General features: G+C 35.4%; 9 protein-coding genes across 18 annotated transcripts; 4 read left to right on the top strand and 5 right to left on the bottom strand.

The window, feature by feature from the left end:
- The first annotated feature begins 4080 nt into the window (after nt 1-4080).
- Nucleotides 4081-7004, top strand: LOC140958229 (protein GRAVITROPIC IN THE LIGHT 1). Its single transcript, XM_073415608.1, has 2 exons — nt 4081-4821; nt 5981-7004. Exons 1-2 carry the CDS (start codon nt 4194-4196, stop codon nt 6763-6765), a joined length of 1413 nt encoding a protein of 470 aa, XP_073271709.1. The 5' UTR covers nt 4081-4193; the 3' UTR covers nt 6766-7004.
- Nucleotides 7005-24768: 17764 nt separating this feature from the next.
- On the top strand, nt 24769-38080 carry LOC140960095 (uncharacterized). 5 transcript variants are annotated; one of them, XR_012172108.1, is made up of 10 exons: nt 24769-24926; nt 25973-26221; nt 26303-26518; nt 26606-29060; nt 29175-29929; nt 30075-30259; nt 30329-30440; nt 30542-30592; nt 36025-36115; nt 36555-38080. XR_012172108.1 is itself a non-coding variant. In XM_073418226.1 (8 exons), exons 2-7 carry the CDS (start codon nt 26015-26017, stop codon nt 30408-30410), a joined length of 3900 nt encoding a protein of 1299 aa, XP_073274327.1. In that variant the 5' UTR covers nt 24769-24926; nt 25973-26014; the 3' UTR covers nt 30411-30416; nt 30542-31553. The 5 variants fall into 5 exon arrangements, 2 of the variants coding, with proteins under 2 accessions (XP_073274327.1, XP_073274326.1); XR_012172109.1 differs by having other exon boundaries at nt 30329-30416; nt 36025-38080; XR_012172107.1 differs by having other exon boundaries at nt 36025-38080.
- Nucleotides 38081-47585: 9505 nt separating this feature from the next.
- LOC140959063 (methionine--tRNA ligase, chloroplastic/mitochondrial) lies at nt 47586-56884 on the bottom strand. The gene is made up of 12 exons (XM_073416791.1): nt 56547-56884; nt 55470-55613; nt 55228-55377; nt 54491-54658; nt 53564-53688; nt 52360-52456; nt 51867-51965; nt 50796-50976; nt 49967-50082; nt 48435-48590; nt 48198-48326; nt 47586-47874 (listed from the first exon to the last, which is right to left on the bottom strand). The coding sequence occupies exons 1-12, from the start codon at nt 56805-56807 to the stop codon at nt 47707-47709; spliced, it is 1794 nt and encodes a 597-aa protein (XP_073272892.1). The 5' UTR covers nt 56808-56884; the 3' UTR covers nt 47586-47706.
- Nucleotides 56885-58259: 1375 nt separating this feature from the next.
- Nucleotides 58260-62983, bottom strand: LOC140960459 (ATP synthase small subunit 6, mitochondrial-like). 2 transcript variants are annotated; one of them, XM_073418741.1, is made up of 3 exons: nt 62768-62983; nt 62625-62674; nt 58260-58519 (listed from the first exon to the last, which is right to left on the bottom strand). In XM_073418741.1, exons 1-2 carry the CDS (start codon nt 62886-62888, stop codon nt 62625-62627), a joined length of 171 nt encoding a protein of 56 aa, XP_073274842.1. In that variant the 5' UTR covers nt 62889-62983; the 3' UTR covers nt 58260-58519. The 2 variants fall into 2 exon arrangements, with proteins under 2 accessions (XP_073274842.1, XP_073274841.1); XM_073418740.1 differs by having other exon boundaries at nt 62629-62674.
- A 13545-nt stretch (nt 62984-76528) lies between these two features.
- On the bottom strand, nt 76529-80498 carry LOC140959941 (serine/threonine-protein kinase BSK5-like). 2 transcript variants are annotated; one of them, XM_073418002.1, is made up of 10 exons: nt 80162-80498; nt 79873-80093; nt 79626-79761; nt 79211-79344; nt 78972-79077; nt 78299-78384; nt 77826-78014; nt 77489-77644; nt 77283-77396; nt 76529-76881 (listed from the first exon to the last, which is right to left on the bottom strand). In XM_073418002.1, exons 1-10 carry the CDS (start codon nt 80241-80243, stop codon nt 76642-76644), a joined length of 1464 nt encoding a protein of 487 aa, XP_073274103.1. In that variant the 5' UTR covers nt 80244-80498; the 3' UTR covers nt 76529-76641. The 2 variants fall into 2 exon arrangements, with proteins under 2 accessions (XP_073274103.1, XP_073274104.1); XM_073418003.1 differs by having other exon boundaries at nt 77283-77384.
- A 1121-nt stretch (nt 80499-81619) lies between these two features.
- LOC140959198 (uncharacterized) lies at nt 81620-85729 on the bottom strand. Of its 4 annotated transcripts, none has more exons than XM_073417035.1 (3): nt 85465-85729; nt 82155-84253; nt 81620-82052 (listed from the first exon to the last, which is right to left on the bottom strand). In XM_073417035.1, exon 2 carries the CDS (start codon nt 84047-84049, stop codon nt 82400-82402), a length of 1650 nt encoding a protein of 549 aa, XP_073273136.1. In that variant the 5' UTR covers nt 84050-84253; nt 85465-85729; the 3' UTR covers nt 81620-82052; nt 82155-82399. The 4 variants fall into 4 exon arrangements, with proteins under 4 accessions (XP_073273136.1, XP_073273137.1, XP_073273138.1 ...); XM_073417036.1 differs by having other exon boundaries at nt 82155-84063; XM_073417037.1 differs by having other exon boundaries at nt 82155-84040.
- Nucleotides 85730-100957: 15228 nt separating this feature from the next.
- LOC140959273 (mitogen-activated protein kinase kinase kinase 18-like) lies at nt 100958-102471 on the top strand. The gene has a single exon (XM_073417147.1). It carries the CDS (start codon nt 101209-101211, stop codon nt 102469-102471), a length of 1263 nt encoding a protein of 420 aa, XP_073273248.1. The 5' UTR covers nt 100958-101208.
- Nucleotides 102472-116120: 13649 nt separating this feature from the next.
- On the top strand, nt 116121-119728 carry LOC140960294 (vacuolar protein sorting-associated protein 20 homolog 1-like). Its single transcript, XM_073418512.1, has 6 exons — nt 116121-116419; nt 117996-118148; nt 118315-118467; nt 118662-118745; nt 118982-119129; nt 119515-119728. The coding sequence occupies exons 1-6, from the start codon at nt 116318-116320 to the stop codon at nt 119538-119540; spliced, it is 666 nt and encodes a 221-aa protein (XP_073274613.1). The 5' UTR covers nt 116121-116317; the 3' UTR covers nt 119541-119728.
- Nucleotides 119729-119731: 3 nt separating this feature from the next.
- LOC140960293 (UDP-glucose iridoid glucosyltransferase-like) lies at nt 119732-121960 on the bottom strand. The gene is made up of 2 exons (XM_073418511.1): nt 121161-121960; nt 119732-121056 (listed from the first exon to the last, which is right to left on the bottom strand). Exons 1-2 carry the CDS (start codon nt 121705-121707, stop codon nt 120167-120169), a joined length of 1437 nt encoding a protein of 478 aa, XP_073274612.1. The 5' UTR covers nt 121708-121960; the 3' UTR covers nt 119732-120166.
- Nucleotides 121961-144179: the final 22219 nt, after the last annotated feature.

Genomic DNA, 144179 nt, shown 5'->3' with positions numbered 1-144179 from the left:
GTTGTCTGCTGGCGTGATGCGAATTGTGGCTGGCATAGGGTCCTTAGCCATGGTTCAAATCATTCCGTGGGATGTTGGTAAGAGTCTCTGGTTGGTGGTTCAAGCCCCAATGGCCGGTAGTCTCGAAAACGACGCAAGAAACTTAAGCACAGCTACTGTATTTTGTGGACAGCAACTTGCTGTGACGGTTCAGTGACTCGTTCGAGTTCTTGGTTGGCTTTTAGCCTATAGCCTTGGACTGGACAGTGCCTCATCAAGTTAGAAAGGTCATGTTTTTGGTCGTTCGTGATTCGGATCATTTTTGAGGTCGTACAAGAATTTACGGTGCGATGTGCCAAATTGACTCTCGAAAGAGCGTTTCATGTTTTGGCCTCCATCCACCTAGATTTCGACCCTCACCATTTTAGGGGTACTACTTCATCATTTTAAGCGTATTTTAATCATGACTATATGATGTGTCAGTGTTGGTTCGGGTTGGTTCGGAGTCATAATTAAATACGAAGTCATTAGGCGCACTTGTCTCAGTTTTTGGATTTAATTGCATAGTTTGGTCAAGTAAAAGCTATTGCATATTTTTCATGGCATATTTAGGTTACAGCGAGCCTGAGAGCGATCCAATCCATTCAGTAAAATTAGGATATTTAATTATGTTAATTAATTATATTACGTGCAAAAATGTTCATTTTGAGATTTATGTGATATTGCTTGTGGTCACTTTACTACCATTATTAAACCCGGTCGCCAGTTACCGGTCCGGTCGCCAGTTACCGGTCAGCTCAGTTCAGTTCAGGGACCATTTGCGTAGACCATAATCTCACCAGAAAATTATTATAATTTATTTCATGACAGGGCTCCAAGGAGCAACCATTTTCATTTATGATTTCTCAGTTCAGTTATGCACGTATTATAATTAATCATGACACGTTATTTTTACGATATGCCTCATGACATGATATCCTCACTTGCATGCAAGCTTGTTATTTATCTACTTGTTATTTACGATATATGCATGTTGAGTCTTTAGACTCACTAGACTTGATTGTTGTAGGTGCTGATGATGATGTCGGGATCGAGGGCGGGGACCAGTGAGCCAGCTCGAGTCGACAGTAGTAGGACCCGAGGACCTCAGTTCAGCATTTATTATTATTTGATTGCTCAGACATTTTTATATATTGTTGAATAAATTTTTAACTGTTGTTTCGAAAAATGTTAATTTCTTCGGCTGCCACTTTGAACATCAAACTTTATTTATCAGTTCAATTATGAATGAGGCAAATTTATTTATTTAAAAAGAAAATTTTTAAATTTTTCGCAATTTTTCAAGCACGGATTTCTAGGCCTTTACACTTAACCTCTCTATTTTTTTTATCTATTGTAATTTCCAGAACCAGGTAACCAGGATTTGGATAAAGAAAGAAATGTCGATGTATGATCCGCCAGTTGTTGTTTGGAATAAATTTCCGAAAGGCATAATGAGTCATTTAGTCTATGAGTCAGTTTGTCTGAAATGTTTACGTCATTGTCACTCTTACCGTATATGTTAGTTTGGACATATAAAACTTTATCGTAATTTACTAGTACTTGTTCGTTTCGCTTCCGCTAATAAAATTCTTTAATAGTTCATATTACTGCTTGTGATACTTCTAAAGAAACAAAATTCTCTTATGAGGTATTATTAGGGAATGTGGCATTCTTTGAGGTCTAGTTTCAAGAGAGGGTGTCACAGTCAAGTTTCAATTCAAATTTTATCAAAATTTTGTAAATGGGACTTTTTTGTTAAACACTATGACGGGAAAAACAACAAGTTTTGAAAAAATTCTATTTGGAAAAAAAAAATCTTATGTGGAGTAGCAAACTACCGGGGAGCAAAGAACTCACCTGAAATTCTGTAACATGCATTATATGGAAATATGGTCAGAAAGCATCTGCCTAGAATTCCCAAACCAGAAGGAGCCAGAATTCGGGAAAATTTTTCGGCCAAGATCTGACCGAAAGCATATTGCAAGAAGAAGTCCAAGTGGTGAAGGACCACACCAGTCACGACTTCCTCGGGGACCATACAAGAAGAAAATATTCATCGACAAAGATAAAACAAGCATGTGATCCAATCACTCTATTAGTGGAAGATGAACAATCAGTAAAAGACGATTCCAGTAACTAGTAGAAGATAAACCATTCAATCATCCATAAAGACAAGTCACTAACTAGTGGTGAAAAGATCATCACTCACAAGATTTTGTCGACCACAACTGAAAAAATAATTAACAAGATTTGAAGTCCAGATTTCAAATCCACCAAAACTTTTATATATATTAAGACAAAGGAAGATGAAGACACACTATCAAAAAAAAGACAAAAGACAAGGTTAAAAGCCGTTATCGTAGGTCAAATAAAACCGTTGTTAAAGGTCCTGTGGTTAAATGGTGTGCTAAAAGACAACGGTGAAAAACCGTTTTCGTAGACGTCTAAAGACGACGGTGAAAAACCGTTGTCGTAGGTCTGTAAAACCGTTGTGAAAGGCCATGTGGTTAAAGAATTCGCTTGAAGACAACGGTTTGGAGTGTTTTCGTAGCTATAATTTGTGACGGTTTTTCAAAAACCGTCGCAAATTAATTAGCGACCTTTTATGAAAAACCGTCGCTAGTATCCATGCAAAACTGTCGCTAATTAGCGATAGTTTACTAAACCGACACTAATTTTTTTTATAAGCGACGGTTTGGCATAATCTCCGTCGCTAATTTTTTCAGTAAAATAAAAACAATTAGTTTTAATAATTTAATAAATATAAAAAAAACTTACAATCTTACTATACTAACAATATTCCTGAGCTTAAAAATTTACCAAAAATTAAAGCGAAAAAATTTACCGTAAATCGAAACTAAAATCGTGTAAGAGAGAAAAATTTTAAGTGTTGTGAAGTGGTGTGGAAGAAAATGGACCGAAAATACGGATATTTATAGACAGTTTGCGACAGTTTTTTGTTTAACCGTCGCTAAATTTAGCGACGATTTTTGCCAAACCGTCGCTAATTTTAAAATTGCAACGATTTTTCTTAAAACAGTAACTAAAATTAGTGACGATTGTACAAAATCGTCGCAATTTTTAAATTAGCGACGGTTTGGTAAAAAACCGTCGCTAAATTAAAACCCGTCGTAAAATTTAATATTAACTACAAATTTTATAAAAAAATTTCGAAGATAACGGTTTTTAAAACCGTTGTCTTTTACCATATATAAACAATAAGAAAAGACAACGGTTTTTAAAAATCGTTGTTAAAAACTGTCGTTGTAACATTAAAAAAAAATCATAGACAACGGTTTAAAAACACGAACCGTTGTCGTGGCAAAAAAAAAACGCTCATAGAAAACGGTTTTTAAAAACCGTTGTCGTAGATATATCAAAGACAACGGTTTTAATGAGACTGTTGTCTATGAACAGATTTTTTTAAGCTACGACAACGGTTTTTGTTAAAACCGTTGTTAAAAGTAAAAACACAACGATTTTAATAAAAACCGTTGTCTTTGATGTGTTGTTGAATGTGCATTTTCTTGTAGTGACATCTTTGAACATCTTCATTTTTAAAACCGTTGTTAAAAGTAAAAACACAACGGTTTTAATAAAAATCGTTGTCTTTGATGTGTTGTTGAATGTGTATTTTTTTGTAGTGACATCTTTGAACATCTTCATTTTTATCTCAAAATAAACTTGTAATAGCACAGTTCGTCTCATGTATTATTTTCAAATTGAACCAGTTTGCTAGATACCTTAAGGTAAGAAAAGAAACATGGTTGTGCTATGTGTTTTTGAAAGAATCTACGTCAGAAGCCATATATTGCGACTGTGTAGTTGGACTGTGAGGAGCAACTTATAAAACACGATGGATACCGATGACACTCCGTTGAAAGAGATAAACTATTTAATTTATTATCCGAAAGCATGATGAGTCATTTTAAAATAATCAATCATCTGAAATATGGTATAAGATGAGAAATTTTTGTAGTTGTATGTCTTTGAACTATATATTGTTAAGAATAGATTCAAATAAACATTCGGCGAAACAAAAACGAGGAGAAAGTAATGTTGGGAAAAAAATAAATTATTAATAGTTAGCCCAAGTATGGATCCATTGTAAGAGATAATCTCCTCCTCCTCAGTTACCTTACATTACATTCTGGAGCACACAAACGGAATCAATGGCGAACAAAGTGTCTAATTTCTCTGATCTTATACAACGCATGACCGCATCCAGTTGCCTCCTCCACTCCATTTCCGCCATCGCCTGCGATATTGAAGACTCTAACTCAGACAAGAACAAAGAAGAGGAAGACCATGATGAAGAAGAAGAAGAGTACGAAATCGCCCAGAATCACTTCAATGTCAACTGGGATGGCGCTAAAGATGAGGATTCGGCGGCCAAGGAGAGAGTTGTCGAATTGGAGACTCTGATGGGTCAAGTGTTCGACGCCGTTTCGGCGGTCAAGAGGGCCTACGTTATCCAACAGGAGGCGCACTGCCCTTGGGATCCGGACAAAATGCGCGCCGCTGACATGGCAGTGGTGGCGGAGCTCAGGAGATTGGGGATGCTGAGAGAAAGGTACAGGCGCAGCAGCGGTGGAGGGAGAATGCGGCCGTCGGCGGCGACTCTGAGGGAGGTGGTTGCGCCGTACGAGGCTGCGCTGGAGGAGCTGAAGACGGAAGTGAAGGCGAAGCAGGCGGAGGTGGATAGGTTGGGGGAGAAGCTCAAAACGGCGACGTCTTTCAATGCAGGGAGGTCAAAGGGGAAGTCAAACCGACGAGTCAGCGGCAGCTCCACCAATCAGGGTTAGCGTTTTTCTCTACTTAAAATGACTAATATGACCCCACATACACCAAAACTGGCCTTTTCTATGTCTAAATTGTTCGAAAATTGAGCTGATCCCATCACCATCACATTACCTTTTATGTATGGGTAGATATTTTATTTATAGATAAGTTAATTTTATTTATATTTATAATAAAAGTTATTATATTTTTTTATAATTGATTCAAATAAAATATAAAATTTCATAAAATTCAGACATTTCACGTAAATTTTTGTTTATGATCTCTGTATGATATATTTTTCATTATCGAATTACACGAACCGAAGAATGTCTTATATAATGGACTTCTAAACTTCTAATTATCATGTGAGCATCAGTAAGATTATTACAAGGGGGAAAGAACTTTTACAATCATTTGGAGTTATGTTGTATCAATGCACTAGGATGTCCTAACTCTATTGACAGTCTAAAGAAGTTCACAGAAATAATTCGATTGGTTTATTTTGTCAGAGAAAATATGATTCACAGAGAGTCACCATTTACGGGTTTTCATTTATTCTCTTTTTTACTTTATATTATTTCCTTAAAATAATGATAAAAAATATTATATATATTTTTGAAAGTTTTCCATATTTGTATTTTTTTAGTTTTTATGCAAATTTAAATGTATCACATTGTTGCCAAATAAAAGTATTCACCAAAAGAGTGAAATTTAATTATATTTTTATGTTATATAAAAATATAATATTTAATGCATACACAATGTATGTGCCGGTCACTAGTTCATAATAACATAGATACTTTTCTGCTGTTTGATTTGAGGATAAATTGGTAACAACTCCTTCTGTAATTACTTATACCCATTTCTTGGTGAGTAGGTTTCTTGTGAGACGGTCTAACGAATCTTTATCTGTGATATGGGTCAACCCTACCGATATTTACAATAAAAAGTAATACTCTTAGCATAAAAAGTAATACTTTTTCATGGATGACCCAAATAAGAGATCCGTCTCACAAAATACGACCCGTGAGACCGTCTAACACAAGTTTTTGTCATTCTTGTTTTGTGTCATCCTTGTGGGCGACTCGAATTCAAGTTATAGAAATATGAACTTTTTTTTAGAAGATTTTCCTAGCAGTTGAAATGAGGTCCAACTCCATTATTTATTCTTGTGCAGTTGCAGCAGCTCCAGCTGTGGAGCTACTTGAAGAAGCAATGAGTTTGGTAAAAGAAGCATCGAAATCCTTCACATCTCTTCTCCTCTCCCTGATGCGGTCGGCTCACTTGGATATTGCTGCTGCTGTGAGATCTATAGAAACCGCCTCCACCACCACCATGAACAATCACACCGCCGCCACTACATTTATGGACTCTATAGTTGGGGCAAACCATGCAAAGTATGCTCTCGAGTCTTACGTTAATCGAAAAATGTTCCAAGGCTTCGACCATGAGACGTTTTACATGGATGGTAGCCTCTCCTCTATACTCAACCCAGGGCAGCACCGTATAGACTGCTTCACTCAGTACCGCGACATGAAAGCCATGGACCCTGTTGAGCTCCTCGGCATTTTACCTACTTGTAGATTTGGGAACTTCTGTTTCAAGAAGTACCTTTCGATCATTCACCCCAAGATGGAAGAGTCGTTGTTTGGGGACTTGGAACAGAGGCGTCAGGTGTTAGATGGTCACCATCCAAGGAGCCAGTTTTACGGGGAGTTTTCGCGCTTGGCTAAGGCTGTTTGGCTGTTGCATTTGCTGGAATTTTCTTTCGACCCGCCCCCGACTCACTTTGAGGCGAGTAAAGGGGCGGACTTTCACTCACTCTATATGGAAAGCGTGGTGAGAATTTCTGGGAATGGCAAGGGCTCAATGGTCGTGGGGTTCCCGGTGAGTCCGGGGTTTAAGATTGGCAATGGGACGATTATCAAAGCCCGGGTTTATCTGGTCCCAAAGAACGGATGATGAAGAGTTAAAAGCGACATTTAAGGTTCATTGTTGACAAAATTATCTTCTCTTTGATGTTGTAAGAAATGCAGCATTAAGCATTTCACTTAATACACGGTCCATTTGCAAGTTTTAGTTTCTGTTTAGCACATATTAATGGAATATTTGTTTCACCCAATTTTATGTAGGATCTATAAATGTTACAAGACATAATATAAGAAAATATTTCTATGCAGCGTAGATACAAAGACTATAAATTTGAGTGGGGTTAAAAACGATGAGGATTTAAAGGTATTTTCAAGAAATTAAATAAGATTTTACCAAATTTTAGTTGTTTTAAAAAAGTAAATTACCACACTTATTTAATATCTTATTTGAATGTGTTCAAAAAAAATATCTTCGTATATTTTATAACATTTCAAACATACCTCCGTTTACATAATATATAAATTCATTAATAGCCAATAATACATTATTATCACAGTATAAATTTTTTGATGTTAAATTAATAAATTAATATGACTAAATCATTCTAAACCCAAGATTTTCAGAATGATTTATTATGCAGAGATTTTTTACAAAACAATCAATGATTTACCGAGAAACCACATCAAAAAATATAAATTCATAAAAAATCACTCACAAAAACCTTGACACGCTATCTCATAGCAAAACAGATAAAGAGCTACAATATGAACTTACAAATTCTTAGTTAAACTCGAATATCTTTGTTTTAGCCAATAATAATTTTCCTGAATTTCATAGTTAAATAAATCTAAATCATATTTTAGTAATGTTAAGATCTAACATAAATGATTTAGCCTATCATTTAGGCTAGAAATAAAAACTAAAGATTTAAATACTAAAAATTAAATAAAGATAAAGACTTACAATTTGTACAAAGAACATAAGAGCTTTATTATTTACATAAAAAACTTTTACAAGGAGGAGAAGAGAGAGATGTGAGCAAACTTGAATGTGTTCCTCTAAAGACACAAACATCTCTGATATATAGATAGTAAAATGGGATTTCGAACTCCGGATTCCAAATTAAAATATAAACATTAAATGCTTTTATGAATGCAAAAAATATATTACCTAGTGGATGTATGCCACTTCTTCACATGATATGTGGTATTATGTCACTTTATCATATAGTTGTAGGTTTATCTTGTCATTTGATATTATCTTTTAAATACATCATCAATCGAAAATTCAAGAATATCTTCATCCGGTTCTTGAGCATCTTGCATTTGCATAAGTTTGGTAAACTGAGTATCACTTGATCCAGAAGCCATTTACCTATCATATTTTGAATCTGAACAACCTATATTTTTATAGAGGTCCTTCATTTCTTCAATATATAGTCAATCATTTTTTCCTCTGAATAAATCTTAGTAAATTTCTGAGTGATGATTTTGAAGGGACTGATATAATCTTGTATTTTTTCTTGCTATTTGGAAAATTTTTGTTTATATAATGTAATTTTTTCCTTCAGATATTGGATAGTTTCGAACCCATAAGACTTTTTTGTTTTTGGATCATCTCTTAGCATCTTTTCATAAAAAAGAGAAGAAATATGTTTGATAAAATATGATTTTTAGTGTCGTGCATTACATGAGTTTCAACGTTCATATTTTTATCCAAGTTTTATGATCATAAAATAATGGAGATTAGTCCGGAAATGCAATCAATCTTATTTTGATAATAACAAAACTTGTTATTGTGTTTCTAACATATTTACTCAAGTGTGTAGTTGATAGATAACAATTTGGAAGTGAGAGGTTGCTGAAACAAAATTCCAGCAAACCTTAGTTTCTCGCAAACCAAAGTTTTATTTTATATCTCGTATCTCAATTATTAAAATGACCAGCCGCCAAAAAAGTTTAACAAACAACTCAAAATTCTACAAATCATAATCAGAAGTTGAGGTCTGAATCAGAGTCTAAGAAGATGAAAATTTGCATTGAAATTACTGGTTATGCACTCAAATTCAGTACAGCAGAATCTCTTGTGAAACTGAGTTTTTCGAGCATATCTCTCTTATCCAAACTTTAAATTGAGTGATTATTGATTCTCTGAAAAGATAATAAAATGACTACAACTTTCAAGTTTATCAATTTGCCAAAAAGTCAAAGAATAAAGAGTAATAAGAAAGAAACATGACTGCTGAAAAGTAGTAGATCCCGAAATGCAGCAGAGCCCAAACTAGTACAAATGACTACTGTAAACCAATAACCGCTGTAACCAGTGGTTGATGAAACCAGTAGCTGCTATATCCAGTAGGGCGCAAAATCAGAAGAAGACCAGGAAAGTGACCAGAAGCATAAATATGATCGTTTCAATGTCAAAAACAGTACAAAAACTTTACTAACGGTCATATTCTTATATCTAACATTTATATCATTATTGTAGTCCATAAATACAACACTTCGAAGATAAAATCAGGATGATAAGAACAAATTTAAAGGGGTTTGAAGCACTTGGGAAGATTTGAAAGATATTCAAAAAGAGCTCAACCGAACAAGAAGAGTGTGAGAGGAATAACACAAGAGATGAGCTTTGAAAGATAAATCCTCCACACCAAAATGAGTTTGTAGAACACTCTTCCATGTTCAACCATAGATGAAAACATCATTTGAAGAGAAACCACTCACACAAAAGAGAGATGAGCTTTGACAGAATAATTGAATGAGTCTTTGCACAAAGACATTAAAGAATGTGTTATCTTTGTATTTGGTTTTGAGACTTGTTGTCCCAACAGGAGTTGAATGTTTCTAGGAATTTCGATTAGGCTAATGATAAGTTCTAAGTCAAAATGAGATTATACTATGGTTTTATATAGTTCAAAGTATTCTAGTAGAATATTTCTGGAAGAGGAAGAAAGAGAGATGTTTTGAGGCCCGGGGCCGAAGAGGGCGGGGGGTGATCGCCAGTGCCATGCGGTTGAACGGACAATGAGCAACTCCTGGCAGGCTTCTAGGCGGAGGGAACATGAATGAACCGATCTTACACCGGAAGGAGAGGGATCCCGAAACTGTTCAGGTATGAGACTGTGCAGTTGAGAAGAGCTTAAAAGAATTGATATGTACTACTCATATCATGAAGGTGTACTTCTTTTCGGTAGCTCATCACATAAAAACTCCAAAATTAAGCGTGCTTGACTTGGGAAAATTTTGGGATGGGTGACCCCTGGGAAGTTTCCTAGGGTGCGTGTGAGGGAGGACATAAGCACGATGGAAAGACTCGTCTTGATACAGTGGAGATAGTCGTCGAATTTGGGGCGTTTCAGTTGGTATTAGAGCCGACCTATCCTAGTACGGTGTGGTTCGAGGACAAATCAAGCGGAAGCTTGTGGGCATGTGAGGCCCGGGGCCGAAGAAGGCGGGGGGTGATCGTCCGTGCCATGAGGTTGCACAGACAATGAGCGGCTCCTGACAGGTTTCTAGGCAGAGGGAGCATGAATGAACCGATCTTACACCGGAAGGAGAGGGATTCCGAAACTGTTCAGGTATGGGACTGTGCAGTTGAGTTAGGCTTAAAAGATTTGATATGTACTACTCGTATCATGAAGGTGCATCTTCTTTTCAGTAGCTCATCACATAAAAACTCTAAAGTTAAGCGTGCTTGACTTGAGGTAATTCTGGGATGGGTGACACCTGGGAAGTTTCCTAGGGTGCGTGTGAGTGGGGATATAAGTACGCTGGAAAGATTCGTCTTGGTACAGTGGGGATAGTCGTCGAATCTGGGGCGTTTCAAATGTAGAAGGATTTGACCATCGAACTTCTATAAAATATTTTGTGCCTCTCTACTTTATTGTATTTATTTATTGCTACTATTTTTAAGATGTATTATTGAAGTATTTTATGTGTTCTTCAAATACCAAAATATTGCATATAAAGTATTTGATAAAATGCTTCGACCAAACTGTTTTTATTATTTCAACTTGCAATCTTTTCAAATCGTTTCTAAAATGCTTAATCAGTTTTAGAGAGATTATTTTGAGTGACTTCTGCTCGGTTAGATAACTAAACTTGATTTAATTTCTCGGTGTTCAATATTTCAAGAACTGAGTTATTGTAGTTCCAAAATATTTTAAAATGTTTATCACCCCTCATCTAAAAACTCAATCGATCTTGATAAAAGGACATTTCTTTTATGGTGCTTGTTACATAACTTACATCTCTTATGCATCGTGAAATTGCTGCTTTGACTTAAATAAAGTTGAAAAGAAAATTGTTAGTGTAAGAAATTGAGATTAAACATGAACGGATATTTATTAGATATTCATTTAAGTGAAAGAAAAAGAGAAACGTGGGAGAAAGCATGGGCAATGAATAATTTTTTTATATAAAATAAGAAATGGCGGGAGGAAACTGCTGGTGATGACGAATACAGAGGATGGGGAGTGAAAAAAAAGAGCAATTTTTTTTCGCATTTCCACCCACGTTCGATAAAAATTTGAACTGGAGAAATTTTCGTAAATTGAAGTTGGCCATACCAATGGTTAAAATAATTATAGGCTCAAGTGTTGAAATTTAATAATGGTACCCCCATAATTCCTACCCGACCCGAATTTTAGATAATTCGGTCCGATGGGTGTTGCGGCCTATTAATTTAAACAAAAGGCCCATTTTAAATCTAATTATGACTAGAGTAGGGGCCCAATAAGTCATTTGGAGTCCAACATGTGACCCACAGCTGGGGGAGGGACATAGCACAATAGGGCCCGAGCATGTTTTGGTGGATAAGCCCAATTACTTGAGAACCGACAAGGTGAACTTGCACCAACCACACGTTCCCAAAGTGATCACCTCGGCTCTGGAGTGTTCCATTGATAAAGAATTGTTCAAGCAGTTTAGTTCGGGATAATCTTTCAGCCGACCCGAGCTCAAACAAGTATGACAGTGAATAAATTCATATCCATATAAAAATATGGAATAAATCTTAAATGATAAGGAAAGAATCTTGAGGAAGTCGGGATATATCATTGAAATCCATAAATTATCAAAGATAATATAAGATTAGCACAATTCTGATATTCAATGTAACTTGTCATACTAGAATTCTTGCCATACAAGGTACTCACTTCCAACTCTATAAATATCACATACTTTCTGTGGTTTGAGGGACTGATTATTTTTTATAAGCATTATTATATTTACACTCTTAAGTTTGCTCTCTGGACTGGCTTAAGTATCGAAAGGACTACACCGGAAACAATTCATGTGCCCCCTAAGTTTTTTCATCCGCCCAGGATCTAGCTCAGCCATATTTAGATCGGTGTCTCCTAGTCCAGACATATTCGCTAAGATAATAGTAAGACTGTAAGGAACGTTAAAGTATTTGGCTCATCAGACCGAATCTGATGTACGTAAAATAATTGACATTATCAGTTGACACCGTCTATGGGAATTTGAGGGAACATGAGATAAGATGATGAGGGGAGAGGAAGACGAGGTTACAGAAAAGGCTGTGGACCAAATCGAGAAGATGAAAATGAAAGAAGTGTTAAACAAAGTCAGATTGGTTAAAATAATGTCTCACCGCTTCCTCCGCCCCGATTTCAATATGGTCCAGATCACACAGTTGATCACTACTACCATAAGAAATTGTTGGCACAATGACAAGCCGACAACCATCCATTGGGTCAGAAAGATATTACGGAGGAAATGGGAAGACTTTGGGAAGAAGTACAACAACTAAGGGAAGCTCGGGGAGGACCACATCCACCTTCGCCTCGAGCTGTCCTTTTTTCAATGGAAGTACAAGTAGTTGCCATCCCTCCAAATTTCTAATTTCCCAGCATTAGGGAATACTAAGGAAGAGGAGATCCTACGAGCATCATGCTCAGTTCAAGAATGTTGCTCTAGTACACTAGTACACAGATACCATCAAGTATCGGGTCTTTCTCAACACCCTAACAGGGGCAGCTTAACAATGGTTCAACCTGATAGAGCCCAGAAGCATCAGGACATTTCAAGACTTTAGTAGGATATTCTCGCACAGATTTTCTAGTAGCAAAAGACAACCGCTCACCAACTTGAGTTGATTCAGAAAGAAGCAACAAGAGCAAGATAATTTGTAGGCGTATCTATATAAATTCAATGCAAAAGTTGTGGAAGTTCCCTCCGCCATGTCAGATTTGTTGATTAGCACATTTATCCAAGGTCTTCTTCAATTCATTGTTAAAAAAAACTCCCATTAATTTCTAAGGCTTACTAGCCAAGTCAGAAAAATATATCAATATGGAGGAAGCATGGAAAACTTAGATGGAAGAGCGCCCTCCGGTAGTAGAGATAGGCCCGACCTGAAATTTTTGTAGCTTGGCCTACACAAGCCAAGTCAATTGCCTTTCTCGGACAATTTGCTACATATAATCCATTAAAAATGAGCAAGTCTGAGGCTCTGGAAATTTGTGAACCAAGGCATCTCGTTCAGAGACAATTATTGTGATTACCACAATGATTATTTCCATACCATAGATGAATGCAAGCATTTTGTTGAAGAAATTGAGTGCATAAATTAAAGGGATTCAGGCATGAAAGCCATATTGGCCTGCACCGCAAAATATAATCGGCCGCTCAAGCGAGCCAGGGAAGAGAGGAACACACATGATTGGCGAAGGACGCCAGAATTCCCGAGGTAGAGACCCCAGGGTCTCGTCTAAAACAATCTAGGGGCACCGCCACGCTCCCTACCTTTCCCTCGAGGAGCTATAAATATGATTTCTAGAGGACCTACCGATGGAGACTCCAATTGAGCGAGAAAAACTAGCATTCAGACGATGAATAACTTGGAGATCAATAAAAAAAGGTCCGGACCAAGACAGTGATATCATTTTGACCTGAATATATGAAAGGGGTATTTGACTCCCATTATGTTACTTTAGTTATCCGAGCTATGATAGCTAATTTTGAAATAGATAATATATTGTGGATCAGGGAAGCTCCATAAAGGTGTTATTCAAAGAATCCATGGATCAAATGGATTTGGGTGAATATAAAGTAGAGCCAGTTGCGATGACTCTGTTCAGATTTAAAGAGCATGCTCTTGAACTCGTTGGAATGAAAAATTTCCCCTCTCGATGGGCCAAGGACACGCAAGGAAGAACCATTAGTTGAAGCCCCTTAGGCATACAATGTTATACTAAGTCGTCCCTCCATTGACACCTTTATGGCATTAGACTCGGTCTTCCATCAAAAAAATTAAATTTCCGATAGGGAACACTATCAGGGAAGTCAAGGGTGATCAAAGAAATCCAAGTGGGGCAAAAAAAGGCAAAAACTGAGCATCTTATCCAACAAAAGCCAGGGGGATATGATCACTTGGATTTGATCGAGGAGTCTGCCAAGTAACTACCGAGGAAGAGTGAGAGGAGGCAATTATATTCTCTCCTTTTGGTGCAGTTCTAATAGCCAAAACTAAATGATGCAAAACAACAGGGATGTCTTTGCGTGCTCGGCCTCTGATCTCATTGGGGTTCGACTTGAAACCATGGAACATCACTTAAATTTTTTGACCGATGCCCGAATTGTAATACAAAATAAAAGAAATTTCGGTCTAAAAAAGACATCGTCATAAGAAAGCAGATAGAAGAATTATTGAAGGCCGGCCACGTGTAGGAAATACAATTCCCGAGTTGGCTGTCAAACATGGATTTCCGAGAACTTAATAGAGCCTACCTGAAAGATTGTTACCCCTGATCCAGGATTGATCAGCTGGTTGATTCCACTGTCGGGCATGAACTGGTTTGTTTTTTGGATGCTTACCAAGTGTACCATCAAATCCCTTTAGCCGAGCAGGACAAAGCTAAAGTAAGTTTCATCACGTCAGATGATATTTTATGTTATGTTGTCATGAATTTCGGGATAAAAAATGTTGGGGCCACGTATCAAAAGCTCGTGGAAAAAGTCTTTCGGAATCAAATTGAGCAATGTAGAGGTATATGTAGAAGACATTCTTGCCAAGGCAAAAGCAGTCGAGGAGCTCATCACCGATTTGGAAGAAACCTTTTCTACTCTTTGAAATTACCACTTGAATTTGAATCCGAACAAATGCACATTTGGCATGCAAACTTGCAAAATCTTGTGCTACATGATTACTCAAAGGGGTATTGAAGCTAATCCGGCAAAATCCAGGCCTGGCCACCATGAGATCACTCCAAAATATCAAAGAAATGTAAAAGTTGACGGGGCAGATTACAACTCTATACAAATTTATTTCACAATCGGCTTACCGGACCTTGCCTTTCTTCAAAATCCTACGAAAAGCATCTACTTTTGAATGGAGCCCAAAAAGTGAACAAGCTTTCCAAGAGTTGAAGTTTTATCTAGGAAAATTACATGTCCTAAACAAGCTTACTTTAGGAGAAGTGTTATATTTTTATATGGAATTCACATCCAGAGAGGTTAGCTCAGTAGTGGTCTGAATAGAGGGCTCGTATTATCAACCAATCTACTTTGTCAGTCATGATTTGAAAGGAGGTTTGCTCAAGTACACTACTCAAGAGAAGCTGGCTCACCTCTTGTCACCACGACTTGAAATTAAGGTTGTATTTCTTATCACACCTTATCATTGGGCTCAAAAACAACACTTTGGAGAGGATTGACTCTCATCTAGATACTTCAGGAAGACTGATATAGTGGGTGACTGAACTCAACGAGTATGATGTAAAGTTTGAGCCCCAAACTGCTATAAAGTCCAAGTCTTTGATTGAATTTATAGCAAAAACTATTCAAATAAATGGAGAAGAGTAGTGGAGAATTTATGTGGACGACTCTTCTTGTCATATGGGCAGTGGAGTCGGCATTCATGTGATTTCTCCTTGGGGCTAAGAAACAAATTTAGCCATCAAGTTAGACTTTAGAGCGTTGAATAATGAGGCAGAATACGAAGCTCTCTTGCTCGGACTAAAGGCCACCCAGAATACGGGAATTTCGTGAGTCGTTATCTACTCGGACTCAAAACTCATGATCCAAAAAAGTAATTGGAAGTTTGAAGTAAAAAATGAGAAGATGGTCAAGTATTCCCAAGCCTTCGACGGGGCTTTGGAAGCGTTTTTTGAGCTCATCGTTAAACATGTCTCTCGAATAGAGAATATGAAAGTAGATCAACTGGCAAAAACGTCTAGCTCTCTGAGTCGGTCCCGCAGCTCAGAGATCGTCGATGTTGAATAATTCAATATTTTTAGTCGAAAGATATTAAAGAGAATCATACCAAAGTGTAACATGATGTCATGAGATGTGTATATGTAAATGGTCAAATTCCATACTCATTGATGAAGTGTCCATAGGCTTAACTTTAGCGACTCTTCTCTACTAGTATATTAGATATGCGTGGATTGGTTAATAGTTATTGTAAGCTTATATCGTTAGGTTGCTGCTCACGACTTCAATAAATGAATGAAAATAAAAAATGAGATAAGACAAACAGCTTAAAAATTTTCAACACACTCCTCCCACTTTCATATTCCACATTTATTTGAATTCTTCATCATCATTAGTCCCAATTATCTTTATCATCTTTTGTTTACCACATTCACACCATACACACATATTTCTCCTCATTATTCATATTCACTTTTTTATACATATAAATGCCCTTCTTTTTCCATTTTTTTTCTTTCTCATCAATTCTTCCAATAATCTTTGTTAATTCACACATGGGAGTTTTTCTTTTATTTAAACAGTGCTAACGGGATTTTTTTCTCAAATTCAGGTAGGAACTAGTGTATAGGCTAAAAACTTTGGTAGTTAGTGTGGGATTAAGAAATAATATACGAATGCGGCTGTTGTGTGACTTGGCACACACCATTCGATTTTTTAATCGGCTCAACATGGGACACTAGAGATTAAATGATGTATTGATAGGCTCGAAAGTCTCAAACAATCAAAAATCGCCTAAATAATCCCGAAGTCACACGATATCCATATTTCACCTCGAAGAGTGTTAAACCAAGTTCTAAACTACTTCTCATTCACTAATCAACTTGTACAAATCGACCATTTTTGTTAGGCTCAAAGGGCTTCAAATGATATGTTATACAATGTAAACAAGCCCAAAGAAACTAAATGAATGCCTAGATCTCTTTTGTACTTGTAATATTTATTTCATATAAGATAAAAATCACAAAAAGTCTCAAAATTATGTATTCTATTCAGTAATACATAGCATGCGATAAATGTTCTCTCCTTGTCAGGTGTATCAATGATCATGGCGAAAGTGTCTAAATGGTTGTGAACTTTTAGGAATTTGAACACATGCACCATGACTCAACCATTTTGACAAGAAATATCGTTATTGGCCTACTAGACACTCAATAAAAAAAATTTGTCGCAAATTAGACTAACTGATTGCAAGAATTCAAGTAGCGGGAATTAAAATTAAAGTAAGGCTCAACGGGTCTCAAATGGTATGTTATACAATGTAAACAAGCCCAAAGAAACTAAATGAATGCCTAGATCACTTATGTGCTGGTAATATTTATTTCATATAAGATAGAAATCACAAAAAATCTCAAAATTATGTCATCTATTAAGTATTCCTCGATTATGTAAAAATTTTAAAAAAAATTAAGACAATTCATATTTGCGGTGACGAGCGTCAGTACTCTTTGTTAGAATCAAAGTTTTGGAGTTTGACAAATAAAGTTTTTGAAGGTTGCAGAACTGATCGGCTCAACTGAATTAATTCGAACTGAAACTACCTAAACTGAAGTTGCCCGAACTGATAATTAATGAGTTAAATAATCGGAAGCAATCGAACTGATCAAAGCTAAATGAATCTATCAGTTGGAACTGATCAGTCATACAGTCAGTTCAACTGGTCGGCTATATAGTCGACTGATAATCAGTTTGACACGTCATCAATTAAAGTGCAGCAACCAACGAACAAATCGTATGCAGCATATTGCGACTACTAGAAGGAGTTCAGCTGAGAAAAGAACTTTTGGATAATTACTCTGATTGATTTTCGAATTCATTTATAAACGATCAGTTAAGATATTCATCCAAAAAAACTCACACTTCACAGAAATATTAATAGCTTTCGGGCTATCATCTGAGCTAAAGTACTAGCACCTTACACTGTTGTATTCGATCTTCTAAGATCAGTAGTGCTATGAAAGAAAATCAGTTGTATACTGATAAATTGTAAAGGAACTAAGAGTTTCAGTTTGACAGTATTTAAATCCAAACTGAAATGGGTTATTATAGCTTCTGTAATTAATTGAAGTTTTTTTAGTGAAAAACATATCTTTGTGATAGAAGGGGTGATTTAGGAGAATTTGAAGCCTCCGAACATCCATAAAATCTTTGTGTTCATTATTTCAGTTATTATTTGAGTATTAGTCTATCAGTTAGTTTATTTTCGCACTTAAACTAGTTAACTGATTGATATTGACAACAAGATTCTTGAACTTAGTTTATCACTAAAATGATTCACTATTTCGAAAACAGTCAAAAATCTTAAAGTTTTTATTCAATCCTATTCTAAACACTTTGACCCTTCAAATCGATCCTAACAAGTGGTGTCAGATCAGTTTTCAATCTTATTTCTGAATACTTTCTATTCATACGCCTGATCACCATGTCTTCTTTTAACAAAATACCTATGTTCTCAAGAGAAGAATTTGACGATTGGAAAATAGTAATGCAGGCTCAACTAGCTGCACAAGATGACGATATGAGGTACGTTATAACTGACGGACCCATGAAGATAATGAAAGCTAATACGGCTATTGCTATAACTGATGGAACACCTCACCGCATTGAGAAACCACGTGAGGAATGGACAGCTGAAGACAAGAGAAAAGAAAACATGGCTAATGTAGCAAAAGACATTCTATACAAAACCCTGGATAAAATCATCTTCAGCAAAATCAAGATGTGCAGAACAACCAAAGAAATTTGGGAAAAACTGATTCAATTATACGAAGGCAATGAGCAAACAAAGGGACCCTGGATAAAATCATCTTCAGCAAAATCAAGATGTGCAGAACAGCCAAAGAAATTTGGGAAAAACTGATTTAATTATACGAAGGCAATGAGCAAACAAAGGGGAAAAAACTCTCAGTCGCTGTACAAAAATTTTATAATATCGAGATGAAGACTGGAGAATCCATGAATGAATATGATGAACGAGTCAGCAGTATCATCAACGAACTGAATGCACTTGGGAAAGTGTATTCAAATAAAGAAATTGTATTGAAAGTTGTTCGTGGTCTTCCCAAAGAATGTGATATTAAGACAATGGCAAAGATAGAATCCAAAGACCTGAATAAGGTAGAACTACACGATTTATTTTCTGATCTCAAAGCCTACGAGTTTGAACTAAAGACGAGAGAAGGAGAACCATCAACTCCACCAGTTACAACTGCTCTCAGTGCTATGAAACTTGAATCAACTGGTCCAGCTGAGAAATCTGTAGAGCAGCTGAGCAATGATGCCATATCAGTGTTCATCAAGAAGTTTGGGAGATTCATGAGAAAGAACTAGGGTTCATTCCAAAGGCATTCTCATAAAAATATCTCCAAGGAAGAACCAAATGCCTGTTACAACTGTGGCAGAACATGACATTTCATTGTTGACTGTCATAAACCAAAGAAAGACAGTCGACGTTCAGCAGAGAAAGGAAACAAGTCATTTGAGCACAGAAGGAGAGCTAAGGATGACAAAAGATCATTCAAAAAGAAGCATGAAGTCATGTTAGCTCAAGAAAGCAAGTCCAAGTGGGCAGAAACTGATAGTGATGAATCAGAATCTAAGAGCTCGAGCAGCTTCAGTGATGAAGAAGAAGTAAAGTGCCTGATGACTGATGATATAGAACTGGAATCAAACAGTGAGCAGGTATTTGATTTCAGTTCAACTGACTTCACACGGGAAAAACTTATTTCCACATTACACGACATGGTCAATGAGTATCACAAGCTTTAATTTCTCTCTCATTTGAGAAGGTCAAAGCAAAGCAAACTGATCCCCAAGACAATAAAACTGAAACTGATGAATCAGATGAACTGTTAAGTCTTAAAAGAGAGATTGCTGAACTGAAAGTTGAAATGAGCGAGAACCAATCTGTGATTCAGCAGTTAAAACTTGAAAATTCAAGACAAACTGATCTGATTCAAGCTTGAAATAAGTTATCAATCGCATTGACTGAAATGCAAAATTTATAGAAATCAGTTACTGATAAAACTGGTTTAGGCTTTAACAGTCAAGATGAATCTTCTACCAGTGATACTAAGCCAAAGCTGAATATATGCAAAAGAAGTATAATCAGCTATGGTATATGAACATTCAGAACCAAGTAAACCAGTTGAGCAACCGATTGAAAATAAGAACAATGCTAAGAAGTATGGAATCAGATACAGCCCTACGAGTTCAAATGATTCGCGAAGCTGGTCACCTAAATAGTTCAGCTATAAAAACCGGAACTCTAAGAGTGGCTATTTCAATTATTATAACAGTAAGTCTGTTCAGAAAAGATATCGGATGAACAACCAATTGAACATGGTTAAAACTCATATTGTTTCATTTGCACATAACACCACGCACAAGCGTATATATTTGTGCCGCCTATATTCAGTTCACTTCATTATGTTCTAAACTCGCAAGCATTCAAACACTCATTGCATTTTTTTTGCAGAAAATCTAAGCAAATGCAAGCCAAACTCTAGCCTTCATTCTCAACGCAATGGCCGTTGACTACGACTCTATTCTTTCTGTTTCAGATGAAGCTGTTAGGAGCGTATTTCTGAAGCTCGACTCTACTGGTCTGAAGAAATTTTTGGGATTGGCAACCCAAGTCTTCTACCCAACGGAGATTCAAGCAGTCTATGCTAACAACACTGTTTCTGATGATGGCAAGATCACCATGACCATCAACAACCAGACACTGACTGTGGATGAAGAATCATTCAGCACTATCTTCCAACTTCCAACTGAAGGCATGCCTCATTTCTTTGAGGTCACAATAGCTGAAATTGAAGAGATGCAGACTCTGCTATCGACTGGTGGGAAGAAAATTAAGGTGTCTGACCCCAAGAAGGAACTGAAGCCAAAAATCCAACTGTTGGCTGACATCGTTGCAAAGGGCTCTCTCGCTGAAGCATGTTCCTTCGCTGCCCTCACATTGGAGAAGTTTCAAATCATGACTGCTATCATGAACGGCACAATATTGAATTGGTCAACCATCATTTTTAATATCCTAAGAACATGGTTCAATCATCCAAGCAGTCGAATGGTTTCGCACTGCAGCTTAGTTATTTGCTGAAAAGCTCTGAAATCAGGACGATGGCAGCTCCCAAGTCTGTGAAGGTAGCCAAAGCCAAGGAGGCGACTAAGAAACTAACAATCAAGAGGAAACTGATTGTCAGTGAAAGTGATTGGGAGAAAACACCATCTCTGAAGATTTTGAAGAAGCCGCAGTCACAGAAGACCAAACCAACTACTTCTGAAGTCATTCCAGCTGAGAGACTGATGCCTACTGGAGCTGAGGCACCCTTAACTGCTGAACCAATTCAGTTAGTTCTAGGTGCATCATCAGCTGAAGAGACTCAACTGGAGAAGCAGTTGATCACCCACTGAAGATTGTCACCGAATCTGGTGAAAAATTGAAGCTTGTTGGTCTGCGTACACCACCAATCATAGTGATCCGACCGACTGTTCTTCCGATCGCAAGACCCAAGGGCGTGGTGATTCGTGAAAGAGTTGATTCAACTAACTCAGGGCTGGACCCTTCTCATGCTCTGACTGACCCAAAAGGCAAGGAAAATATGATTGAAGAGCCCAGGCCAACCAATTCTGTTCACACTCACATCGATATTCTCTGGACTAACATTAATGAGTTTGCTGAATCAGAATTGGAGAACTTTGATGAATGGGTAAAATTCCAAACTGTAGTCTTTGCCAGAAGGCTGAGGAAAAAGTCAGTGTTGAAGGAATATATTACTCTGGAAACTACCGGGCTGAAGACGGTCAAGGCTGTGACCATCAAAAGCCTTGGAAGGAAGAGTCTACTTCTTTGACTTGATGCAGATGAAGAAACAGAAGTAATGGCAGAACTGAAGCAAAAATATAATCCAACTGGTCCAACTGCATATGCTGGCAAGGCTGTATTTCAACAACTGGAATCATATCTAATTTCTCTCCAAATGAAGATCAAACTATGAGAGATGGATCAACAGTTGTACATACCAGTTGACTCCCAAAGTCCAAAATCAGCAGAGCAGGCCCAGACAAATGAAGTAGTCAAGGAGCCAGTTGCTGAACAGGTTTCTGAGCGAGAAACTAAATCTGTTCCTAAGCTGATTCAGCCATCCATTTCTTCTGCACCTTCATCATCTCCACCAGCTGGACAACTATATTCACTCGACTAGCAGACTTAGTTTCACCTTCAAATCGTCGAGTTTTTTTCGCTGTAAACAACTATATTCACTCAACTTATTTTTTAGGCTTACTTTTTCTGCCTTTATTTCCTCAAATGCTTGAGACAAAATCTTGTACTCTTTGGCCATATCATGAAGTGCGATGACAAGATCTTCTTGTGTGAATTCACTAGATCCAAAATCAAATGCCTCGCCATCGTCTTCTTCTTGTTCTAAATCTGCCATCAGTCACTAGTATCTTCTGATCTTTCTTCTCGAAAGATATTATCATTCTTCGACTATCTTTTCTTGAACGATTCCGTCTCCTTTTTTTTGGGCCGGTTACAATCTACAAAAAGTGGTCTTTCTTGCCACAGTTATAACAAGCTTGACGATCATCTGTTTGGTCCTTTTGATAATATGGTTTAGTAATTTAGATTGATTTTTGCGCATAAATTTATTTAACTTCTTGATGAATAAAAACATGGCCTTGTTGCTTAGTGGAATTCTTGAATGTTTTGAACAGAAACGGTCGAGTGATTTGACAGAAGCCCTTGATGATATTTGAAGATCTGATAAATGTTATTTGATGTGAGGTCTATTGAGCGGTAAAGATTTTGTAAAGATAAAGATTGATCGTAAATCTTTTCAGAGAATGTTTCAAGTGAGCAAAATCTCGTAGTTGTTAAATTTCTGCGTGTTTGAAACCCTTCTTGGCATTCTCTCTTTATAGTACTTCTGACATCTTCTTGTTCAACGTTTGATTGTAGCGCAATAAATGAGTATAAATGCAATAGTATTGCTGTCGTCGTCCTTTCCTAATTTATAGTACACTTTAATTAATGAGCAATTTTGCATTTACCAAATCTGAGGAGAAACGAAACAACTTAAAGTAACTAGCTCTGCGCGTAAAATTTTAAGGAAAACAATATGAACTTCTAATATCCTATTTGTCATGCATGATTAGTCTATTAACTTTTTTGATAAATTAAGTGAGATGCTTATATTACACGTGGCTTGTGTCTCAAGATGAATTTACTCAACCGTTTATAGATGTACTTCAATAAGATGAACACTTGAGTAGCTCTTAAACCACAACTTGTACGCTTGAGCAGTTGGGTAGATCAAACATATTGCTGATGATAAAACGGTTGAATAACTTTGCATCTTGAGACCCTTGAGATCATTTGAATGACTTTTTCTGAATCTTCAGTGGGCGGTCGAGTACTTGTAATATATTACAAATGCAACTTGATCTAATACAATAAGTTATTGTTTGTTATTACCTAAATTAAGGGATTTAACTATATTAATAATGAATATATAAATTAAGAATTATAAAATCAATAATTAACATGTTAATGGAAGGGATTTTATTGATTAAACTTTAGAAAAGAAGCTCATGTACAAACAAAGCATGTGAAAAGTTGTGATTTTTTTATTTTATGTGAATGGAGAATTAAACTAAAACAAATTTGACATGAGTATTGACATCAAATATTCCATGACATGCCAAAATCACAAATTTCTTAAAAAACCACGACAAAAATAAAATAGAGTGATATAATTTAAATAGTATAACTAAGAGTGTAAAAAATGAACCCGACTCGCAAACCTGACACGAGTCGGCACGAAAATATAGGGTTGAGAGTTTTCAGGTTCGGGTTAGATTAGGTTGGACTCACACGAAATATGACCCAAAAAATTTGGGTGGGTTTGGGTTTGGGTTTGGGTTTGAGTTTAGGTTGACCTGAATTGAAAATCAGATCACCCATCAACCCGAACCCACCCGACCAATTTATGTTATTTTCAAATCTTGATTCATACAAAAATGTGTAAAACAATGGAGAAGTAGTGTTTAAAACTTGAAAGATATTTGTGATGCTTGAATGTTTTTTTTAATTGTGTATTGATTATCATAAATTTTTGTTGTGTAGTAATTTTTATGTGAAATATTTGCCTGAATAATTAACACCCCTAAGTATAACACAACTTATTCCACAATTTATAGACATGTCATGAACGTTAATTTCTTTAAAAACTATGACAAAAGTAAAAATAGAGTGAAATGATATAAATAGTAACAAAAATGAAGGGAAGTTATTTACAATAACTCAAAATTCGCGCGTTAATTGATGAACAATCGAAACGGTTGTATTTACCGATTGTACATTTCACTAACATTTTGCGCATCTCATGCCACGTGCCACAATCCAATACGAGGATACAATAGTTAACATTAATTGAATATTTAAACTTTCAATGTCGCGCCAGTCATCGTTGTGAGAGTTCCGATAATCTTCTTACAAACTTTGTGAGCTCTGATGACCTCTCACCGACTTCCGACGAGGAGTTTTTATATGCTTCAGGCAAAAATCCGACATACATTTGGGTCTTTAAATCATTTAATAATGTCTTTAATAGTGATTCACAGATATTTTTTTTTACGAAATGTTCATTTTCATATGAGATTGTCCAGAAATGTGTGAACCTTTCTCCATTTCTTTCACCATTTCTCCATTTCATACCATATTTATTTATATTTATATTATACTAAATTATTAAATTATATTATTATTATTATTTGGTTAGCATGAATGTGTGCGCTGTAGACCCTACGAACCCTCACTCCCCACCTATAAAAGGCACCGCTTACTCTCTTCTGCCCGCATTTCACTTCTCAACAGTCGCTTTCCTCTCCCAGTGTTTCTCTCGTTCTCTCCAGGAAACGTCAGAAAATTCTCAAGTTCAGCTTGGAGATCGGGCATCCAGGCTTTTTATTTGATGATTAAAATCTTTGGACAAGGGTTTTGAGGTGTGTAACAGGTTTTTTCCCCCTAAATTTTATATATTTGGGCGTGAATTTTTCGTCATTTATTGATAAAACTGATGTATGAAGATATGTTCTGAGGGATGGTTCTGCTTGTTTGTTAGAATGTTTTTTTTTTTTTTTTTTTTTTGCATTTCTGAGCTAAGTTATTTCAGGTTCATTTGATTTTCCGATCTATTTGTGTTTTGTATTTTTGGGAATTTACTTGTTGTGGATCTATTTTTTCGGCTAGCGATTTGTCATGTTAAATTAATATGAATTTATTTGTCCTAATTGTTTTATTTATTTTTCGCTGGAGAGAGTAATCCTTTAACGTTTGCTCATTTCTTTAAAGTTTAATGTGTCTGAACATGTTCAACTCTTCTTGCTTCTTTGATTTTCTTCACAAAATCATTTCTAACTCGGACCAACATTATTATTTATTTATTTTTTTTTTCATTTTAACTTTTAACGCCTCCCAAAAATTCTCAATTTCTGATTTCAACAAATAAAAAATAAAAAATAAAAAAATTCTCGATTTCTGTATTACATTTTTACTCAATTTATTATATCTTTAAATTTTAAAATAAATTGTTGCATGACATCGACATCACATTCACCAACTCGATTTCCATAAATCTTTCCCATTTAATAAAACTTCAAAAACAAATCCAGACATCGCCTTATGTATTCTCGTTTTCCAATTCATGTAAATACTGCCTGCTAGCCAAAACAAGAGAGGGAGATGAATGGCTGCAGAATTTAATCATCTCTCTCTTTTGTTTATTACAGTTTTGTTTTCATTATATTATTTATATGCTTGTACTGTTTTACCAGCATACGTGGATTGTGACACAGAAGATCATTCTACTTAGTGATACAATTCTTTCAGTAATTTGTAACTTGTTTATTTTGTGCATTAGTTAATTGGCTATGTGATATTCGTAATAATAATTTATTATAATGTGGAATTATTCTATGATATCTATTATTGTATATTTTTTATGCATATATTAATATTTTAATATATTAATTTTTATTTCTTTGTTCAGGCATTGAAGCTTGTCGCCGTCCAAGATTTTGCTTGAGAATCCATGGGTTTTGATATAGAGTGCGTAATAGACATTCAAACCTATCCAGGGGAGTATTTTTGTCCTGTTTGTCGTACGCTTGCATATCCAAATGAAGCATTTCAGTCACAGTGCGGTCACCTATACTGCAAACCTTGCTTGGCACACATTGCAAATGGTAGCAAGGCATGCCCTTATGATGGATACTTGGTGACCGAGTCTGATTCTAAGGTTTGTCTCTCCTGCCTATACATTTGAATGACAGGCACCGTTTGTTGCATATTTTTCTGAAGCTGTAAATTTTTTTGGCAGCTGCTAATAGACTCGGATAGATCACTGGCGGAAAAGATTGGAAAGGTTAAGGTTCACTGTCTATTCTTCAGAAGTGGTTGCATGTGGGAGGGTACTCTATCTGATTGTACCTCTCATTGTTCTGAGTGTTCCTTTGGAAGTTCGGCAGTTATATGTAACAGATGTGGTATTCAAATTGTTCATCGCCAAGTACATGATCATGCACAGAGCTGTACGGTGCGTGTATGAAGCATTTATTCTTCGCATTCATATGAACTAGGAGTCTTGGTTAAAATGAACTCTGACATCAACCTTTAATTGCAGGGAGCGTATGAAGCAAAACAGGCTATAGGGGGTGCAACTAGCTCTGGCACAGCTTTGTCCACACCCATTGCAACTGTAAACCTAACTGTAGCTCAATCTGGCCAACCACTTTCTCAGCCCCAGAATAGTCAGAATGTTGCTGTTATTAGTCTGCAGCCTGGACAAAATCCCACTCAGCAACCTATTGCTAATCCTCAGGCTGTTTCTGTACAAACAACGGAGCAGTGGTATCAGCAACAGTACCAGCAATACTATCAGCAATATACCGGATATGATCCTTACAAACCGCCTCGTCAGCAATATTATTCCCTTCAGCAAAACCAGCATAATCCACTGCATGTGCATGGTCAGCCCCAGTCTCATGCATATGCCCAGCCTGCTGCCCAGCCCCAGCCCCAGCTCCAGCTCCAGCTCCAGCTCCAGTCCTATCCTGTCCCTCTAAACCAACAGCAGCCCCAGTTTCAACCACCAGCCCAAGGAATAGCACAATCTCAGCCACCTGTGCCACCTCAAATTCCAATGCAGGTACAAATTCCTTCTCAAGGGCAAACCCAGTTGCATGCACCCAACCAAACCTTTCCTCCTGATTATCAAGTCAACCCTCAAAAACAACCTCCACATCTGATGCGTCCCCAGGCTCAAATACCCTCCCAAATTCTTCTGCCGCCACCTCATAGTCAACCTGACCAGCTTCCGCTTAGTCTCCAAGCGGTGAGCATGCAGCCTGCTGTCCAACATCCTCAGTTGCCTCCTTATTTTCAACCTCCTTTGCAGATTCCTCACGCTCATGCTTCCCAAACTCACAGCCAACCTCAATTTCAAAATCAAACTTCAAACCAGTCTCATTTGCAGATTCAGCCGCAAGCTTCACATTATCAGAATCAGTACCCTCAAGTACGGCCTCCTCCACTCAACCAGCCAACTGTTCCTGCTGCACGACCGCGGCCTCCACAGCCTCCAGCTTCTAGTGTTAGTGGACATAATTCATATCAACAACCTCAGCCAGCCCATCAAATGCATTCAGGAGTATTGGATCAACCTCCGATAAACGTACGTCCCACAAGTGGGTCATTGCATCCAGTTAAATTGCATGATCAGGTTCCTCATCAACCTGCTGTGATGCAGCCACCCCCTTCTCATGATTCTTTCCCCCCGCCACCGCTGTCTGCATTTTTGCTGCCACAAAGCCAGGTTTCGGGTGCGCCCCCAGCACATCAGCAATTTTCTGCTCATGCTCAACCGTCAAACCATCTCCCTCAGCATAGTACTGTCCTTCAGCCAGTTCAACTAGCTGTTCCCCAGCCTTTCTCACAACAGCAGCCTTTTGTTACTCCTGTTAGGGCTCTGTTTCAGCCGCAAGGTCTTTTTCAACACCAGCAGCCGCAAGGTCTTTTTCAACAACACCAGCAGCCGCAAGGTCTTTTTCAACAACACCAGCAGCCGCTTCAACCTCAGGTACGCCCATACGGTCCTCCTCCACCTCAGCAGTCACAAAGTTATGATGGCAAATCTATGACGTCAAATGAGGGCATGCATCCACAAAACTATCAACAATCTTCTAGTGGCTTTGGAGCTGTGGTTCACACTGTGCCTTCACAACTTGGTTCAACTCTGCCACCTGCAAATCCAAATTCTGTTGAATCTGCAGTACTTGATGAGGAATATTTTTCAAGTAAGCATTCAAATCCAGGTGCTAGGGTACCAGGTCAGGGGCTTGCTGAAAAGGAAGTTCTTCGAACTGACGTTGAGCCTCTGAAAGAAGAAGCCATATCGACTAAAAAATTGGGACCGCAAGAAATGATTGCTGCTAGGGTGAAGGACGAGGTTAGTGGGAGCGCAACAGAGAAATTATCTGGTACCATGTCCACTGAGGCAAAAACTACAGAAGGTAATGCCTCTAAAGAAGAGAGCCATTCCGTGGCAGGCTCAAATTTGCCACAACAAGTGCAGGACCTTGAAAGTCGGAAGGTGGTAGTTGCGGGTCTGTCTACTGATATTGAGAAGGTTTCCAAGAACCCTCCCTCCAAGCCTGAATTACAACTGAAAGAGCAACCTCCATCGACACTAAAGCCCCAAGGATTGGGAATTTTGCCGCATCCTGGGTATTCTCTTCCACTCCCTGTCCTGACATCCCATACTGGGAGGGCTTCTGGTTATTTTGGGCCTCCACCTGGAAGTTTTGAGAGTGATCTGCGTGGGGTTATTGGAAATGCTCCACAACTTTATCCTGAAGGTCAGTCTGGTCCCCAGAACCATTTTAGACCTAATGAAAGTGTCATGTTCAAACATCAAAACCCATCTTACCTGTCTGAGTCTGTTGAGAGGGTTCCTCATAGGCAGATTTATGGGCATGAGCCAAGTGTTTGGAGGGTTAATGGGGAAACAGAACCCAACTTTGGCTCACGGGAGCATTTGAATCCATTTCCGATGGAACCATTTCGGCCTCTTGAACAAGGTACTTTTATTGTTTAATCAAATTTTGCTATGATTCCATGGTGGATTTTTCCTGGAATTGTCCTCACTTCACCATTCTTTGTGGGGTTCCTTATGGGTTCTTTTTCATATACAGGTTCAATGACTGTTGATAAATCACAACCTGGGTCAAGTTATGGCACTGGAGGGAAATTAAATTCTGGATTAGATTCAAATTTGAGAGACCTGCCTCCATATCACGCTTCGGGTGGACAGGGTCATGCAGATGTCTTTGGACCTGGCCTTGAATCCGGACGACATCATGCGAAACATTTCCCTCCCTGTACTCCGGGCGGGGAGTATCTTGGCATTTCTCATGAATTTGGTGGACCTTCCAGATTTCCTCGGGGCACCACTGGCTTTCATGATATTAATGCCAGGCAAGTACATAGGTTTGGTGAAGGATCCAGATCTTTCAATCTACCTTCAGATCCAGTTGGAAATCCTTTTCATGACAACAGGTTTCCCCCTATGCCTGGTCACCCGAGGAGAGGTGACAGTGACGGTCAACACAATTTGAGATTCGGAGAGCATATGACTCGGCCGCATCACAGCCATATCAAGAGCGATGATGCTATTGGAAAAGATGTGCCAGGGCCAGTCCCCTTAGGGAGGGTGGACTTCTCAGGCCCTGGATATTTGCCTGGTCGTTTTATGTCTGAGGCTGCTGGACATGGTATCTTTTCTGGTAACTCCCACGCAGGAGAATTGGGTGGACCGGGAAATTTTAACCATCGAATACCATTCGGTGAATCTATTAGAGGTGACAGACCAAACATTCCACCTTTTGAGGTACCTGGTATCAGGAGCAACTATCCACTTCAGGGATTTCCTAATCCTGTAGGCTTTGCAGTGAGCATCGACTAAGTGTTTTTTTTATTGTGTCCAAGAAGTTCTTATTTTTTCACTTCCTACCTTATTGATCTATTATGCATCTGTATGCATTTATTTTCCTCTAAACTATTCGAGAATCAATGTTTCTAATTGAAATTTACAGGGCGAGGTGGATTCTTTTGATCGGTCAAGGATGAGGAAGCCTATAAGCATGGGTTGGTGTCGGATTTGCATGTTTGATTGCGAGACTGTGGAGGGGCTAGAAATGCATTCTCAAACTATGGAACACCAGAAGATGGCTATGGATATGGTAAAGACCATTAAGCAAAGGAATAAAAAGAAGCACAGGTAAGGAAGTGTGCTTGCTGTTTATGTTCTGCTGGATTCTTGTCATTATTTTATTTGTTATTACTGCAGAACTTCTGCCGGGCAAATGGGTTATGATGGGGGAAGCAGGAGTAAAACAGTGGGTACTAATGGCCGTGGGAACAAACCTTGACTCCTGGTACTGGGTTTTGTTGCTTGCAGGGTATAAGATTCTTTTTAGCACTCATTCTAGTTATCATATTGAATTATGAATTTTGCTTCAAATTTTATAATTTGGCTTTTCATGGGTTTTTTTAATCTCAGGTTGCTGCATTGTTTTGGGAATTGTTGCTGTTGGGATGAAGTTTTGTGGCAGTTAAGTTGTTTTTTATGGGCTTGACATCCGACTTTACTTTTGGGATAGTTTGGTGATGGATTATATGTCGTAAAAGTTGTGTTGAACTTGGTTTCCTTTTGTGTGTTATGGGATATTTTGTCTTTTCTTATAATGTATACCTTGTATTTGGTATTTAGTTTTATTTTTCATGCTCAGATTCCTTTTAAATTTTAGCATGGAATCAACGATAGGACCATTCTAACTTTACGGACCAAGTTAAAAATTTCATGTTAGATTTTATTGCACCACTGTAACGGACTAAAATAGTCATTTTATCTTAAAACTTTTTGATGACTTGAAATAAAAAGAGAGGTAATTTTTATGAATACCATAGAGAAGGTCAATGCTCATATGTTGGTGAACTAAGCTACATATAGCTGCCTCATATGCTTGTTTGAACTCCTATGTTCTGAAAAGCATGACCCATCTATTTATGAAATATATGTTCCATTTCACACTCTTGTACCGAAAAAGAAAATCTAACTACAAATCGAAACGCACAACTGTAGAGAACAGACAAGAATGTATTGTGTACTCCATCTACTAATTGTTTATGCTCTGTAGGATACTTATGCGGTTGAATGTTTTTGCATTCCAGTATTATGGGCATGCGAATTCTCTCTAGGTTTACAGGAAAAAATGTTTATTTGATGCAATTGCTGCACCAAACTGTAAAACTATCATCACTGTACAGCAACTTCTAGTTTGACGTTGTGGATTTTAGTAGAGGGTGATGACACTTCTATGCTCTGCATATAGTATGCATTTTGTTTCCTGGTACCATCAAAACATATAGAGATGAGAAAATACATTTTGCAGAACACAGTTGGTTACAGCAATTTAAGTGCCAACATCAGATCATGCAATGATCTTTTCAGCAAGCCATTTTAATGCTAGTTTTGTTCTTTCATAATATAGCATTACAAGCACATTCGATTATCAGTTAAAAAATAATCTCCCATTGACTTCTTATGGAAAATACAGAACATAACAAAATGTCTACAGTTGCTATAAACTAGTATCGTATCAGATACACAATCCCTTTCATCGTTCATGAGTCCAAGTAAAACAGCCCTGTCCTAAAAAACGGTACACCTGTGTTAAATAGCTATACTTGTGGGTGTCATGGGCTTACCATCTGGCATAGTTGTTAAAGGCGCATCCCTGGCCCAGCCTAGGTGCTGGGCGTAGCCAGNCCAAAATCAAAAGCTTTTTAGCTTTGATAAATAGAGAGTGCATAGAAAAAAAAGAGTGTATTTTTTTCTTGAGTGCGAGAATTCTCTTGTGTGAGTTAGAGAAATTATTTTCTCGGTATACTCGGGTTGGGAGTGTGAGAAATATTGAGTGTATTGGTGTATACACTTGTTGTAATATTTCTTCCGGTTATAAAAGTTGCAGTGCTCCGTGGACGTAGCCTATATTGGGTGAACCACGTAAATCTTTGTGTTCTTGTTGGTTATTTTATTCCGCAATTTTTGGGTACTATTATCATCGTGATCGGCATCGCTTCGGGGGTGTAATTCCCCAACATGTAACGGACTAAAATAGTCATTTTATCTTAAAACTTTTTGATGACTTGAAATAAAAAGAGAGGTAATTTTTATGAATACCATAGAGAAGGTCAATGCTCATATGTTGGTGAACTAAGCTACATATAGCTGCCTCATATGCTTGTTTGAACTCCTATGTTCTGAAAAGCATGACCCATCTATTTATGAAATATATGTTCCATTTCACACTCTTGTACCGAAAAAGAAAATCTAACTACAAATCGAAACGCACAACTGTAGAGAACAGACAAGAATGTATTGTGTACTCCATCTACTAATTGTTTATGCTCTGTAGGATACTTATGCGGTTGAATGTTTTTGCATTCCAGTATTATGGGCATGCGAATTCTCTCTAGGTTTACAGGAAAAAATGTTTATTTGATGCAATTGCTGCACCAAACTGTAAAACTATCATCACTGTACAGCAACTTCTAGTTTGACGTTGTGGATTTTAGTAGAGGGTGATGACACTTCTATGCTCTGCATATAGTATGCATTTTGTTTCCTGGTACCATCAAAACATATAGAGATGAGAAAATACATTTTGCAGAACACAGTTGGTTACAGCAATTTAAGTGCCAACATCAGATCATGCAATGATCTTTTCAGCAAGCCATTTTAATGCTAGTTTTGTTCTTTCATAATATAGCATTACAAGCACATTCGATTATCAGTTAAAAAATAATCTCCCATTGACTTCTTATGGAAAATACAGAACATAACAAAATGTCTACAGTTGCTATAAACTAGTATCGTATCAGATACACAATCCCTTTCATCGTTCATGAGTCCAAGTAAAACAGCCCTGTCCTAAAAAACGGTACACCTGTGTTAAATAGCTATACTTGTGGGTGTCATGGGCTTACCATCTGGCATAGTTGTTAAAGGCGCATCCCTGGCCCAGCCTAGGTGCTGGGCGTAGCCAGGCACGACCTTTGCCCCTGGGAGACCTCTTGCATAAGGCGCGCGTGCTAGTCGCACCTGCAGCGCGCTTTATATTTGAAAGGAAAAAAGCCTGGCCTGCTTCTTTCTCACGATAAAAAAAGAAAACCTTAAAACCTAGCCCAAATACAGTACTTGTTTATGTGTTAAAATAACTCTAGGCCCAGTATAAAATCAACCCAAAAAGTGTTGCGTTTTTCTCCCTAAACTCTGCGATTAAAGTTGAACTCCCTAATTTTCGAAATTAATCTTTAGCCTCCTCCACTATTAGGCGCAGTATCTTTCTCTTTTCCGACATTTTAATTTTTTTCCTTATTAATTGGATCTCTTCCTTCCCCAATTCAAGTCGTTATTTCTTTGCACACTATTTGAAAACACTACATATCTACTACCAGATTGCACAGTTTAAAATATTAAATTCCAATTCCAAAATCACTCCAAACGCTCAACTACTCTATCCTGCAGCTAAAATTAGAATTTTATAAAATCTAGTTAGGAAAATGTTTGATGCGCCTTATTTTGCTAAGGCGTGCACTTCTCCTTGAGCCTAAGGCTCCAGGACACTTTTGTGCCTTAAAACAACTATGCCTTCTGGTGTATGAATAACTATATAGGATAAGGTATTGTGAAATAAAATATCATGTTTATTGCGAGTCATTGAAGAAGAAAGCCTTCAAACCTGCATAACTATATAGGATAAAGTATTGTGAAATAAAATACCATGTTTAAGCCTTCAACTTCAAACCTCTCTATTTTAACATAGTGGTAGTAGAGAACCTTGAAGTTTTTGTTTTAGCATGCCAGGTATTAAACTTTGTGGACAAACTGTAATAACCTAGTTCGGTCTTCTTTGTCGGTTAAAACGTCAAAATTATCCAATGTGTTTGTACGCTTACCACTAAAGTCTTAGTAGGATGTGTATCAGCTCCATTTCATGATGTCTCATTGGCCATTTACCGTTTCGATGATGATGATTTTGTTGAGTGTATAAATCTTGGCTTGAACTGTTGTCATTGTTGGTAACTGGTAATTTATCTCCCAAAGGGGTTATGTTCCTCATTTTCGGATTGTTCATTATACAGATGTAAAATGCTGTGACCATCACACATTCTTCTTGGGCTTATGAAATTCCTGCCGAAAACATGCTGAGGGTATTCAGTGAGAGTTTCCCTAGATATTCTAGGTTGATGAAATCTAAGAGGAAGTTGACTCCATTTTAATGGTTGGTTGATTGTATGTTTTCTAGGAAATTGAATATTGTGGTCATAGATAATTTTGTGCCATAGTTAAACATTTAAAGATGCTTGTTTAATCTCTTTCCCCTACAAGTTGTATTATTTATAAATAATGAGTCGGACACGAAGAAGCTGGGAGTGGCACTTTGGCAACACAAGTTTAGATGTGATCTGGAAATAAAAATGATGTGCACTGTAACATGAAAAGAACCATAGATGATTCGTTCCCAGTGATCATATTATCACAGTTTTTGATCTATGACTTCTATTAGTTTCGTGGCTGCTGCAGTTTTACCAAATTGTCACTAGTTGTCTTAATCATTAATTTGTGTACTTCTGGTATATTATTTTGTCTTTCAACAAAAGTAAAAATGAATACATTGGCTGGTGTATACAGTCCTTGCCTTTTTATTAAAGGCCCAGTCAAACTTCAAAGACGAACTTTTTTGTCTGAATTTTTGATTTTTTTCTGTTTTTCTACTCCAGTTATTATTTTCAAGCATCAAGATCGGCATCTGCATTCTGAACATCTTTATAAGAGTATTATTTAACAGCTCAAGTGTTAAATATAGACAAATCATTGTAGAATAGCTTTAACTAAATTGTTGAGGGATCTTAGTTTGCCCATACGATTGGAAAAAATGCCTGAGATAATGTTGACCATAACATTTTATTGAGACTGGAAATTCAAGTATCCGTGTAAAACTTCAGTTAATGTGAAACATAATTTGATTTCAATTATTGTTTAGAGTTCTAATGGAGTGTGCTCTGCAATGATTACTACAAAGAATGTGGAAATCGTGTTATATATTTTATCAGGTGGGTGTCAACTGTTTTGCTTCTTTGAGTAATCTAATATGTCAGAAAAATCTAGGTGCAATAAGATTCAATTTTGGACTCTCGGGTTAAGCTAACTTGATATTAGTCTGATTTGATATTTCTCAAAGATGATGCTTATAATGAGTTTGAAAGCAGTCCAAAGTACACACCGATTTTGGTTTGCATTCCAAGGACTTGAAGCTAACAACAAAATAGGTACTTATGAAACGGGATTATAAATTTTGACTTTGATATTGTGAATTAAAGAACATCTGGTTTTATTTGACTCTGGTCGAGAGCATTGTACCTTTAAAAATAAAAAACTTTTAGGAGAAACAACTTATCACTATCTCAACGATAAAGCAGATGTATTGGACCATGATAAGAGATCATTGGAGTAAATTGAACTTTCAAATGTTGAGCATCATAATTGTTGCTCGGACAAGGCTTCTTAGATGCTCTTATTGAAGTTGTTTGAACCAAAAATAAGTTTTGTTTATCATTGATCAAATCAGTTATGTACCATTTGGATTCGTCAGCCAATCTTTGTTATGCTTGTAAGATATTTTGGCTGTGAACCTATTGGCCCTGCCCTAAATTGAAATGGTAATGAAATAACTTGAGATGAATAGCATGGTATTTATGGAATTATACTGCTTACCAGGAAAGTCATTTTTATTGTTTTCGGAAACTGTTATTGAAGAGCTTTCTAGTTGTTTATATACTAGAAGGATATTTTTCATTTCATTTTTTACCATATACCCTTGTCAATCGTGACCTAAATTCCTAATCCTGATATTAAAGTTATATTTTTGGAAACATTTGAAGTTTAATCGTTTTTTGGTTGAAATTTTTGTATCATAGATCATTTCCATTCGACCTGTTTTTCTTCGGGAAGCAGAAGAGAAAAAAAGGGCCGAGAGTTAAGCAGAATGGTTGCTCAATTCGTTTGTTGGTAAGAATATGGTTGGTGTTCAGTTTTGCTCACATCTTAATTTGTGTTACTCAATTATGTCTTGACTTTCGTAATTTTACCTGTATGTAACATTCTCGATTAATTTCCTAATATGACCCAGAAACCTATTATTCATATATTTAGCTGTTATAATTATAATATTAATATTTAATATTAATATCCGGGCTGTAAATGCATGTTAGGTTGTAGTCTCATACTTCAGTCTTTGTCAATCAGAAACTAGGAGGAAATAGGGTTTTAAGAATGATGAAAAGAACCTATTTTTAGGGGATAAAGTGATTTTGGTGGTTTTAAAATTTATTCATCGAGTAATGTGGATTTAGATGTTGAGAACTAGTAAAATTTTGAAGTAGACCTGCTGAGAACTTCGTGAGCTTCTAAAGTAAAAATGTGAAAAAAATTCAGAATTTTTCGGTAGGTTTCTGAAATGGAGGGGGCTTCATCTGGATAACTGAGTTTTGGAAGCTGATTGATAAATTTAGATCATCATTAGATCTCTCTGGGTTCATATTCACTGGATTACTTGAAAATTCCAGTGGAAGCTTTTCATCTGTTCACCCTGTTTCTTTCTATCGAGACGTCAATTACAAGAGAAGGCTTCATTTTTATTTGTTGGAATTTCATGTGGATATGAAGGCCCTTAACTTTACGACTATTAGAATTCAAACAACAATGCAGGAACTTAAATCATATTAAACTATTTTCCACTTCCCCGGATATTTTTTTTTCTTTCCCATATACACTAAAGGATAACTTTAAACGGATTGTCTGGTACGATTTTCAAAAACACACATCTATAGAAATCATGTCTGAAAATGCTGAAATCCGAACCAGACATTTCCAGTAAGCTAGTTAGTTGATTGCTTAAATGTCGTTTTTTAATCTTGTTTGGCTTGACCTGCTGGGACTAAATTATGCACAAAATATCCTTTGTTTTATAGTACACTTTTTTTGTTTTCTTAGTTCTAGTCAAATGAATATTCATATGTTTGTTCATGTCGATGTAGTTAATTATCAAACCTTATTATGTGTCTGATTATTATAACTACTAGCCTACTATACCAACCTTACTTCTGATCTATCTGATTTGATAACAATTAAAATTTTCGCCTCATTGTTTCACTAGGAGGTAATAGCTTCCACCCTTTGAGAGAGAGATCTTGGGTTTGTGACAGTCTTTGCTTTTCCTCTTTCCATACTTGAATTCGATCAAGGGTATAGTTGGAAATCACGATAAGCTTGACCTCACTTAATTTTAAAGGGATAGAGAACTAGCAGAGTTATATAGTTTTACATTTATTTGAAGAAATCTGGATCAAGAATCTAAGTGTTTGAACTCCACCCAACGGGTCTGCGCTATAGGATTTGTTTTCATGTATCATAGACTTTTGGCGCATCTTATTAACTTTTTGTGTATTAACCACGTATAATTTCATGAAATACATTGATATATTATAACTTTGAGTACTTTTTTCCGAGGATTTTTGGTTCCACTCTTAACGAGCATAGATGATGTAGTTAGAAACATTTAGATCCTAGATGCAACCTTTTCAAATAAAGCCCAGGAAAATCTAAAGGAGGCGAAGATAGGTACCACCACACCTCTCCCCAGGACGATATTTGCACCATGAAGGGCGAAGCACTTGGTTAACTAAGAACGCGGCTAATCTGTGTGTTAACCGGTGAGGTTTTTGGAGGGTGTTCGTGTGTGCTGTGTTTTTTTTTTTTTTTGGTAGGATCCAGTTGAAGAAGTGCATTGGTCGAAGCACCAATATTCAGCTGAAGCTGTGGAGTTTGTTGGATTACTTTTGATAATTATACTCTTTTATTTCTTGAAATTGTGAAGTTGAGGCTTATTTTATGGATAAGTCGTGTGTTACATGAATATTATAAAAAGACTAAAGGAATTGATTTATTAAATTATGCATTAGGAAGTTTCTTATTTATTATAAGATTTGAATGAGGTAATGGCAAAAATGTGGTATTTTTAACGAGTATAAATTTGGTACCAATAGAAATTTTCCTTTTACTTGTAAAAAACTTTTTTCAAATTTTTTTTTTTTTTTTATCGTTTTATGTACAGTTAAAATTGATTGTTTTTAAGTATTGTAGATATTAACTATGTAAAACTTAATGAACTACCGGCCGTAGTTAAAAATGGCATGTCTCACTGAAGCAGACATATTTAGTTTATTAAGTTAATTGTTTTTGTGTGGAAAAGTTTATATTTATTTTTGGAATTATTTGCAAACATTACTTAAATTTGGTTTAAAAGATGTAGTATGTATGAATGACTAGAATTGAAATCTAAATGTATTTGTTTCAGCACAATGGTTTTTTGTCTGGACTCACTGCCTTTAAAATATATAATATTTCGCACTTCAAAATTTGATATCACGTACAGTTACCTGGTCGCACGATTCATCCGAGCTCGTTTCACGGATTACGAGTTATTTCTACTCAGGAAAATAGATCACACAAGATGGAGATGCCCGAACATCTGAATTCAGAGCATGATTAGCTGAGCCAAGCTCAATCAAGCAACTATGACATTGAATACATAGTCCTATTAATACAAAAAAATTCTCTCGCTTTTCTATTGTGAAATCACATGTGGATTTTCCGCCGACAAATTTGAACCATTAATTATTGATTACTTCGAATTTATGAAAGTTTCAGGAGATTTGAATCTCAAAATTGTATTTTTCTAATGACACATAAAAAAATACAAATTGAGATAAAACTAATCAATATTTATTTTTTTTATCAAAAAATCTTTCTCAATACAAAATATCGGGCTAAAATTAATGTAAAGGAAAAATATAATGATAACATGATACATTTAAAATTTATAATTTGTTAAAGATATAGTCATGTTAGAATGAATCTAGTACTTCAAGGACTTGTTTCACTAATAGTTTTTCTCTTAAAAGACATTTAGCTCCTCTTAATTCTATAAATATAAGATATTTTTCATTGTTTTGATACATTCGCTAAAGCCGCTCAGAGAAGGGAGTTTCCTAAGCCATCCTCTACTCGGTTTTCCAGCTGTGATTCTACAAAGCAATATAAATTTTGAAGTGAAAAAATAATAAAATGATCAAGTATGTCTAGGTCCTCAATCTGGCCCAACTCAAGTTTGAAACTTTGCGCAAGTGAGCTTTTTTGAGTGGGGAGGAATAGTGCATAAGGGAGCAAGACCAAGCCGAGCCACTAGGAGAGTAAGTCCTTCCCACATGTCAAGTTGAATAAATAAATACAAAAGAGATCAACCTGCTTTAGGTGAGAATAGTGAAAGAAAGAGAAGGGGAGGCCTTAGTTGAATTGATTACGCAACATGTTTCTCGAACTGAAAATGGAAAGACATATCAATTGGCAAAAATGACTAGCTCCCTTGCTCGACCTCTCAGCTCGGATGTCATCAGACAGGAGTTTGTTTATCATGTTTAGCACACAAAGGAAATAGTGGTCGAGAAAAATGAAGGTGATTGGAGGTACGAAATTTTCCAAAATTTACTTTACAAAAATTTCCCAATTGAGCAAAAAAGAAAATGAGAAACTAAGAGAATGACTCTGTGCTTTGTTCTCTAGGACAAAGTATTGTACAAGAGATCTTTTTCTAGACCTCTGTTGAAGTGTCTATGAGGTGAAGAAGTAGGTTATGTTTTACAAGAAATTTATGAAAAATGTTGTGGAAATCACTTGGGTAGCACAGTTCTAGCTTGAAAGGCCACGCTGACTAGATTCTTTTGGCCTACTATGAAAAAGGATGCAATGGTTGTAATGAAAAAGTGTCAGAGCTACCAACGATATGCTAATATGCCATGGAAACCGACCAACTAGTGAAAGTTGTCATCTCAGCTTGCCTTTCTTATCAATAAGACATGGATATTGTTGGACCATTTTCTATGGCAATAGGTCAAAGGAAATTTCTAATTATGTTTGTGGATTAAGTTTCTAAGTGGGTAAAAGCCGAATTGTTTGGTCGGATATCAGAGAATGAAGTGCTAACCTTATTTTGGAAAAATAATTTTTTTCACTTCGGTATATCGAGAAGACTCATTTCTTGTAATGGAAGGCAGTTTTGTGGTGCTAAAGTACAAGCATGATGTAGAGAAATGAAAATCGAGCATATATTCACTTCAGTAGCTTATCCGCAGAGTAATGGGCAAGTGGAAGTCACTAACAAATCAATTGTACAAACACTAGAGGTCAGGCTTAGATCGACCAAAGGAAAATTGGTGGACGAGCTCCCGAGTGTCCTATGATCCTATCGCACCACCGAGCGAACTGGGACAGGGAAAACTTCTTATAGCATGGTGTACGGCTCGGAGTCTGTCCTACAAGTAGAAATCGATCAAAACAGTGTACATATAATGAATTATGGCTCGGACAATGACAATCTATAGTTCATGGGCTTGGATTTGTGATAGGTGTCAATTTTACGTGTTGAAATATTTTTTTTACGAGTGCATTGTTGTATGGTTTTGTTGTGTCGATTCTGTATTTTATTCATTTATTTCATAATTTGTGTAATTTGGTCACTCCTCACTCGAGTTAGTTGTTTTATAAAAAATAGAAAAATACGAACTCAAGGTAGTTGAGCAAAAACCGAGCAACAAAGGTCATGCTAGGGTCTATAGAAATATAATGGCCCAAGACAACCTGAATAAATCTTTACATATTTGGGCAGAATGTGCTGCAATTGGACAGTAAAAACAGCACAACATAAAGGAAAAAAGTTAGGACAGAACGAAGCATCCCAGTGCATCCTGCAGGAAAAAAATGATAGAACATAGCATTCTTGGGCGTTAAAAAATTACCGCCTTAGCACCACGTGAAAGAAAAAATAAATAAGCGAGGATATTTTTCGGGCCAAGAAAAGGAAAGAAGAGTTTTGTGGACTCTAATATGCATATAAAAGGAAGCAATAAAACTAGCCGTGGATACACCATAAGCTACAGCAAGAGGGAGAGAGTCGAAGGAAGAGAAGCAGCCGCACGACAAAAAAGAAAGAGAAGAACTAAAAATCAACACCACTTACTATTTTTCTCTCTTTTATTTCGGATTTATGGAATCCTACCCTAAACATCTATGTTTTGATTTTTTTTGGAAGATCGAATTTTATTTTTAAGCATACTTGATGTTATTGTGTTTATTGTATCTTTTGAGTATGATCAATTTGAAATGATTTTATATGTTATAATTGAGATTGAGAGGAGATTTCATAACAATATAGGATAATATAATCTATGGATCTACAGCTTGCATAGACATATGAGGTTTGATATATGTTGATAAGACAAAAATTCGAAAGCTATAGAATTACATAGTTCATTAATGCCACCACAATTGTTAAATGACACAATGAAACTTTGTTATTGTATTTTGTTGATTATATTAATATAGCCCTGCAAAATATATTCATAGATTAAGGAATCTCGTCAAAATCATTGCTTATAAATTGAAATTCAATCATCAGAAAAGATCAAAGTTATGTGAACTAAAATCTTAACACTTGTTTTTTTTTATTATTTTAATTTAAATTATTTATATTGTGTTTGTTGAATTATTTTATTTGACTTTTAATTTAGTTTAATAAATTTCACCATTTCTTTCAAGTTAACTAAAGAATTGCGCTTGAGGTAAAATTGTCGTGTATCAATCTTTGTGGGACGATACTCGTACTTTTTATACTATATTAAAATTTGAATCGTACAGTTGCGGTAATATCGAGCAAATTGGAGAAAAATAATTGTTCTAAGTTATCGTGTTAGAAAAACACAATCAATTTTTTTGAAAAAAAAGGAGAACCGAGCATATATTGACTCAGTGCTTATCGCAAGAGAATAGCTCGAGCTTATAATAAAAAGGTCGAACCTCGATCGTTTGAGTTGGGAGACCTAGTGATGAAAAAAATTCAATGGCATAGAGAAAGAGGAAAATTGAATCCTAAATATGAAGGGTCGTTCAAGATCATGGAAAAGGCTGGTATATTACCAAATTACCTGGAAGATGTTGAAGGAATGACGTGACTAAGCGACCTTGGAATGCTTTTCATCTCAAAAAATATTACTCCTAGGAGACTCGAACATCAAGTTAGCCAGTCCGATAATTTTTTTAGTTTTACCCGCCTTCTTGTTTTCTCAGATTTAATTTTTTTCTAAGTTTTATTATTTTGGCTCGGTTTAATGATACTCTTTATTACTATGGTTCACATTCTAACCAGATGATTATTTTATTTAGAATAATTATGAAAATTAGACTTGAAAAACACTTGTTGGCCATTTAACAAGAACGTCTTCGGGAAGAAAACTTACTCAAATTCCAACAAAATTTGGCACAAATTACAAAATTCAGACAAGCTCGACACTCAAAGTTCAAAGAAGCTTGGCAAATTACAAAAATCCGACATACTCATCACTCAAAGTCCAATGAAACTCGATAAATTAAAAGTCCGACCAGCACGATACTCAAAGTCCAACAAAACTTAAAAAATTACAAAAGCCCATCAAGCTCGACACTCAAAGTCTAACGAAGGTTGAAAAATTACAAAATTCTGACCATCTTGACACTCAAAGTCCAACGAGGCTTGGAAAATTACAAAAGTGTAGCCATCTAAGCACTCAAAGTCCGGCGAAGATTGAAAAATTAGAAAAGTCAGACCAGCTCGGCAATTGGAGCCCACGAAGCTTAGCATATTTTAAAGTCGAGCATCGGCACCCCACAAGCCAAACTTTGTTGGGCAATTGGTAAAAATCTTATGTCGTGATCGGATGAACATCCTGTGTGGATTACAAGTTTTGATTCTTTACAAACATTTGAAATTTTAAACTTTTCATGTTTTTCTCAGATAGATGTTTTGCTCAGAGTATGATTACAAAATTTAGTGAAATTTTAAACATTTCATGTTTTTAGGATCAAGCACTTACCACTAGGTCAAAATCTATAGTTGTTAGTCAAACGTAACTTTATTTCCTTATACTTGTGACAGCGCAGAGTGCACCTACTTCGGTGTTAGTGAGTCAGGTTGTTAGGCCCATGTAATCGGGGATGTGCGTATCTATTTGCTGGTGTTTTCTCTTATCACTTAGAGATCAATCTTACCCTTTTCCTACCATTGGCCATGTCCTCGGTAGAGATAGTAATACCCGTTAAAATCTATTGTAACTCTTTTATGGCCCACCTAGTTAACCAAATCAAGTGGCGCATCATCAGCAGCTTGATGCGAGAAAACTTCTCTGAAGGTCACTCATTCAGTACTAATCTCACTCATGCATGATTAATCCATCATCCACCCTCCCAAGAAGTATTGAAATATGCTTCTTGGGAGACTTGAACCTACCACCTCTCTCTGATACCAGTTGTTAAGACCAAGTGCTTATCTTTAGGTCAAAATCTATAGTTCTTAACCAAAGCATAACTTTATTTTATTATACTTATGATATTGTAGAATGCACTTACTTGGGTGCTAATGTGTTGGGCTATTAAGCCAATGAGTTCGAGGAGGTTCGTGTCTATCAGCTGGTGCAGTCTCATATACCTTAGAGATCAGTCTTACAATTTCTCTATTTTCGGCCTTGTCCCCAACTGAGACAACATTATCCGTTAAGATTTGATGTCACTCTTTTACGGTCCACCTACCCAATCAGATCAAGCGGCGTAATGTCAACAGTTTGATGCAAGAGAACTTCTCAGAAGATCACCAATCTCAGTTGTACTCTCAATCATGCAAGCTTACCCAACACATGTTTTTCTCGGATAGACGCTTTGCTCGGAGTATGATTACAACATTTAGTTAAATTTTAAACATTTCATTTGTTTTCCATGATTAAGTACTCGGCCCAAACTCTTATTAGACATGGTTGCTTGGCTTGAGTTCAAGACAAAAACTTAAAGATAAAAGTCATTTCGTTAAAACATAAATCATATCTATTACAATTATAAAACATAAACAGAAGGTACAAAAAAAAAAAAAAAAGACAATGAATCCTCGGCATTCTCGAGCCCCACTTTAGTTTCTTTCTCTTGTCCAGAGACCTTTACCTCCTCAAGCATGTCCCAAGGGTCTTCTCTACATCGAAGAAAGGAACTGGGTCCTCGGCCTCAGAATAGTCGTTGGCTCGGAATTGAGCCAAGCAGCCTTAGAAACTTTGCTCGAAGTACTCTAGTGCTTTGCCCCAACAGAGTGCCTCGAACTCTTTGGACTCTACGAATTCTTCCTTTTTGCTTACTCACCAAAGCAAGATTTTCCTTCGTCAACTAGGCCTGCTCCAAGAAGCCAAGGAAGCTTCCTCCCAAAGCGCCTCCAACTCGGTCATGAGAGACACCTTGTCTTCAATATCCCAAGTCTCAGAGGCTCGAAGCTCCTACTTGAGCTCCGCATGCCGAGCCCAAACATCATCAATGTCCTTCCGATGAGTCTGGCTGGATAAGTCTGTGCTAAGGGTGCGCTCCCTAGCAAAATCCATGCCTGCATGAGAAATAATATAAAATAAGTGTGCAAAAAAAGTTTTTTTTATCTGGAGAAAGGCAAGGGACATTTTTTATTCACCTCCTGATTGGATGTTCTTTGCACTAACCATAGGTCGATGTCAGAAATCAAGGTTTTCTTAAAGTCTAGTGTAATCGGGTCCGAGGGATTCTGGAGGAGTGATACCTCGGGCCATATATCAACCTCTTGACCCGAGTTGGGGAGCTCTGCATAGAGTATCACACCTCGACCATAGGGCTCTTTTCCACATCCTGAGTTTCCTTCATGGAGAAGCCCTCGAGCTCCTTATTTTCAGATGAAGACCCCCCCGACCCTGAAAGGAATGACCTTCTATGCGGAGGGTGTGGGGCCTTTCTTCTTTTTCTGTAGACTTGGGGGAAGACTGCTCAAAGGATCAGCTTGCTCGACCTTCTTTCGCTTCAACTCCTTAAATATCTATGCCCTCATGATTCTGTCGTCTACATGGGAAATACATAAGTTAGGCTCAAAAAAAGAAAATACTAAAGAGGCTACAAAACAAAAACAACAATGTGAGACAGGGACCCGAGCCTCACCTACATCCCCCTCTATCTTGACTCTTTTCTTACAAAAGCCGAAGTGACAGTGCACATCGTATTTCACTGACATGGTGGCTAGGAAATTTTTGAGGGCAAGGATATGTTCGAGGTCGGGAGTTGGCCGAGCAATAATCTCCTCGACACAGTCCATTTTACAGACCCAAGGAGATCGGACGAACAAATATTTGTTCAGCCACCATCTATGAGAAGTGGGGTTCCCCTCAAAAATTGATATTTGATAAGGGTGTTGATGTAGAATCAGCTCGGAGCGATTCTCTTAATACTAAATTTTTTTAAAATAAGAGCTACACTAATAAGGATCCTAAAGTACCCGAAAATAAAACCTAAAGAAATGAGAGTAGAGTATGAGTTAGAAGCCAATTGGCTCAGACATACTTGATAATGTTTACACATTTTTTGGATTAGATGATGGACAAAAAACCGAAGACTCCATTTTTTTTTTGTCTGTATAAGAAGTATGAAAACCCTCAGTAGGGTTGTTAGCTCGGTCATCTATGTCAGGAATGTGCAGGCCGAAACCTGCTGGCATGCCTGAACTCTCCCTAAGTTCACCCCCCCCCCTTCTGGTGGTCTGAATAAGACCCAACTACCTCATACCAAGGGATTCCGACTAACCTCATCTGAGCTTCCTTGGCCTTAACCCTCCGAGCATGGAGGCTATCTTGCTCGGAAATCGAGAAGTTATGGGAGGGGGACGTAGCACCTATCTGCTCAGCTATCTCAGCGTCTGCCTCCTCGGCTACCTCATTGACTATCCTAGGGTCGAGAATAGAAATTTTAAGAAATAAAGAAAAACTTACTAAATTCTGCTCGAGAATGGTTAGATAATTCGACATAATAATGTCTCGGAAAGAAAGAAAGCGAAAATGGCATAGGAATACCCCTATTTATAGGAATGCTATGATGATCACACAAACTCATGGTAAAAAATAATATGACAACCCAGATTTGGCAGTGAAGTCGACAGATGCCGAGAACGTAAACGGGAATGAGATCTCAACCATTCATACAAATATCAATGGTCCAGAAAAGAAGCATACATATCAAAATTCTGATCGTTGATATTATCGGCTCCGATACAATCCAAATAAATATAAATCTAGAAGAAACACAATGTGTGCGGATCAGGATTTTGACCTTCCATTTGTGCGGCTCGGCTCTAGCTTGAATTTACACAAATTGGAACGAAAAACAAGTCTATAATCAATAGATTTTACTTGGGTCGGCCGTGTCTAGGTCCAAATATTTGGTCTAAAACTCGTACTTTATTTAGAACAAAAAGAAGAAGGTATTATTGATACTGCCGTATAGCTGACCCGAATCATTTTTTACCCGAGCCCAGAATCTTACACAAAGTCAGAGTTATTCTCTACTCAGAAAATAGGTCACACGTTACAAAAAGATTCGAGCAATCAAGCTAAGAGCATGATCGCCCGAGCCGAGCTCAATCAAGTAACTATGGCGGTGAATACTTACATAGTCATACTAATGCAAAATATCCGGTTAAAATTCTTGTAAAGGAAAAACTCCAACGTATCACGATACATTAAAACTTTATAATATGATAAAGGTAAAGTTAGATCAGAAAAAAATATCACTGTATTTCGAAACTTGTTTCACTAAGAGTTCTTCTCCTACAAGGTATCTTACTTCTCTCAACTCTATAAATATCATATATCTTTCATGCTTTTACACATTCATTCATTATTATCACTAGCACTACGCTTATCATATACTTAAGTTATATCCTAGTACTGACTTAAATATCGGAGGAGCTACGCCAAAAATAATTTCGGCGTCTTCTAATCTTTGTTTGTCCGTGCAGATTTATATTGAAGTTCAGCTCAACTCATATATGCTTTAAAGTTCATCCTGACTCGTTTAATATCATGAATAAGGATTGAGCTTAAGAGATCGAACAAAATACATTTTTTGGTATCATCAAAATTAAAACTGTGTTATTTGTATCACTATTAATTAAAAATCAAATTTTAGTTTTTAAAAGATTTTCAACAATAGGAAGCATACATTAACTAAAATTTAAACGGCCACACATTATTTAGACACATAAATTGGATCAGACAACTATAAACATGATCTTAGAAACACGACTTTTGAGGTCGAGTTTCAGGTAGTTTGTACGAACGATATACATGTATATATAAGAAAGAACTCGAGATTTAGTAAGAACTTTAGAGTTTACATTTTCAGAGATTAGATTAAAATTTGTTTCAAATATTTTGGACTCAGAATATGAATGTAAGTTAGTAACCGATTTAACCCGATTAAGTAATTCAGGTTTAAATGAATCAAGTGATTGAATTGAATTAAATTTAATTGATTTGATGAAACCGGTTTTAATTTTTTTTTACACATATTTTGACTTGGCTAGTTTACTTATTTTAACCTTAAATAATACAGTTTGCTAGTCATGTTTTTCCACACCCTGCGAACTAAGCGATTGATCTCATATCTTGGGGAAAAACATGCATATATTTCTAGGCTTCAACCACTTTTCGAGTCTTTTGCCTCTCGATCTTTTTGTTAGCTTTCTGAAATTCACCACCTACATTGTTTTCTTCGGTCAGAAGCTCGATTCTCACGAAAACAGGCTTTGGCTCAGCCGTGACATGACCTTGCTTTAGCCCGCCCCATCTGGTATCACTCTGTAGCAATAATCAAACCAAGTATTAATGTTGACATGTGTAAATTTAAGGAGTAAATCATGAGAATTTAGGAAAAGGGGTTAATTATGTAAATCCATGTAATTACCTATTAGCAGATATTCCTATTTTAGCTGTCAAGGGGTACTTCTACAATTATTTGTAACTCAAGTTTATTATAAATCGGAGTTAAATGGTATTGGGTAACACACAACAGCCCTATTTCATTCAAGATCCTCCGAGTCCTAAATCTACAATGAAGGCATAATAGGATCGTTATTTTAAAGAAATGCTGCATTTGAGTTTATAGAGGAATAAAGACTTACCCAGGTGACACCATTGAATTGATCTTCAGAAAAACCAAGCTGAGTGTATATTCTTGAAGATAAACTTGGAGTTATTGGAGATAAAACGATTGCTACGATCCTTATTGCTTCCAAAACAATTACTAGGTCCTATCCACAATTACAAAAGCAAGAAATCATTTATACAAAGCAGGAATAAACATTATAAACTCTCTCATATACATACATGCGCACAGACACATTTGCACATAAAGATACCTTGGCGGCTGTTTCAAAAGCCGAACCTCCTTGTTTAAATAGAGACCATGGTGCTTTTTCATCGATATATACATTTCCAGCACTACAAATCTCTAGCACAGCCTCACAAGCTGAAGAAATTTCTAAATTTTCATAGTGGGTCCGGGATTTGTAGACCTTCAATGTATGGAAGTCAAAGTTAGATCAATGTATCTCCTTGGTACTGGCAACCAAAGGTACTGCTAAATCAATGACATCATCAACTAAAATCAATTCCATTAACACAAAGATTTATAGCCTTTTGCTTTCTAAAAGGATCAGGTAACTGCCTTCTAGGTTCCGATAATCTAATTTCTTAGCTAAATTCAAGTTGATAAAAGTCAATAAAACAAAAAAACAATGAAAACTCGAGCTTTGAAGCTCACTTAAAGAATGTTTTGGAGGGATGAGACAATTATGCATGTTTCACTGTATGACTCACGTTACATATGTTTCAAGTTAATCTCCAACTAGTCCATTAAAATGCAATAATGGACAGTACATTCAATAATTCTTTGTAGGGGGTTCCCCTATGCATAAAAACAATCACGGTTAACTTACAACCACTTAAACAGGGTAAAACTCTAGCTAGGAAACATACACAAACAATTCACCATTCAAATTCCCTAGACCACTCAGATACCTAACCAATGCTCTGATACCACCTGATATGAAACCCCAAAACTCAAACACAATAAACATCATTCAACTAAAACATCAATCTAAGTAAATGAAAACTCTTTATAACATCAGAAGATATAAACAAATCTTAAGGAATCTGAATATAACTAACTAAATGTTATTTTAAGGAAAAAAATTAGATTTTCATCAAGGAAGGTAGGCAAATATGAAGTTTTGTCACAGGAGATGTTGGGATTATGATTTTCAAACTGGAAGCATCAGTAATTAGAATAAATTTCAAAAAAAGTGGATGCAGGAAATCCTAGTTAACCAGACAAAATGTTTAACATATATCTTAGAGCTCAAGCAGGAAACGCTCAGCCTAATATTCTAGGAAGTCATTATAACACCTAGTTATCCACTCAAGCGCCTAGATGTTGCCACCAAGGCAACATATCTCCTACTTCAAATTTAAAGTAATACTTCAATTATGCAACACATGGAAAAGTTTGTGCATGTGTGCATTATTGCTCTTTGTGATTGGTGTCAGATAAACACAAAATAAGAACTGTAAAAAATGAAAAAAATAAAAATAATAAAAGCATGGTTAGCAAAGATAAGCTCAATTTCTTTATCTTGTCATCTTCTAAATAATATAATTAGTTTCATAATTTTTTTTAACAAGTCGCCCAAGTATTAAGCCTATTGCCTAAGCAACGGGTAAAGCTCGTTAATTATATCACCCAGACAACCATAGGTAAACCAAAGTTTGACAATAGTTGTATGCATATTCTAAAAAGAGAAGGAATTAACAGTGTCAAGGCATTAGGACTATTTTGTTCCCCATTTTCCTAAAATCCCAACAAAATAGAAACTTTTGATGGGAAGTTTACCAGCCTCTCCACGGTATCCTTGAACATATTTCCTTCTGCGGCAACAATAGAATCAACTGCAAAAGTTGATTGACAATTCTTTTTCAGAAGTCCCAACGTCCGATTAAGTAGGTTACCTAAGATGAAAGGTACAGTTGAAGTGAAAAATTTTAGCAGATAAGTGGATGTATACAGTTATCAATAATTTATGACATATTGATCAACGAAGCAGAGAAATCCTAAAACCATTTACATCGGATCATCTACTGTCAAGTAAATTTGAATTTATCAGTAAGTATTTTCCAAATAAACATGGAATAAATTAGAATTTCGAATTTCAACATATTCAGTTGAAAATTTATCCTTTTTTTAAGCACATTATTGAGATTAGTACAAAATATTCACCTCCTAAGTTTCCCATTATGTGTGAAAATTTTGAAACCATGATTCCAATCTAGATTCACATGGAACCCTAATCAACTGAATAAAGGGCTTACAAATAAACATTGGCAGCGAGTTAAGCAGTCCATCAACTTCAAAATGTTTTTCTAATTTTATCAATGAAAGGAATTCTTCCAAATGATTCATTATATTTCTCCTCCAATGAACTGTATCTACTCTTCCAGTATTTTAATATGTAAGCTCTCTTCTAACATATTTATCCATGCACAAAGGTTCTTGGAATCAACTAATTGACGATCAAACATAAATAACCAAATTAAGTTCACCCGAGTTCATCTCAATAGCTGTGCAGTCATTGTCATGTTATCATTTTACTGTGTGGGCATCTAAAAAAAATTGATTAGAAATGTGACTAATAAATTTATTTATGGCAGGGACGATAAAGTACCAATAGTATTTGCAAGATGTGCATTAATAATATTGATGAATCGGTCCTCTGAGTAGTCCCCATCACTACCAAATTCCACCTCCTTAAGGAAGAAGTACCTGACTGCATCAGGTCCAAATCTGTGTACCAGATCAGTCGGTTCAAGAGTATTTCCCAATGATTTTCCCATTTTCAAACCATCCTAAAAAATAAAAGCATTTCTAAATTAAATAAGAATTACAAACATGAGTTATATATGAACAAATGCATAATGATGAGTATTTTGTTTAAGTGCACAACATCCCTCAGATTCAGACGAGGATTATAAATGGGAACCTAAATGAGACTACATAGATTATTAGCAGACATATAGAAAAAGTTCACGTCGATAATCATCACAGTATTGAATCCTTGGGGCATTTCACGATATGGAATTCAAGAATACAATAAATTGAACAAATTCAATGCATTAGGCAAGTGATTTAGGTTGATTATATGCAATGCTTGGATCTTAACTTGAAATACTATTTATTCCAGGAAAAATGATTAGATGGAAGCATATATTGCTTTTGTTGGACATTCTGTAATTTCCAGTTCAAAATTTCTGAAAGATTTCTTTGAAAGTATACTTCTTGTGAGAAAATTTTGGAATACGATAATATGTTTTGTTATTTTTGAAAGCATGTTTCATTAGTTTCTTGCAAGTGATTGAGATACTTTCTAATTTGAAAATATGATTGTGAAAAGTATATTGAAAGTTGAAACCAATTGATGTTGACATCTATGACATTAAAATGCTGAACGCAATTCCTTATCTAAAATATTATTTTTCTTTTGAATTTTTTTTATTATTTATGGAGTCTTAAACATGAAGAAAGTCAATAATGTCTATATACAATTGTGTGATACTTCCATCTAAATTTTCCTCAAATTTTTTTTTAAAATCCAATACATATTTACGCATTTTATTTCAAAAAGACGATGCAAAACGACTGTATTTTTTCCATCTTCTGTTTCAACAAATAATAATGTGTTAGAAAGTAATATAACCCGAAGAAAAAACTGAAACACCATTGGGACTGACTCGTATACCTTTGTCAAGAATCCATGGCCAAAAACCATCTTTGGGAGGCTTAGTCCAGCTGACATCAACATCGCAGGCCAATAAACTGCATGAAACCGTAATATGTCCTGCATAATATTTATCAGACACTTATTACAACCATCGCCACAATATGAAGATGATGGATTTAATTAATTCAACCACACTTTTTGACCAATTAGGATAGAAGTCTTCATTCATTACGGACAATATGAGGCTAAAACCTCACTCAAAACGCAGAAAAGATAAACATAAAAAGGCACAACTGTCGAAGCACCCCCATATATCAAGCTTCATCCAGAGTTTCAGAACCATCTATTTAAAGACATCCATTTCAAAATGAAGTGTAACTGAATTTTGACAAACAAACCAAGTAAAATTCAGAGCTAGTTTTTCATCATCTCAAATTCCATTCAGTAAATGAGGAAAAAGTAAATGGATGCAGGTACCAGATTCCATTAACGAAGGAATTAGCGCTTATACCTTACCAATCAAGTGCAGTGATGCAGGCCAACCTGAAGAAATGACAGTTTGTAGATTAGGTTGTTGATCATTTTCCTCTGCAAGAGCAGATATGTAACTGCTAGACAGAAAAAGAGAATAGAGTTAGGTACATTTTTATCACATGAATATGAATAAACAAAGCAAAGAAAGTGGACGAAGTATGTTAATTGTACAACACACCACATGGAACATTAGAATATCAAATTATAACTGCAAATTTATCATTTAAAAACACTTGCTGGCTAAAAGAGGATTTTTCCTTGGTTAACCAATCTTTTGCAAAATTTATTTATGCAGATCTTGACTCGGAATAATACAAGGCTTTAAAAGGTACACAGACATATAAACAGTAGCCTTACTAGCTTGACCAACTGAATGGTGTGATATCATTACATGTCATTTATAAGTAAAACTTGATAATATACCTCATTGAATATAGATAAATAATGTCTATTTTATCAAAACCCAGTCCATTGAGGCACAATAACACATTATATTTTCGCTCATATCAAGACATTTCCACCATTATTTTCCCGGAATGTTTAGCACAGCCAGCACAACCACCAACCAGTAAGGCTGTATGCAGAAAATCCATTCATTTTTCTCAGTATATAATTCTAAAACTATACTCAATAAATTCTTATCATATTTTATCTTTCCCAATGAGTGAAAAATGGGTAACCCACAGTTCCTAATCCTTTGCATGTAGAGGCTCCTAGTTCAATAGTCCTGAAAGTGTAATTTTCTAACAGTTCAGCTGCCTGAGGAGGGACTAGGTTCTGCTTAATTCAAAGCCAAAGCAGATTCACAGTGGAAAATTCAAGGTTGGCTGTATTCAAGAAGAATTACAGAATTCTGGTCAATATCTGAACATATTTAATCATTTTAACATAATGAGAGGACAAATCCGGCAATCAGAAAAGATATGATTGACATGCCATAAGAAAATATGAATACATAACAATTTACAAAAAATAAAGAAGAAATAAAAAAAGAAAAATGGGAAAACTTATGATAGAAATCAAATTGAGGGAAGAACAGAAGAAGATACAAGAAGATCACGAGTAGAGCAATATAGTAAGACAAAAAAACAAATTGAACTCCATCATTTTGTTTATAACATAAATTTGACAAAATTATAGAGAACCAGATTAGTACACAACATAGGATGAAGTAAATTTACCCCAACAAAGCATCAAACCAGACATATATAGTCTGTTTAGAATCATTTGGCACTCTAATGCCCCAATCCACAGATGACCGGGAAATCGAAAAATCTATCAGGCCACTTTTGATCCAACCTTGCACCTGGGAGTGTTTTTACAGCAGTCATGATACCAGAAAGTGAAGTTATCAACCAAACCTCGAAAAGAATCATCACAGACATTGCTGAATCAAATGTAAATATTGCAAAAGCAGGAGCAATTCAGTTACATGGTGCAGAACAAAAAATATGAAAGGGAACTACAAAACTTAATCACAATGACATTAGTCCAAAATGACATAATGCGCTTGCAATATATAAATTAGCTAAACAAAGAATTTGTGGTATTCCTTGTAATTCACTAAAACGTCATATTCTAGAAGTTTCAATCACAAATAGCACTATTCTTCTAACCTCTAATTTTTTTCCCAAACTTTAAGGAATACTTCTAGACTGAATGTAATAGAACTTGGTGCATGCCACAATGTGTTAAGCACCTGTATAATTCTGTATTTGTCATGAAATAAAAATTTCAGTAATGACCAAAGCATTGTTCAAAAAGATTCAATTACCCTGTCAACTTAGAAGTCTGAAACTAAAATATGTCAAATTCACTGCAAATTTATATTTTATTCTCATCATAGCTAAACAATTTCTATGTAACTCAATGAGTTACCCACCCTTAGACTATCATTCACTACAAAGTGATGCATTAATCAAATATTTATTTAATAAATAACGTAATTTCTAAAAAAAATATATCAATATCTTAATCAATGAAGTAATAATGCATAATAATAAGTCTAAAATAACATTTTTTTCTTGCCTAGCATCTAACAAGTCTAAAATTACAAATTAATGTCTTTATGATATAAAAGAAATATTGCAAAATTTATCTTAGAGCACCTCATTTAAACGAAACGGCGGCTGCACGAAATCTGGATTATCTGTCAAAACGTCTTCTAATTTCTTTTGATACTTTGAAAGGGCAAAGAAATAATTGTCTTCCTTCCTTTGGACACATGGCTTCAGGTGCATGGGACAGCAATTATTATCCAACAATTCCTTCTCATCCTGCAGACATTTAATGCAAAATTTCAAGGGGAAACTAGCTCACTGAAGAAACGGCATAAAAAAAATCCATGTAAAATCCATGATGTGACTGAATGAACTGGTTCAAAACTACTATGCCACACAAACTGGATTCCGTCTTCACAAATTGATTTTCAACCACAGTACAATGGAGTTTCTCATTTCTTGATTGCATACAACAATCATAACTAACATCATAAACTATTTGATTATCCAGAAAGGTATAATGCATTCAAAACATCTTCATGAGACTACACACAATCAGATATTATACATATTCCTTAATCATATCACTAAATACCAATTTTCTATGTTCTTCACTTAAATCAAAGTTATATTGGTCATCCTCTTCTGCTCTTCGGTTTCATCACTACTTCATGACCTTCCCCTTGTCATTTTTTCCTTCCCGTGTTCATATAAATTCGAGCAAGCTGCTATCCTTGAAATACGAATAATTATGGCCCAGAGAACAGGTAATGACAGATTATGATACTTACAAGACAGAGAACGGAAACAACAATATAAACACTTGTCTCAACACAGGAGAATACCTTGTACTCCTCACAATTAACACAGTATAATCCTTCATAGTCAGCACGATATATATCACCGTTGGCAAGAACCTTAGAGTAGAACTCTTTCACAATGTTTTCATGTTTTGGATCAGTTGTACGGATGAACTTGTCATAACTGATGTCTAACTGCCACAATGAATGAATAACAAGCAGGAAATCAAAGATAACAGCATAACCACTTGAAGATTCACAATAATCAAATATGAAAAGGAATATACCTCTCTCCATAGTGCTTTATAAGCCAGTGAAATGGAATCACAGTGTTCACTAGGGCTGGAACCACTGGCAGCTGCAGCATTAGCAATCTTTTCTCCATGCTCATCAGTGCCAGTTATAAATATAACCTTTTTCCCAAGAAGCCTCTGCAATAAAAAAAACACCCACAGAAATAATCTATTCTGATCGCATTCACCATTTATGGATTTTGAAAACAATTCTCACTTTCTGAGAAAGAAATATACTATTGTATTCAGGACCGTTATCCACACCACTATATGTAGAACAATAACTTCAATTATCGTTAACTGGTAGTTTTTTAAAATACTATCAAGAGTGTAATGAATCTCATGGATAAAAAAAACAGGTAAAGCATATGATTGAGCATGTCACTCAATTGTTTTCTCTGACAGACTGCTTTCGCACGTGATATTTGCTGACAACTGGATTCACAAATTTGATTCTTGTTTAACTTCTTAAGATTCATTGAATATTCAAGAAACATTAACAGCATAATCTACCTATCCATCCCCGCCCCTCAAAAAATATGGCATGCTGTTGCTTTTACAATAAAATAGGTTAAAAAAGTGGGTCAACTAGCGTGCAGACAAGAGACCCGAGAATGGAGGCTAGCAACTAAATATTCTAGGTATGAATGTGTCGGTCAACTATTCAGCTAAGGAAGCTCATCAATGAGTGCCAAAGTAAACTCGATGAAACATCAGAGAGATTGTGTCTATAGGCCTCAAATGTTTTAGTACAATACTAGAATAGTACTAGAACCTTGATACTAAGCTATATTATCAAGAGTCTCAAATGCTTCAGTCCAGCAGTGAGCCAAAAAATAGTTGTCGTATTGGCCAATATAGTGCAAAGCGAGGGAGGCCTTCAACTAAATATCCAATCAGGTAAGAGGGACTTGGTGAAATCCAAAAGGCAATCCTGCACTGATACGCGTTGCAAACAGCAAGTCCATAAAATTGAGCAGCTGACACACGTTGATTATTGATCGAAATAAGCAAATTAATTTTTTTTTTAAAGTTGCCACTTTTCTTCAACCAAAAGCCCACTTAAGATACCTGAAAGCGCGCGGTGGCGTCGGCGGCAATGGTGGTATATGCGCTGCCCATGTGAGGTGGTGCATTTACGTAGTAAAGCGGAGTAGTGAGGACAAATGGTTCCGCGGCATTACTGCAAGTGCAATAGATAGCGGTTCTGGATCTGGGGTTTCTTGAAGGACGCAAAGGTCGACACTTTAAGAAAATTTGGAAATCCGGGGACGATGATGAAGATAAGAAGCGAAGGCTGTTTTGTATGGAGGATTGAACTCTGGACGCCATTGTTGCTTTGGATGAGAACTCGGAAAGCCTTTCCTTTCAAAGTGGATGGAGGGAGTGAGTCGTGTTCTCGAACACACGTTTCTTTTGGGAAAAATCAATTAACAACTTAAGTCGATAGTATGCACGTGTTGCGTCTTGTGGTCGGTTTTTTTTTTTTTTTTTTTTTTTTTGTATAAATGATGTTTAATGAATGAAATTTAGATTTTGACATTAAATTTTTTTTCCTTGTTTTATTGAATTCTCAAATTTTTCAATTTTTTTTAAAAAAATTGCAAGTTGATCGAGATAGTTATATAAAAAGATTAATTTAATTAATTATAAAAATATTTTCCTAATTTTGTGAGAAGTTTTCGAATTTTTTTTTAATAAGTTATCGCATAAATAATTAATAAATAAAATAAAATTAAAGTTTGTTTTCCAATTTCGGAGTGATCATACTAATTTAGTTTTTTTCTAAAATGATCTTCTTTATAATATAAATAAATAATATATAATTACATATAACATTTTGTCAGAGATATATATTATTGTTTGTTTCTTTTAAAAAATTCAGTCTTCGATAAAAATATATTATCATTGAGCATTATTGTCTAAATTTTAAATTTTAATCAATTACACTTTCAGGGAACATAAACTATAAAATTCAATTCATAAACTTGAAAAGTCAAAATAATATAACTTTGTAAAACCTTATACTATTTAGTTAAAAATTAGAACTGTCAAAATAAACCGGACAAATCGAGTTATCGGTCTAATATAACTAAAAACCGACTAAGTCCATCCGGTAAAAAATGCAGATTCAATTGAAAATTATTAAACCAACCCAAATGATAGTTTAACTCCACCTGCTAGCTTGTTTTGACGACTTTAATATAAACTATGTAAGAGTTTACAAGTTCTCCAAATATTTAATGAAAAATGTAGAAGAGTAATATTATGTTAGATGTTTATTGTGGGTGTCCCCCTCCCTTGTAACAAAAAAAAATATATATTTAATGAAAAACAATGTATAAGAAACAAATTATTNAAGAGTTTACAAGTTCTCCAAATATTTAATGAAAAACAATGTATAAGAAACAAATTATTCGACAATAAGTTAACTTTTTTTTAATTAAACTTGTGATCTGTTTTAAAAGAATCATGTCTCCCCTAACTTCAAAATCCATTGCTTTTTAATCTTAGAAAATGTCGCCTAATTTGAGCTTAATCAAGTTACTATTTCTCATAAATACTTGTGCCGTTGGGATTGTGACCGAAAGATGTGAAAAATAGACGCGAATTTGTTGTGCTCACAATTACATAACGTACACAAATTTATCTTCCTTCGAACAATAGCCAAACTCGGAAAGACTTGCATACCAATTTCTTGTACTTTACATTTACTTAACGTGGATATTTTAATCTTATTCCCCATAAAAGAGAGCCTCAGAGAAAAAGACATGATAAATGTTAAAAAAAAAAAAAAAAACTGCAAATTCATGGCATTATTTGTCAGATAAATCATGTTTTACACACCTTAAAACATTTGATGTTATTGTTTACCAACAACAAACAGATGTAAACTTGGGGTTCCACCATGAAGGATAGTTCAGAGCATTTTTATGCAATCAGAGGTAATAACTGATATGAAATTAAGAAGCAAGAATGAAAGATTTCTCTCCACCCTGAAGGAATTCTTCATTCAGCAACAAAATCAGGAACTAGCATTTCATCTGCCATGTAAAATCGAACCAAACACAGTCATTATTCAATCCAAATATAGGATAACTAAACTGACACTGTCCTGCAAAAGTAAGCCAGCATCTTCTGTTTTTTGGCATATACCCAATCATTATGACTTAGAATTTAGTTAGCTCCACCTCAAGGGAAGTTTAGCTATTTGTAAAATTACAAGAGATGAATTATGAGATTTTCTCTGCATGATAGAACAGTTAGAGGAAGGAGGAAACAAAGGCTAGACGTACAATCATGCCAAATTTCAAGCATCCCCACTCAAAGGAATGAGTATAAACATACCAACACATGATATTCGAATCCATCAATGTACGTAAAACATATAAGCTCACTCACACGAATGAAAGATCAAACTATCAGCAGGACATAAGTAGCCAAAGTAGTTCAACGTAAGAAACTTATTGAGCACCAACATCCAAACAGACTAGATCATTTTAAAGATTATCTATGAACTTGAAATGAGTCCTACACGGAAGTTTGAGCAGGATAATTTGGCAAAATTTTCTTATAAATCTGAAAACAGTCACTACAAAGGTTCCTGCCAAATTTCTAAAAGATAATTTGCTGAGTCCATAATAAAAAAATCAATTCCACAAAGTACCCTCAACTCAAAATATGGCACGGCCAATAACAGAATCAAATTGCAAATAATTCATTGCACCATAGTTTGTGGTCCCCAGCTTCCCGTGAATATTGCTCGCACTCCATCATTTTGATGCTTATCTCATAAACAAAATTGTTAAGTGTCTTCAGTGTTATAAATGGCGGTCAGAGTGGCCGCCTAAGCCCCTCGACCACGCCGCCTACACATGAGACAAGCTATACGGCGGTGGGCAGGTGGTCGAGACGGGTGGAGGTGGTGGGCAGGCGGGTCAGGCGGCGAGCAGGCGGGTCAGGTGAGGCAGTCAACATTTTTTAAGTGTAGTCAACAAATTCAGTGTTCTAAATGGCGATCGCGGCATATGAGAAGGTGGATGTGTATCGTGACTTCGACCCGAGTAAATCCTTTTTCTTTTATTTTTATTAATGTTAGTACATATATTATTTTTTTTACCTATCTTTGGTTTAATTATTTTTTTCCTCTTTGGTTTTTTTAGTTGGATGGTGGTCCAATTATGGTGGCTCCAAACTTACAAAAAATGGCAACAAGATTTTTCTCTTTGACAAGTAGTTCATCGGGGTGTAAAAGAAATTAAAGTCATTTTGAAGGGGTAAATATTGAGAACTAATTCATAAATTATGTCATCTATCATTTCTTTTTATTAATAACAATGGTTTAAAATTTTTATACACGTACTAAGAAGAGGAATAGGCTTGAGACATCAAGATTGAATGATCTTGTATATGTCAAATTCAATGCCAATCTTATGAAGAAGAAGAAGAAGAGGAGTAAGAAATGGATGGAGATTTGCTTCTATCCTCTCAAGCTAGTGAAGCTCGAGGTTGGCTTGTTGATGGTGGTGATGAAGATGAGGTCGAGCCAGGTTCAGGACTTACTTGGAGAATGGTAGCGGAGGCCTCGGGAGCGGATGAAGTGCCACAACAAAGGAGGAGTGGAAGGAAGAGAACTTGACAAAAATTTAGATACATCAGAAGAGGAGAATGAAGAAGATGTTGATTTTGAGTCCTGTGATGAGAGGATTATGAATGTAGTAGATGGTGCATATGTAAATGATTTGGAAGATCAGTTATGTTTAGTCTAGTACTTGTTCTAATAATAATTGAAACTTTGAAATTTAAACTTAGTTTTTTGGTAAAAGTATTAATATTACTTTGTTAACTTAATAGCATTAATATGATGATGAATTTTTATTAATTATCTTGTTAGTTTGCATTTATATATTTATTTGCACGTGATTATATTACATGATTATGTATGATTATCTATAAAAAAATTACTTAAAAAAATTCAACCGGGTGACCGCCCAACCATTTACAATATTGAGTGTCTTTACGACAAAGAAGAAACTTAAAAACTATGAAGAAAAAAATCATGGATTCACATCGGAAGGAAACAAGAAAACCGGGTAACATAATTTGTTACATAATCTCAAATCGCTCTCCTCGCTGATGGTATAATTACATCCACATGAAGCACCCAATACAACAATTTAAATTTGATTGCCATAAAAGTACTGTAAACAACTGATGATCGAATCGCTGGGACAAGGCGCAATGGAAATTTAAAATTTTTTGTTCGACGCTCGAAACTTTTCTTGAGCGTCGTATGAATTTAAACATTCATATGGTGTTTAGAATTATTACCTTCGCGTATATTACGATGGACATCAAACCAGTCCGGGATTAGCGGAGTTGGTCATTCTTGTATATTTCTTCGAACGGATCTACCGCCTTTGATCGTCAATTTCAATCCATGTTCGGAGACTCTGTCCTTGTTTGGATTGCAATAGAAATCACAAGCAATTTCTGCGTTGAGACTAAGACTCACGAATTTCAGAAATTCGGAGTAGGTGCGGTGGCGGTGGAACTGGTTTCAGCTGAAGTTTTTCTTTCAAAAACTTTATGTCGGTCGAAAGTTTGAGAAGGGGAGGAGAATTTTTGTGTTGTATGTAATTTTATGTTGTGTTCTTCGTTATAAACCTTTGACAACATATTTATTAAAAATACACAAGTCCTATGTCACTAGGATTCCTTAGGACTCTCAATTTTCACCAATTAAAATAATCATATTGTTATTATATCATGTATTAATCAACTTTTGATAATGCATGATATATATATTTTATATACACATCTTTATATCTCCTTATAAAGTGTGTGTATATATATATCGACACATACACATTTAAAATATGCACAGACATATTAATTAAATTAAATAACCGTAATTTAATTTATTTAATTAACTTATTGATTAATTAATTCAAGACCCTTCTAAAATATTTTATGAGAATTTTGTACATATTAGTAGTCATTACTACTAATATCATTATTTAATAAGCAAATTCCAGATTCACTAAATAGATAATTGTAACTCATTATAACCCCGATAGACGATCTAACAACGCCAATGTACCAAACGGATATCTTCAGATCAAATAAGACATCTTCACCCGTAAGCAAACGGTGAATCTCCGACTACAATGCATTTGCTCCTACGTATATCAAAACTACACTCAAGTTCGCCACAAGTTCGCCACCTGATGACCCTCAATGGAGTAACGGATCAAAGTGCATGCTAGTACGTAGAACCTCTACATTGTCTCGAGTCAAATGACTACTGGTGTACAACCATAACCGCATACTATTCTACTCGATAAGTGATAACCACTTTGACAGTCCGGGAGAGGGTTGTACAATACATCATCAAATGATCACCGATCTTTATGAATGAACATTTTCATACTCTTACCAACGAAACATAACGTTTACATCATCGATGCTAGTCTCAAGCTCAAACGACCTTTATCTTTATTTTAGGCGGAAGATTCAACCAAGAACTGTTTAGAATATATGATACACTTCCTAATGAGTTTCATGATCTTACGTCAAAAAGCAGACCTCATGGTACCTATTATATATTCAAAGACTTTATCTATGTAACTTCCATGGGTATACAGATAAAATAAATGTCAAAATTTTATAAAACATTATTAAAATAAAAATTGTTTTTACATTACATCCAATAAAGCACAAACCACAAGTTGGGTCACTAGACACCTACTCTAACACGAACAACTTAGCAAGTAGTATACAGATGAGATGGCCAAGGTAAATGAAACTAGAAAACTACTGCTTGATTTCCCTATGTATGAATGTCCCAAAAATCTTTAGTAGTATTAATAACGTTTACCCTGAACCTAAGGTGATAAGCTGATCTATTCTGTGCCAAAACCAGTTAAACTATGAACCTTTGATCCATAATAGACAAAGCACTGAAGCAGGCATAGACCAAATTAATAGAATTTTAACCACGCAACAGTGAAGTTGAAACCGTGTAACCTTTACACGATACCATAGAGAAATTGAAATCAACACAGTCAAGTCCAAAAATACAAACAAGTTAGACATAGATCTGAACTTCACAAAATCAGTCCCAAGGTTTATAACAGGAAAACAAACCTACTTCTTCATGTGCCTCTGCGCAAACTTAGAATTCTTCTTGTCCTCCTCTAAAAATAATAAGAAAAAAATGAATAAGATAAGGAAGATATCACGTTTTATGACCAAAAAAATGGAAAAAAAATTCGGGGAAAATCACGGACCCGTGAGGCTGAGGGAGAACTTGGTGATTAAGGTACCCGTAATGGCAAAACCCACCAGAAATGGCCAGTTTCGATTCCATTCCCTCTTGAAAAACACTGGCCATGGATCGAATTTCCTCATTTCAACGTTCTGCTGCTTTCAGCTCAAATGTGAAGGAAAGGGATTGAGAACACAAAAATGTGCATCTCGGTTTGTAGAAGGGCACTGGATTTAAATGGGCTTTCTTAATGTTGGGCCTTGTCTAAGTACTGGGCTTTGAGGCTTGTATAGGATTGAAGTGGGCTTTCTAGAGAGGATCAGTTAAGGTACATAGTTGGAATATAAAAGCATAGTTGCAAATTCAGAAAATTTCTCTCAATTGTTTTCAAATTAAAAAAAGAAAAAGAAAATTTCTCTCAAAATAGATTTTCTAAAACATATCATATTTTCCGAATAATGTATTAAATTTTATAATAAATATATTCTAAAATATTAAATAAAATATAACTTTTTTTACATAATATTATGTTTTTCAATTTGTTAATGAACAGTGTCATCGTGATTTTTTGGTATATTAATTGTTTTTAAATTTATATTATTATTATTATTATTATTATTATTATTATCTCAATCATAACATTAATTTAACGTCCAAAATTCAACTCATATAAACCACATGCATGCAAATGATTTAAGTTGCTTAATTGCTTTATTTAATTGATTTTAAATGCTTAAATATTATATAGTATAAGATTGAAGGTCTAATTGCATGATTTCATGAAAACTGAAGATATTATCTGAATATTCGATAATAAGCTAGGTAAAAGAGATCGGAGACGACCAAGATAAAATATTTTTCGATAAATATTTTTGAGACTTAATAATATGATTAAAATTTTCTTAAAATAAACTTCATGATCTTATAACATGAACTTAAACATATTGTGTCAAAGCATAACGTGATAAAAACATGTCTCAACATATCTGTTAGAGTAGGTGTCCGTCGAGCCAAGTGTTGGCCGAGGGTTCATGTTTAAACTCTATGTACAAACAATTTTTATTTTAATTATATTTGAAATTATTGTTTGGGCAAAACTTTATCTGTATACTCATGTTAGTTGCATAGATAAAGTCCTTGAATATACAAATAGTAGAAAGAATATGAGATGCTCATATGATGAGTACTATGAAACTCATATTTGGAATACTGTATATTCTAAAAGTTCCTAGTCGATTCGGCCGCCGCTAAGAAGGATAAAGACCGTTCGAGTTTGAGACTAGTATCTGCGATGTGAGTACCATGTTTCGTTGGTAGGGGACATTGTGATGTCCGAGCATGCAGATAGGTGCTTCTTGTAGAGTGCACTGAACAACCCTTCATAAAGGACTTTCCAAGTGGTTCTCACTTATCGAGTGAAAACGTCCTAGTTCATGGTTGTACACCATTAGTCCTTATGACCCGGGACAACATTGAGACTCTATATGCTAGCATTGCACTTTGACTTGTTTACCGACTCTCATGGGATCATCAGATGGCAAGGTTGGGTGTTCTGTCGAAAAATATAGGATTCGATGCATTGTAGTCAGGGATTCGCCGCTTATCTTCAGGTATGGATATCCTATGTGATCTCATGTGTATGTAGTTTGAAATATCTGATCAGAGTGTTGGTGATAATTATGAAAGGGGTTTCATAGATTACACTATCGATGCAACTACGACATGACACATAGTATCAATTCTTTGACAACTCTCGATATACCAATAATTGTCGAATCGGTCGTTATATATGAGATGAAGGGACCGTATTGTACGCTAACCATAATGGATTGGTTCTTTTAGGCACTATCATTTGATACCTAGGGAATCGTGTAAGCGATGTTGTTAAGCGTTTAACATGATTGGTTGGGTACTATTAAACTTGAGTTCTGACGTTCTTATTATCAAGGAGTTGATAAGTAAGAATGGAGCAACTGGGGTCTGCTCATATAAGGGCATTTTTTAGTCCTGAATCACATTGAGATGTAAACTCACGGCTTTTTGTATCATTGAACCATTGCGGGTCACACAAGTGATAACTTTCTAGATCCCGTTGAGAAAGAAAATAGTTCAATGTGTTGAACGGCTTATAAAGGAGTTTATAAGCGTAAAGAAAAATATAAGTATGACTTCTATAAGAGGATTATGGGGAATGTAACTTTTAATTTGTGGAAGTGTTTCTAAATTAAAATATGGCTCAAATAAATAATGTATTTGAAAATTGTGATTTTCATAAACATTATTACGGAATAAATTAAATTAATTCAAGTGTTGAATTAATTAAACACTAGTGGACTTAGTAGAGTCCAAATAATTAAATTAATTCAAGTGTTGAATTAATTAAATAACATTAGATCTTGTAGAGCCCAATATGATATAATTATTCAACTAATGGGCTTGAGTAAAATCAAGTAAAGTTTAAATGGTTCCAAATGTGTTTGAGGTATTTAAATAAAAGTCTATGGGCTTCGTAAATGTTACATGCCCAAATAAAATTTCATGCTTGGGATGTAAAGGGTTGGAGGCAACTTTTTCAATAAACTAGGGATGACATGCACATGCAACTTTTTACTTTTTCAAGCACCAAGAAAAATTTCTCCCCCCTTCTCTCCTCAACCATAGTGGCCAAAAATTGTCCTCATTTTTTTCCTCCAATTTTTGCTTCTTCAATTGTTGAGGAAAGTATACACTTCTCAAAGAAAAATGCTCTAATTTTTCTAGTACAAAATTAGAGTGGATCTTCCTTGTTAGTGGTGAACTTAATTTGAAGGAAAGAGTCTATTTGAGCAAGGTATGCTCTTGGAAAGCTTGTAGATGGTCTTCCATCAAGAGCTAAGTTGTTTACAACTCAGTTGGAGCCAAAACATCAATCTTTGTGATTGTTAGGTAAAAAATTCTAAAACACCCTATGTATGACATTTTGTGTTTTTGTTATTTGCAGCACAATATCTTGAGGTGCTCGTATTTTTCTTGTGAAAACATGATTTTCGAGAATTCCATTGCGCTTCCGAGCATCATAACCGATCCCCTTTCAATATCAGCATATACGTATTCATTTTATTTATCTGAACTCCGTTCATTAGTTGCGACTTTCATATCATCGTATTAGTCGATGGATCCATCTACGTATAACTGCGGTACCCGACAGCGGGGACATCAGCGATAGTATTACCCATCTACTGAGCCTTGGCCTTACATGTCATCGTATTATCGTATCATCATATTAGTCACAACCAACTCCCTTCCTTCAAAACATGTCATCATATTCATCACTTATAAAAATCATTCATATACGTAAATTTTTCTTAAAATCAAGCATGCAATGTATTTTTCATATTTCCAAAAAAGTCATGTTCATGATAGCATATACATTAAAAACGTGTGATTTTGTGATCAGGGCGCTGCCAGGACTGCTAACTCGATCCCGGTGAAAAATGACCATTTTGCCCGTGGAAACCCTAATTGACCGTTTTACCACTGGACCTCAAAATTTCGACCTGAAGCCAACCAAAATCTTTAAAACACCTCAAACCATAATTATAATCGTTCCTTAGACGTAAACTCGAGCCCATGCAAGAACTTCTATAATTCGTTTTAAAACTTGGGCTGAGGTCCCGGTTTTAATCCGAATTAACCCGAAAGCCAACCAATTCTTTCCAAACTTAAACCACGCCTTAACCATACCCTACCAGCCCCTAAACCACCTGGATCAGACCACTTAAGACCCTCGAACAGCCCCTGAAATTTGCTGGATTTTCGGCACTTTGATTTCCTACAAACCCTAATGTGTCAAGCCCCCAATATTTCGATCCTAGAGCTAACCGACTCGAACCAGCCTTGAGCCAATGTCCTCTAGGACTAAGATCACACCAAGGGCGTCCTAATGGATGAACCCTAGCCATGTATACTGCCCATGCAAACTATCCCACGCGATTCACACGAAAACAAGCCCAACCTCAACCCTTCTCGGTACAAGTGCATCGACCGACCCCTACAACAAGACCAGCGGGGGTTGATCACTCCTAGACCATGTCTCGACCCCCTTAAGGACTGCACCGTGGCTTGGATAGGATCCCCTACAGCCGGTTCTAGTCCCCAAGCTCGATCTAGCTGCAAACCTCACAAACATACTCTAGGTTCGATCGGCCCACAACATGGTTCAACCGACCCTCGACTCCAGCACTTAGATACCTTAACCTTCGACGTGTTCATCCCCCTAGCATCACAAATCGGCAACCCCTTAAACAGCAACACAAAAATCGTGAGATACATGCAAGAATGTGCATATTTGATGACAAAACGATGCATAAATGATACAACATAATAGAACTAGGAATTCCTCATGCAAACACACACATATCAGCATATAATAGGGTGAATGATGAGAAAAAAATTGATTTATGGCGTGACTTTTCATTTATACGATCGAAAACCTTGAGATATACGTGTAAAACTTGCACCGGAGAGGCGGGGAAGGAGTTTTCTTGAAAACCTAGGAGGATTTTCGGGTGGCTGCTGATGTTTCAAAGGATAAGCTTCTTTTGATGGGAACAGGGGGCCGTCGAGAGGTTAGAATAGGTTTAGGGTTTGCTAATGAGGTGTTTAAATCATAATACAAGGTGTTAATGGACCGTTAATTACAAATAAAGGGATTAAAAGAGTTTTGGGCCCATTAAGCAATAAAATAAACCCATAAAACCCAATAACACTCCCTAAAAATATTTCGTTTAGGTACGTTTTTGAAAATATTACCCGAACCCTCAAAAAGTCATCTGACTCACTAAAATTTGTGTACCGGTTAAAAATATGACCTGACGAGTAAAAATACCCAACCAAGGCCCATTTTCAAAAATCACACTTAATTACACTATATATTAAATAGTTAAAAAATAATTATTTAATAAAAATATTTTTCCTAAATATCCCCGGTCTCCGTTCCACGTTCGAGCGCGAAATACAATTTAAATCCCTAAGGCATGGAACTTTAAATAAACCATGAACTAAACCACATATACATGCAATAATCATGCAATAAAATAATTAAACACATATTTTAGTAAAACCTTAGATTGCATGCAGTCAGGTTACATAGTTCTAATTTCCTAGACCTTACACCAGATCCATGTCCAGTTGATTGATTACTGTTAAATCATCAAAAGCAGTTGGGCATTGAGGATCATAGTTGGATATCTGTTCAGCACAAATATGGAGAGATTTTGAATCCTTAGCAAATCAAGAAGATACCCGCGTCATTGAAGTGCTTCTGTGATAATAATTGTCTTTACTTGTTTGAGATTAGTCTTTTCAAGAGCTATGAATCACTTCAGTACTTCTTTCTTTTTCATTTTGGATGCAAAGGTGACTATTCAAAATTCTATCCATTCATCAAAGAATTTAATATTTTCCTCGGCAAATTCATCGACCTCATCCATCAGTAGTTCTATTTGAGTATGAATATCCGAATGAGGTATTGAGACAACAGATCAGTTTCCTTGGCTTTTTCTTTGTCAACAGCTGAGGATTAGGAGGAAAGTAACCCAGACCGAATTGATTGAATTGTAACTCGGATGACTATTCTTTTAGCTGGTCTAGGAAGAGGGAGAGCTGATGGCATGCTGATTTTTCTTGAGGGAGCTGCCACAGCTATGAGCTTCAACTTTTCAGCTGACTTCTCGGCAGAAGTAATTTCAGTAGGGGGAGCCATTGGCAGCTGAGAAATTGTCTTGGCCTTAACCGATGTAGGTGTTGGTCTGGCCTTGGTAGTCATGGGCTCATGGCTTTCTTCGGAAGAGAGGAAGGAGTAGTTGCTTCAGAATCAATGGAATGCATAATTTGTTTCCTCTTGGGAGTAGGTCTAGTGATCTTGCTACCCTTCTTTTCGGTTAGTTTCTTTCCAATGGGCAGCTCTATAGCTTTCTCCTTCTTGACGATAATATCTTCAGTTGAAGAAACATCCAACGCTTGACCCTTAGTCTGAGAGAGATAATGTTGGGTGCTGATAAGGCTTTGTATTTGTGCAGTGTTACCGAATTACTCAATAGGGCTCCTGAGTCTTCGAACAACCTACTGAGTGGGATTGCGAAGCCAACTGACTGTTTGTCAATTTGAATCATGGCTTTCAGAATTTGGAACATGATAACTGACCAGTTGATCTTCATCCCTTGCTATCATCCCCAAAAATTTCTCATTCCTTTGGTCTCTCAATGAAGTACATCCCTTGCTATCATCCCCAAAAATTTCTCTTGGGTCTCTCACTTCATCTCTCATTCCTTTGGTCTCTCAATGAAGTACATCCAAAGAGCCATGGGAAGACCTTGCCAACACTTATGCACGACCATCTTGAGGCCACATCAATCAAATCAAGGAAAAATCAAGTTAACGACCAAAGGCACCAAAACCGTCTTAGATTATATGCAATTCATTAAAGCTCGTGTTGATGAGCTAACCTCTCTCGGCAAGCACATGGACCATGAAGACCTTCTGGAAAAGATTCTTGATGGCGTACGGAGTGAATGCCAATCTATTATCGATGTGGTTAATGGGTGTGACACTTCAATATCCTTCAATGAACTACATGATAAATTGATCAACAAACAAATCATACTCCAACAAGAGCATTCCCGATTTCTGCATCCTAATCCCACTACACAACGACCAATATCGGGAAATTATGGCTCTCGTCATCAACATACTCCTACTGTGTTGGGATCTTGTGCACCCACACAACCACCAGCAGATACCTTCTCTAGCTCTCAAAATGGTCGCCCACAATCTTGACCTTTTCTTGGTCGCTGCCAATGGTTTCGGTGTCCCAGTCACACAGTTATGGAATTTAATATCTTCAAGCAATCTTATCAAACTGGTCAACCACCATCGATTCCTCGTGCTCCTCCACAATTGCAACCACGCGCACCAGCTCCTTGGCAACCTCAAGCCCATACAGCAACTCACAACACACCATCTAATTGGCTTCTTTATATGGGACATCTCATCATGTCACCTCTCCTTATGATGTTGCTGACGACATTATGATCGGAGATGGCACGTGTAATGCCCGAGATTTAATTACTGTAATCAGAAGTGGATTAATTAACAGTATTGAGGTGGTAGGAACTCGAGCAGGGTAGCCGGGCGTCGGTACACCGAAAGACTACTTTTTTGTACAGAACATGTGGCGCCCGAGCGGTAGAAAAGGACCGCCCGAGCGCCAGTGCACCACAAGGTCACGTTTGGACAGAACGTCTGGCGCTCGAGCGGTAGAAAATGACCGCCCGAGCACCAGTGTCGAATAAGTTGAGGGCTTGGACAGAACGTTCCGCGCCAGAGCAGTAACTTGTGACCGCCCGAGCGCCGCTTACAATACGTGAACATAAGCCACTTGTCTTCAGCATGCATGTGGATATATATATAAATGTTCAAGTCCTTCAGAAATTTGGAGAAAGGGAACGAGAAAAGCTCCGCAAAATCCTTACGCCTTTTAGTTTAGAAATTTGAAGGTTGCGCAAAATCCGTCCGTCAGAATTTAGATCCGAACATATTTCTGTGTTCCTCTCGTCAAGAGCTACAAAAGGACGTAAGTTTTCTTATGTTTTGTTATGGTTTGAAATTATGATATTGAAGGAATCGGATATGATTCATATATGGTGTTCTTGATATAGTAGACATCGTATAATCGAAACCAGACTGAAGAACAGATACCGTATGAAATTGTTATGATTTTTAGAATGGATTTGATTGAGATTTGATATCAGATTTGTATTGTAATTGATTAGGAGTTGAGATTGATATCAACTGACAATTGTATTGCTGGATATCTTGAGATTGTGCAGTTATGCCGTCGATATTGAATTAGATTGAGTATTGATCAGAACAGATCTGAGTTGAATTGAATATTGATATTATGCCTATTCTATATGTTATTTCAGATTGATATTGACAGCTTTGAATTTGAGACTTCGACAGAGCCAGAAATCGATGAAAGAAAGGTATAAATCAATGTTAACCGGGAGATCGACTTGGGTCAGACTAGACTTGAGTTTCCCTAAATCACATACTTGTATGTTATTGGTTTCATACCTTTATATTGTTTGAATGAATATGCTTAGGCTATTGAGTTATAGAAAATCAGAGAATAGCAGATAGCTATTGAGTGAGAGTCACTGACAGAGGTGCCAGATTATGTCAGAGTAGTAACTGGCCCATTGTACATTGTCAGAGTAGGCATTGGCGGATATGCCAAGTCTATGGCGGATATGCCAAGACAATGGATATTTGATTTATATCGATGTTGCTTAGGAATGGATCGATTCCTGTCGCGGAAATTTGGTATATTGTAATATCCAGGAACCGGGATCCCGAGCATAGAGATGAGTCGAGTCTGAAATGACGAGTCAAAGAGTTTTATTTGTATTCACTAATGTGACATAAATTATGATTCATGTTCTTTGATACATGGTTTATGCTTTTACATATGATTTTATGTATTGTATTGATTCATTGTTTATACTGGGATTTTAGTCTCACCGGAGTTATCCGGCTGTTGTCGTGTTTGTATGTGTGCATGACAACAAGTGGAACAGGATCAGGGTCAAGAAGAGGATGAGAGAAAGGACAAGTTAGCGTGGTGAGCCGGATCAGAAGTTGTTAGGTTTCAGCACTTGATATATAGTAGTTGAACCCTAGTTTCGTTTGTTGTATGCTGTACAACACTTGTACTTTTATACTGATGTGTATACTAGAATGATTCCATTACGTTCCGCATTAAAAAAAAATTTAGACCATGTTTATCTTAATTGATTGAATTATTCCCAAAGAATGATTAAGAAATGAATTAACGTCCGGGTCCCCACAGCACGGGTCTCCCTATAACGTATACCGGTTCTACATTTATCCCGTCACCCTCTAACCCCTTCAAGTTAAACAATGTTCTCCGTGTTCCTAACATGCAAAAAAATCGTATTTCAGTTTTTGAATTCTGTCATCAATATAACATTTTGATGAGTTCTTACCCTCATCTTTTCGTGTAAAGGATCTCACCACAGGAGCAACTCTCTTGCACAATCAAGATAAAGATGGAGTGTACGAGTGACCGGTTTCTTCATCAAAACCATCCCCAATAATTGCATTCTCCAGTGCCTACTCCTTTTCTACAGTTTGGCATCATAGATTAGGACATCCATCCTTATCTATTTACAAGCATATTGTGTCTAGTTTTAATCTCGAACTATCCAAATCATCTAATTTTAATTGTAACTCTTGTCGATCTAGTAAAAGTCACAAATTACCCGTTTTTGTTTCATCTTTTGTCTCACACTCACCACTTGAACTTCTCTTCTCTGATGTTTGGACCTCTCCTATCTACTCAATTGATGGATTTAAATACTCTGTTATTTTTGTCGATCATTTTACAAAATATATATGGTTTAATCCACTCAAACAAAAATCCAATGTTATGATATTTTGTGCGATTCAAAGCTTTAGTTGAAACTTAATTCAAAACAAATTTGTCACTGTATATTCTAACAATGAAGGTGAGTATCATGCTCTTGCATCTTTTTTATCACTTCATTGCATTTCTTTCTTTACGACCCCTCCCACATACACTTGAGGACAACGGATATTCTGAACGCCGACATCGTCATATTGTGGAAACTGATGTTTCTCTCCTTTTTCATGCCTCAATGCCATTAACTTATTGGTCTAATGCTTTCAAAATTTATGTTTACCTCATCAACCGTCTCCCAACGCCAACTTCTCAACTAGTATCTGGTAGAGTAGATGTCCTGCAAGCCAACGGTTGGCTAGGAAATTTATTGACTCAAGTGTAATAAACAATCTTTATTTTAATATAATTTAACTTTTCATGGTTTGTTATTTCTTTATCTGTATACCCATGTGAACAACATAGATAAAGAGCTTGATTATACTTTAATACAAATGAATCGTAATTCAATGTTGAAACTCATTTGTAAACACTTTATAATCTAAATTCGTTCCTAGTCGATTCAGCTGCCTAAAACATGGATAAAGGTCGCTTGAGACTAGCATCTGTGATGTTGTGTACCGCGTTTCTTGGTAAGGACATAGAGATATCCAAACATGCAGATGGGTAATCATATGATGATTATGCCGAACAACTCTCCCTCGGACTTTCCAAGTGGTTATCATTTATCGAGAGGATAAGTCTGTGGTTATGATTGTACACCATTAGTTCTTATGACTCGGGACAACACTGAGGCTCTATATGCTAGGGATGTGCTTTGACTCGGTTATCGGCTCCAGGAGAGTCATCAGGTGGCGAGGTTGGGTACAGTTGCGACACATATAGGAGCCAGGGCATTGTAGTCGGGGATTCACCGCTCACCTACGGGTGTGGATATCCTATGTGATCTGATGAAATAATAGTGTGTGGAATCTCTGGCCAGAGTATGAGATGTATATTGGAGAAGGAGTTCTCCAATAGTACATGCGATGGCACTATTTATATGTGTCACATAGTTATCGAATTAATATGCAACCCTCGATGAACCAATGGTTGTAGATTCGATTGAGATATATGAGATGAAGGGACCGTACTGTACGTTAATCATAGTCGACTGGTTCTTGCAGGCATTATCAGTGATACCTAGGGGATCATGGGGCGATGCTACTAGACGCTCTTACCATGATCCGATGGGTGCAATCAGAAATGAGTTCTGACATTCTTGATCAAGGTGTGGATGAAAAGAATGTGGCTAACTAGGGTAAGCCCGAATAAGAATAAATGTTATTCTGAATCACAAAGAGTTGTGAACACACGGCTAGCTGTATCCATGAACTATTGAGGGTCACACAAGCACTGGTTTACTTGTTTCCGTTGAGATAATAAATTCAATGAGTTGAATTTATAAGAAATAACTTTGATATGATCAATCGATAAACTTATAAATAAAGTTTATAAAAGCTTATAGAAATTTTGAGAGCATGACTGCTAAAACAGTCAAAGGGAGTGCACCTGCCTTATTTAGACATTGGTGATCTCGATATTAAAGTGTGCATCATAATAACAAACAAGTTGAAATTGTCACAGATGATATTTGATCAACGATCGGGATTATGATGAGATTAATGTAATGGGAGCATGGATCATTGGCTTTAATAATTAAATTATATTTTAATTGAGTTAAAATATAGCTCATTAAGTTTTTATAAAATATGGTATTGATTTATGTAATATGAAAATATTCATGATACCATAATTTTAGAAACGTGCACACAAAGCAAAATAATGTTAATGCATGATACTCTCAAAATATATGTATTAATATTCGAGATTGCATTTAATATGGTATGGATTCATAATCTTTAGTTAACTTAATTAATTGGATTAATTAAGTAAAAAGAAAGCTCAGAAAATAATTAGAATATTTTTTTCTAATGGCATGCATTTCGAAACATGTTTCGGTGATTCGAAAGAAAAAAGTTGGCATGCAATTTTTGAATCATTAATTAACTTAATTAATTAGATTAATTAAGGAAATGAAAGATTAGAAATAAATATGAGAATTTTGATTCTTATTAAATATATTACATCCGAAAAAAGTTTGGGGTAGAAGGACAAGAAAACTTTCGGCTCTTCCCTGGTGCTCTCGAAAAATCTTCTTGGAATTTTGCAAGAAATTTCGGCTCTTCCCAAATTGCTCTCAAATGGGTTTTTGAACTATTTTGTGTTTTTGATCTCAAACACAAAACATCTTCTAATTTTCTAGTGCAAATTAGAAGATGAACAAGTAATCCGGTCGTGTACCTGATTCGAAATTTAAAGAAGGAGATTGATAAAAGTTCATAGAAAATTACAACAAGAGCTACGTTCGCTAACACCAGCGTAGTTGGTGTCAAGTGAATTAATTCACTGAAAATATATTCTTTAACATCCTATGAATATTTTTTATTTATTAGAACCATACGAGTGCTCAAATAAATATTTTGATTGTCAAAATAAAATAAAATTTTAAAACTTCTGTTGCGTTTTGGGCACGAGAAAATCGAGATCCAACCATATCTCCGTACATCAAACTCTTTGGCCAACCACCTAATTACAGTAAACTTCAGAGCTTTAGGTGTCTTAGCTACCCACAGCTTCGACTCTATACTACCCACAAGTTAACCCCTCGTTCCTTACCTTGTGTCTTTGTTGGATACTTCACCGCACAAAGTGCCTATTTGTGTCTTGAACCATTGTTTGGCCGCATTTACACATCACGACATGTCAAATTTTTCGAGACCATATTTCCCTTACAGTCTCTTCACTTGTCTCACAAACATTCATCCTCTCAAACCATATCTAGATGGTGTACATCTACATTCTTTCTCCCTGCCACTAACACTCCAACAACAGCAATGACCACTGAATCCTCGACCTCTTCCTCAACGACAATCGACACCTCCAGTCCCCCACCAAACCCAACACCATGATACCAGAACATCAGCAATCTGATGCCCACACTCAAAGCACTAATCCAACCTCTAGTTCTGATTCTACTTCTAATACCCCAACCACACCTCGTGTCATTGTCACCCGCTCCAAAAACATTGTTTTTAAACCAAACACAAAACTTAACCTCACCGTTCAACTATCCACCCAATCAAACCTTGAACCCACCACGATGACCAAAGCTCTCAAAGATCCTAAGTGGCGTCAGGCCATGTCTACTGACTATGTTGCCTTGGTTCATAATCGGACATGGAAACTTGTACCACCGGATCCTTTGTACTATCTTTTCAGCTGTAAGTGGGCGTTTTAACTAAACGTTTATCTGATGGATCTATTTGTGTTCAAAATCATGTGTCAAACTATTGTAGGTGTCCAGAGTGCTGTTAATGTGAAAATTGTAATATTATTTTGATTTAAAATAAATTATATTAGTAAAATAAGATAAAATAATTTTAGATAATAAATATATTTAAAAATATTATTATTATTTATTTAAGTAATAATCATTTAAATTGTGTAAATAAAATTGAAAATAAATTTATTTAATATAAAATAAGAATAAATATGAATAAGTGGAGATTGAAACTCACAAATAATGAATATTAATACTAAAATAATATGAAAGAATTGAGATGCTAATATAATATGTATGTGACATATTCATCCTATGATTTTTTATGAGGTTGTGAGTGTTAGGTCCCCGTTTTACATCCATTGATCGAGTTTCAACCTATTCCGAACAAGACGAGTTTAATGTGGGTCTGAATTTAAACATATTCCATTGTCATCCCCATGTTCAATACAAACAAGGAGGATACAAAAACACTTTATGTTCCAATTTTCATATTCATTGAAATATTTTGTTTTGTAATTTATTTTTTCCTCATTGCTTTATCTTCCAATTTCCATCTGAATTTGAAACTCGATTAATAATATTTTACAATATTGAGATCTCAAAACAATCATGCCAATAGGGATGACAATTGGTCGTTTTTAAACCCTCGTATGAAACTCGTTTTGGAGACGTGTTAGACCCGGTTAAGCTTGCCTACAAGCAAGTCCGGTGCAGATCTTGTGATTTAGTGAAATCGTTCCGCCATTATATATCAATATATACATTTTTTTTTTCATATTGAATAATGAATATTAATCCAAAATTTTAGTATTGAAATATTTGTATTCTATTATAATAAAGTTAATTTATATTTATAAATTTTTTAAAAAAATTAGTGTAATGAATATAATTTTAAAGTTATATAATTTTTAGCAGGCCAATCAAAGTTGACACTGGACTTGGCCAGATTGCAAGACAGGACAGTCCCGAGTTTGGCTAAGAAGAGGAAATTGTGCTTGGGACATATATACACACACACACACACGAATGTTTATATGTTCCATTTGGCACTCAAAGAGGAGCCGTCGTTAAGAGTTTTTCGTGCATCGTTGTCCATTCCAAGAATAAAGAGCGCGGCGGCTTGAAGATACAAAGCAACAGGCCAATCTGGGGATGACATTTGAGCTTGCAAAGCGTCTGCTAGAGCTTCTTCTACTTTGTCTTCCATTAGGTAACACAAGCTACGCCGAGCTATCACAGTTGGGGAGACCATAGTCCCACCATTTATAAACTGCAAAGTAAAACATAAACCAAATCCCACCATTAACAGAGGACTTTAAAATCTCTCTCACTCGAAAATCAGCATCAATACAGCCACAAATGGATGGCATTTAGATTCAACAAATTTTATCATGGCTCTTTTGATAGTCTTGACTCTTGAATCATCGACACTCAGTAAAAAGCACCAACTAATACATTCATATTACTGTGTTTAAGAGCTGTCACATCCCTTACACGTTATTCGACAGATAATGTATCATAGATTTGAAAGCACTTCAAGATTAGTGATTATCACGATGAACATAAAAATTGTGCTAAACTCAGAACCTCAATTTTTGTAAGAAAAAGTTCAGGTATGTAACTTCTATAAGCTACTGTCATTATAGCCTAAAATTGAGATCGATGCCTTACCTTTGTGTAGCAACTAATCGCAGTGGTGATGTCTTTCTCGCGAAATGCAGCGTCACCACGCTTCCGACAATTCAAGCATTCTTGATGTTGGCTTGTCCACATCTGAAACGAGAGCTAAAAGGGGGGGGACAAAGAAGGATACACATTTACAAGGGAGAAGCCATTTGAGACATATGCCATACATTACAGTTTTTAGGAACACAAACCTCACTGGAAACTCCCTCATCATCATTGTAACCAATCTTCTCTAGTATCTGGTGTATAGCTGTTAGGTTTAATCTTGCGCACGCCTCACCGAGGGGTGATAGCTTTTGTGTGCCAGATGTAGGTTGATCGATCCCCAAGAGTTCATGAGACGGTGTCTGCAAATTTTGACACCATAACAAGATGCAGTCATTTTCTTAACAACACAAATGAATATAATTCGAGTTTAAGTCTGTAGTTTAGCCAAGGAATTGTAGCTTTATAGTTCTTAGAACTGTTGCTTTTAACAATTATCTACAAGTTATTTGGTTTCGATGGTATAAAATTCAAAAAACTTACATCTGTTTCCTTCTGAATAGAAGTAAGGGAGGCTACGAGAGACTTGGCATTTGGCCTTTCCCGAGGTTCAGATTGCAAACAATACGAAGCCAGTTGCATCAATTGAACTCCATCTTCATTTGAAACGTGGCCCTCTAAACAAGAATCCATCAGCATCAGAAAGTTCTTGTCACGAACCAAATCGAGTGCCTAGATACCAAAAATATCATTTGGAGGCGCTTAATGTCAAAGTTTACATGTTAGCAAACATGAGACAAGTCAGAATTTGAAAAAAATTTCCTTCTGTATGATCTATGATAAACACAAGTTAGAACAAAAAACCCTCCACCCCAATGTAATTAAAACAAAAACAAAACATATTCAAGAACATGTGNACCACACTACTAACTACATGGTGAACCTTCAGCACACTTAATCCAGCATTGAATAATTTGGAAGTATGCTTTTAAATAAAGCAAGAAGAAGCAATTTACATGGCTAGGTGGAATATGTTTGCCACTGAGAAGATCAAGCAATAAGGTGCCAAAACTGTAAATTACACTTTCTGGAGTGACTCTACCTGCCAAATTATAACAATGAAGTTAGGCAAACTTTATTTTCCATTCATTTAAGTGAACCAACAAAATGTTCACCAGAAATTACAAATAAGTAAATAAACTCGCGAATTTTGTGTTCTTTATTTCACTCTGTATACATGGTTAAGCTTGTAAGCTCAATCAAACATTATATAAAACGTTTGTAGGTATTTGAACAAACTTAGAAGGTGCATTAAAGTGTTTAATATATCTCTTTGAATATGATTTCTTTACCTTCCAAAGTAAAACATCTGGTCTAATAAGCCCTTTTATGTCCTGAGGCTAACACTTCTTATTTTCAAATATGTAAAAGTATTTGTTGCATTAATGAAAAGTTTGCATTAAAAACATATTCCAAGTTCAGGGAGTAAATGGTATCATACAACTCAAAACTTATTTACGAAGCGGCAGGGAAAATCTTATGAGATTCAATAGCCTATAAGACCTTATAAGATATTTAAGATAAGATTATCTGACTACCTCTTTAGCTATATCTATAATTTACATTCATGGAAGAGCCATATAATCAAAAGTTACTAAGTGAGAAAAGCTTCAAGAAAGAATCAATTACCTGTTCTTAAATATTCAGGAGGGGTGAATGATAAATTTGTACTGAAACTCTTTCCATCCCTGCTGTTCTTCATCAATCCAAAGCATGATAGCTTGGGATTACAATTCTTGAGCATAACAAAGTCAGACCAGAAAAAAAAATAAAAAGGAAAAGTAAAAGAAAGTCAGAATCAAACAATACATCCATTTTTAATCTTAACAGAACAGCATTATCAGAACACATTGGATGAAAGAGCGCACTTGATCGAACAAAACTCTGTAAGCATTAAGATCATGATACAGTGCCCGCCCTTTGCCACTGCAGTAGTCCACAGCTTGTGCTATGCATAAGGCCACTCTCAATCTCATTGCCCATTTCAGTGGTTTATTTTCCCCTGTATTTAGTTAAACAACGAAGTAAAGAATAAGTTCAAATCTTTAAAATAAGAACTTCATCCATTAACGACTGCCAAAAATTACTCTAAGAAATCAGTAGTTGTAGATAGTGATTTTCCGAATCAAAGTTCCATGTTTGTGTATGAAAATCACCGAGTATTGCATGAAAATGATTGATATATAGGGCCGTTATCAATTATTCCCCATAAAATTGATGTCTTCAAAAAATCCCAGCTCCATAAGCAAAAATATATAAGCTGCAAGATTGACAAGAACTCACAATGAAATAAATGTTTTGAAAGAGTTTCATGAGGCATATACTCGGCGACGAGCAACCTTTCATCCCCTTCGCAACAACATCCTAACAAATTCGCCAACCTCGGGCTCCGAAGATTACCAACTTCCCTTGCTTCCTCCTAAAAATTTCAGTCAATCATTGCCATCCACAATCAATTTGCCTACGCAGTTATGATCACAAAAGTAGGAAACTCATTTGAAATTAAAAAAAAGGTCTCAAGAAAACAAACAAGAAACTGGCGAGAATTGGGCCAAGCAAACTGGTTGAATCGCTTAATGGCAATAAAACCACCGCCGTCTTTGAGTCTGCCTTTGTAGACCACATTAGGTGCTTTTTCTCCCTGTTCGGATACGATGTTGGCCACAGAGAAACCCGAGGTGGAAACCTTGAGCTCTTCGAATCCAAACTCTTTGAAGGCTGGCAACTTTTGGTCACCATCCTCACATCCATCTAATAGCAACAAAAATCAAATCATTATCCAATAAAATCATATTGCATAGGATGTGGGCATCATGTACCAATATGTGACGAACAAATGACGTTCGTTTCGTTGTTGGAAAGCCACCAGCACATGCTCAGAACGGAACAACAGGCTCCCATTATAAGGAAACGCAACAAATGCAATAGAATCAAGCAAATTAACACAAAGAGGAATTTTGATAAGAGGTGCAAATGGTAATCTTTCACTGTCTTTTCTTCTCACCCCAAACCCCTCTTCACGTTATGGCAGCGCTGGTGGCGGCACCGATACAGATCAGGGGGAAGGGGAGAGGAGACGGCGGCCTTTTCCCGTTCCTCCTGAACGGTGTCATTCAAATCCAGGAGAGGAGAATCTGGTCCCAAGGTGGAAAGCAAATATTTCCCCGTGGGTGATGCATGCAATCCATGTTGAAATATAACAAAATAAATCTCATATTAGACCTTTTTAAATGAATAAATATTATATATTTTATTTTAGATTTTACATTATCAACTTAAACATAATCAAATTCCCCAAGAATGACATGTTTGTATTGTTCCATATTTCACTCGTTCCCATATGCAAATCTTGCTTCAGCTACGGTTGACAAGAAATTACTCTTACGATATTATCCTAAAAATTCTATTAAATGGTTCATATTTGTATTTTCCTAATAAAGTAAAACGTATTTTATGCTAGGTATTGTAGGTATAATAAAGTAACTGACATATGTTATGTCGTAGCGATGATAAAATAAAATATTTACATGTAAATGTTTGACTTATGGACATAAGTTCAATTGTTCTTATCAAAAATTTTTCAGAAGAGTCTGTAACCGTGGTTTTGTTAGTGCAGTTTACATGATTAACGTGATTTAAAAGTTATTACATCAGTTCGATGGTTTAACCAATGCTCATCGAACGATATAACGACTATGAGTTTCATCTCTATGTTAAAAAATATAGAAAGAATGTGATCGGTATGATTTTTATGTTGAACTTTCTGCAATACCACACAGAGTATAATAAAATTTCACCATCAATTACTTCCACACGTTGGTATCTACGCAATTTTTTAACCATTCACCATCTCCTCCGGTGGAGTTATTCTTTCCACCGAAAACAACCTTTCAAACTCGCTGTGAATTCTTTGTTACCCCTTCTCAAAAATTTAGAATATAGCCATCTTTGTTTGTTTGTATTGTATCGAGAAGCTGAAATTGAACGTATAAATGTGCTTTTAAATTTAATATTGAATCTTGGTTCCACTTTTTAACCCTGAAAATGTATAATGGGGTAGTTGGCCAAGATCCGATCAATAATCCCACAATCATCAGCCATACGCTGTAATTCAACCTTCATCTTACATGTAAAAATTTCTTGTGATAGAATTACAAGAAAGTGGTGTGAGCATAATTTTGTTGCACACACACACACCCCACTGAAATCCTTGGAACAATTTGCTTGAATTCCAAACACAAAAATTTACAGTTAATGAAAGAAATAAAGTCACCACACAACCACCAAGAAGGGATTCTTTGATATTTAAGTACAATCCATTCATTTTAGCATCCTTAAAACATCACATTATTTTACCATTCTGGTTCTAATCACAGGCCGCTTAGCGCCTTAGCCAACAGGTGCATACAAAAAAATGCACAGACCGAAGTTCCATAGCTATACACCATTCGATTATGCAAACTACACTCTTCCAAATGGGGAAACCGGAGGATATGAGACATATTTTTCAGAAACCTCGGATACAGCCTGGTTCGAAGTTTTTGGCTCGCTCTTTTCAGTTATTTCTCCAGGTATTTTTCCACTGTTCAGAACTGCGATACCAATGGAGAATGCTTGTATAAGTTTGATGGACGAATTAAACTCTACCGAAAAGATTCCATCTTTGAATGGTGACAAGACGTAGAAAGGTCGTTTCTCGCCAGACTCTTCCTGTACAATGCATGAAACAGAGTTAAAAAGGTGTTACTCGAGGGTTCATTAAGAACAAGTTTAGGCTAAGAAAAATATGGTTGATCTGCATGATGCAAATACCTCAAAGAAAAGCTTGAATTGCCCAGAAGTCGGTGCAAACCACTTGGATATCTGTCCTCCATTACTGAGAATTCTTAATCTACAACCAAGATCCCAACCCCCACAATCACATGATCCCCCAGATTTCCACCTTTTGATCAGTGGTGAAGGCTCGCCTTTACTCGGCAATCCGTGATCACCAACAGGTAAAATGACTGATGCATTAAAAGAATCATCACTCATGGTTCCATTCGGTGCACCATCTCCTATGAACAGTTGATGACTTTTCGAAATGGCTCTTTCAAAACAGCTGGTTGGTCAACTTGGTTGTCTTCATGGATCAGACCACTGATTTTTTCATGAAAGTTTATGACGATTGCAGCAAGTTCGTCACGGGGCATTGAGTCTGATCTCCGGTCTACATCTCTTGAACCAGAAGAAGACAAAACAAACTCCCTTACACTTGATTTTATCATAGATTTTTGACTGTTTGGGTATGCAACATCAGAAGCTTTCATCCGTGCAACAATATTTGGTATATATTCATTATTTCTATCGTTACTTCCTTGATAAATCCAAGACCCGTTTTTTTTCTTCGTTTCACTAAAGGAGAAGAACGTAAAAATCCACCTTCTCTCTTTCCTTTTCGGAGAACATGATTCTTTGACAGTTGAAGCTAAAATTTCACTGCGATTATCGACTGTAAATGTGTACAGGGGAACACCATTTTTTATAGCTACTTGGAGGAGAGCTTGCAGAGTCGATGGTTCATTCTTCTTATTATCTGTCACATTTGAGATTCCATTCACCAGACTTGAAGCTGGAGATCCAATTATTTCACCGGAGAATTTACAGGACCTGACTATTCTTGACGGATCTTTTGACCGTGCCAAGTGACATGAGTTTCCACCACCCTTTGGCTTCAAAAAAGGGTCCAAAAGCCTTCTCAAAGGACTAGTTCTGGATCTGCTTGTAGCATTCGAGGCATCGCAAGTACAATCAATTGGACAGACACATGCGGAAGTTGCGTTTGAGCTTGAACTCTTGGTTATTTTAGCCATTCCAAACTTCAATTTGCCAGTTGGTGAGGAATTCCTGTGCTTCGCACATTGGAAAGTCTCAGTTTCCATCTGACGACATTCATCTTCAGCTATACTTCTTCTCACTGGACCAGATTTCTTCTTGTCCTGGTTCCTCTTTATGCTCCAATGAATAATATCATTCCCCTTTAAAACAGATACAACACTGCTGTTTTCAGAAAGTCTTGATTTTGGCTCAGGTTCTCTCTGCAGGTCTTTGTTTTTGAGCTCTTTTAGACCATTAATTGGGCTGGATTTACAGTCTTGCAAACTTTTCTCATTTCCCGAGAAAAATTTATCACCATCACAACATCTTTCAGTAGAAGGTGCTTTTAATTCGGATCTCTGTTGTGAAGGAGTGAAACTGCAACTCAAGCTAGAATGGGATGTCGATGCTTCTGATGACATAGCTGCTGATATATTGCCGCTAAAATGCGAATTGTTGCTGTTTATGTGACACAAATCTTTCTGGTTATGCTGCCATTTCTTGAGAAGGCGCCAATCTAAGACCCCAATGTTCAATGTTTTCTCTTGGGAGTTTTCTTCTCTCTCCAAATAATTCGGTAAATTCGACATGCACATGACGAGATCTTCACATTTTTGTGAATTCTTGCCTATTTGCTTTGGATAAAACCCTTTAGATTTCGGCAATTTTCCATCAATATTCTTTAGAATTTGGGGATGGAAATCATCATAGGACCGCTCATGCTTCTCAATCTTCAGCACAGATCCCAACTTGTTTCTTTGTTTTGTGGGTGAGTATCTTTCTGTTTTATGAGCATTTGATTCGATGCCACTATCTAATCGAGGCTCCATATAGCTCTTAGACTGAAGCATCAGAACAGAATAAACTAGCAATATTACTCTTACAAAGGTAAAATCTAAATTACTTGACAATAGTTATCAGAATATACCGTATACAGCTATACTGTCTTCCAAATTATTAAAAATTGATAAAACTTTAGCGTTGTGGGTGCTTCATCCTGAATGTGGTTCTTTAAAGCCAAACCATGTAATTCTATGCTATGTTACATTGTTTCCCTACAATATTTCTTCCATTTAAAATTCAATAGTTCAAGATAATTGAATCAAAGGCAAAAGTTAGAGAAACTGAAAACAATCTAGTGTACCCATTCAAGCAATATTGACCCTTCTCTATTGAAAACGAACATGCAAAACTCTTCTTGAGAAGCAACATATGCAATGAACAAGACACTTCGAAAGAGATTGTTAACGCTCGTCGTTTTGTTTTTATAATGACCATATTAAGTCATGAAACCATATAAAGATATTTCTCTATATCTAACGCACCTTCTCACACGTAAAACAGACTGTCAAACCTAAATTCTACACATAGGTCCGATATGGGCAATGAAGTCCAGAAACAATATCAAGACCAGCTAGTTGAAGATCTGAACCCACAACCCAGGGCTTCGAAATGTGTTTAGAATAGCATTAGTTCAAAAAAACTGGGTTACTCTGATACATAAGACACGCAGTTTTTTTTTTAAAATTTATTTAATTATGACTTCGTTTTAAGCTTTTTTCATGCAAATTATCCTTCAAACATCTAATAACAACAAAGATCAAGCATATGTTAAATATCGAAAAAATTATAAATCACATTTAACTAGCTTATACTCCATCAAATAATACAACTTAAATGGGAAGAAGGCATCCTTGTGTGGTCCTAACTCTAAACTCTCCATCACAGGTGATCGTTGAAGATAAGATGAACTAGGCTGTCTTCATAAAGCTGAAACGCAGTAAATTCACAGGTGACCCAAATCACAGATTTCAAAAAATTTCAGCAGTTGACCCTTTGGCTGGTTCACAAATTTTGAAAAGAAAAACCTAAGTAAAAAAGCGAACTTCGACACATCCTCAAAAGCACCCATTTCTTTTTCTCTTGCTCATCTATTGTTTGTATTTTTTTAAATGACATATTAGAAAAAACAAGAATCCGTAGCTAAATTTCATAATTACTATAAGCACTTAGCAGAATCCAGTTCTGGCTTGAAAACCCTTGAATTTTTAAACATTTTAAATTTCTTATTTCAGAAAAAAATTAAACACATAGCTTGAAAAGAAAACAAAAGTTCACCAAACAGAACTTAACGTCCACACCAAACACCACAGATCGCACCCTCTCAATTCCAAGAGTGACAAAAAAAAAATCAAATTGCATTCTTGAAATCCCATAACTTCAACAACAATACCAAAGATCTAAACAGCGAAAATCCACAACGTACCTCAATTAGAATAATGTGGATGCAGAATCAAGAAAAGAACCCAGATATATCATCAATATAAATGCTGCTGTCGGTTGTTTGTCGAACCCAAGAATGATTTTCGGCCCAAAAGTCCAAAGTTCCATTAACTGAGTACATGCAGATTCACACCCATAAAATATTTTACGTGTAGGAATTGAAGATTCTGGTCCGCAGCTTTAACAACAGTTCATTTTGGAGTTGGAGCTCTGAAATAGTAGTGGAATAATGGGGAGGGAAATGTATGATCGGACGGCTGAAAATGGTTGAGTAATAAGCGGGAGGTCACATCAACCGGCTCAGAGAAGGCCCACGTGAGGTCTTGTATTTGTACCTTATTTATTGGATACTTATGACCAAAGTGTGAATCTTTGTACCACCAAATCCTAAAAAACAATCTTTTAATTAATTAATTACTATAAATAACCCAACTTTTAATTCGAAATGTCTATATTAAAAGCTACCTCTTTAGCATAAATCATCCACAAAACATATAGAGTAGGTCTTTTGTGAGACCGTCTCACACAAGTTTTTGTCAAATATATAACACAAACTTTCATGAGAGATCGTCTTCGATTCATAAAAAAAAGATTAATTTTCAATATATGTATATCGGAAGACGTTAAAACTATTTTTGAATGAATTTCGTAAACTTTGTTTTTTCGAAAATCTTGTAGAAAAATAAACAAATCTATATATTTTACGGACATGTTACACAAAGATCAAATTAGAACATGGAATATAAAGCAGAAGGATGAATATGTTTAATGTTTTAATTATTATTATTATTATGTGAAGAAAAGATTGAATTGTGGGGTTGCTTTAGCTTAAAAGAAGATGTCCATTCAATCGGGGCGCCGTGGTGGAATGATGAGCTCCAGTAGTTGGGACTCATTCATCGAATTAATTGCTATATTATTATTTTATATTCTTCAAAGAACAAGATAGAAATAGAACATGTCGAATCGGTCGGGTTGGCCATTTTAAAAAATATTTATATAACCAGCCCCGTTATATATGGGCTGGTCATGGACTGATGGGATTGGGAAGGGCCATTTGGTTGTCTTGTCCATTACTAATAGTAATTAAAGGTGATATATCGTATCGTATCGTACCGTACCGTACCATATCGAAAATCTTATATCGTATATCATATCGAAAATTACGGTATAAAAAAATTCATATCGATACTGTACCGAAAATCTTATATCGTATATCGTACCGAAAATTACGGTATAAGAAAATTCATATTGATACCGTACCGAAAATTTCGGTATATATAACTAGCATACCGATTATACCGAAATTATACGGNAGTATACCGAAAATTTCGGTACATAAAACTAGCATACTGATTATATCAAAATTATACGGTATACCGAGATTTCGATACGATATCGGTATATACCGTTTTATACCGAAAAAACCTTACATTTTAAAATTTTTATAAATTTATTGTTTTAAAACAATATATATTTTAAAATTTTTGTATATTTTTTCGATATATACCGAAATTTTCAAATTGCATACCGTTATCGTATCGTACCGAAATCTTCGGTATACCGAAAATTCGGTAAATTTGGCATTTTTTCGTTACAATAATCTTGGTGTATCGAAAATTCGGTATTTTTTCTCACCCCTAATAATAATAGAAGACATGAAAGAAATGGGGAAAAATTATAAAAAATAATATTTGTTGTTTTTCAATATATTTGGAAAGGGTTATTTTTCATAATAAAATTTTGACTAAAATTATTTTGCTAACTATTGTTAAAAAAAAAAAAAAAAAAAAAAAAAAAGGGCCTCCAACGTGCACACTATGATTGCCAGGATGTTATTTACTTGTCATAATTACTTTTGGATTTCATTTTCCTTTTAGTTTCGTATGTTGTCAAATTTTAGTTTTATTTCATTAACTTGATGTTTTTGACAATTTTAATTTTTTTTCGATGTGACACTAATATAGCACTTATGTGTGTTGTGTCACATCAGCGCAAATCATAAAAAAAAATAAAACAAAAATTGCCAAAAATATGTATATATAGGTCTAATATTGAAATTCGATAACATAGATAAACAAAATCATAAAGAAACAAAAATAAAAGATACAAAATGCAATTTTATCTTTTATAATGTAAGTATTTATATCAACTTACAAGATTTTTTTGAAATTAATTTATTTAAAATTAAGTTGAAAATTAAAAAATATATTGATTAGCATGTGTTTAAATATGCCTTATAACTATTGATGACATTGTTTTATAGTGTTGTCAAATAGGTCAGCATGCCCCGTCTTACCGTAGCCTGCCAATCCGACGGGTTGGAAAAAACCTCAACCCTCTCACCTATCGCGAGTTGCTAGTTAGGCGACCAATCTGTCAAAAAATTTAAAAGTAAGAGAGATCAATAAAAAAAATATGAAAAAAAAACTCAATACTTGATATTTCAAACAAAAATATTAACAATGATAATAATTAATTAATATCAACAAATCATGTAAGATTTCAATGTTACTTATTATATTTTGAATAAAAACCACATGCTCGAGCAATGTTAATAACATAAATAGAAACTTAATTATAAAAAAAGAAATAAAATGTAATAAATTAAAAACAATAGATATAGTTTTAAATGTACAAAATACATACTCTAAAGTAAGTGTATTGATGCAACCAATAACAAAAAAATATTAAAAATTAAAATTTTTAGAGATATTATAGAATATTATGTGGATTTGCACGGATCTAGTTATCAAATATAACATAATTTCATATTCATTGGAGCTCTAAGTCTATGAATAAATGGTTCATAACCCTTCTTTAGCTATGCTATTATTTACCCCTTTCTTATCCAATTATATTTTATTTTATCTAAAATATCATGGTAACTTGAGTATTGGAGTGTCTTCGTTTTCTGACGGAGTCATCTCACCTTTTTTTTCTTTGATACATTGTGGTTCAGTTTGATTTTATTGAAGAAGAGCACTTTTTTGTTGAAAATTCCTCTCCCTTTCATGTGAATTCCCTAGCGGGGAATTAAAAACTTGTGGGGCCCAATTTATTCCATTCCTCGAGCCCCGAAGAAATCCTCCCTCTCCTTCGGACTCAATACCTCTTTTGACTCTAAATATGTGGGCACCTGATATCTATGAGGGTTCACCAACCCCGGTTACAACATTCTTTTCTATTGCACCTAAAATCTCGATGGGGGTTTAAGATCTTCTCGGCATCAAGGAAAAGAGCAGTTGTTGAAGACAGCACGACAATGCGCAATCTCTAAACAAGACCATAAAAACTAGATAACAAAGATCGGTCTAACTAATCGGCCTAAGGAGTGTGCTAGCACTATCGGTATTAAAGACGAAAAAGTCGGACGAGCTAAAGACTCTTTCTTTACCCTCGATTCTTAGCATCTCAAAGAGAATATCCTCCTAGCAAAGAGTTCCACATCTGAAACTCCATCTCTTGAAATGAATGCTATCTTTCTTAATACCATCTTGCCTTTCCTAATCCTCATGGAATGAATTACCCTAATCAGTTGGAGTGTCCTTTGATTAACACATCTAACATGAAGATTTTGGAGATAGAGATAACAGAAAAGATATTTGTTTCAATATTTTGAAGAAATGATGAAAATATTGAATAACATTATCTTGAAAAGATATGATGCAAGATTTGAAAGGATAATATCTATCATTAATATAATGAAGTCTTCTATATAAAAAAAATGTTCATTAATTTTGAAGATTGCCGAAAGCGATCATGTGTAATCGAGGGATGCCGATTAGATTTTAATATCAAATCTTTCATATTTGATTTGTTGGTTGTTGCTTTTATACATTATATTAATTCAAATATTTTTCGGGAAAGGAATGTGACGTTCTTGAGAGAGAAGAGAGTTTGAGTTGTCAGATATTGAAGACAAATTATGCTCCTCAAGTAAAGTATACTGAATGTGTTTGTCAAAAAGATGTCATTAGAAAATAGGAAGACTTTAATAAGTTCTTGTATGAGAACTTTTTAAAATTATCTGTCTTTTATTTGACTTTCATTTTATTTTATTTTATTAATTGAGTTAATCATGAAAATTAATCAAAATAAGAGAAAACTGGATCAACAAAAACAATGAAAAATGTGATCAGTTTTCAAAACGATTTTCATTATATCTATAGTACATACAGTTCTACATTCCATTCACGCTGAATCAAGTCTGTCCATTTCGAAATAGTTGTGCTGTTTGAATAAATCCGGATCCCCTACAGTGTTGAGTAAAACAACAAATGGTGATGTGTGCCTACATGGCAATTTTCAATGTTTTACAATTTTTTTCAATGTTGTTTTTCTTTTAATTTTTTTAAATTATTCTATTTTTTCCACTTTTTTCCCTCTCTTTTCCTCTTTTATTTTTCCTCCATTTTTTTCCTCTTCCACAAACATTAACGGACAATTTTATATGAAATAATATAAACATTTTAATTAATAAGAGTTTCCCATCAATAGCACAATAAAAATACAAACAAAAAAAAACCAAATAAAAAATTCGATAGCCAAATAATTAGAAAAAGAATTAGAAATTCAAAGGAACAAGAAAATCGAACCTTGTATGTTATACTATTTCCCGTAAAAATAAAAATAATAATAAAATTGAATGAGAGAAAAAAAACGAGAAAAAGAAGAAAATGGACAAAAGAAGACGAGATGAAAAAAAAAAAAAAATCAAACATAAAAAACTAGTTTAAAATAAACCCAAATCAACACAACCAATTAAATATCCACAACACCGAATGTTGTGGTTGGTGCACAGTAGGGGATCCAGATCCCTGTTTGAATAAAGCAATTTCATGCTGTTTAGATTATAAGTTTCGGTAATCATATCAGTAAATATTGATTACAATTGAAATATTTGTTTTTACTTATTCTCTTCTAAGTCATTATTTATTCACGACTTTAATTTTGTTGCTGACGAGATCATACCGCTCATTATTTTTGTCAACGAATTAATGAAAAGTAGATATCAGGTTAGACGAACTCATGAATTTATATCAATGAAATTGGCCGATCTAGTCTATATTTATAGTGAAAATCAAGACTTTTAACATAAAAATTAATATTTTTATTATGAGTCACATCGAAGATGTATCTCATACACTCAATAAATTTATAATGTTTATCTAAAAAACCCATAAATTTGAGTGATTATATTATACAGGGTTTGCATACTACTGTATTAACTCGATGATTTATTCAACGTGCGTCGAAAAAAAAAACAGAGTTGAGTCCCGTTATCATAAAAATATAAAGTAAAATTCATTTTAGTACACGAACTATTGATAAATAGACAAACTGATTCATTAACTATTGTAAAATATTTAATTGATACATGATACATTTAAAAAGTCAATTTTACTATTAACATAAATTGTCTTTAAATCCAATTACTATTATTAAAATAAATTAGATACACAATTTTATTTTCAAAGTTATTTTATTGATTAATTTTTAAAAAATATATTTATTTAAACAATATATTATGATATCAAAGTACAAGGCTGTAAGAACATTTTTGAATGAACTCTTCTCTCGTTCAAGGATGCAGAAAGAGAAGAGTTTTGTAATTGAAAGAAACTAAATCTTCACAATTCTCCACCTTTGGCTTTGTATATTAAATTCAGTGGCTTCAATTGGTATTTCCATTATGCGGCATTCACTCCAGTATTTGGAGCAAGCTCAATGCATACTTGAGCTTGTTCACTGGAATCACTTTCGTTAGCATGTCAACGTGGTTGGCCGTTGTGTTTATCTTTCTCACGCTAACTAGCTGTCTTGAAATGATTTCCCTCAAAAAATGTAGCCTTAAATCGTTATGTTTCGTTCTTTTATGAAACATAACATTCTGATATAGATTTATGGCACTTTGTGAGTCACAAAAGATGATTGCATTCTTCTGTTAAAGTTTACTGCCTCTATAATATAAATGTATTCAGCTTCAGTAGTTGATGAAGCTACCACATGCTGTAAGCTTGACTTTCAACTCACAACCTTCCCTACAACAATAAAAATGTGTCCAGAAAGCGATATTCTTTTATCAGTATCGGCAGCATAGTCCGAACTTCACAAGTCGACTGAGCATTACAAGAACAGAGAAGTTTGCGTTTAGAAGTTCCCTTTAGGCTTTAAATACCTCAACAACCACTTCACAGTCTGTCAGTGTTCTGTGCTAAGCTTGCTCATGAATCTGCTATTTAAGCCTAATCCATATGCAATGTCTGGTCTGGTTGACATTATAGAGTACATAACACTTCCCACTGCATTTGAATGAGGTACTGTCTTCAGATGTACATAATCTGTTCAGTCTCTTCCGCCTTAACAGACATTAGCTTAATGTGTGTACCAATCGGAGTGTTTATGGTTTTAGCATCTTTCATACCAAAGATATCCACCAGCTTATTTTAGTGTCCTTCTTGAGACAAGCTTAAGGTCCTTAGCCTTCTGTTTCTGTTATATACATTCCTGATATCTGTTTTGCTAGCCCAAGATCTTTCATATCATAATTAAGGAGATCTTTAAGTTTTTGTATTTCCCTTAGTTCTTTACACGCTATGAGCATATCATCTACACAGATGATTAGATATGTGTAGGAATGATCAGGAAGTTTAGAGCAGTAGACACAATTGTCAAATTTTGACCCATGGAATCCCTTTTACAACATAAAATTTCGAACCGACGACACCATTTCCCAGTAGATTGCTTAAGTCTATAAAGTGATTTTTGAAGTAGGCAAACTTTTCCTACTTATTCTAGTTTTCACAAAGCCCTCTGGTTGTGTCATTGGGATCTTTTCTTCCAGATTGCCATGTAGGAAGGCAGTCTTGCGTCTAATTTCTCCAATTCTGTTGGGGAATTACACCGAAGCGATACCGATCACGATGATAATATAGTATCCAAATATTGCGGAATAAAATAACCAACAAGAACACAAAGATTTATGTGGTTCACCCAATATAGGCTACGTCCACGGAGTACTGCAATTTTTATAACTTAAAGAAATATTACAACAAGTGTATACACCAATACACTCAATATTTCTCACACTCCCAACCCGAATATACCGAGAAAATAATTTTTCTAACTCACACAAGAGAATTCCACACTCAAGAAAAAAATACACTCTTTTTTCTATGCACTATCTTTTTATCAAAGCTAAAAAGTTTTTGATTTTGGGATACAATAACTGGAGGAAATGAGCTCTATTTATAATTAAATTCCTTGTTCAATTTTATAACAAAACCGATGTAGGATATGTGGGAAAGCATGTTTTTATAGGTAATAATTTAATGTGTGGGCCCCACATCCTCACCTAACAATTCTCTCACTTGAATACTTGATTTCAATCATGTCTTCACACCATCAGTACAGCAGCTCATACCTCTTTTGTTAGTCCAAGAGACCAACTGAAGTCAAACACAACTTCAGTTTTTCAATAATAACAGCCTTCATGAGCATATCAGCTGGATTCTTGCTTCCAGAATCTTCTCAAGTTTCAAGACTCCATTCACCCAATCTCTAAGGATCCACGTTCCAAGGATTTGTTTTGCAGCACCCAAATCCTTCGAAGCAAATTCTTTTGATAACTCTTTCTCGAGTTTATCAATCTCCTCCAAACAAGCTCCTGCTATCAACATATCATCTACATATATCAGTAGTATGATATAATAACCATCAGGCTTCACATAACAACAGTGATCAGCCTGATAACTCAGAAAACCATCATTATTTATTACACCATCAAACTCTTGTACCACTGTCTTGGAGCTTGTTTGAGACCGTACAAGCTCTTCTGAAGTTTGCACACCATTTTCTCTTTTTACCGTACTTCAAATCCTTGTGGCTGCTTCATATAAATTTCTTCATCTAGGTCACCATGAAGAAACGCGGTCTTTACATCCAACTGCTCTAGATGTAAATCTTCTTTTACCATCAATCCAAGTACAGTCCTGATAGTAGTTAACTTTACCACCAGAGAGAAAATATCAGTGTAATCAATGACTTCTTTTTCACCTTTTACAACAAGTATTTCTTTGTACCGCTTGCTACCGTCATGTTCTAACCAGTACTCCCACTTGATATGTAAAACCTTTTTACCTTCAGGAAGTTCTGACAACTCCCACATGTGATTGGATGACAGTGAATCCATCACATCTTCCATGGCTAACTCTCACTGTTTAAAAGTCTCATAAACATCCGATTTATTTTTCACAAAATAAACCCAAAATTTTCTGCTCGAATCGTCAACAGTAGTGCCATAATATCTTGAGTGATCTCCAAGGGATGTCATAGGAGATGGTCCACATACATCAGTATGAACCAGCTCCAAATCAGCTGATTTCGGTTCTCTAACCTCTTTCGAAAAGCTCACCTTTTTCTGCTTTCCAAAAAATACAGCTTCACACAGCTTGTGTTCAACGATCTTTAATTCCGGTAGCTTTCCGTTTGAAACAAGCATTTTCATTCCATTCTCACTCGTATCTCCAAGCCTACTATGCCATAGACTTGAATTAGCTCTAGCATCCACAGCCGCTAATTTATTTCTCAAACTGGAAGTCATATAAAGTGTTCCAGTTTTCTGTCCTCGAGCAACAATCACGGCTCCCTTTTTCACTTTCCAAGAACCATCACCAAAGGCCACCTTATGACCTTCGGCGTCAAGCTGTCCCACTGAAATCAGATTGTGTGTCAACTTTGGTACATGCCTTACTTTGTTGATTTTCAAGACAGATCCATTTGTCATCTTCATCCGGATATCACCCATACCAATTATTTCTAAAGGTTTTTCATCAGCCAGGAAAACTTTTCCGTAATCTCCCGCAATATAATTATCGAATACATCACGATTACCAGTGATATGAAACGAAGCTCCCGAGTCCATAACCCAAGAATCAACCGGGCTTTCTATGGATAGTAATAGATGATCATGTACCTTCTCAGTAACAACATTAGCGTCATTCTTTGTTGATCTGCAATTCTTTTTCAAGTGACCAGTCTCACCACAGCTCCAGCACTTCACATTCTTTTCAAATTTTCAAAGTTGCTTTTGTCTTTTCCATTTCTTGACTTGGACCTACCATGCCATTGGTTAAAACTCTTTTCGCCACTCCTGCCCCTTCCTCTATTCTCGATATTTAGAGCAGATCTCAATGATGTTCCTTCACCCGAATCCATCATGCGAACTTTTTCAGCAAGAATTTGATCTCTGACATCATTGAATTGTAGCTTTCTTTTTCCAACAGAGTTGCTAACCGCTGCCCGCATCGGTTCCCAATTGTCTGGTAAAGACGCCAAAAGNAAGCCATTGGCAAATAATAAAGTATATCTCATGAAGAAGTTATTTAACTTGAAGATGAGAGAAGATGCATCGATGGCTAAACACATCAATAAATTCAACACGATTGTTTCACAGCNTTTAGGGTCAATCGTATTACACCTAACACTTGTCGGTCAAGAAGCTTCCAGTCATCATCCTCCATCTTTTCTGGTTTCTTTCCAGATAGAGGTTGATGCAACTTCTTGCTACACAAATAATCAATAATTTGTAGTCGCCAGAACGTAAAATCTGTACCGTCGAACTTGTTGATTCCCTGTCCCGATCCATCATCTCCAGCCATCACTTCTCCAACCTTAGCAAAAAATCTAAAAAATCTTTTCTGATGTGGAAGATCAGACAAAGCTGCAACCACAGAGCATACTCAGAATTCTTAAGAATTTTCACAACAAGGCTCTGATACCAGTTGTTGGGGAATTACACCGAAGCGATGCCGATCACGATGATAATATAGTACCCAAATATTGCGGAATAAAATAACCAACAAGAACACAAAGATTTACGTGGTTCACCCAATATAGGCTACGTCCACGGAACACTGCAACTTTTACAACTTGAAGAAATATTAAAACAAGTGTATACACCAATATACTCAATATTTCTCACACTCCCAACTCGAGTATACCGAGAAAATAATTTCTCTAACTCACACAAGAGAATTCTCGCACTCAAGAAAAAAATACACTCTTTTTTCTATGCACTATCTTTTTATCAAACCTAAAAAGCTTTTGATTTCGAGATACAATAACTGGAGGAATTGAGCTCTATTTATAACTAAATTTCTCGTTCAATTTTATAACAAAACCGACGTGGAATATGTGGGAAAGCATGTTTTTATAGGTAATAATTTAATGTGTGGGCCCCAATTCCTCACTCAACAAATTCCAAGTTATAAGTTACAGTGATTGTCACTAAGATCCTAATTGAGGTGTGCTTAACAGCAAGAGAAAATAATTCATGATGATACGCACCTTCAACTTGGGAAAATCCATTTGCCACTAATATGGCTTTGTCTTGCTGCTTATACCCTTGGTATTCCAGGATTTCTCTTGAATACCTACTTACTCAATGACCATTTCCCTTTTTTGTTTATCAACAAGAGTGCAAGTTCTATTTTGGGCCAATGACTGGAGTTCCTCTTCCATGGCTTTCTTCCAGTTAGGCCAATCTTTAATCCTCTTAGCTTCATTGTAATTCGTTGTCTTTTCTAGTTCCAGTAGATCAACCACATTTAAGGCAAAAGCTATAAAAACTGCATTTTTAAACCTTGGCGGTGGTCTTATTTGCCTTCTCATTTGATCTCTTGAAAGGAGATAACATTCAAGGTGTTGATTATTCTCAGTATAATTCTGAAACTTCACCTGAGATTGCACATTCTGATCAGCTTGTTAATAACTGGCTAATTCTGAAATGTTAATGTTAGTTTCATAAAATCCACTTTCATTAAAGATTACATCCTTGTTGATTCCACATTTAAGACCATCTAGTAACCATACTTTGTAATCTTTAACACACTACTAGGATATCCAAGAAAGACCCCTTTTTTTGCTCTAGGATTGTGTTTACCTTGGCTAACATGAACATATACTATACAACAAAAAATTAGACTATTTGTGTTCTGGGACCATGAAGTCTATAACAGAGGATGTAGATTTATTTATGAGACATCAATCCGTTGAGGCTGCTTCTGCCCGAAACATATTAGGCAAACCACTTTCACTTAATATGCATCTAACTTTATCCATGATAGTTTGATTCATACATTGTGCCACACCATTTTGTTGTGGTGTGCCTATGCATGTTCAATGTCTAGCAATTCCAGATTTTGAATAATTATCAAACTCTTGATTACAAAACTCTAATCTATTATCAGTTCTTAATCTCTTTATTTCTTCCCTGTTTGATTTTCAGTTAAGGTTTTCTATTCAACAAATTTGTTAAAAGCGTCATCCTTGGTTTTTCAGAAAATAGATCCACAATTTTCTAGAATAGTCATCAATCAAGGAAATGAAATATTGAGATTTAGAAAGGGATAGAGGTACCTTCAGTGAGCCCCAAAATTCAGAATGTGTGTAATCAAGTGTTTATGTTCTCTTGTGTATTGTTGTGTTGAATTTCAGCCTGTGGGCCTTTCCAAGTATGTAATTCTCACAGAATTCCAGATATTGTTGATCTGATTAGAATCCAGAAGGCCTTGTTTGCTGAGTTCGTGGAGGCCTTTGAGGCTCATATTGCCAAGTATTTTGTGCCATAATTATTTTTTTATCATTGGCATGTTCAATTGCATTTGCTTCTGCTGTAATGGTGTTTCCTTACAAGACATACAGTCCTTGCTTTAGGTTTCCTTTCATAACTACTACAGATCCTTTAATAACCTTTAGTACACCATCTTGAGCTTTGAAGCTTAATCATTTTTGATCCAATGTACCTAGGGAGATTAAATTCCTCTTTAAATCAGGGATGAATCTCACTTCAGTAATTATCTTCACTGACTCATCCCACATTCTTAGCTTCACTGAGTCAATACCATGAATCTCGAACGATTCATTGTTTCTCGTTAATACTTGTCCAGAATCCACTTCCTCAAAGTCAAAGAACCAGTCTCTTCTAGGAGACATATGATATGTACATCAAGAGTCCATGATCCATTCTTCTTTTGGATCATTGATGGATATAGTCAGAACCTCTGCTTCTTCATATCCTTCCAACAGATTTGTTGCATCACTTCCTGGATTTTTGTCAGTCCTCTAACTAGCCTTTCTTTGAGGGCAATTTCTTCTAAAACTACCTTTTTCTTACAAATCCAACAAGTTTTCTTTGATCTTGATTTCGATCTGTATTGATTTCTGCCTCTGGATTCATATTATTTTCTTTTAGCATGCCTTCCTCTTGCATTTAAGCCTTCACCGATAGATTCATATTTTTTACATGGTGCCCTCAGATCCAATTCCTTTGAATGAGCAGCATCCCCTATAACTTATTCAAGGGTCAGAGTGTCTATCCCATACCTAAGTGTATCCCTTATTTGATCATACAGTTTTGGAAAAGAATTCAGTATAAATATGGCATGGATTTCTTCATCAATTGACATCTTTGAATCAGAAAGCAACTTGGTGAATTCATTAATATTTTCATTTATGGTTTTGTTCTCATCCATCTTAAATCCATGGAATGGTTGTTTCAAATAAATTCAATTGGCCAGAGCCTTGGTCACATATAATTGTTCTAACTTATTCCACATGTCACAAACTGATTTCTCCTTCACAAATTTTCTAAGGATTTGACAGCTTAAACTTTGAAAAATTGTATTTCTTGCTTTCATTAAGATATCATCTTTGTTTGTAATAGTGTCTGGCATCTTCGATTCACACTTTAGAGCCTCAACCATTCCTAGATTTCCCATATGAGCAATAATCTTTTCTCTCCACAGGTTGAAATTGTTTCTACCATCAAACTTCTCTGTCTCAAGTCTTGATGTCATCGTTGTTTGAAGATTGTCCCTGTTTTTCAAAAAATGAAGCACAAAAGTTATTTGGGGTAGATGATCAAATGTCTTTCAGGAGAGCCACCAAGAATCTTGTATTTTGAAAGAACCTGACTCTGCTATCAGTTTGTAAGGAAAGACACCAGAATCACACCAAAGAAATAAAAAATACCAACACAAGACCACAAATTTAGTTGATTCCGATTGAGAACAATCCTATATCCAAGGTTCTGAGAACGCCCCAATTGTCATAAGAACGATTTACACCAAGTTTCATATTTTCATATGGACATTACAAGATCTAAGTGCAAATCTATAATCATCAATGACAATAATCTATATTATATTATTAAATTTGAGACACTTAGAATAATTAACTTTTGGTATCATGGTCTGTTTTAAGAATTATATATATATAATTTATACAAGCACGCAACGCTTGCGTAAGTGTACTATATTCCATAAAATTGATATGCAAGTTTATGATGATGGTGCATGACAGCCATTGGATCATTCATTTAATGGCTTGGTTTAATCACAGCCGTCCAGATCAATGTGTACAGAGACAAGCTAAATCTTCACACTGATATTAATTGATCGGTTGAGAATTCGGAAAATTGTTCAATATTAAAATTGAATATCATAGAATAGAAAAATCTCCTAAAAAAAGAAGCAATGGTAAGCTAAACATATTCATTAAAAAACTTAAATAGACCTGATTCCATCTATCATTTTATTTTTGCACTTTTTTGTATCAATTAAATAACTTTGAAATGTACACTCAGTTGAATTTACTAAAAATAATTAGATTTAAAAACCAATTTTATTAAAAGGAAAAATTGATTTTTTTAAAAACATATTGAAGTTGACACGTGCCAACTCAAGCCAAATTTCTCTCAGCCACCACGTTTGATATTAATTGGAATCAAATTTTGAAACAACTTTCGGTGTGTCCTTGTTCGCAAATTGGAGGTATCGGGTGTTATTTTTCGAACGACAATTTTTATTTTTTATTTTTTGATTGGAAAAATGATAGAAAAATAGCAAACATGACGAAATTTCAGAAAATATATAAATTAAAAAACAGTAATAAATTAATTTGGTCGAAAATAAAAACAAAAACTTTATAGTTTAAATAATTAGATAATATAGGCAAAAATTTGTGTGAGACGGTCTCACTGGTCGTATTTGTGAGACGGATCTCTTATTTGGGTCACCCATGAAAAAGTATTACTGTTTATTGTGAATATGGGTAGGATTGACCCGTCTCACAGATTAAGATCCGTGAGACGATCTCACATGAGACCCACTCATGGATATATTAAGGTGGATGGATGCGTGCGGTGCACGTCACCGTATGTGAGAAGATCCCAAATAACAGCATCCTTTTGTTGGCATACATGGAAATCCCATTTCCCACTTTTAATAATATGCCACGTCCGAATTATTTAAATTTTGCAAAATTAACACACACGTATATAGATACACACACATATATACACATATACATACATAAATTCTTATAAAACTGTTTTTATATATCTATTTTATAAGTCAAGTTTCTTCTTCAACTCGACATATAAGATCTCCCCCATCTAATATGAGATCTAGTAACATACACACACATATATAATATTATATAACATATAGTTTTGATATATTATCCATCTATTGTATACATTTTTGTGTCTGATAATGAGATGTCACTTATTTATCAGATATATAATTTAAAAATAGATACACAAGTAAGTGCGATGAGTGAGAACATATTGAAACTTATAAAAGTTCTATTTAAAATTTTGAAATATAATCCCAACTTTAATAAGTTGCTGCCTGCTGGAACTATTCTCCATGTGGCATGTGGAGGAGTGACACAGCAGGCTCCTGGTTACTTAATTGTGTGCTGTTTGTTTTTTAGACAAAAATATTTGTCCCCACGACCAGATTTGGAGTTCGAAATGGTCGAAAACGACTCTCTTCCAATAAAAATAATTGAAGATCAAAATTATTTTTTGGATAAAGTTCTTTTAAATCTTTAAAAATCATTACACCACCACATTTTAGTGCATAACTTTCATTTACGGAATCTTCTTGGAAAATTTAGGCAAAGACCAAGTATAAGTCACACATTAATTGTATCAATAGTTCATGTAAAAAAAACAATCTTATACAAAATTTATTAATATTTTATACTCTGTGATTTAAAAAAATTCAAGGAATAAAAATCCCTAACAAAATTGGTAAATATGACTGATTTTTTTTATCTCACACATATATATATACTAGTAAAAGATACGCACGCGTTGCATGTATTGTTATTATTTTTAATTTGATCAAATAATATTAAACAATTAACATGAAATTTATTTTCAATTTAGAAAAGTTGTTCGATTTAAAAGTAAATTTTTGTTTAGATTTTTTTCTATATAAAATGTAGAGTGACTTGAACAGGTTTTTAGAAAAATAAGAAGTATAATTATAAAATTAAATATTTTGATATTTTTTAAGATAATTACTATAAAGATCTCATACTTAATTATATATATATATATTTGAATAAGTAAGTTATATGGAAAGGAAAGAGAAACGCGCTACAAATTCTAGTTCCACGTCACCATCATCCACAACATTACATGTCAACTTCCCCAAACTTGGTCAGAAGAAGAGACCAACACAAACCTTAACGTTCCCTAATTCCACTCTTCAAATCTAATCCCAAAAACCACCGATTAAGGATAAGGATCAAACCATCCACTCTTCCCCTATATATAAGCATCCACACTTCTCTCTACTTGTTCAAACTTAATTGTATCTCTCAATCCACCACAAAAACTAATTCCCAGTAATTCTTCCTAAGCTTGTTCATGGTGAAGTTGAATGGAAGTTGGGTTCGAGGCAGTTTCATAGGCAGAGGCGCAAATGGGACTGTAAATCTTGCTCTGAACCTATCCAACGGGGATGTTTTTGCGGTGAAGTCTGTTGAACTTGGCTCCTCCACGGCTTCCCAGCTCCAGGCTTTGGAGAATGAAATCCAGATTCTTAAATCGCTCTCGTCTCCTCACGTCGTCAGGTTCTTGGGAGACGACGAGACAGCGTCGTTCAGGAACCTGCACATGGAGTACATGCCGCGAGGAACCGCTGCTGATTCGGCCTGTTCCGATGAGGGTTTTGTTCGGAGCTACACGTGGTGCCTGGTTTCCGCCCTCAGCTACCTCCACTCCAGGGGCATCGTGCATTGCGATGTGAAGGGGAAAAACGTGCTCTTGGGTCCCTCACCCGGCTCCGCTAAACTCGCGGATTTCGGGTCGGCGGCGATACTCTCAGGGGATAGGATCTCGCCACGCGGCAGCCCACTGTGGATGGCGCCGGAGGTCGTACGGGGAGAATACCAGGGCCCGGAATCCGACGTTTGGTCCTTGGGATGCACCGTCATTGAGATGGTGACGGGGAAGCCTGCTTGGGACTCGGTGAGTCGAATCGGACACTCTGCCGAGTTTCCCGCGTTTCCTTCGAAGCTCTCGAAGCTGGGCTGCGATTTTTTACGCAAATGTCTGCAAAGAGATGCCAAGAAACGGTGGACCTGCGATCAGTTGCTGCAGCATCCATTCATCTGCCAGTGTTCCCATCCGAAAGATCCGATCGCTGGCTCGTCCCCACGCTGTGTTCTGGACTTGTTTGATTTGAACATCGAAGATGAAGTGACGGACGGATCAGTGGAAGAAGATGACGAATATTTGAATTTGAAGGCCAAGGGGAGAATAAGGGGACTAATTACAGGCCCCAGGGCAAATTGGGAATCGGATGGCTGGATAGACGTGCGGGGCACGAGCTCCGAATACTCTGATTCGATGGAAATTCAAAATCTGGAGAGTTCAGATGACCAGCTTCGATACAACGTCGTGACACCAGAAAGCCTTGTTAATAATTCTATTTTTATTGCGTCACTACGTTTACGTAAGAAAAATGTATACGAGTATTGTAGTTTTTCGGCATATGTTTGCTTTAGTATACCCTTCTTTCTATATTATGTATCTTGTTATATTATCAGTCCCATTTGGGTCATAATCTTATTTACGACAATCATTCACAAGACATCGAAAAAAGATCAAATTCTGCCAAATGGGTGAAGTTTTGAAAGCATCATTTTATAAATCTGAAAGTTGAACTGAAAATAGAGAATTTTGTTTATTATGTTTGCATGTGAAAAGAATCAAAGAATATGAATGGAATATGAAGTGTCGGGTTGTTAATTGTGGGCATCCATTGCATTGCCACGAATGAGCGCATAATGGTGAATATACTTTTGTTTTCTTTGGTGGGATATGAAACGAATAGGTGATAAGATTTGAGTAAATTGGTATGAAATTTGCACGCATTATCTTAATCAGTAAGGAAGAAGTTTGCCGACGGACTATTTGGTATGAAATTTGTACGCATATCTTAATCAATAAGGAAGAAGTTTCACGACGGACTTTTTTATTATCATTCGATTTCTTATATTTCAATGAGGTCGAAGTTGATGTCAAAGGTGGCACTTACAAATTTCATTGGTGGGATATGATGTTTAAGTGATTATTTTATACAGAGAAATGATATGGTATGGTCATGTGATGTTAATAATTGATTACTCATTTGCTGTGATGGATTCGTTGTAAAATTTATTTTTAATAATCTTGTTAAAATGAAAATTATAGCCTCTCATCTATCTTTTTTTTTTTTGAAGCATATCATATTAACGGTTATAATATGTGTTCACTGAGATAATTTGGACCCTGAACTTTATTGACTCTTATGTAAAAATTATAAATATTTTAATAATATTTTATGGTTATTATCGAATTATAACTGTATCACATTCAAGCTTCATAGATTAAAAAAATCTTGAATAAACAGTAGACACCATGATGTCTGTCTTTCAACGAAAGATCATGAAACTTAGTAGGAAGTGTCCTGTATATTCTAAATTGGTTCCTAATTGATTTTATCGCCTTATTTTGATTCAGCCGCCTAAAATAAGGATAAAAACTCCATTTTTCATTGATAAGAACATGGAGACGTCCATTCATGTAGATGGATGATCATTTGATAATGTACTGAATAACCCTCCCTCGAACTTTTCAAGTGGTTACCATTTATTGAATGAAATATTTCGTCGTTATGGTTGTACACCATTAGTCCTTTGACTCGAGACAACGTGTAGGCTTTACGTACTAACATGTACTTTGATATGTTTACCAACTCCATTGAGAGTCACCAGGTGGAGAGGTTGGATGTAGTTTCGAAATACGTATAATTCAGTGCATTGTAGTCGGGGATTCACCTCACCTACTGGTGAAGACATCATATGTGTTCTAATGAGTTAATAATGCAAAGAATATCCGGACAAAGTAAGAAATGTGCATTTTGAAAAATTGTTTTATCAGTTTCACATATCATGTTACTACTACTCAAAGATACATCACATCTTTATCATATTTATTTGCAACTCTCGATATACCAGTGGTTGCATATTTGATGGGGATAGATGAGTTGAAGGGATCATAATGTACGTTAACTATAACTTAAGGTTATTGCATGCATTATCTGCGATACCTAGGGAATTATGAGACAATGCTACTAGACGCTCTTACCATGATCTGATGGGTCCAATCATACTTGAGTTCTGACGTTCTTAATCAAAGAGTTGATAAAAAGAATATACCTAATAATGGTGAGCCCGAATAAGAATAAATGTTGTTCTGAATCACATGAAGTTGTGAATCTACGACTAGATGTATCTCTGAATCATTGATGATCACACAAGTATTGGATCTTTGATTCCCGTTAAGATAGTCGAATTCAAATAGTTGAATTTGGCGAATGTACTTTGATTAAGACCAAACATATTGCTTATAAAAGAGTTTATAAGAAAATTTTATATATTGGAACTTGTGGAAGTTATCTTAACCACTTATTAAGTTAGAAGAGTGGCACTGTCTATTTTAGTGAATAAGTTCACAAAATTGACAGCTACCAAAATAGATAAGTGGAAATTTAGGCATTAAAAATTTTTATTTTTATTATATAAACGAGATTTGTGCCCTCGATATATAGGTGTTACCTGAGCATCGATCGGGCTTATAATCAGTTCACAAAAATCAGGTGACTTATTCTCATCTTTCTTTGGTCTAGTACAATAAGAATTATTGTTGTTTGTGGAACATATGACTCTTCCTCTGTAACGCCCCGAAAATTTCAAGGTCCACGCGAACCACATGCATACAAGTTACTAAATTCTTTTTGTATTTCAATTAATTGTTTTAATTGTATTAATTAATTATGTTGTGCATATTGACATGTTTAAAATATATTTTTCTACATGGTTGCATTAAAATGTATTTTTAAAGGTTATTCGAGTTGCGATCGAGGAACGGAGATCGAATGCTGATAAAATAGAAAATATTTTTATTAAATAGTTGTTTTTAATTATTTAAAATATGATTGATGTTTTTTTTTTAGTCTGAAAATAAAGATTTTTGAGGTGATTTTATACGCTGAGACGTAATTTTTATCGGTGTTGGATTTTCAACAAAAATGCGAGCGTTTTGGCAACCCGCCTAATAAATTCACAAACTTATTTAAAAAAAATTAGTTAAAATATTTTAATTAAACACTAATAGGATAAATGAGCCTAATTATCATGATTAATGGGTCTAAGCTAGCAATTAAAGTTTAATTAAGATTTTAAGCAATATTTAAAGTTGAAAACCCACCCCAAACCCTCCAAACCCCACGCCACTTTCAGAATTTCAGCACCAAAATTCTCCAACCAAACACACGACACACACATATCATATTCATCAAGGAAACTTTCGAAATTTGCAAGCAATTAAAGCCTAGGACCTCCTCATAGTCGTTCTTTAATCGTCAAAAAATAATCGTGCGTTAAATACGCAAAGGCACGTCATATTCTTGTTTTAATACATCTATCACACCATAGTATTTTTTTAATTGAGTTTTGAATGAAAAAAAGTTGTACCTTTGAATATCGTTCATGCATCTTCATGAATTTTTTAAAGCTTGATTGTGTCCCAAAAACATGATTTATATGTGCTAGAAGGGGCTGCCATGATTAGGATATCTGATAGGAATGTTTTACATGAGTTTAAGGAGTCCTAGAACTACACAACACGGCACACACGATAATAGAAACAAGTCGGGACCGAAATCGAAACGTCTTTGAGCATGGGGTTCGATTTAAGTGAGATAATGGCTGGGCTTGGGTTCGGTTGGTGCCAAGGCTTGGCTAGGGGTGTGTATGAGTCAGGGGTGGAGTCTTAGCCACGCTAAGACTCGAACACCAGGGGCTGGGAGGAGTTCTAGCCAACATGGACTCCCACCCGAGAAGCTTCAAGGAGATGCGCTGGTAGGTGCTCGCGTAGGTGGTTTGTGGGCTCGGCCAGGGGCTTTGGGCAGGGGCTAGGTTAGGTACTTAGGGTCCTAAGAAGGGGCAAAAGGGTATGGTTCAAGTTCTGGTGTGGTTGGCTAGTTCCTAGCAACAGAAACAAGAGTCCATGTTCATGTGGGTTTCTCGGCCAGTTTGGGTTGTTGGGATGTATGGCTTCGGTTTTTAACTTAGGCTCGAGTCCTATGGCTTCTAAGGTTCCAGGAGGGTTCCTAGAGGGGCTGGTCATGAGTTGGTGCAGGGTGGCTCGACGTGGCTCGAGCCAAGCACAGAAACGTGAGGGAGGCACTGTGGAGGTAGCATGGGCGCAGGTGGTGCTTCTGTATTCAGGTGGCTCGTTGCTGAGTTCCAGGGGCTGGGCTGGTCTGGGCTGGGTGGCTCGAGGTGGCTCAGGCATGGCTCAAGTAAATTGGGAGATGGCTCGGGTGGTTCGTTAAGGTGTCAATTTCGAAAATTTTAAGAACTAAAATTGGAACCATGGGTCTATGGGTGTGGCTCATGAAAAAATGCTATGTTTAAAGTTTGGGATCAAAATAACGAGTTTTGGATTTATCCGGAATTTAATCGCTACACGAAACGTTAATTAAAGAATTAATTAAAAAGCCTAGATTTAAACTTAATAAAATTATGAAAAACTAGGTTTAAGCTTAAATAATTATTAAAAGTCTAAGTTTTTATTTTGGGAATTTTATATTAAGGTTTGGTTTAATTCGGGATTAAAACGCAGTAATATGTTGTATTTAAAAAAAAATAATTTAAAAGTACTCGATTTAAGCCAAATAAAAATGTGAGGAAATTCATGTAAGCTTAAATAATTATTTGAGATATTTTAGAGTCAATGAAACTAAGAAAATGTAAAAAACGTGAAATTTTACGTCTAGAGGTAAAACGGTAATTTTATACCCGAAAATTAGTAAACGTCATGACAGTATCCTGAATGCTGTTTATGTGCTAATATGATTGTTTTCAATGGTTATGGATGTTTATGGAATTTTATATCTCAAAATGTTTATTTTAAATGTTTATGGAGTTTTATATGTCAAAATGTTTATTTTAAATGTTTATGAGTTAATATTTAAAAATGTTTATTTTAAATGTTTATGATTTAATATCTCAAAATGTTTATTTTAAATGTTTATTATTTAATATGTTATTTTAAATGTTTATGGATTTTTAATTTGTTAAAATATTTATTTTAAAACGTTTATGGCTTTCTATGATTTTTATATTTTAAAACGTTTATTTTAAATGTTTACGGATTTTTAATCTGTTAGAATGTTTATTTTAAAATGTTTATGGATGGTTAAGATTTTAATATGTTAAATTATGATTTTTAAATATTTATGGATTTTTATGATTTAATATTAACATTTAAAAGATATGTTGCATGCTTGATTTACAATAAAAATGTTATATGCATGTTTAATTTTTATTAAGTGATGAGAATATAAAACGTTGAAGGAAGTGAAGAAATTGTGACTAAATATGTTGGAGATATCGTGAGGGTTATGGTCCCAGTGGGAGCCCAGCGATCGTGTTTTCATGGATACGAATACGAATACGTTAATATGTTAATACGTTGGCCAAGACCCAGTTGACCGATGAGAGTGTTGCTGGTGTCTCCGCCGTACAGTACTATGGTTTTTATAGATGAATCCATCGCTCAATACGAATACGAATACTAGTCACAATTATCGATCTGAATTCAACGAAAGGAATATGAATATGAATATGAATATGTTGATACGAATATGGATATGGATATGAATATGGATATGTTTATGATAATATGAAAATGTTTTGTTTAAAGTTTATGCATCATGAAAATGTTTACGAAAATGTTTTGTTTAAAGTTTATGCATCATGAAAATTATGTTTACGAAAATGTTATTGTTTAAATTTTATGCATTCTCATGAAAATGATATGTTAAGTACAAGTATTTTTCACTGTTGTATGTGATTTGAAAATGATATGTTAAATACGAATACAAGCATTTTTCACTGTTGTATGTTAAGCTTTCTTCTTGTCTTCGACAGTCCATTCCGTTCTATATTTTTTTATCATTTGTGGAGCTCCTCTGATATGGCTGTTAGATTATTTACCTTTACAATCTTCATGAGTCCATCATTTATGACATGCCACATGTCATCATTCCAAACTAACAAATGTGCCCGCACCCAAATTTTCTAGACATCATATTCTTCTTTAGAAAACATAAGAATTTTATTAAAAGATGTCATTTGTGTATGTCAAGGTTCAGATATCGGAAAAATCCGCTCTAATACACTTGTCAGGATTGAAATGTGTTTAGATGTGGGTGAATAAACAATTTAATTATTTTAGAAGATTTTGCAAATCAAGCTATATGTTAGCAGCTCGAGTTAATTTTTCAATCAAGCTATGCATTTTGAGCAAATAAAAAGAGTTTTAAAATGCGGAAACAACTCGATACCCTTAGTCAATTGATTATACACAAGATCTAGAAACAAACTAATAAATGATAGAAAGTAAAAAAAGTCAAAAGTTTGTTTATGAAAGTTCGAAGGCAAAACTTCTACATCTCATCTTCTTATGTTTTCAGAAAGATTCTATTAGAAAATTTGATCGGTAAAAAAGATCAAAAGTTTGTTTATGAAAATTCGAAGGCAAAACTTCTACATCTCCTCTCCGAAAATTTTTGTTTCGAAGTTCGAAACGCTCTTTGGGCTTCGTATGAATTAAACAACCATAAGGTATTTAGAATTGTTCACTTTTGCATATTTAATGCTGGACACCGAACCATTACAGGATTAGCGGAGTTGGTCCTTCTTATATATCCATTCGAACGGATCTATTTTCTTTGATCGTCTAATTAAGTCCACGATCGAAGACTTTGTTCCTTGTTTGGATCGCAATATAAATTTCAAACAATTTTTGAGTTGACACTGGGATCCCCGAAGGCAGTGGAAGTTTTCAGCCGAAATTTTTGGTGAAAAATTCAAGTGGTCGAGACTTGTTGAATGGAGGAAGGGATAAATATTTTGCGAACTAAATTTGTGTGCAAAAACAGCCTTATTCCATATAACCCTCAATGGAATATTTATACAGCTAGATTCCTGATCACATCAGAAATCCTTCTCCTATTAGGATTCATAATCCTACTCCCACCAGGATTCTTTATTTTCATTAACTAAAATTCTAATATTTAATATATCATGTAAAGTCAACCTTTATANATTTAATTTTTAGATTATAAATTTATTAAATAAATAATTGTGAACTCATTATAACACCAATAGACGATCAGAAAACTCCAATGTGCCGAGGGTTCACATCTTGTTCATATAATGAAAATTTAAAATTTAGAAAACTAAAATTTTCACTGATCCATTTTTGACACCGGTCAGTTTTGTGAATTCATTCACCAAAATAGACAATTTTACTCTCCTTACAAGCAGTTCCACTCTCTTTAGTTAATTAATAGTTAGATTAACTTTCACAACTTCCAATACATGGAGTTAACTAACAAAATCCTTTATAAGCAATCTGTTCGATCTCTATCAAACTATAGTCACCAAATTCAACTACTCGAACTTGATTATCTAAACGAAAACATAAAATCCGATACTTGTGTGACCCTCAATAGTTCAAGGATACAGCTAGCCGTGTATTCACAATTTCATGTGATTTAGAATAATATTTATTCTTATTTGGGCTTACCCTAATTAGTCTCATTCTTTTCATCAACATCTTGATTAAGAATGTAAGAACTTAAGTCTGATTGAAATTGTAGAACCCGTAACTTAGACTACGTATAAGCCATGCATATTTCTAGTATTTTTAAATTAAAATGATTTTTTTATTGCATGAGTATTTAAATTCTTTTCTTTAAATTTATTTATTTTCCGTAGTTGTTTAATTGTCACCTTTTCAGTTAAATAAGTGAGGCCGGACTGGAGATGGAGTATAGAGATAAGTTAATAAAGACTTATTTAAGAAATGGTAATTTAGCATGTTAGTAAATATAATTTAAAAAATTGGCATGCATGCAAGTTATTGAATTTCATTGGCATTTTAATTAATTTTTAAAGCATTAAATGCATGTTTATTTCAGTAAATTTTTTTAATTATTTTTATGCATTTTATGCATAATTCATGCATGTTAAAATTTATTTCATGTTATTTTATAAGTTCATGCATTAGGGTATCTAGGTGCATTTCACGTTCGAACGAGGATCGGAGACCGAAGAATTTTCAGAAAAAGTATTTTATTACACGATCTATTTTATAAATTAAGTTAAAAATCTTTTTAAGTGTACTTTCCAAAAATGGGAATTTTTGGGTATTTTTACCCGCGGGATTTGAAATTTTAATTGTACGCAAATTTTATCAAATCGGGGGACTTTTTAAGGGTTCGGCTATATTTTCAAAACCTTTCTAACATGAAATATTTTTCGGAAGTGCGTTTGGGCTTAATGGACCTACTTCTAAGCTCGTTGGGCTTGAAATCCTTTTAAACTATTAATTATCAAAATTAGGCCCATTAGTGGATTGTTAGCTATTTATATATTGGCTAATTATCATCTTAACCTAAACCTAATGATTTCCCACAGCCGAAACCCCCTCCAATCAGCAACCTTCACGTGAATTGCTGCAACAAAGCTTTCGGTGAACCATTTCTCCCTCAAGCAAGGAACACCTCCCTTCGGCCGTTGTCTCTCGATCGATCGTCCAAGATTTTTTTTCATCAAGGCACGCTTTATTCCATTTTTTTGTGCATCACACACGTGTTATACACTTATGTTGGTATTCATGCATAAGAAGTTTTGATCTAAGCCATTCCATGAAAAATCTTTTCGATTTCATGAGGATCTCGGTCTCTATGAATGTCACTCACGTTATTCTGTCTATTGGTGCAAAGGGCGGCGGTTATTAAGTGTCTAAAGGCGGCTGGTAAGGCCAAGTTGCTGTCATGAGGAGTAGAAAGGTTATTGGTTGCATACGGGTGTAGGGGAGTGAAGGGAATTCTTCTCGGGTGGCTAGAGTTTGAGCGGTTCAGCGTGCAAGGTTCGACCAACACGGCAGGGACCTCGCTGAGGCTTAGACCAGACCCTGGTGTGTCTGAGTCAAGGCTTGGAAGGGCTCGGCTGGAGTTGGACCCATCCTAGGCGCTGTGGTTCGAAAGGGTAGAGGTTGGCTGCGTTTTGGACGCTTGGGGAAGAATAGCGAGTTGTAGGGGCTGTGGCTTGCATGGGGCTGGAGCCGTGGGTTTAGCGTGTCAAGTAGAGTCCCAAGGTGGTCAAGGGGACGTCGGTTCATGGATGGTACATTGGGTGTGGGAAGTGGCGTGAGTTTTGGAGAAAATGGTGCACGAGGGAATGAGTTAGTGGTAGGGCCGAAATTTATGGCTTTTTCTGAAAATATCAGCCGAAGAGTTTGGGGCTTTCATTATAGTATTAGGAGCCTTATAGTGTTTTTAAGGTGTGATGATAATTTGGGAAAGTTGTGGTTAAGTTTCGGCGCGATTCGGGTTAAAACCGGGACTCCGGTTCAAGTTTTAAAACGAATCTGTTAAGTTCTGAATTTGGCTCGAGTTTACGTCTAGGAATGCTTTTAAAAATATGTTTTGGGACATTTTAAGGAGTTTGGTAAGCTTCGGATCAATTTTAGAGGTCCAGGATTAAAACGATAATTTTTGGGTTCTAGGGGCAAAATAGTCATTTTACACCCGGGGTGAGATTTTAGTCCTAGCAGCGCCCTGAGCACAAATCATGATATTTTTAAATGTTCGTGCATCATGTTTACGATTTTTTCGCTATTATAATAATTATGGTGCATGCTTGGTTTAAAGGAATTAAGAGAGATAAGTGAGAAAGTGAAGAGCACTCCGTCTCCACCGCGCCGCGTCGTTATTTCGTTTGTTTTCTGTCAAAACAAACCAAGGCATGTTTATATCTTCTTTCACTCTTCAATCAAGCCATATAGGTATTTTAAATATCGCAAGTACATGATTTTAATGCAAGAAGATCGAAATTGTTCATATTTAATGATGTTATTTATTTATATCACGTGCAAAAATATTCATTTTGAGATTTATGCGATATTGCTTGTGGTCACTTTACTACATGAGATCATTATTAAATCCGGTCGCCAGTTACCGGTCCGGTCGTCAGTTACCGGTCAGTTCAGTTGTTTCACCCAGTATACGGTGGCAGGAGTCTGATCAGACGTACATTATTAAACCCGGTCGCCAGTTACCGGTCTGCTCAGTTCAGGGACCACTTGCGTAGACCATAATCTCAACAGAAAATTTATGACATGCCATTTTATTACAGGGCTCTAAGGAGCAAACATTTTCACTGATATTTTCAGTTCAGTCATGCACGTACTATAACTACCTTTGAAATGATATTTTACGTTACACCTCATTACAGTATATTTTCACTTGCATGCGACTTTATTATTTATTTACTTGTTATTTACGATATATGCATGCTGAGTCTTTAGGCTCACTAGACTTGATTGTTGTAGGTACTGATGATGTCGGGACCGAGGGCGGGGATCAGTGAGCCAGCTCGAGTCGGCAGTAGTGGGACCCGAGGACCTCATTTTTGGCATTTATTATTTTTATTGATCAAACATTTTTATCTACCGTTGGATAAAATTTTTATAGTTATTTTTACAACATTAATTTCTTCCGCTGCTATTTTTAATCATGATACATTATTTAACAATTTATTTTATGAACTGGATATTTCATTTACTTTAAAAAGAAAATTTTTAATTTTTCCGCAAATTTTCAAGTTCGTATTTAGAGGCCTTTACAGAAACCATCAGATCATGGTAAGAACGTCTATTAACTTTGCTCCATGATCCCCTAGGTATCACTTATAGTGACTACAAGCACCTTAAGTTATAGTTAGCATATAGTACGGTCCCTTCAACTTATATATCCCGATCGAATCTACAAGCATTGGTATATCCAGAGTTGCATATGAATTCGATAACGATGTGTTGTATCTTTGAGTAATAATAGTGACTTGGTATGTGAAACTGAAGAAACACTTCTCAAATGCACACGTCTTACTCTGACCAGAGATTCTTTGCACTATTAACTCATCATATCAGATAGGATATCTTTACCCGTAGGTAAACGCTGAATATCCGACTACAATACATTTGATCCTACGTATTTTGAAACTAAACCCAACCTCGCGACCTGATGGTCTTCAACAGAGTCTTTAAATATAGAGTTGCTAAACGGATCAAATTGCATACTAGTACGTAGAGCTTCTACGTTGTCCCGGGTCAAAGAACTAATGATGTACAACTATAACCACAAACTATTCCACTCGAAAAGTGATAACCACTTCGATGCTCAATGTTGGAACTTTTCAAGTTCGCAATCTTGATTTTGACGTTAACAAAACTTGTTAATTTGTGTTACTAATAATCTACCTTAGTATGCAAAAGCTATGATCAGTCACGAGCTGTTTACATCGCAAAATGAAGACCTAAATTATCGCACAAACTGAATCAGTCTAACTGTTACGTCAATTGAGCATTCCAGCTGATTGTCTAGTTGATAGGTGGTTTAGTAGGAGAACCTCAGAAGCCTGGCCAGCCGAATGAGTGTTCAACTGATGAAGAAATCTAGCTGATCAATACAAATGAACGAGAGTGAAATCAGTTCAACTGACGAGTCAACTGATTTCACCAGCTCAACTAAATATCAGTTCAGCTGACCAGTTCGAAGTATCAGTCAGAATCTTTCAGTTGTAGATGAATACAAACTATTTCAGTGGATTCCAACTGCGCGTGAAGGTACAAAGCCATTGTCCAGTCAAAGGACAGTAATGGACGTTGCATCAGAGCATTAAAGACACAACGTTTCAAAAGTGCAGTTGAAAAGTCGAGACACAAAGACCAAGAAACGAATTCAAGATGCAACGGATACAATAAATGAGTCTCACTGTACGATCAGTTTTTCCCGCCTATATAAAGAGAAGATCAGTGAAAACTCAAAAACAACAAGATACAGAGAGAAAAAGCTTAAACGCAAATAAGAGAGAAAAGAAAGGGCACACATATTGTAAATCAGCTTTCAGAAGCAATCAGCCCAGATGGAGACTTCAACGTGTTATCAGCTTAGTATAGAAGCTTTTATCCCTCAGTGTACGTGTGAGAACATCTTTGTTCATTTTTCACACACAAACACTCTCAATCACTCAAATACCGTCTTGCACAAAGACGTTAAACTTGTGTATGTAGTCTTTGACACATAGACGTTAAAAAAGTGTTGGCTGGAAGTTGCTGCCTTCAGTCATAGCTAGGAGTTCAGTTTAGGCAGTAGTGTAAGTCCTAGCTGAGTGGGTTTGTACAAAAGTTGTATAAATCAAAGTCTTCTAGTGGATCATACCCGTGGAGGTAGAAGGGGTGACGTAGGAGCAGTTGAAGTTTCCGAACATCCATAAACATATCTTGTGTATTTAACTGACTAACTGCTGTTTTCAAATTGTTTTGATCAGTTAGAGTATCTGTCAGTTCAGTTGTCACCATAACTGAACTGATGAATGCAAAAACTAATCTACCCTTTTTCAGTTATTCAGTTTACATAAGTTAAAATGTTTTCTAATAACAGTCTTCTTCACGAAGGATTACTTAGAGTTTGGTTTTAAACCAAACTCGATTTAATTCATCGGTGTTAACATTCTTAGAACACGAGCTATAACAGCTCATTGGATAATATAGTTTTCGAAATGCTTTCAAAGACACTAGCACACTCGATCCTTCACTCAATATAACCTGGTTTCTCACACGATCATACACCACCTTCACATGCCATTTGCACTATATGTGTCGAGATTTTCCACATCTATAACAACCTTTGAGCCACTTTTATGTGGCCGTTGGGTTTGAATTGTTTGCCATCACCTGAAGATTGTCTTGAAAAGGACTTGCCTTTTGCTTTATATTTTTGATTGGCTCGTAATTGTTTGTATTTTTATTATCATGTTTCTCATTGTTTTCATTTTCGACACATTTAATTGGTACATTTTTGTATTATTTTGTTGTAGGAGAAAATTTATGGTCTTGGAACAAATTTGAGTTAAAAATGTGATTTTTATCACATTTGAAGTTGCCAAAATGGAGTTGTGAAAAAAGGCAAAAACAGAAGAAGTACTGAAACAAGGTGTGACCACGCCTTGTGACTATTCTTCAACTGCCTATGACAACTGAAGCTTGTGAGAATTTCAAGGAATGGAGCTCGAAGTTTATGATAAAAATATCATATTTTAGGGATCCTACTTGTAGTATTTGATTCATTAAATATTTTGGAGAGATGAAAACTTTTATTTTTGAGATAAAGAAATATTTGATAGAGTTTTTATTCCATAAAACTCAATCTTCTTTTTTGATAGACTTCATCCTATCATATTTGGACTAGATTTATTTTTTGCATTTTATGTTTTCCAAAAACATCTCCTGTCTATCCTACCAATTTCATGTGAAAAACACATTTTTGAAAAACAATTCCAACAATCTACACATGAAGAGCAAGAAGGAGGCGCATGATTTTCTCTACAAATTTCTCAAGAATTCTAGTATCCTTCTTTTCTTTATTTTTGTATGAAGATAGTAAACCGAGTCATACTTGGCTAAGTTTTTTTTATTTTTTATTCAAGAGATAATTTCGTTAATTCAATTTTATCACCGTGAGGTTTTTGCGCTTTAATTTAATATTCTTGTTTGTTTAAGTATTTGTTAATTTATGATTTATTTTAATGAAATTTATATATCTAATAATCTGACAATTTAATTTGATAAATGATTTTAGCAGTCATCCTTATAATTATAAGGCTAATTGCTTGAAACTGCATGGATGAATAATTTGTTGACCAATGATCAGTGAAACAATTACATAGTTGAGAACCCTCTTGAATCACAATTTGATAAGATTGAATTTCTTCTTTTAATATACTCATTTTGGTTATATAATTATATTTAAATTCATTATTTTTCCTTGCTTGCTAAAAGCGTAACTCGACCATCTATTTTTTTTTATGACAGGTTGAGTCGACTTAACGTATCAAAACCATATAATTATAGACAGCTCTAATTAAAAGATGATTGCTTAAAGATCATGTATATCTATATTCTAAAAATAATTAAATAATTTGTTAATTATAATCAATAACTTAAAGATTTTTTTTTAAAATTAATTATTTTTAAAGTTGGTTGACTGAATTATGCGCAGTTGGTTGACTGAATTATCGCGCGTATCTTGTGAAGCTTTGATATGCCAATGAGCACATTTGCCTTTTGATTTGGTCTCATGCCCGACCCGACCCGAGATATTCTCGACGTGTTAATCGTCTTTCCCCCTTTCGCCCAAAACCATTGAAAATCCTCTTGCTTTCTCCCGCTTTCAAGCCGATGAGATTCGGAGGCTTGAATGTAATTTGACCATCAGAGTTTGAATAATATGGTCGTATAATTTGTTTGGAATTTTCTTTTGTTTTGGTTAATAAATAGAGGATTTTGGGAAATGGGAAACATATTTGTGAAGAAACCAAAGATCACAGAAGTGGATAGGGCCATTCTTTCTCTGAAAACTCAAAGGCGTAAGCTTGCTCAATACCAGCAACAGGTACCCTTCAAACTCTATTGCTTTATTAATCATTATCTCTTCATAATCTTTGTAGTTTTTAAATATTATTTGTTATTTGATAAATTTTGTTTATTAAATTTGAATTTCCTATTGGTTCACGAAGCACGATCCTGAAACCAATCGATCAGTTAAAAAAAAAATAATTTAAGAGTTGGGTATGTGGCATTATGGAAGTCAATGCTGATATTTGTCCGTGTTCTTATGATTGCTGTGATACCTTAATGAGAGCGATTTAGTTGAGATTGATCAGGCAACGGTTTTACGATATGGGTATGGGTTGGATTGGAGTTCAAATTGCTGCAAATGGCGTTTTTATTATAGGTTTTATGCATACAATAATATTTTGATTGTTTTAGGACTAAAATGGCTGAAGATTATTCTATTTAGTATGGCAATTTATATAATTATGACAAGATTTTCCTAAAAAATTTCATGCTAATATCATTTTCAATCAACCTTTGGTTTGTTTCTTACTAATTTGAATGACCAGAGTTTGGTATGCTGAGCTTCTTACTCACTTTGGTACTTTTTTGCATCATTTGATTGGTAATTTCTTTGGTTTTCTATAAATATGAATGTTCTTCAGAGACTATCATTTATTGATGATCATCGACCATGCTCGGTTTATTATCTCACCCAGTTCGTTGTTTACGTGTCAGATGAGTCGAATCCCTGTTTTGTATTTTTCATACTTTGATTAGATTTAGAAATAAAAATTTTCCCCTGAATTTATAAAATTTCTCATCCGATCCTGTCACACCCGCTGGTTTTTGCGATGGTGGTCACCCCAAACTAAAGGGAGAAACAGAATTATCTAAGAATAATTATTATAAGTAAAAGTTCTTGTTACTAACTTTCAAAGCAAAAGCGCACAAATTTGTTAGTTAGTGTGCTCAGCATTCTTAAGAACGCTCGAAAGGCATTTCTTAAAGTTGTATAAACATTTACTCTATGGACACAGGCAAAACTATCTTGATTCTCTGGGCATGCTTGCTCCAACATTTGCCATTACTAAATTTTGTGGTGTTTAGAATTTTTTTTAATATATAATCAAGATCATGGGTGGTTCTTAATCAAACCATTTAATTTTTTTTCCAGGACTTTGTTCTTTTATCTTGGCCTATCTATGATATTTTGTGTTTCTTTTTCCTTTCTTTTAATGCATTATGTATTCCAGCAGAGATAAACCATGCAGCATCATGTCATTGCAAGTCATGAGCTAGTTTGTCTCTGATTCTATTGAAGTAATTAGATGTCATATTATTGTTGTGTAATCAGACTTCAATATGCTACTTGTTGTGTATAAGTTTTGTTATTTATAGATACCTAAATGAATAAAAAAGAAAGCTTCAACATTAGATAATGGCTTGAAAGGGTGCACTGTTTTTACCCATCAGAGATCCACAATAAGTAACAAACAATTTTGGTGCACCACCAAAAACTTGTTAACAAAGTGAATTCCAAACTGTCTTATCTTGTACTGTATTGACAGAGCACCGTGTCAATGTTCCATGGTATTTTTGACACAGATCTTTTCCATCCTCAATACTTTCAGCTAGATAATGTTATTGAAGCTGAAAAACAAGCTGCAAAAGACTTGCTTCGGGATAAGAAGAAAGATAGAGCATTGTTGGCACTAAAGAAAAAGAAAGTCCAAGAAGAGCTATTAAAGCAAGTGGATGCTTGGCTGATCAATGTCGAGCAGCAAGTATGTTTATTTTCCAGAAATTTATTTTGCAGTTAGTTTCTTTTATGTAGTTCAAATTTAGTTTCTTTTATGTAGTTCAAATTTTTATCTTCACATGCTGTTTTGGATTTCCTCCCCTAATTTTGAAACAAAACCTCCTGGTTTGTAAGTGTGAAGTGTTCTTCAGTTGGCAGATGTTGAACTAGCCAGCAAGCAGAAAGCTGTGTTTGAGAGTTTAAAGGCTGGAAATAATGCAGTGAGAGCGATACAAAGTGAGATAAACCTGGATGATGTTCAAAAGCTTATGGATGATACTGCCGAGGCAAAAGCTTATCAAGATGTAAGTTCCCTCTTGCTACTCCAATTCTTTATTGGAGTGGTTTCGTAAATATTGTTTGCTCCAGAGTGTATTATAGTATAGATGCTAACCACTTATCATCAACTTTTTCTTCTTCTGCTGGAGACATTTTTAAATGGTTGGGTATCAACTAGATCTCAGCGCAATTTAATGTTCTTTGCCTTGTTTTTTTACAGGAAATGAATGCGCTCTTGGGAGAGAAGCTGTCTGCCGAAGATGAAGAGGAAATTTTAGCAGAATTTGAAAATCTGGAGACACAGGTCTTTTCTTTTTATTTGCATGAAATTAACCCACTTCTTAGAATTTTATTTTTTAATGAGATCTTTCGTTTTCATGACATGGATCAGTATTACCAGCTCATCTTGTGATTGTTCCCTGCTCCATATCTTGAACTTCTCATTCTTTCTTGTAAACAAGTGTCTGACCAATATGTATGCATACTTCAAAAGAAACTGTTATTATCAAATTCAACGGGTCCTGTTTTATTGTTTTACAGATTATGCTTCAAGATCTTCCAAAAGTTCCTTCTGCAGTATCATCTGCTGAAGAACAAGAAGAGAAGCTCGATCTTCCTGATGTGCCAACGAAAGCACCAGAAATCCCCGGAAGAGTGACAAATCATTCATCTGAATTCCGATCAAAGGGTATCTCTCTCTCTCTCTTGTGCACACTTATAACTTTAACTTGTGGGTGTGGGCATATGCAGTCGTCCACCCATTCATGCTCTATTTTGAATTTTCCCATTTGTTATTTCACATGATTGTTACAAACTGAAACTTTATTGCTCCGTCCCCTATCAGTGTGTGATGAACTCATGTAAATTATACGGTGAACTTTTATGTCAACTTGGCTAATTATTTGTGCAAGATGAGACCAGATGTGAAGTAGTCAATGAATGTTATTATATATAGTATTGGTTGAGTCGGTCCATCTCCAACACGCTAGCAAATGCAAATACTCGATCATGTCCCCTGCATGATTTCTTTTTTGGTGAATTATGATTGTCTGTCACCTGTATTCATCATGCAGTCATGGAGGAACCATTGCCTGCTTGACGTGGAAACATAGTGCTGGCTGCCATTTGCAATCCGACATCATTATAAAGGCAAAAAATTCCTGTTATGGGTGCATTTGGCAGGAATGCTTGTGGTCGACATCACATTGTGACATAATGTTTCATTTTATACTTGAAGATTTGGCTTAAATATAGAAAATGCTTGTCAAAGATTTGATATATATNACACGTGTCTAAAATCTGTGGTCAAGCAATGTGAATACTAGAATGACAGCAAGCATTATTAATGAGTGTGAAGAGTCACTTCTCAGTCTATGTAGAGAAGTAAATCTATGTAATTGAAGTAGAACAAAATTATAACTTCTTTCGATTCGTTTCGGATCCAACATATTTGTTCATTGCGAATTCATCTGTCCCAACAGAAACCAAGAACATAAATATTTGAGGATCATATTTTGCATCGTGTCAGCAATATTCGGACTGCATTTATTTTGGTCGACCTGTTGCAGCATCTGCTAAATAGAGATGTGAAGTTGTTCCATTGAATTGTTTCAGATATCATTGGCTCAAGTAATTGGTATATTATCATCGGTAATCTAGCTGGCATGTTTCTGTATTCGAATGCCCTTATTACAACTGTAAAATTTAATATTTGTAAGATACTTGTCATATTTTCCTTGGAAGTGTACTGATGTACTCTACCAATTCGCATAGTGAATTGTACGAAGAACCTCCTTTGAGCACACAACGTTCCATCTCTTGTTTCATTCCACTCGCTCTAACTTTCATTTCTTCGCCTTCTTTACTTGTCAAGATTGTCCTTACAGCATTCTCGATACCCAACCTCCCCGAATTTTTCTCCAACTCAAGCCCAACTCTCCAAACATGTGTCAAGTACCTCGAATCCACCAGTTGGTCTGCAAAACACGGCCTGCATATCATTGGAACCCCTTCGCAGATACTTTCCAATGTCGAATTCCATCCGCAGTGAGTCAAGAATCCTCCTATCCCTGGATGTGACAAAACTTCTTTCTGTGGTGCCCATTGCACAATACACCCTCTCTCTCGAGTTTTTTCCACGAAATCTTCAGGCAAGCATTTGATCCACTCTGACCCATTAACCAACGAGGGGCGTATCACCCACAGAAATGGTTGGTCGCTGTTGGCTAGTCCCCATGCCATATCTATCAGTTCCTCCTCCTCTATCGTCGCTAAGCTGCCTAAGCTCACGTAAATCACTGAACGAGGAGCTTGATTATCAAGCCATGCTAGACAGGCGGTTTCCTCCTTGATCAAGCTGGTGCGGGATGGTGGAGCCATTTTGTGGAGAGGACCTACTGTGAAGAATGGGACATTGTAATGGTGCTGGAGTTTCTGCAATGATTGATGTTCAAGCATGTCCACTGTATTCCATATGAATGCAGAAGCTGCTTTTTTATCAATGTAACTGCGAGTGAAATCTATGACAATATCTGGGATTTCTGAGGATGCAGAAAGAGCAAGGTCCTTGTACCTTAGTGGATGAGCATTTGGTACAGATTCTTGGAGTTGGGACTCTGTGTTTGAGAAAGAACGAAGTGAAATTATATTTGAAATTTTAGAATTTCATCAATGTTCATTTCAATTACCACTACGAAGTCCCTTGTAAATGGGCAAATACCTGGCAAGGGGAGAAGTTTTTTGTCCAGCAATTCCAACATGGCACATAAAGAGTCCGAATAAGAAGCATTGGAAGTGCCCAACACAATACTTGGAATCCTCAGATCATTAGCCACTTCATCAGCAAACTTCATTATTGAATCATGGATCACACACCCCACCTCTTCTTTCTGCAGCATCTGCACCATATGATCTCGGAACGGTGCCTCACAATTCGTGTTCATAGCCGAGATCACATTCAACATGTTGTCAAACGACATATCCAAGCCCCCTACGTCGTCTGGCAATGGCAGTAACACGAAATCGGGGTGGTCTGCAATATCAGGGGCGTTGAATTGAGTGTGGGAGATGACTACTGAGAAGCCTTTGGAGTGAAGGAGCGAGCCAAGTTGGAGCATCGGTGTTATGTGTCCCTGAAAAGGGAATGGGACTAGGACCACTTTTTTCAATCTTTGTTCTTGTAAGGATCCCATTTGAGTTTCTTGAATTCTGTGAAATTTTTGATCTGTTTTGTGGGTATAAAAATGTTCCTGAAACCTTGGATTCATCGAAATTTTGTGATGAATACAATGGTTTAACAGAGTCGCTGGAGACAACAATCAAAGTTGTAATTTTGTCGAGAGATGGTTGTTTTCATCTGTCTTCGTACGTTAGATTGTGGCCTGCGACGGCAAAGAAGACACATTTCATCTGAAGAATAATAATAGCTTGCTCTATTTATTTTGTATTTGTATCTTAGCATTGGAGCCGCCAATGTTGTAGATTGAGGAGCACGTCCGCCTCAGGTTTGAAAAGTCATGACTTTGCTTGCTTACCAAGTTGCATCAAAATTTATGAAGGATATTTAATTTTGACCCCAACTCAAAAATTTTGCAGCCTCACCCTTGGATCTTTGTTCTGCCTCTTATTTTTAATAAAAATTTATAAAGTGTAATTTTGGAACAATAATCTTGACTATTTTTATGTGGATGATCAATAAAAAAAGACTCATTTACCGACAAAAAGTAGAAAAATGAGAAACATTTATATATATATATATATATGTCAAAGATTATCAATATATTGTCATAAATCATAAGAGAAATAGAGTTAATAAAAAGAATTCATATGAGAAAAGAGAGAATGAGTCAATACCCATTGTAATTTTTATTGAACTCAAATACCCTATTTATAGGAGAGAGAAATATAATACAAATTGTTGGAACTTTTCATGTTAGCAATTTTTACTTGATTTTGATGTTAACAAAACTTGTTATTGTGTTTCTAATAATCTACCTTAAGTCCGCAGAAAACTGAAACTGAAAAAATCAGTTGACAGCGCAAACTGAAGACTATCGGATACGCCAACTGAGCGCACCAACTGATCTTATGAACTGAACAAAATCCAACTGATGTATCTTAAATCAGTTCAACTGACTAACCAGCTGAAAGGTAGTTCAGCAGGAAACCTTCAGAAGCCCGGCCAGCTGATGAATTGTTCAACTGATGAAGATCCCAGCTGATCAGTTCAACTGAACCAGTGAAATCAGTTCAGCTGACGAGCCAAATGATTTCACTTGCTCAACTGCAGACCAGTTCAACTAACCAGTTCAGAAATTCAGTCAGGAGCAATCGGTTGTGGAACACGACAGTCAACATTATTGGAATCCAGCTGTGCGCAAAGGTACATAAGCTTTTGTCCAGTCAAATGACAATAATGGACCGAGCAGCTAAGCTTAAAGACAAATTGTTCCAGAAGAGATGTCGGAAAAAGACGAGACGCAAACTCCAAGGAACACATTCAAACTGCAACGGTCACATACGCTGAGTCTTGGCATACGGTCATTTTGCTGCTATAAATACAGGCCAAGACCATCAGCAAAGACACAGAGAGAGTGTGAGAAAAAAGAAGGACACGCTTATTATTCATCAGCTTTCAAGAAGCATTACGCCTAGTTGCGAGGGAATAATTCAAGAGATATCAGCTTAGTACAGAAGCTATTTTCCTTTAGTGTGTGAGAACACCCTTCTGGTGTATTCATTGTTCAGTTCTCACACACACGCACACACACCACCACTCAAATAGAGTCTTGCACAAAGACAATAAACTTGTGTATGCAGTCTTTGACACATAGACGTTAAAGAAGTGTTGGCTGGAAGGTGCTGCCTTCAGTCTAGAATAGGAGTTTAGTTAGGTAGTTGTTTAAGTCTTAGGCTGTGTAAGATTTATACAATCAGTTGTATAAATCTAAGTCTTCTAGTGTATCCTACCCGTGGAGGTAGAAGGGGTGACGTATGAGCAGTTGAAGTCTCCGAACATCCATAAACATATCTTGTATATTTAACCGATCAACTGTTGTTTTCAAACTAACTGGATTAGCAAGGGTATTCATCAATTCAGTTGTCACCATAACTGAATTGGTGAATGCAAAAACTAATATACCCTTTTTCAGTTATTCAGTTGCACATTATATAAAATATATCAGTTTTCTTAACGAAGGATTATTTCGAGTGCCTTCCGATTGGTTTGTAAACTAAACTCGATCTAATTCATCGGTGTATACATTCTTAGAACACGAGCTACAGCAGCTCATGGAGAATATTTTGTTTGATACACCTTTGGTGCCGAGAACACGATCCAACACAAATATTTATAGATATTATCTTTCTATATTTATCTTTATCAAAAATTTATAATCATTTATAACAAGAAATTATTTTATAACACTTTTTTTTAGATGATTATTTGCATAACAACCGATTTGTCAAAATTTCCATTTGGCAAAATGGATGCCAGGTAAAGTCATCAGGACTCAAATGTTGACTTGTTAAAACCTTGACAGTGAAGCCCCATGGGAAAAATCTGAGCGAAGGAAAATGAGTACAACAATAAATATTTTCTTTGATTGTTTTCCCGACGATGGATGCGCCTCGTTAAACCCTTAATTGGAAAAACCCATAGGACAAAATCCTAGTGAAGGAAAAAGAATACAACATTTCTCGCTAATTGTTAATTACCTCATTAAAAGCTTTGTGATGAAAAACTACGCGGAAAAAATCATAGACAAAGAAAAAAGAGTATAACTTTGATTACTCCCCCTATTTCAAACACCACTTGAAATTATTAACTCTTCATATCCCAATCATGTACACTAATTTGCCAAAAATTGATGTAGATGATAAATTTGTAAAAGATCGGTCACATTATCTTCAATTGTTATTAATCTCTTTCTGTAAATCCATATAGTGTTTAAGATTACGAAGAAAATCGAACATCTACTTTACTAGTTGCCATTGTCTTAAAGTTGGAGAAAAGATATACATTACTAGTATAATTTGTGAGATACGATGATGTATAAATTGCCCTCATATATTGTACTTCAAGGCAAAAATGTATTTTCTTCATCTTCAAGTTTGCGAAAAAGGATATTTTGAGCATTAAACCATAAATGAATGTGACTTATAAATACATAGTATGATGGATCGTGTGAACACCTGCGAAGGTGCTTCAAACGCCATATTCTCCATGAGCTTCAGTAGCTCGTGGAGTAAGAATGTTTACACCGATGAATTAGATCGAGTTTGATTATAAATCAAGCGGAAAACACTCGAAGTAATCCTTCGTTAAGAAAAATTGATACATTTTATATACTGTGCAACTGAATAACTGAAAATAAAGAGAATTAGTTCTTGGCATATATCAGTTTAGTTATGGTGAAAATTGAACTGACGTATGCTCTAACTGATCAAATCAGTTTGAAAACACTAGTTAATCAGTTAAATATACAAGATATATTTATGGATGTCCGGATACTTCAACTGCTCCTACGACACCCCTTCTACCTCTTCGGGCAGGTTACACTAGAAGACTTTGATATATACAATGACTTGTACTGTTGCGTATTTTTCGCTCGCAATCGCACAGTTGTCAAGTTTTAATATATGTGAGTGAAGTATTATTCCCACGAGGAGTGTGAATGTACAAATATATCAATGCTTGTAATTAAAATAGTCACGACTTTATCTAGAAAAATCAATAAGCAGTTTGGTTTGCTTGAAATGAATTAAATGCAAATAACTAATTTATATAGACACCGAATCGAGAGAAAATCAATGAGAGAAAATATCTAGAGGAGTGAGTTCACTAAGTTTCCACGATAATTGTTCCTGGTTGAATTTATACTCATGAATTCCTATTATTTAATGACCAAGAACACTTAATTATTTTATTCCTCATTTCCCAAGTGACGAATAAATTGTATCAATCAAACTTCGATTCAAACGTTCCTAATAAAAATCTAAGTTTCAATGATAAATGCAAACGATGTTCTTACCTAGACCTCGCTAAAGTTATACGTCTTTCGAACGATATAAACATTCTACGATGTGTTTCTAATGATCTATAATCCTAGTCACTCTCCCGAGTTGTAGAATTAATCAGACAACAACAACTTATGGCGAGTAAACTGCAATCGAATAAAAACAAGAAACACAATTAAACCAAAACAGAATTCAATCATAGAAGCAACCACGTCAAATCATCGTATCCACAAATCTACATCATCCTTTGGAATGGAAAATTAGTTCATAACGAAATCTAAATAAAAACAACGCATGTTCAAAGTTTTTGAGATTGCAACACAAGAAAATATAGAAGCGAAAGAATAGATGACAAATCAGAAGTGTCGTTTCTGTCCCCATATTCATCGCTCTTCGTATTTGTGATCGATCTTCGCACTCCGGATCTTTGTCTCGTGTTTCCTCTTGTTCTCCTCACTAAAAACGGCCGTGTGGCTTCTGAACCCTCATTTTTTTCTTTTATTCTTTGCATCCATGCCGTAAGTTTAAAGCCCAATTCCTTGTTTCGCCGTCATTAGCACCGCGGCGCTAGCTATGCAGTGCCTAGGCGCCCGTTTCTTGGCAGTGCAGGCGCCGCGGCGCTGTCTCTCGGCATCTGGCGCCGCGACACCGAACTTAGTGAAACGACCCTTACTTTTTATCGAAGGGGCATAATGCATGATGAGTCAAAATTTCCCTCTCACATTGAAGTTAAGCATTGAGTCACGTTTGTATTGGCAAGAATCATGCTATAGTGAAACGACCCTTACTTTTTACTTTGAAATTCTACTAAATTTTTTTTCCTTCACGACATTCCCATAAAATTGTAAGTTCAATGTCCTTTCTTAAAACGGATCCCCCACATATCCTCTATCATCTTTGTCACAGTTAATTCACATTCCTCAAAATATGTTTCCTTTTCTTTTAAAGCATAAAATATCACAACCTTTTAAAAATAGCAGTTTAATAATAACAATTGCACATCTTTACCATAAATAATAAAATATCATATTTTCATGAAAATCATCATAATAAATCATTTAACATGTGTTATGACCCATTCGGGACGCTGCCAAGCTTTTACGTAATATCCACGTGTAAAATTACCGTTTTGCCCCTAGACGTAAAATTTATCGATTTTGCATTTTTCTTACTTTTAATGACATGGACTTATCCCAAATAATTATTTAAGCTTAAATCTAATTTTTCATAATTTTATTTATTTTAATTCGAGGCTTTTTATTTAATTCTTTAAATACTAATTTGTGAGGCGTTTAATTCTCGAAAAATTTCAAACTTAATATTTTCTTCCCAAACTTTAAACATAGACTTTTTATTTCCTAAAATACCCTTGTGAGCCATGAACCGCCCCCTGGACCTATGGTTCGAAACTTATTCTTTAATTTTTGTAATTTGACCCTCAATAAAGCCCACCGAGCCATCTCCCTATTTTTTCGAGCCACGGTCGAGCCACCTCGAGTCAGACCCTAGCCAACTCATCTAGGTACCCTACTGACCAACCTTGACCCTTAGAGCAAGGCCCTTAACTCACGCAAACCCTCCTAGAAAAAGGACCCGATGTCGCGCGCTTGAAGCTTCTCACGCCAAGGACTCCTAGCCAACCTAGGACTCTTCTACTCGAGCCACCACCGAGCCCACTTGACCCTCACCAACCCTGGACCATGCTTGGCCCCAACCAAGCCCACCCCAAGACCCTAGAACCTCGCAGCAAGCCCCTGCTCGAAGAACTGCAACCACGTGTGTGTTCTTCCATGGCGCCTATGAGTTTCCTACTTCGACTAGGACTCTACGCTCGAGCCACCCTCGAGTCCAAACCTTCTTGACCCTCTCTGAAACACCCTGAGCCACCTCCTAGATGACCTAGCCCAGCCCTTAACCCTTCGAATGCAGCAGCTCTCGGCTGCGCCATCAACAAGCATGGGAAGAGTCCATGTTCACATGGACTCTTCCTAACCGACTAGCCACGGGTCCTAGCAATTCCAGGACCATACCAGTCCCTAGTAAGTGACCCTGGCCGAGTCCCAACCAGTCCTGGCGGAGCCCTAAGCGACCATGCAAGCTATCCATACCCCATGACAAACCCAAGCACACGGCCTCTCCTAGAAAGACCCTAGGTGTTCTTCCCTTGTTCAAGCGTAATTACAGCATGTATTTTCCCTTGAATTAATCATGTTATAATCATATAACATCCTACATTGACAGCGTACTCGTTGGAAATCATAATACGATCATATATACGTAAAAACGTTCAAAACTTTTGAAAATATTTGACAAAACGTTAAACCATCGAACGTAAATATTTCTCATGCAAAAATGATTGAAACATGCATATTATGATTTGAGTGATGCGTAAAAGGGTTTAGAAAACGTGTCTTTGCATTTTAGAAAGCTCGAATACGTGATCGGCAGCGAGGAAGGACGAATGGGCGACGAAGACTCCTTGATTTTCTTCCTTCTTAATTTTTGAAATTTTGAGAGTGAATTGTGTGTGATTTTCGGCTGGTTATGATGTTCTCAAAAGCCTATGTAACATATTTATATATTTTTAATTTGCAAGCTAATGGGCTTTGATTTTGGGCCTCCAAGTATAAGAGCAATTGGGCCTACTCAATTTTGTTAAATTGGGCCCAATAACTCTTATTTAATTAAAACATAAAATTTTATAAAATTTAGTTCCAAAAAATAATATTTTTGATCTTTTAAAAACTCCTCGTATGCCCAAAATCGGCTTCCCGAGAAAAATCGAGCGCGACTATTAAAATAATTCGAACTCCAATATTTTTAGAAAAATTAAATCATTTTTAATCATATTAGGAAGCCTTGCAAATATTTAATGAAAAATAAATATTCTTGTCTTGGTCGTCTCCGGTCTCCTTTCCCCAGCCAATTATCGAATATTCAAGTAAAAATCTTTCAATTTCATGTAATCATGCCATATAATCATTTAATCATGCAATCATACATTTAATCATTTAATAAATATCATGCAAGTATTTAAAATAAATTAAATAAAACAATTAAGCAATTCAAGTAATTTGCATGCATTTGGTTTACGTATGTTTGGTTTTTCGGACGTTACACATAGACTAAGAACAAAGTAGCCCTGGTTTATGTAATCATTATAGGGAAGACAATTGATTTGGGAAAAATCATTTATGGATCCATTATGCATGCCGGATTAGGACTCGCCACAGCCACTCTCCCATGTCCACACACAATCACTGAATCGTGTTGCTATGCAGGTGTGTCATGGGGATAGGAAGAGCAAGTTCTTAAGGTAAAGGCACCAATAATTGTTTTCCTTAGAAATCCCGGGCATGGGGAAATAAAAGATGATAGGAGATATGAAAGGATGGCGTATGATCAACAAGCAAGCGAATACCGAGGACCACCACCACCACCAGTTAACAGGATGACTATGGGAAAGAAGATTACTAGAATTGAGCAGGACATGAGAACTCAACGCCAAGAGATAGCATACTAAAAAAATGTCTGTCATTTATGATATGGAATAGATGAATGGAATTTAAAACGTGCATGATCATCACTTGATGTTGAGATGCATTTTTACTAACACATGTATGATTTAGGCAGTTATTTGAATTATTTTGGACATGTTTTCGTTGACTATTTTATCAATTGATAGCCCCTGAACCTAGATGATAATGAGATGTGTGAATTTTTCAAATTTAATAATTTATAAAACCATATATTTTAGACATTACATATGATTTGACTATATGCATTGAATGTTGTGACTTAGGGATGATTTAGGCAATTTTTGGATTATTTGAGTCTTTCAAGCCTACCTATTATATCATTTCAACTCCTAGTGTCCTTGATTGAGCTTAATGGAAATTGAATGGATTGTGTCAAGGTTGAGAGACCATATTTGTCTTATTTCGAAATAACCCATCATCTACCAGGATTTTTGCCTATACAATAAATCCTACATAAAGCAGAGAGAAATAAGTCCATATTGTGTTGACTTGATAACTCCAACATGAAAAAAAAAATTAACATTTTTGTTACAAGAGGTAGATGATTAATGGTGGTGTGGTGTGGATGAAGTTAAAAAAAGAATTTGGGTAAAAGATAATAATTCAATAAAAGAAGAGGACGGGAAGGTAAATGGTATCTTATTTTATCTTATTCTTGAATTTTTTTCTTTATTGTAGCCGCGAGCAGTAGCATAGGCTACACAAGCTAAGAGACCTATTTACCAAGTTACATGTATTCAATATACTAGTAGAGAAGAGTTGTTAAATTTGAGCCTATGAACGCTTGAAAAACATAGTTGACAAATATGGAATACGATCATCTACACTTGCACATCTCAAGCCACGGGATTACACTTTGGCAGACTTTCCTTGAATACATACTGAACCCCACGAGAACCAATTAATCCTTTTTATATGTGTTAGTTGATGTGTCGTTCGATGACGATAATTTTGAATGAAAGCCAAGGGGTCCAGAATTGTACGAAATGAAACGAATTGCGTAGATTTATCTTAGTATTTGTTTGGGAAGATGAGATTGGCGAATCATACACACGTGAACTTCGAGTGATGTGGCATGTGTTTATCTTAAGTGTCAGGGATATCTGACCTCTGCGGCTAGTGTTGATTCCTATATTCCACAACGTACGTATTCATTTCATTGTTGTTTAGGTTTTTTTGAGTCTAGCTCGTGATTGTTTCGTTCAAGACTATCTGTGAGGTCTAAAATACGATAACGTAATCCAACTGCATGCAAATCGAGAAAAAATAGAAAATGCTTAATTAAATTAATTTAATTGAATTAATTAAGTGTAGTAGGCGTGTTTACATTTTTAAAATAAGGTTTTCTACTAGGATGCGTAAAACTGTATTTTTAAAGATTAATCAAGATGCGATCGAGGAACTGAGACCGGAGACCGTAAAAGGAAAATATTTTTCTTAAAGGATTATATTTAATTATGTAAAATAGGATATATTTTATATGGTATTTTTGAAAATGATGTCTTTTGAGGAGTTTTTACGCGCCGAGTCATATTTTAAACCGACAATCGATTTTTGAAGAAAATAAGGACTTTTTGGAGGCTTGGTTAATATTTTCGGGAACTTTCCAAAACGAAATATTTTTACCTACTATCTAATGGGCCTATTGTACTAAGTTTATTGGGCCTATCCTACTACACAATTATTTATATAAAAATATAGAGTTTTCAAACCCTAAAAACACACAAACTCATGCCAAGCACTAGGACTCTCTCCATCAGCAGCCACACACGATCACATACCCTCACATCCAAGGCAATTCACGTGATTTAGGAAGAGGAAAAAGCAGCATGGTTCCCCTCTCTCTGCCAACGTCCCTCGCGTCAAGGATTGTTTTTCATAGGCACACCTTAATCCTCCTTCACTCATCGTTCATTTAATATTTTGTGTGTTTATACACGATTGCATGATAAATATGATCTCCTGTTATATTTTCTTTTTCATGGTTTTTTCATGATAAAACTTGAGTTTTCATGCTTATAAATTCATGTCAATGATGCACAAATGGAATGCATGTTAGGGTCATTAAAAGGGATGTTTTCAGTATGTTTAAGGGTCTTAAGATGCATGATGTAGGCTGGTATAGTTCAGGATAGAAGGGGGCCACACGTTATAAGGTTTTGGAGGAAACTAGGGCATGGTTTTGGGTTCCTAGGAGGGTGTGCTGCTAGCTGCTATAGGGACGTGTTCATGGGTCCTAAGAGGGCTGAGTCGTGGTCTTATATATCTGGTACCGTACCTGTTGCGAGAATGAGGGATGTAGGCATGAGTTGGGGTCACGCAATGCTTGAAGTGCACGAGTTTGAGGGCTGTTCATGTATGGCATGTAGGGCTTGGTCCAACAGCTTGTTAAGGGTTCGTTTTAGGTCCTAGGATGGCTGGTTATGGGCTGGTCACAAAGGTTAGTGATATATGTTGTTTTTATGTGTTTTATTGCATTAGTTTGTGTGTGTTTGCATTGTATATGCGTACATTTCATATATATTTTGTTCATTTTAGAATTAGTATATGCCTATGATCGTGTCTCATTCGTACGTGATGAATTTGCCGGTAAAATGGCTGAAAAACTGAAATCGGAACAAAAATGTGCAAGCCACAAGAAATTGGCAGAAAGGCTGGCGTCCGAGTGGTAGAATCTTACCGCTCGGGCTCGCAGATGGATTTTCGGGCAGAAGACTCGGCGCTTGGGCTGTAAGATCTTACCGCTCGAGCGCGAGTGCCACACTTCATAAGCAGAATTACAGAAGGCTTGGCGCTCGGGCGGTAGAATCTTACCGCCCGAGCGGTACTCAAATTTGGAAAAAATATGGAGGATGATTTCTTGCATTCCGGGAGAAGTTGCCAAGTGTGGCTGCAACAAGTAGCCCTAGGGACGTTTTTTCATTCATTATTCAGCAGCCAAGGAGCTTGGGACGGGAGAACAAAGCGTGGAGCAAGGCTTGGAGTGAAGATTTGAAGATTTCCGGACACCATTCTTCGTATTTCGTCACGACTGGTATTTCTAGTTTAATTTCTTCCTTTTTAAACACTGCTTGCTTAGTTTGATCATGACTTTGTGAAACGTCCACTACTCGTTTTCTTACATAGTACTAGAATATTTTTTTTCTATCATACAAGATTCGGCCGAAATAAAATAGATACATATATATACTTTAAAATACCTTGCACTATTTTAAAAATAAAACAACCAACAATATTTGAAAATCTAAAGGAAATAGTTTAAAAATATAAAAGCGTCAAACGTTTGCAAATCCTAACTTAGCAATAAAGCTAAATCTATCAACCTCTTAAAAACCACTCAAAAACATAAATAAAAGTTGTAAAAATCTTTAACATAAACTTAAATTTATAAGTGCGGAAAAACTAGTGATGGTCCTCGGTTTATGTGCACCTTCAGTCCAGTAAGATCAACCATCAAGACCTCCACTAGCATCAACATTATACTCACCTGCATCGATCACACCTAGTGAGTCTAAAGACTTAGCAAACAAAATTCTTGATAACAAATAATACGTATACCATCACAAGCAACAATGAAAATAATTTTACTTAAAATAACATTTCATAATCATGCATCAACTTAAACATTTTCTGTAACGTCCCGAAAATTTAAAAGTCCACGCGAACCACATGCATGCAGTTATTAAATTCCTTGTATATTTCAATTAAATGTTTTAATTGCATGAATTAATTATGTTGTTCATATTTACATATTTAAATATACTTTTCTGCATGGTTGCATTAAAATGTATTTTTAAATGTTATTCGAGTTGCGATCGAGGAACGGAGGCCGAGGGCTGAATAAGAGAAAATATTTTTATTAAATAATTGTTTTTAATTATTTAAAATAAGGTTGATGCTTGAATGATTTATTTTAAGTGACTAAATGATTAATTGTGTAATTTTATTTGATTTCATGATTTAAAGATTTTCAGACGAATATCGGTGGTTGGTTGGGGACGGAGGATTGGAGACGATTAAAGTTTTAAAGATTTAAAAGCTAAATTTTTATTTTAGTTAAGAAAATATTTATTTTAAATATTTTAAGAATTATTGCATTTTTAAAGCCAAATTTAAATTAATTAGTGGGAACAAGGAATTTTATGTAATTTTAAAAGGGGATTTTTGGAAATATATATTTTAATTTAAGCCTAATGGTTTTATTAATTTTAATGGGCCTAATTTATTAATTAAATAAAAAAAACTAGTGTTCATTAAGCTCATTAATTAAAAAGTTAAAAAGCCTTTTTGTTTTTTTTTAATATATTAAACCTAAACCCACACACACACCCCTAAACACCTACACACACCCCATGAAACACACACCAAGTTACGTAACACAATTTGAAACAAAACCAACGGCCGAAGTAGGGAAGGAAGGCAAGGAAAATTTTTATTTTTGAACTCATTCGTTCGTCGACTTTCTTCCTCGTTCTTGCTTCCAACAACAATCACCCGATTCTCGTGCATCCCAAGGTGGGTTTTTGACAAGAGAAAAGGGTAGAAAAAAATAGAAATCGTACTCCGTTCGTTGCCGACTTTCACCGCTACAGTATTTATATTTCGAGCGTTTTAAACGCAAAGACACGCCTTAATCTTATTTTTTCTCATCTATCACACCATATTATATGTATGATGCTTGTTTGCATGAAAAATATGAAACACTACCTTGTATTTTCGGTTTTATGGCATATTATGCATAAAACTAGAGTTTTTTTTTATTTAAAACTCTTCATAATGATGCACAAAGGGGCTGCCATGATAGGGGGACTTGAAGGGACGTTTTTTCACATGTTTAAGAGTCTCTAGGTGTATGTTTAAAGGCTGAAAAAATATAGGACACCATTATGAACGAAAATTGTATGTTTTCGAGTCTTAGGGTACGGTTGAAGGGCTAGGCGTGTTTGAGGCTAGTAGGTTTGGTCCAGAAGCATGTCATGGGTTTGTTCTAGGTCCTAGGAGGGATGGGTAGAGGCCGGACATGGTGGTTAAGGGCTGGAGGTGAAGCTAGCCTAGGTTCGAATCACATTAGGACTAGGACTCTTGTACAGAAAAATTCAGTAGCTTCCTAGGCCTGTTAAAGGGACTTAATGGGCTGGAATCTGGTTGTATATGGGGTAGTTAGGTGTTATTAAGCTTTGGTCCAAGTTTGGTAAGTTTTGGTTAAGTTTCGAGTCCATACGAGTCAAAATCGGGGTGTACGTCTAAGTTTTAAAACGAATTAATTGAAAAGCCTAGTTTAAGCTTTATAAAATTATGAAAAATTATATTTAAGCTCAAATAATTATTAAAAGGCTAAGTTTTTAATTTGGGAATTTTATATTAAGTTTTGGTATAATTCGTGATTAAAACGCAGTAATACGTCTTATTTAAAGATTAATTTAAAAGTCCTCTATTTAAGCTAAATAAAATTATGAGAAAATTCATGTAAGCTTAAATAATTATTTGGGACATGTTAGAATCAATAGAATTAAAAAAAAAGTCAAAAACGTGAAATTTTACGTCCAAGGGTAAAACGGTCTTCTTACACCTAAAAAATTAGTAAACGTCATGGCAGTGTCTTGAAGGCTGTTTTACATGCTAATATGATTATTTCAAATGTTTATGAATTTTTATGACATGAATTTTAAATGTTTACGATTTATTATGAATGTTTACGATTTATTATGTCAAAATGCTATTTTATAAGGTTTTGATTTAATATGTTGAAATGCTTATGATTTAAATGCATATTTTAAATGTTTATGATGTTGAAATGTTTATTTAAAAGATTTATGGATTTTTATATATTAAAATGTTTCTTTTAAAATGTTCAAATGTTTATTTTAAACGATTATGTATTTTTATAATAAAACGATAACAATAAAAGATATGTTGCATGTTTGTTTTTAAAAAGAAAAAGATATTAAATGCATGGTTTTTATAAAATAATGAAAATGTAAAACGTTGAAAAAAGTGAAGTAATTGTGACTATTGAGGATATGAGGATAAGAATGAGGATATCGTGAGGGAAAGGCCCAGAGAGAGCCTATTTATGGGAGAAGGACCCAGAGGGAGCCTGACGATCGTATTTCCATTTGATGAGGATAGGCCAAGGCCCAGTTGACCGGTGAGAGTGTTGCTGGTGTCCTCGCTTTCGGTTGGGAATAAATCTAGCAAGCAGACTAGGTCAAGTTATAGTAAATAGATGATGATTCCAAGTATCGATCCCAGAGTGACTAATATTTAATAACTAGAATTTATATCACTTAACTTAAGCTAGACAACATAAATAAAAAGATGATATTGTGATTATTAATCTAAAATATTAAATAAAATATTTGCAATTAAAACGAGAGAGTCAAATGTCAATGATGGATTCAAATTCAAATAAATAACTAAGACACACAACGGTAACAAACTCTACTATGTTGACACATGTTAAAATTCAATTAGTTATTTAATTCTTGACAATCACAGTGAAATCTCCAATTTTATTTATTAAATGATTCCTCGAGTTAATAAACCTATTTAAATCTAACAGTCCAATTATTTCTAATTGAATTTTATTCGATCTAAATGCATTAAATCTTCGTGGAATTTTAGTTTTCACCTAAAACCGCACACTGAAACCGAATACTATTTGTAGTCGGTTTAACCATGTGTTGATGCCGTCTTTGTTACTATATTTAACCAATCATCTTTCGATTCGTGATTAATCAACAAACATGTAAATAGTTGATCAGGCTATTAACAAGAAATATTAAACTAACATCAATCAATAATAAAATCGAGAAAAATAATATATTGAAAATAAATCAAATATCAGACAAAATATTGTTTGGCCCTATTGTGCTCTTAGCCTAAAGAAAATTATTCCATGAATTCAAAACAGAAGTGAAAACACATATTTAAGTTCATAGAAGAAAACAAAATTAAGAATGATTGAAATGAATTTTCAGTGATTTGTGGCGTGTGATGAGGAATTCCTCCGGCTTTTGCCTCTGTCTTCCTCCCTGTTTCTTTTCTCTTCTTCCTCACTGGTGTTTCTTCCATGTAGCCTTCTTTCTGCACTTCCATCTTCTCTCATCTGCCTCTCTCCTCTGCTGTTACGGATCTCCTCCCTTCTGTTCACTTCCGTTCTCTTTCCTTTCTTCTCTCTTCTCTCTCTTTATCTTCTTTTCTCTCACTGTTCACGTCTCTGTACGCTTCTGCCTCTCTTCCTCCTTGCTTCTCTGCCTCTCTCTTCCGCGCTGATTTTTTCTCTTTTTGCGCCTCCCCTTTTCTGCTCATGCATGCTGTCTTTTATATTTCTTAATGGGTCTCATATTCTAATTCTTTGGAGTTCATCTCATGTTTAAAAATTGTAGATAAGATTTTATTTTTCAATTTTGAGGCTTCCTCTCTATCAACACCTGCACAGATTTTCTTCCAAAACTTTAACGTTATCAAGGAATAAAATATAGGAATATTTTATTTCTTTTCTTTTGATATTTTGATTCCTTTGAAATCTTATAAAATCCTCTTATCTCCAAAATTATCCTTTTTGTCTCTTTTATTCAAATCTACAATCATTATAAAATTAATCCAGATAAACACATAATTAGGGATAAAAATTATAGATAAGGACAAATATTATAAAATCAAATCCCTAAAAATCTTTATAAGATTTGGCCTTATCAATCATTCCACACTTAATCTTTGTTCGTTCTCGAACAAATCAGAGAATAAAAATATAAGTGATGAATATTCAATGATTCACCACAAAATTCACACAATAAACACTTTTCAACCTTCCAAATTCTGTCACACTCAATCAAAAGATCACACTTCGAAAATCATAAGATTCACTTTCGTTGCAACTTTAAAACTCAAGCATTCACTAGAAAAGATCAAAATAATGAGACGTGTGTAGTGTGGGAGTCAAAACTTATATTCCTCAAAGGTGTTTTAGTTCAAGGAGTGCTCATATTTTTTGAATTTTTTTTAAAGAAACTCTCCATAAGCTTGTCTTTCATACCTTTCTCCACTAAATGTTGAAGGAATGTGACCCGGTCAATAGGTCTTTTCAAGCTTATAATATTCTATATATTTTTTTCATCAATCCCCTTCTCTTTCTTCATGATTTTTTTTTCAAACTCCTCCAATTTTTCTTATTAATTATCAACACATGAGAGTTATTGAAAATTTTAAAGCGCTAAAGGGGTTTATTTCTCTCAAAATTAAGGTAGAGAAATAATGTATAAGCTAAAATTGGGTAATTGATGTGGGATTTTGAAGGAATACGAGTGGGGGCTAATTATATGTCTTTGACACACTCCATTCGATTTTTATAGGCACAAAATGGGATACTAGGAATATAAATGATGCATTGGGTAGGCTCGAGAGGCTCAAACGGTCCAAAGATCGCCTAAATCATATATATATATATATATATACCTAAATCAGTTTCCTCTGTATTTTCGCCTCGAAGAATAAGCAGACAAGTTCTAAATTGTTTCTTTTGTTCTTTTTTTTTTCAATTTTTTTTTTATTTTTTATGAGCTTACCTCTTGCCAATTCACAATTAATTCATATAAGTATGACCTAAAGTGTATAGATGATGTCTCAAAATATGATACAAAACTAGTTCATGCTCAAATCTTTCAGCTACAACTACAGCTCATCTCAATCAGTTCTAGGTGTGATTCAATCTCTTGAGTGATCAAAAATCTAGAAAGTCAATTAGTGTATCATGTAATCATAAGTACAGTTTCTCAAAGAATAACCATAAAAATTTTCATGCTCAAGGATTAAACATTGAAGCACATGCTAATGTTGTGGCGTGAAACCAAACACAAATTCCCCCACACTTTAGATTTACACTGTCCTCAGTGTCATTTCATTTAAAAAGAATATAAAATTTGGATATAGAATAGTAAGAGAACACTTCCCTGACAGTGTTGCTTTAAGTTCCATGGAGTGGTACATGGGGATGATAGAATTTCTCACTGCTGGAAATCTTTTATTTCAATAGTTTAGTTTTTCCAGAATCTAAATCATCTTACTTCATTCCAATATTCCCTACATACACCAAAATCACAGAGGATTAAACTAACAAAATGAAAAATTAAAAATAAAAAAATAAAATGAAATAAAATAAAATAAATCACTGGGTTGCCTCCCAGCAAACGCTAAATTCATTGTCTATAGCTTGACTATGGAGAAGCAGCCATTAAATAGCGGCTTCCGCCATAGTAAATATCATACAATATTACATATGGGTCTTGGTTATATGTGCCCTCAAGCTTGGCATGATATTGACATAGTAAGCTCGTCGCTCCAGCAACACTCGGCAAAAACTGATTATTAGGGGAAGAACAATCCAATCCATGATAAAGCTCGTAGATGATGTAATATTCTTGAGTTTTCTTTGATGCAAATAAAGAATCTGCTGGTGGAATATATGTTAAGAACATATATGAGTTCAAATCCTTCGCCTTCTGTACCCCTACATCTTCCAACTTCACTTCTGCCTCATCTTTCCGTAGAGATTTCGAAGAATTTTTCTTCCCTCAGCTTGACTTCTGCCTCATCTTTGCATAGGGATTGTTCATAGAATTCTTCTTCCTTCAGCTCAAATACTTGTGGAAGATCAGATTCAGATGAAGTTTCTACAAGATTTGAATCACTCTCCAAACCTTGTTTGTTTGAGTTGTCATCATTCACCCATGCCTGATCGGTCATTAATTGATCGACAAAAATCGCTTCATTATCTTGGCGGATTTCAGAAACTAGTTGCACTAGAAGCTCAATTTGCTCATCGATGAAACACAAAGCATTGTTGTGAATTTCCAAATATTCCTTATTTATCTCTACCGAATCATTGACCATCTTCTTCCGCTGGGCTATTATTTCATCTAAATGCTTACTATGCTCTTCTTGTTGCTCAAATGCTTGGTTTACAAAACTGGGGCAAAATTGTGGAGGATATTGGTGACTCAAACCTTGCAGTGAAGGATCACAATGTAAGTGGTAGTCGAAATCTGCCATATCATTTAACAAGTGCATCGCATTCTTGTATTCTCTATTAAATAAGTGACTACCAGTTGCCAAAGCTCCATAATTTACCCAACTTCTTGTTGTCTCATCCAAACCAATATAGAAAATTCGAATAAGAGTGTAGTTTGACAAATCATGATACCGAAATTTGTTTTCCAAATCATTGAATCTCCCCCAAGCAGCATAGAATGGTTCCGAGTATTGTTGGGAAAAATTCGTGAATACTTCCCGATGATCCATCTCGAAGTACCTCGCAGTAAAATAATAAAAACAAAACAAATAAATTAGAAAAAAAACAGATTATTTTTATTTTATTTTATTTTTTTGAGAAAAAAATGTCTAGTCTGAAGAACGCAATTTATTCCAATATTAAATAAATTAGTCCCCGGCAACGGCGCCAAAAACTTGACCGACGATTTCGGTTGGGAATAAATCTAGCAAGCGGACTAGGTCAAGTTATAGTAAATAGATGATGAGTCCAAGTATCGATCCCACAGAGACTAATATTTNTGTGATTATTAATCTAAAATATTAAATAAAATATTTGCAATTAAAAACGAGGGAGTCAAATGTCAATGATGGATTCAAATTCAAATAAATAACTAAGACACACAACGGTACAAAACTCTACAATGTTGACATATGTTAAAATTCAATTAATTATTTAATTCTTGACAATCACGGTGAAATCTCCAATTTTATTTATTAAACGATTCCTCGAGTTAATAAACCTATTTAAATCTAACAGTCCAATTATTTCTAATTGAATTTAATTAGATCTAAAATGCATTAAATCTTCGTGGAATTTCAGTTTTCACCTAAAACCGCAAACTGAAACCGAATACTATTTCTAGTCGGTTTAACCATGTGTTAATGACGTCTTTGTTGCTATATTTAACCAATTATCTTTTGATTCGTGATTAATCAACGAACATGTAAATAGTTGATAAGGCTATTAACAAGAAATATTAAACTAGCATCAATCAATAATTAAAATTGAGAAAAATAATATATTGAAAAGAAACCAAATATCATAAAAAATATTGTTTGGCCCTATTGTGGTCTTAGCCTAAAGAAAATTATTTCATGAATTCAAAACAGAAGTGAAAACACATATTTAAGTTCATAGAAGAAAACAAAATTAAGAATGAGTGAAAGGAATTCTCAGTGATTTGTGGCGTGTGATGAGGAATTCCTCCAGCTTTTGCCTTTGTCTTCCTCCCTGTTTCTTTTCTCTTTTTCCTCCCTGGTGTTGTCTTCCGTGTAGTCTTCTGTTCTGCACTTCCGTCTTCTCTCCTCTGTTGTTACGGATCTCCTTCCTTCTTTTCACTTCCGTTCTCTTTCCTTTCTTCTCTCTCCTCTACCTCTCTCTTTTTTCTCTCACTGTTCACGTCTCTGTACTCTTCTGCCTCTATTCCTCCTTGCTTCTCTATCTCTCTCTACCGCGCTATTTTTCCTCTTTTTGCGCCTCCCCTTTTCTGCTCATGCATGCTCTCTTTTATATTTCTTAATGGGCCTCATCTTCTAATTCTTTGAAGTTCATCTCATGTTTAAAAATTGTAGATAAGATTTTATTTTTCAATTTTGAGGCTTCCTATTTATCAATATCTGCACAGATTTTCTTCCAAAACTTTAACGTTATCAAGGAATAAAATATAGGAATATTTTATTTCCTTTCTTTTGATATTTTGCTTCCTTTGAAATCTTATAAAATCCTCTTATCTCCAAAATTAGCCATTTTGTCTCTTTTATTGAAATCTACAATCATTATAAAATTAATCCAAATAAACACATAATTAGGGATAAAAATTCTAGATAAGGACAAATATTATAAAATCAAATCTCTAAAAATCTTTATAAGATTTGGCCTTAATTATCACCGCCCAGTACTGTGGTTTCATGTAGATAGATCCATCGAGTTTTTGAGGATCGAGGAAAGTCACAATTAACGATCTGAATTCAATAAAAAAGGAAACTTGTTCAGGATCATGAGGAAAGGATACATGTTATGAACGAGGAAAAGGAAAAATGTTCAGGTTTATGTTATACATGTTCATATAAATATGTTGAAGATGATATGAAAATGTTTACGAAAAAGTTTATGAAAATGTTTATGTTTAAAGTTGATGCATCATTATGAAAATGTTTATGTTTAAAGTTCATGCATCATGAAAATGTTTATGAAAATGATTATGTTTAAAGTTTATGCATCTTCATGAAAACGATATTTTAAGTACAAGTATTTTTCACTGTTGTATGTGATTTGTATACGTATTATGTTGTTATCAAGATTATTGTGTGTTGAGTCTTTAGACTCACTAAGTGTGATTGATGCATGTGATTATGATAATAATGTTAAGGGAGGTCTTGATGGTTGAATTTGTTGGACTGAAGGTACACACAACCCGAGGACTGACGCTAGTTTTCCGCACTAGTTATGATTTATGATTTTAAGTTATGTTAAAGATATTTTATAACTTTTATTTATGTTGGAAGAGGTTTTCGAGAGGTTATAGTATGGGCTATACTTTTCAAATATTGTTTTTGAGTTTGGTAAAACGTTTAACGATTTTATGCTTTAAACTAATTTCCTTTGAATTTCAAATGTTAGTGGGTTGTTTTATTTTCAAAATGGTATCAAGGTATTTTAAAGTATATATATGTATATTTTGAACTATAGAGATTAAAGAGAAAAAAAAATTTCTAGCACGTTTTAAGAAAACGAATGGCAGACGTTTGAGTTGATATCAGAGCAAAGGTCCTTTAAAGGGTTGTGCCACTATCAGTGCCGGGAAGCTCAGTCGTCAAGCCTCAATTTGTAAGTTTACATGCTTTATATGATTCTATGATGTTATCTGCATAATTATATGAATTATATGTTTACGTCACATGTTTAATAGCATTATGAGGATATATGTTTTATATGCATTAGAATTTTTATACGTGATATGATATGAAATAAGAAATTATTTGACTTTGTGGTGGAATTGGACTATGTTTATTTTTGGGTTTTAGCATTGACGTTCTACTTTTTGGGCCATAAGTTAATCGTGAATATTATGAATATTTTTGGAACACGTAGATTCTCTAAGAAAATATTTATGATTCGTGGTTACTAGTTGAGTTAATGTTGGGAATTAGACGTAAGGAATAATGATTCGAAGACTGCAATGATTTTTGGGAGTAAGAAAGTGTATAAATTGGGATTTTAAGTTTTGATGGAAGTGTAATATTGGTTATGAGAATTGATTTTTGGGTAAATAAGTTTCAATTTATCGAAATTATGTTATGGGTAACATGTAGAAGGAAATTAAGAATGCCAAGAACTTATGAGTTAATCGTAGGATTTTCGAAATTTAGGACCAATTGGATATTTTTTGAGGAAATTAAGAATTTATTTTGCAATTATTAAGAAATTTGGGGACTAGTTTAGCAATAAGCGATAATTGAATGGGTTAAATGATAAGAATTTTCGATAATTTAGGCTTAAAAGAATATTTAGAACCTTGAGATATCTTGGTTATAATGTCATAAGGAATTTTAATCAAGAGTTTTTAAGGATGAATCAATATTAGGCTTGAAAATGTAAGCGTTAGTGGATGCATTTAAGATTTTAAGATTGGAATATGAAAAGTTGATGAACATTTTGGGTATAAAATAAGGAAAATAATATACGATAAGTATGGTCATACATCTTTTAATACTGAGAATTGTAAGAAAGTTGAAATTCGAGGTTATAATAATAACATCACTAAGTCATTATGGGTCTTTCTAAGTTGCAAATTCGCAAATAAGGATTTGGAAGGAAAATTTAATTGGGATCAAGGAGACGTAAGGACATTCTAGAACTTAAGTTTTATCAGAGTAGCGCAGCATAAGTGTGGATTTTTGGGATACTAGAACTGAATCTAAACTTTGGGTTATCAAGGATAAGCGAATTTCGGGGACGAAATTCAATTTAAGAGGGGGGGAGATTGTAACGCTTTGAAAATTTAAAAGTCCACGCGAATCACATGCATGCAGTTATTAAATTCCTTGTGTATTTCAATTAAAATTTTTAATCACATGAATTAATTATGTTGTGCATATTTACATGTTTTAAATATACTTTTCTGCATGGTTGAATTAAAATGTATTTTTAAATGTTATTCGAGTTGCGATCGAGGAACAGAGACCGATGGCTGAATAAGAGAAAATATTTTTATTAAATAATTATTTTTAATTATTTAAAATAAGGTTGATGCTTGAATGATTTATTTTGAGTGACTAAATGATTAATTGTGTAATTTTGTTGATTTAAATATTTTAAGATGAATATCGGTGGTTGGCCGGGGACAGAGGACTAGAGATGATTAAAGTTTTAAAGATTGAAAAGCTAAATTTTTATTTTAGTTAAGAAAATATTTATTTTAAATATTTTAAAAATTATTGCATTTTTTAAGGTCAAATTTAAATTAATTGACAAGGAATTTTATGTAATTTTATAAGGGGATTTTTTGAAATATGTATTTTAATTTAAGCCTAATGGTTTTTTTAATTTTAATGGGCCTAATTTATTAATTAAATAAAAAAAACTAGTGTTCATTAAGCTCATTAATTAAAAAGTTAAAAAGCCTTTTTGTTTTTTTTATATATTAAACCTAAACCCATACACACACCTAAACACCTACACACACCCCACGAAACACACACCAAGTTACGTAGCACAATTTGAAACAAAACCAACGGCCGAAGTAGGGAAGGAAGGCAAGGAAAGTTTTTATTTTTTTACTAATTCGTTCGTCGACTTTCTTCCTCGTTCTTCCTTCCAACAACGATCACCCGATTCTCGTGCATCCCAAGGTGGGTTTTTGGTGAAGTTTTGACAAGAGAAAAGGGTAGGAAAAAAAATAGAAATCGTCCTCCGTTCGTCACCGACTTTCACAGCTACGGTATTCGTATTTCGAGCGTTTTAAACGCAAATTCACACCTTAATATTTCTTTTTCTCATCTATCACACCATATTATATGTATGATGCATGTTTGCATGAAAAATATGACACACTACCTTGTATTTTCGTTTTTATGGCTTATTATGCATAAAACTAAATTTTTCTTTTTTTTAAAACTCCTCATAATGATGC

Source organism: Primulina huaijiensis, chromosome 15 (assembly GCF_012295235.1).
Source record: "Primulina huaijiensis isolate GDHJ02 chromosome 15, ASM1229523v2, whole genome shotgun sequence".
In the NCBI taxonomy this organism is placed as follows: Eukaryota; Viridiplantae; Streptophyta; class Magnoliopsida; order Lamiales; family Gesneriaceae; genus Primulina; species Primulina huaijiensis.
Note: the sequence above shows the minus strand (reverse complement) of the source record. Positions and strands in the feature narration are given on the sequence as shown.

Excerpts from the sequence above, each read along its gene's own strand:
- LOC140958229 (XM_073415608.1), top strand. The coding sequence starts at position 4,194 with ATGGCGAACAAAGTGTCTAATTTCTCTGATCTTATACAACGCATGACC. Across the intron at positions 4,822-5,980 it reads CGGCAGCTCCACCAATCAGG|TTGCAGCAGCTCCAGCTGTG; the intron begins GTTAGCGTTTTT and ends ATTCTTGTGCAG.
- LOC140960095 (XM_073418226.1), top strand. The coding sequence starts at position 26,015 with ATGGGTTTTGATATAGAGTGCGTAATAGACATTCAAACCTATCCAGGG. Across the intron at positions 29,061-29,174 it reads ATTTCGGCCTCTTGAACAAG|GTTCAATGACTGTTGATAAA; the intron begins GTACTTTTATTG and ends TTTCATATACAG. Across the intron at positions 30,260-30,328 it reads AGGAATAAAAAGAAGCACAG|AACTTCTGCCGGGCAAATGG; the intron begins GTAAGGAAGTGT and ends TTATTACTGCAG.
- LOC140959063 (XM_073416791.1), bottom strand. The coding sequence starts at position 56,807 with ATGGCGTCCAGAGTTCAATCCTCCATACAAAACAGCCTTCGCTTCTTA. Across the intron at positions 50,083-50,795 it reads ACATCTTGCAAATACTATTG|GTAACCTACTTAATCGGACG; the intron begins GTACTTTATCGT and ends CTTTCATCTTAG. Across the intron at positions 48,591-49,966 it reads AGGATACCGTGGAGAGGCTG|GTCTACAAATCCCGGACCCA; the intron begins GTAAACTTCCCA and ends CATACATTGAAG.
- LOC140960459 (XM_073418741.1), bottom strand. The coding sequence starts at position 62,888 with ATGAGGAAATTCGATCCATGGCCAGTGTTTTTCAAGAGGGAATGGAAT. Across the intron at positions 62,675-62,767 it reads GTTCTCCCTCAGCCTCACGG|AGGAGGACAAGAAGAATTCT; the intron begins GTCCGTGATTTT and ends TATTATTTTTAG.
- LOC140959941 (XM_073418002.1), bottom strand. The coding sequence starts at position 80,243 with ATGGGAGCCTGTTGTTCCGTTCTGAGCATGTGCTGGTGGCTTTCCAAC. Across the intron at positions 79,762-79,872 it reads CCAATTCTCGCCAGTTTCTT|GAGGAAGCAAGGGAAGTTGG; the intron begins GTTTGTTTTCTT and ends TGAAATTTTTAG. Across the intron at positions 77,645-77,825 it reads CTATTCAGAAGGAAACAGAT|ACACCGTCTCATGAACTCTT; the intron begins GTAAGTTTTTTG and ends CAAAATTTGCAG.
- LOC140959198 (XM_073417034.1), bottom strand. The coding sequence starts at position 84,049 with ATGCTTCAGTCTAAGAGCTATATGGAGCCTCGATTAGATAGTGGCATC.
- LOC140959273 (XM_073417147.1), top strand. The coding sequence starts at position 101,209 with ATGGTGAAGTTGAATGGAAGTTGGGTTCGAGGCAGTTTCATAGGCAGA.
- LOC140960294 (XM_073418512.1), top strand. The coding sequence starts at position 116,318 with ATGGGAAACATATTTGTGAAGAAACCAAAGATCACAGAAGTGGATAGG. Across the intron at positions 118,149-118,314 it reads TGATCAATGTCGAGCAGCAA|TTGGCAGATGTTGAACTAGC; the intron begins GTATGTTTATTT and ends AGTGTTCTTCAG. Across the intron at positions 118,746-118,981 it reads TTGAAAATCTGGAGACACAG|ATTATGCTTCAAGATCTTCC; the intron begins GTCTTTTCTTTT and ends ATTGTTTTACAG.
- LOC140960293 (XM_073418511.1), bottom strand. The coding sequence starts at position 121,707 with ATGAATCCAAGGTTTCAGGAACATTTTTATACCCACAAAACAGATCAA. Across the intron at positions 121,057-121,160 it reads AAAACTTCTCCCCTTGCCAG|AGTCCCAACTCCAAGAATCT; the intron begins GTATTTGCCCAT and ends TCTCAAACACAG.